This window comes from Theobroma umbraticum, unplaced genomic scaffold, assembly GCF_002168275.2.
Source record: "Theobroma umbraticum cultivar Fairchild unplaced genomic scaffold, ASM216827v3 scaffold_67.0, whole genome shotgun sequence".
Lineage (NCBI taxonomy): Eukaryota > Viridiplantae > Streptophyta > Magnoliopsida > Malvales > Malvaceae > Theobroma > Theobroma umbraticum.
Window position 1 is genome coordinate 6,622,750 of NW_018397262.1, and position 113,268 is coordinate 6,736,017.

Below are 113,268 nucleotides of genomic sequence, written 5' to 3' on the forward strand. Positions count from 1 at the left end.
TTCGTTTTTGAAGTTAGATCATTAGCTTTATGGAGATTTATAAAACTTCTTTTCATAATCTCCAAGTTACCTTAGCTAAAGACTTCAACAAGCTAAAATCAACTGAGAACTGTTAGGATATGTCCCCTAAATCACTTGGGATGATGATTCCTTTCTTGATAACTTATTTACCTTCACATGCTTCATATTATAACTAACCATATCTTGTTTTGGCATCCATGATCAAATATATAGCACTTCACATATAAGACAAATTAGTGTCTCAAGTTTACGAAGTATTTACACGACTAATACATGAAAAATATTTGCACAGACACTAGAGTAGTATACAAAATGCATTTCTCATGTCAGGTCACGTTCAGTGAACCTGCTCTCCTAATGCAAGGACCCACATGCTAATTCCAAGTATTTCAATACTTTAGCCTTTGAGATTGATTGCTCAATCTTTGAGTATTATTGATGCCACGTCTCAATGATACAATGATCATGAACTTTTATGAACAACGCTTTGATGCATAATGATCTCATAATTATATCTCAATATAATTTATTTGCATAGCATGTATAGTTTCATGAGCTTTATCTATATAATCTTAAATAGTAATTAAATTACAAACTCATGGATAAAGAACTGCCTCAATATTACTATAAATAACAAAATGTCATACATAGATATATTAAAGTGTCATTGCCATACAACCGCATATTGGCTTGTAGGCCTCATACTAACAGATCCAACTATTTATAATTTTTTTTTTTGAACAGGCCCAACTAGTTGTAAATAACTCAATAAGGAAATATAATTCATGACCTTTTGACTTTTTTAAATTGGATTATTCTTCATTTAAATATAAATTTTGATTTAGCAAATGTATATTGGATTTTCAATTCAGAGCATCATGAATTGAATTGAGACAAAGAAATAAAAATTAATAAACAAGTTGGATTTTCAATTCGGAGGACTGATTGCATTCACTTGCCTACTTTTACTAATCAATACTTTTCTCAAAAAGGATTTCGCAGGCAGAAACATCTAATTTTGCTCTTTTCTTTACAAAATTTTGGAAGGAGACATTAATCTTCCCTTCTTCCTCAAATTTAACCAACGCCCTCTCAAAGTAAGAGAAGTACTAACTCATTGCCTTACTTATCCAGGTCATCGACCTGTCTACTACTTTATATTATATTTTTAATCTTTTGGGTTCATGTTATTTAGAATCTTATAACATAACTTCATTATCTATGGGAAAAGTTCTACATAATTATTTTGGTTCTTTCATCGCCATGCTTCTATTATCATAATTGGGCTGAAAATAATCACAGTGTCAATAAGAAATAGGAATAATTCCAAAAACTTTAGCAAATAAGGTTTTCACCTCTATAACACTAGAGGTTTTCCTCTTTTTTGTTTCTAGTACTGATTTTCAATCTTTCATGTCAGCCTTTTTCCAGAAAAAAGTTGTACTTAACAAGGAGCAAGGTGGATTAATTTGCAGGTTCATCTACTTGATCTTTGTTCTTCATTTTTCCACATAATTCGAAGAAGAAACCAGGTATTTTTAATGTGGTTCGACTCTTTCAATTTATTCTTGTAATTATTCGACTCTTCAAGAATTTGTGATGGTTCTCTAGGGGAAAAATGAATGCTACATATAAATAGTATATATTTTCATCAATATATAAATAATGTTAGAAATCTAGACAATATTCTCGTAGAACTTCTTGTTTCTACTAACATTTTCAAAAACATTATTTTTGCTTTTGTTTTTTCTTTAGAAGAACTCGTAAAATTTTGAATTTTAGTAATTTCTTTTTAACATAATCTAGATATATATAATAGTATATGAAAATATAGAATTTTAGTCAAATGTACAAACGTCAGACGAAAATTATAGAAAAATTAAGTCACAACCGACTGGAAAGTTGACATATAATAAAAGGTTTTGGTGTGAATGAAGTACCGTCAACCTTTGAACTTAGCCTAAGTTGCTTCCACCCCTTTAAAGTATATAAAAGACTCGTTGAATTGAGACAAGGAAAGAAATATTAATAAACAAGTTGGGCATTTCATATTAATCTTCCATTCCACTAATTTAAACCAAGATCCTCTAAGGATAGGAGAAGTAACTATTCTTTACCTCACTTAATCAAGTAATTGAACTGTCTACTACTTTATATTCATGTTTTCTAGAATCTTATAATCTTTTAACATAATTTCATCATCTATGGATAACTTGCACAAAATTGTTTTGGTTCTTTCTTTGTCATGCTTCTATTCTCTTAATTGCATTGAAATTAATTATAGTGAATAAAAATAGGAATAATTCCAAAAATTGTAGCAAATAAGCCTTTTACCTATATAACACTACTGAACAAACACTTCCATTTTATCTTTGCAAACTAGAACGCGTGATCAACAATGGCAGGTGGGCATACTACAATTGCTTTCAATGTTGATGAGGATGATTACCAGACATTTATCCAAAGCCTAAGATCCATACTCTCATACTCCACATCACATGATCTCAATGTGCTCATGCCACAGACACAGCCTCTAAGCTGGTTAGATATTCGCCTAACTTCTGGTGATTCCACAATGATCTTGAGAATTGAAAAAAGAAATCTATACGTGCGTGGATATTCGAGAGATAACGGCACAACATTTTGGGAGTTTTCGGATTCATCTTTGATTTCTAGATCGACACCTCTTGCATATACTGGAAGCTATGCAGATGGGTACACTTTGATTAATGCTGCCGGTGTTACTCGTGAAACTGTTCAGCTGGGTTTTTCTAATTTGAGTAATGCCATTGTTAACCTAGCAACAACAGAGAACCCGAACTCGACCCAAAACAATGCATTGCAGAATTGTGCTAGAGCACTACTAGTTCTAACTCAAATGATTGCTGAATCTGCTAGGTTTCAATTAACAACCGACCACATTGTTACAAATTGGTACAATTCTGCACCACTAACTTGGCAGCTGGTCGAGTTGGAACAAGGCTTTGAAAGTTTTTCTAGTGCTGTCCAACGTGCTGACTTCCCCTACTGGACAAATAATACGCCCTTGCCTAATGTCCCGCACCCTAATAGATTCAACATTTGGACTGTAGGTCAAGCCATTGCCGCACTTGGGATCTTGTTGTATGTCCCACGAACAAGCAACCGCGTGAAACGCCAAACTGATGTTGGTGCTAGCACTGCTCGTAATGTGGATACTGCTGCTGATACAAATGTTTCATACGTGCGTACATTGGTGAGCATCGAGTATGTACGTGTGAATGATATTGATGGTGAGGATCCTGGTGACCTCTATGGAACGGTGAAGGTCAAGGACTTTTGGGGCCTTCATACGGTGTATGATCGAAGTTCAAGTGACTATGAAAGCAAAGGTCCTGGTGGATATGCCACATTGACAGGCCCTTCTACTGCTATTTCAGGTGGTGATGTGTTCATTATCAAAGTCAATTTGTGGGATCATGATAGCTTGTCCCCCGACGACGAGATTGCTCAAGGCGACATTGTGTGGGAACCAAGAAAAGAGAATATAACTTTCACCAACTACGACAAGCGTTTAGAGAAGGTTGTGTATGGTGAAAATGGCAATGTCACGGTGGGTTACTCTGTAATAAGACAAGCTCTCAATGCCACTATCGAGGTTTTGTTGATCAGTGGGGATAATGAATCGCCAGCGGATGTGTATGGAACAATTAAAGCTTCCCAAGATTTAGGGGGATCATCGACATCCCTCTCATTGTTTGAGAAATCATCCGATGAATATGTCGAAGTGCGTCCTTATCAGTCTATTCCCCTAACTCGTTCGGTTGTGGTAGCGCCAGTAAGTTCTGGGTTAACAATAACGACAGATTTGTGGGATTATGATACAGCGTCACCTGATGACCAAATTGCGAAGGGAAGTGCACACTTTGATGCAATGGTTGGAACCCAAACCAAGAGCATATACGGTGAATATGGTGAAGTGCAAGTATCCATCACTTGCGAGTAATCGAGGAAGCAACACTCCCCTTGCCCAACTTTTCTCACTGGTTGGTCGGTTGGGATACATAGTAAATAAATGGAGTGGGAAAGGGATGAATATTGTTATGTTGTAATATATTTTGAATTGTTTGCAAGAGTTGTGTAACTGTTAGTGTATGGTATCTTGTATCCATTTTATTTTGTTTAGAAATTGGATGTAATGCTAAATATAATAAAGTTTGCTTTTGTTTGATTTATGCTGGCAAATGTATTTGTTTGCTGAAGGATTGAAAAAGGAAATTTAACAAGAAGACAGTTTCCTTGATAATATGCAGCCTTAAGCCACCAGGGTGACACTACCTACATGAAATCTAGAAGTTAAAATCGATGTAAAATTACAGAATGAATTTGGAAGTGTTTAATGGGTGATGAGGTTGGAATGATTAGAGTTAGAGGGTCTTGGTTAAATTTGTGGAAGAAGGGAATTAGTGAAGGGGAAAATCTTAGAGGCAATGAATTGGTTAGATATCTCCTCCCAAAATTTGTCAAGAAAGCTAAATAAGATCTCTCTCCTTGCAAAATCATTCATGAGAAGAGAATAAATTATGAAGCAAATGAGTTGTTAATGTTTCTTTGTTTGTCTCAATTTTATATATTTTAAAATGATGCATACGTTGAGAAAATCTTTATTTTATTTTTCATGAGCTGCCATTTGAGTCTGCTCAGCATATTTTATCTTCTATGCTTAAAATCAGAAAAAGAAGCAGAAAAGCAAAGCCAAGATGATAGCAACAAGGAAAATCTCCTGTCCAAATCTTAATATATCTTTCGTGAGAAGAGATAATGGATTAATAGTGGGTAATAATGGAGCAAGTCATCGCTGAGGTTTCCAGGTAACTTGGTTAAAACCTGCTACAAATTGAAGCAAATGTGAAGGGAAGGAAATGTGGGAGCGAGTTATAAGGACTGAATTATTTCCTTCAGTGGAAGCTAGCTATTTATTATACATATTTCCTTCAATGGTTATAATTATAATGTTTTTCTTCCCCCTTTTTTTTTAAAAAAAACAAGTTGTTATAACTATATGAATTTGTTCGATCCTTGACTTTCTCTATCAATCGGCTAGAGTTGAGAAGCAGACAATGTTTTAAGAAGTTTATGTGAATTAAATATTGCGAAACAAAGAGAATGGGTAAACAAATATATTAGTCTACTCTATATAAAAAAGTAGGAACTTCAAATGTCAATCTATGATTTAATTATTGGATTAATATGTACTACTAACACAATCAAGGGTTCTGAATATCAAGAGTTGTTATTAACACTACTCTGAATTAGTATTTGTAATGTTTGTCCTTTATTTTTAATCAATTCTAACAATGTAAATCCAAGGAAAGTTTCATGCAATTGAAATATAGTGTGAAGTAATGAGAAGAGGGGAGGAGTCAATCAAGTTTATTCGTATTCTCAAAAAGGACAAATCTCTTAGAAATTTACCAATTGAAACATAAAGCAAATTAGCAAAGAAACAAGGCTTTAAATGAAGGTCATCAAGTAGAAGGGAGGCTTGGATTTAAGTTTAGAGAATGTTTAGGCTTAGGAAATTTTTGGGAAAGAATAATGCGAGAGTAAGTTTATTAGAATAATGAAGTGAAACACATACAGTATGGCGAGATTTAAGGAGCAGGCAAGGGTCTCCATGGATATCAAGTTCAAAAACAAATTGCTGAAATGAACAGGCCATAATGACGTTATTATAATCCAAGACTAACTAAATCCTTGTTCAAAACTCCTTGAAAGTTGATTCACAGCAATTTCCTGTGTACATCCACTTGACAGTAGTTCCAATGTTAGGTGGTGAGACTTCAGACCAAAAAGGCGAGCCAAGGCTTCTGTTAAGCATATACTCATAAACCAGCAGTCTTTCCTTTCCATGAATGCAGCACCCAAGAAACCTTACAAGATTTTGACGCTGAAGTTTGGCAATCAATTTTACTTCATTTTTAAACTCGTTCAAACCTTGTCTAGAACTCTTTGAAAGTCTCTTCACAGCAATTTCTTGTCCATTTGCTAGCGTCCCCTGGAAAGCTACATTTTTTAATAAGCTTCCATAATAAAGATAAATTCTCTGTACTTCAATATTATGATGCAACTTTACCTTATGAACAATTCCAAAACCACCTTCCCCTAGCTTGTTGTCCATAGAAAAGCTATGGTCGCAAGCTCGAATATTGGAGGCTCCACGTCTTCATCCTAGCTGTGATTTTCTTTAACATTTTCCTTATTGTCTTCTGTTTCTCTGAAACAGTAGTCAACATAGGCTTGGCATTCACTATAAAATATGCATTTTGATTGAGCTGATGTGGTTTTTAAGATCACATGAAACGAAGTATCCCCAGCCATTTGTTTTATTAAAAACTCTTTAAATGTATTAGCTGACAGTTGTTAAAACTGTAATGTATCTCAGCTGCAATGGAGGATGGTTTAATGATGCTTTGAATGGGTGGAGATGAGATCACGAGCAGCAGCATGTGACCAGTTTAAAATAGCAGTTTATGCATTAGTTATTTTCAGTTTTTTTTTCTTCAGCATTATGTCAATTAGCAACGTGGATTTACCATGTTGACCACTAATATCATGCTACAGCAGAAACAGTTATTGGTGGTTTTATTGTTTAGTTATGTACTGGTCTTTTGTTTTTTATTTTGCTCTCTCTGTTCTGTAACTACTGGATATATATGCTCAATGAAAAACAGAACATTGTGTCTTTGTCTTCATAGTTTTCTCTTGGCTTGATTAAGTTTCAATGTAATTTTCTTTTTATTCATCTTTTCTGAACAACAGTAAACAGCCCCAAAAACACAGTATAGTGGTGTTGCAACCACTGCAGCAAGCTTCAGCCTAGGCTTATCTTTCAATTCTGTAGGACGAAATTTGATAAAGAAAAGCATACATGAACAAAACAAAAAAGCCAGCAAAAGCAAATGAAAATGTATACTCATACTTGATTTTGAAGCAGACACTTAACATGCTGATCCTGCCCTTCTGATTGAAATTGTTTGAAGCAGACACTCTAAAAAAATGCCTTTTTTTTGTTTGCAATTTCCATCCAGGAAGACAGATTGAAGGAAAGAGCAATTATTTAGCAGATTAGAAAGAGATATATGAATCAAAATAAAAACAGAATCTTTGCAGTTTTAACAAGAAGCAAGAGGCAACTTTACCACTAAAAGCCGTCGACCCACAATTCATCGAATACTTCATCCCTATCTTCCTCTACCAATATTTAACAAAGGGAGAAAGGACTTCCTTAGCATCAGGCTGATCCCATTCCACTGATTCTCACCATTCTATCACCCTTATAATGATTTGTTTAAGAGAAGGAGGAGGAGATGGTTGCCCATGTTCAACAAGGGGAAGAGACAAAAGGATCCTCTTTTCTTCTCCACATGCAACCATATGAAGAATTTGGAGAGACAATCTGGAGGAATTATAGCTCCACCACTACAAATGCTTTTCAATTTTGGTAAGGAACTAACGGCAACGATTTTAATTTGGGAAGAATAAATGCTGTTCCTTCTCCCTTGTGATTTTCTTCTGAAGCTATTATTTCCTCCATTTCTTCACAACTTTGAACATAAATATCCTCTAAGAATATTAGTTTGTGGTGTTGAGGAAAATGGTATGACAGTGGAAGAGAATTCATGGTTAAGTCGGTTTAAAGGACTATCATGGGTAGAAAAGCGTTGTTGTGGATTTAAAGGTTCACTTGTGGTTGATAGGGTGTGATTAGATTGTATGAAGGTGGATAATGGGATTATATTTGGTGAGGACTCAAGATGAGACTAGTTTAAGTGTCTGCCTTGGATAAAGGAAGAAGGTTCCATGTTTTCTTCGAAACTAGTCTGCTGGTTTTGTTCATAAACAACTGATAGAACTTTGAAATGGGGTATTATTGATGAAGTTGTGATGGAGTCTATAGTACCTGCACTTGTAGACCATTCACTAAAAGCAGTAACTTCATTAATAGTCCAATTGTTAGAGAATAACTTGGTAGGTTTTTGAAAAGGATAAATTTCCTCATCAAAAACCACATGTCGTGATATATACATTTTTTTTTTGTTGAAGGATAATAACACTTACATCCTTTGTATACTTCACTGTATCCAACAAATACACATGGTAAGGAGTGAAGGTCAAGTTTGGTTTTGTTGTAAGGTCTTAAGTAAGGGAAACAACGACAACCAAAGACTATTAAGGATGGATAGTCGGGTTTTCTATTGTATAAAAGCTCATAAGGGCTCTTCACCGTAATATTCTAGAAGGTTGTCTATTAATCAACCAAACTACAATTCCAAAAGCCTCATTTCACAAGTATTTAGGAATTCTTCCGTGAAACATCATAGTTAAACCTAATTCAGATATGTTCCTATGTTTTCTTTCTACAATCCCATTTTGTGGTGATGTATGAGGATAAGACATTTGATGTTTAGTGCCAAACTTGGATAGGCATTAAACTTGGTGTCTGTGAATTCTGCCCCACCATGAGATTGAAACACTTTGATCTTTTTTTCAAATTGATTTTTAACATATTTATGGAACTCAATAAAACATTGGGAAAAATCATATTTATTCTTCAAGGGAAAATACCATGTAAACCTTGTGCCAAACTGTCACAATGAATGATAGAAGGAGGGTCCTTACTTAAATCCTTTCTACTTGCAATGGCAGTCTACATGCTTTGGCCATTTAACAGCTAAAGCAAACATGTCTTTTATTGCTAGAATTATTCTTACTGGAGATTAAATTTTGATGTTTGAGCATATCAATGATGTTCATTTGAGCATGTCCTAGCCTTGCATGCCGAACTTCTGTTGAAGCAGTTTGAAATCTGTTGGAGAACAATGTTGTTGTTGTTGAACTGTTATTTGATTGCAGGGCATAAAGGCCTCCATTTTTATTTCCTGTTGCTTTGACCTGCTTTGTCTCCTTGGCTTTTATCACAAATCCATTAGATGAGAATTTACAAGTATAAGGATAATCAAAAGTTAATTGATTGATAAATAATAATTTTTTCTTAATTTGAGGGACAACAAGAACATTTTGTAAATGTAGATTTTTTTTTTTCAATTTTAAGTGATGTAGATCCTATGTGAGTAATGTCTAGCATGTGTCCATTACCTACCATAATTTTGTCAAATCCATGATATGACTTGAAAATATTTAGCTTACCAGTGCTAGAAGTTATATGAGACAGGGCTCCTATGTTTGGATGCCAGATTTCATCTTGAATATCTATGTAGTGATGGCCGCTAGAGCTTATGAAGGAATTTCTAGTTGATAAAGTTGATTGAAGCATTGCCAACAATTAAGAGCAGTATGCCTTGGTTTGTTGCAGATTTGAAAGTAGGTTTGAGTGTCTTGGTCTTACGTGGTAGAGACATTTGCTGCAGATGTGAAAGGTCTTGCACCTAGAATGCCATCCTTAACATGTGAATGAGTAGATTAGGGAAAACCTCTACCTTAAGATGAGAAACTACTATGTGATTGTTAAGGTCTGTTGTTGAAGATCCTTCTATTAGATTGATGTTAACAAAGTTGGCTAACAAAAGCCATATTTTGATTTAAAGAACAAAAACTTTTAGGAGAGTTGACAAACTTCATTGTCTCATGTCCTTGAAGCAAAGGAACAATTTCATGAAATGATGGTTTAGGAGGTTTCATCATAGTTGTTACAAATGACTCATATTCATGACTAAGACCCCTGAGTAATTGGAACACTTTGGTTCTATCACTTACTGGTTTTCCAATAGCAGCCAAGTCATTACAAATGGCTTTGAATTTGCTGATGTAGTCAGGAATGGAGAGATTATCTTTTCTATGAGTTTGTAGAGTTTGTAGAAGATAAAACTCCCTTTCTTGTGATTCTTGGGCAAAGGCATCCACTAAGGCATTCCACACATCTAACGATGTTTCTAATCCAACAAGAAGTCCAAGCACCATTTCAAATAATGTACCTGTTATCCAACCTTGCAGAAGGGAATTTAATTTTTTCCAAAGTATAAACTCTGGACTAGTTTGATTAGGCATGGTAAATTTACCATCAAGAAAACCAAGCATATCTTGGCTTTCAACTAATCCCATGACCTGAGTTTTCCATAAAAGAAAAATTGTTTGGTTGAGATGGATAGAAACAAAATTTCCTACATTCAGTGTTGAAGGGCATGGATATTTAATAGATGAGGCCATTAAGAGAGGAGAGATAGCTAGTAAGGTAATTTAAGAAAGGTCAAGAAAAAAAAAACAATAAAGATGTAATGATAGTAGAAATTTGGAAACAGTAAAAAGGGCTTGATAGTGAAAAAAAGTAAAAAAAATGTGATGATATTATTAGTTCAAAAAAAAATAGAAGAGATGTGATACTAACATAATAGTAAGAACAATAAGTATAAAGAAAGAAAAATTGTAATGATAGTGAAATTTCAGAAGAGAAAGAGATTGAGATTGGGTAAAAGTTTCTCAAAATAGTTAGAAGGTTTGATTTGATTTTGAATTTAGATATTTAAGAAGGAATTTAGAATGGAAGAACAATTAAATCATCAAATATTAAAATGACAGAATTATAAGATAAGAAGAGCAATTAGGATAAGATTAGGATGATAGAATAAGAATAAGTAAAAAAGAAAAAAAAAATCAGAAAAGGAAGTATAAGAAACAGAAGATTTTGACTCAACCTGCTCACGTAAGATAATAGACAGAAAAAAACAGCTCAAGTAAGGTAGTAGGCAGAAGAAACAACTTTGAAATAGAGGGGAAAAAAAATAGAATTCATGCAGAAATTCCTTTGATGCCATGAAGAAGTTTAGGAACTGAAAGCAGAGGGAGAGAAAGAGGTTGAGAGAGACAGTAGACAAGAGAGGAAGAGAAAAAACAAACGTATAAGTTTTTGTATTTTTTTTTCTGCTTGAGAACTTAGTTGGTTCTCCTCTCTTTAAATAGCTTACAAACCATGTTATATAAGAAAACTTTGTCCAACAATAAGGAGAGATTATAGGGTCAATAATGGTGTATCAATCTTCCAAAATTGGTGCAATGTCTCTTCACAGAAAATATTGCAATACTTGCTGCTGATGTATTGCTGATTTGCTACTGGTTTGTGAGTGATTTGGTGCCGTTTTGTGAGAGATTGCTTGCTTGGTTTGTGAGAGATGATAGTGTTCTACACATAACCCTGTTTCTTGTGCAAATAATGATCTGCGCAGCATGTTTAAATTTTAAGAAAACTGACCTGGCTAGGTTTTAAGTTTCCTTTATCTATTAATCCATCATTGATTTGGCTTTATCTTTAGAAATCAAAGCCTTGGAATGTGGTTTGTAGACTGATGTTATGTACCTTTCTCTGTTCAAAGAAGGATAGTAAGTGTGTTGCAGAATACTTGGAAGAGAAATCTGTCATACAGAATTGTATAATTTAGATCGATATCTTAAAGAATTTGATAGCTTCTTGTCCGGTTCGTGTGAAGGATAGGAAATGAGGTAAATGATGGAGAAATAGGAAAGTGATTCTATGAGACATGAAAGTCCAATTAGTGCCCCACAAGTCACTAATCATGACTCCCTATTTCTCTAACTTTTGTCATATTTTATGTCGCCACTAACACAATGGATGAATTTTTAATTGCTTCCCCTTTCCTTAACTTCTCTTTTACTAACTAATTTAGTCGTACAAGTTTACCTTAGATTCTTCTCGGCTGCCCAAACAATTAAAAAAAGCTTAGGTTATTGTTTCATTAAGAAAAATGAGCAAGTGTTCACTCTCACTTTATCATCTTTTATTTTATTTATATTTTCTTTAGTTTAAAGCAGCTTTAAGGGAAATGACCTCGAAACCAATGTCATGACTTGCATTGACTTATTGACTTGCATCGACTTTAATTATTTTTTGCTTCATAATTCATTAATTCTCTTCTCACAAATCATATTAGGATTTTCTTTTTTGCAGGGAGATCATCTGATTGTTGTTGCTATTTTTCTTGATTGTTTCTCAAATTTATTAAAGGCTTTCTGAGGATAAGAGTATCATCTCATTGTCTCACTGAACCAAGTAAGTTGTCTATACTTATAATTTATGTTTATCTTTGGTAACATTAATTAATCAGAATCTTAAATTCATCTTACCATAACTTCCACATTAAATATTAATACACAAGTTGGGCATTTATTTTAGTTTCCAGGTAAAACATTCATCTTGCCCACTTTTCAATAATTCATTATTCATTTTCTTCCTTACAGAGGATAATTTGGAAGACGTGCTTGTTGTTGTTTTCTTGATAAACTTTTGTAAGGAGATCTTAGTTACCAGCTATCACAAAATTAATCAAGACCTCTAAGGATAGGAGAAGTACCAACTCATCTGCTTCACGTCACCAGGTAATTATGCTTCTAGTCCCTCAATTAGGTGGACGATAATTATATTAAGTGAAATCTGAAAATGAATAATTCTTAATAGTTTAGCACATAAAATTTTCGCTTTTATTGACATTAGCAACTTTCTTTGTTAAATCTATGTCAGTTTGTTTCTTCTGCCTAAGAAGTCTGTGCTTAACAAAGAGTCAAGGAGGTTCGTGGATCATTTTCATTGACTTTGGGCTTCATCTTTCCAAATAAATTGAAGAGGAAATCAGGTATTTTGAATGTCATTCCATTCTCTATGAAAATCTTAAATAAGGAGATATTTGTCAAATTCCCCTCTTTGCTTTTGTTTTCTCTATGAAAGGAAAAAAAAAGGGCTGCTAAGTTTAAATGGACTATTTGTACTAGTCTTAATTTATTTTCTAATAAACCCTTAACATAAGGATATATTCTAATATAGACTCAATTATTTATAAATAATTCAGTAAAGTGTCTAATTGTCACATTTTGAGATTTTCACAGCTTCCACTTCATTTTAGTTTTTCTTTAGCGGCATTTGTAATTCTTTGCATAAATCCCATAATTAGTCTAAATTTTCTTCTCCCCATTAAAATATATAAATCTCACACGAAATTATGCAAAGGTTCTCATATGAATGAAGTATCATGTACCTTATAAATTTGTGATTCTTTGCTTAAATCCCATAATTAGCCTAAGCTGCCTCCACCCCTTTAAAATATACAAAACCCTCATTGCATTGAGACAAAGAAAGAAATATTAATAAACAAGTTGGGCATTTCATCTTACTTTATAGTTTCCTGCAGAGGACAAATTGCATTCACTTGCCTACTTTTAATAATTCATTCTCTTCTCATAAAAGGACTTTGCAAGGAGAACCATCTGATTTTGCCCTGTTCTTCAGAAATTTTATAAGGAGATGTTAATCTTCCCTTCTTCCGCAAATTTATCCAAGTGATTGAACTGTCTACTCCTTTATATTATGGATTTTAGACTTTTGGATTGATGCTTTGTAGATTTTTATAACCTTGGAACATAAATTCATCATTTTTCAACAAGTTCCACAAAATTATTTTGGTTCTTTCTTTATCATGCTTCTATTCTCTTAATTAGGCTGAAAATAATCACAGTGGGTAAAAAATTTAAATAATTCCAAGACTTTAACAAATAAGATTTTCACCTTTATAACACCACTTATTTTCCATCATTAATTGTTTTTTAAGTAGATCATTTTCCCTCTTTTATGTCAGCTATTTCCCACAAAAAGTTTCTACTTAACAAGGAGCCAGAGGGATTATTAACGTCATAATTCTCAAAATAAGAAACATATATAAATATGATATATTCAAGAATTCACGATGGTTCTTAAATGGGGAAAATGAATACTATATAAAAATAGTATATATATTCATCTATATATAAATAGTTTTAGAAATGTAAATATTATACTCAAGGATGAATGGATGGTGGAAACAAAAGCTTCTTGTTTCTAATAATGTTTTCAAAAACATTGTGTCTTTTCTTCAGAAGAATTGGTGAAATTTTTTTATTTACTAACATTTTGTTCTAACATATTCTAGATATATAAATTATATGAAAAATATAGAATTTTAGTAGAGGGAGGGACTAGCGTATGTCATATGGAGACGTAATTTATGTTGGCTTATTAAACTACAGGAATAGCTTATATGGAGCTTATAGGGCCAATTTTTGAAGTGATGAAGTGCTTTGGTGGTCCAACCTGTACATACATAGATCATCACCGGAAACTTGAAGAACATATGAATGATCTTCGCGGAAAAATGAATGATCTAAACACTCGAAAGCAAGACCTCGAACTAAGAAAGGAAGCAGAGCTTCGTTGCAGAAAAGTGGTGAAGAAAGAAGTGGAGAACTGGTTTGAAGATGTACAAAGGGTTAATACTAAAGTGGAAGAGATTGAAAAGAAGTTCCATGATGTTTCATACTTTTTACGTGGCCGTCTAGGAAAATTTATTTCTCAAAAGATTGAAGAAGTAAAGGACATTTACCAACAGGGTAGTTTCCCTGATGGTGTGGCAGTTGATGGGCTTCCAATCCCCGGGGTGACGTTACCAACACCAAATCTAGAAGGTGAAATCGATGTAAAAGAGCAAATTTGGGAGTATTTGATGAGTGATGCGGTTGGACTGATTGGAGTATGTGGAATGGGTGGTATAGGGAAAACTACCATCATGAAGCATATCAATAATCAATTATTGAAAGATAATGGGTTTGATAATGTGATATGGGTCACCGTATCAAAAGAATTCAATATTTTCAAATTGCAAGAAGATATTGCAGATTCTCTGAAACACTCTCTTCCAAAAGGTGAATTGCAACGAGTAGCAACACTAAAAAATATTTTGGAGGGAAAGAGATATGTGTTGATCTTAGACGATGTGTGGAAACGGTTTTCTCTGTTGGATGTGGGAATCCCTGAAGAAACATTAGGGGTGGGGAGGAAAGTTGTACTTACTAGCAGATCGATTGAGGTCTGTAAATCTATGAGTTGTAAGGTGGTCAAAGTTCAACCGCTTTCAAAAAGGAGTCCATGAACTTATTCTTAGATCATGTGGGACATAGTGTTGTACAAGATCAAAATTTAAAAGACATTGTCAACAAAATTCTTGAGCAATGTGGCGGTTTACCACTTAGCATTTTGACAATAGCCGGGAGCATGAAAGGGGTAGATGATATTTGTGAGTGGAGGAATGCACTAACAGAATTAGAGGAGCGTGTGAAAAGTGTGAAAGGATCAGATATTGAAATATTTGAGCATTTGAAGTTCAGTTATGATCATTTGATAGATCCAAAAGTTCAAAATTGTTTCTTATATTGCTCCTTGTATCCGGAAGATTTTGAAATACGAAAAGTGGACTTGATTGAAGATTGGATAGATGAGGGACTCCTTGACGTCGTAGAGACCAGACAAGCAATGCATGACAGAGGCCATAGCATTTTAAATAAGCTTGAAAATAATTGCTTGTTAGAGAGGACTGCAACTTTTTATGGGGATGCAGTTAAGATGCATGATGTTTTGAGAGACATGGCATTGTATATCAAAGGTCATCGGTTCATGGTAAAAGCTGGTATGCAATTGAAGGAGCCACCAAGTGAGCAAAAATGGAAAGTGAGTATTGAGAAGGTTTCCTTGATGCATAATCCAAAGTTAGAAGTTCCTCCTCACATATCATTTGAATGCCCTCATTTATCAACCTTGATATTGCGAAACTGCTGCTTAAGAACGATTCCGGAATCTTTGTTTAAGCACATGCCTGGGCTAAATGTTCTAGATCTTTCCGGTAATAAAATTGTGGATCTACCCAATTCCATCTCTATCTTGAAAAATCTCAAAGCATTGAAACTTGCTTATTGTAACATGTTGAAATATCTGCCTTCATTAGCAGAGCTCAGAACATTGAGAAAGTTGGACCTCTATGATACAAGAATTAAAGAGATTCCTCATGGTATGGAAATGTTAAAAAACCTCAGATATCTTTATCTATGGTCAGTGAATCTAAAGCAGCTACCGGTAGGAATATTACCGGTGATTTCCCATATCCAATGCCTAATACTAGAAGGGCTGCAAGTAATGGGAGAAGAAATAGGCAAATTGAGGAAGCTTGAGTATGTTTCATGTTCATTTTGTGACATGCAAGAGTTTAAGAAATATGCAGAGTCTATACAAGGTAAATGGCCTACAGATTTCTATTTTAAAGTGGGATCTTTTTCGGTGAAACCTGTTAGGTTTTGCCCCGATTTCAAACATATTCTGAGAAGGGTAATATGCGAGAATTGCGAGATGGAGAGGTGTGATGATATAGTGGACACATTTGACCTTGATAATATATGTATTCGTAAGTGTGATGATTTCAAATGTTTAAGCAGTATTCCTTTGTTTCGTACGGCAACTGTCTTGACGTGTTCTGTTAAGGAGTGTGAAGGGATAGAGTGTGTGGTTGACTTGTCATTATCAGCTTGCAACGCACTTCAGAACATTGAGTATCTATTCCTTGAGCAACTGTGCAACTTGCGTGAACTTGTGAGGGTAGGAGTGGCGGCTGAATTTGAATCTACCTCTCATGCTCCAGCACCACCTGCCACCTTCTCTTCTCTTAAACTATTACAACTGTGTTGTTGTTCGAGGATTAAAAAGTTGTTTCCAGTTGAGCTATTGCAGGGCCTCCAAAACTTAGAGACAATTGATATTGTCCTTTGTGAAGAAATGGAGGAAATAATTGCATCAGAAGAAAATCACAATGGAGAAGGAACAACATTTATTCTTCCCAAATTAAAATCATTGCGGTTGGACGAGTTACCAAAATTGAAAAGCATTTGCACTGGTGGAATTATGATTTCTTCAGTTTCTCTCCGACAACTTTTTATATACAAATGTCCAGAACTGAAGAGGATCCCTTTGTCTCTTCCCCTTCTTGAAAATGGGCAACCATCTCCTCCTCCTTTTCTGAAAGCTATCATTGTAGATACAAGAGAATGGTGGGAATCAGTGGAATGGGATCAGCCTGATGCTGAGGATGTCTTTTCTCCCTTTGTTACATATTATTGAGAATGAGATGGAGAAGAGCTGTTCCATTAAATGTGCCTCCAAGGCTCTCAGTGGTAAAGTCCTTCGCTTCTTCTTAAAACTGCAAACATTCTCAGTTTCTTCTCACCCACATTCTGTTTTTGTTTTAAGTCATTTATCTGTTTCTGATTTAATGTTGTTGTTTCTGTAGCTGGACACAGGAAATTGCTGGCGCGCAGCTTCCAAGGATTAAATGAGTCCAGTGTAAATATTCTCTACATCAACTAACACCATTCAATCTGTCTTCTTGGATAGGAGATTTTGCTGGTGGCTTTCTTCCTTGGCTTTGTTTCATCTCTGCTTTGTTTTCCTGATTTTAACCAATAAATTTTGAGGGACTGATGCAATATCAAGCCACTACACTCGGTATATAGTGTTTACTCCTTTCTTCTTCTTTTTTTTTTTTTGGTTCTTTCATATTTGGTCATTTTCTTAATTAGAATCTTGAATTGGGGCATTATTTGATCTTTGGACTAATTATTTTGTTTCATTCTCTTATCTTTATGTTTCACATTATTATTTTTATTCCTGCTTCTTAATTTTCTTTTCCTCAAAGCTATAAATTCACACTTAAAACCTTTATTAAGATGCAAAAGCAAACATTAATACTTTTAAAAACTGAAAGAAATTACTATAATTTAACTTTGGTGGATGAGAAAATGTATAATTTTAGGTGTATATATATATATATATATATATATATATTAAACAATAATAATATTAGACTTGGTATTGCAAAGTATAAGTTTCAATAGATATTATTGTTTCCTTTACTTCTGTTACTAATCTTGAGCTAAGAGATGATAAAAAGGTTTTTAATTTGCTGCAGGCATGGAGATTATGGGAGGAAGGCAGGCCTGTTGAACTTGCTGATAATTTCATTAGGAGTGTCCTGCAATCTATCAGAAGTGAGACGATGCATCCACATTGGTTGTGCAACAGTATACTGAGGACCGACCAACTATGTCATCTGTGTTTCAGCCCAAAGAACATGGGTTCTTTGTTTCTCAACTGTCCGCCTGAAGCAGATTCTTCATCTAGCAAGCCTGGATCATTCTTGATGAATGAAACTACCACATCAATTTTAGAGCTTCGTTAGGGAGTTGAATCCTCATATCTCTTATGCTACAAACTCTCTTTATATGCTGTTCATGAGAGTATGCTTTGTGTTATGTTTTAATAATCAGAGATTGCATTCCCAGTTGACCCTTTGGATTTGTGCTTTTAAAGGAAATGCCTACTGGTCAGAAGTGGTTGATGAATTGGAAATTATTTAATACAAGTAAGTCAGTGAAGTTATGTTTGTCCAATGAAGAGAATGATTACAGGAATAAGCTTGATACAACTAAGAAATAGCAATGGCAATAATTTGTTTGCTGCGGCACTTTGTGTACAGTTCGTTGATCAAGAGTCATTCAATCACATCATCTTAAAGAAAGGACGCATGATCAACTCACCTGGTATTTGTATTTTACACGTCAACCAAACCAAAAATCTCAAAAAGAAATCATTGATGATGTTAACCATAATTCTGATAAAACTCCTTTCAGGCCAACAACGTAAAATAAGAAAAGAACAGAGAAGAAACACTGGTAAAAATTCCACTTCTTGATCGATTGCGTACCCAAGCGATCAGACCAAAACAAAGGCTTAACTTAACCCAGTTCTTGATGGGCAGTGTCTTTGGGTTTGGTGCATATTGTTGCTGGAGATAATATGTGGGAAGAAGAATAGAGGGTTTTATCAACCATTCGAGAGTGTTAAACCTTGTTGGGCATGTAAGTGTTATGAAATGTATTATCATTTAACTAATCAAGTTTCAAATTGATAAATGACAAAATGGTTTTGATACGCTTCAGGAATGGAGATTGTGGAAAGAATTGAACACAATTTGAACTGGCAGCGGCATCCTGAGACAGGGCAAGCATGTCATCTATCATCTGTAGTTATGATGTTAGCCAAATCAACCTGCTTTTCTATTTGACAAGGACTACTTTGAAGATCTTCAACCAATGAAATGATTGTCACACTTTTGGAGACTCTAAGTGTTTATTTCACTATTTGGCTAAAAAATATAAATACATATATATATATCACACTGCATCAATATCTTTACCAAATGATTTTCATCGTCATCTTGTACGTTTTATTTTTTTGAATTTTGTGAATTAGTCATATTTAAGACCTCAGAAATCCTAATTCCAAATTTCTCAAGTTTAATCATCTGACGTGGCTCATTCATTGGAAAATCAATCAAGGAACTAACAATCTGATTAACTCAGCGGAGAACTGCTGACTGAAGCATGATGCTAAAGCTCCATCAAAAAACAGGGCATTTGAAGTATTTTTTTTTTAAATAGGAAACTATTTTTTATAAATTTCTTTTGAAGAATGATTCATAACCTATTTCATTATGTACATGGTCAAATCTTTCCATGGCAGAAACAAGAAAAGATTTCAAGACTAGGGCACATAATTTTCTCTTTTTAAATTATTAATTCACATTAATTTCAAAAGTTTATAACAGGATACTTAGAAGGGGAATCTGTCATATAGAATAATATAATCCAATTACTGCTTGTATGCCTTCCTATTTCTCTAACTATTTCATCCCTTATTCCTTCCCTCGATATGAACCTAACGTTTCTTTTGACAAAGAAATTTGGTTGTCGAAGTTTACCTTGGATTCTTATCGGGTGCTTTTCTTTCTTCCCAAACAACTTTGGATCATTATGCTTTTCTCTTCATCTTTTATTTGATGCATATTTTGGTTATTTTAAAGCAGCCTTTAAGAGAAGCGACCCCAACACAAATGTTCATGACTTGCCCCCTTTAAAAAATTCGTTTGCTTCATAATTCATTCTCACCTCATTATATATTGGGTTTGGCAAGGACGTCTGCTTATTGTTATTTTCTCTCCTCATATATCAACTGGATCATTACTTCAATTGACCAGGAAAAGTATCTACGCTTATGATTTTTCATCTTTGCTGACATCTTTCCACATGTTGCCACATTTCAATAGTTCATGTGCTTCATTATTCATTTTCTTCTCATCATAGAGGATAATTTGGAAGAAGATCTGCTTGTTGCTGATTTCTTGACGAATTTTTGCAAGGAATTCTTATTCTCCTGCTTTCACAAAACAGAGTCACTCTAAGGATAGGAGTACCACCTCATCTTCTTCACTTGACCAGGTAATTAAATTGTTTAATATAGATTTGGGTTCATATTTTTTGGAATCATAGATTCATAACTTAGATTCATCATCTTTCCTTCCACATAATTATTTTTGTTCTTTGTTTTGTGTCATACTTGTATTTTCTTAATTAGGCAAAAAATATATATAATTAATGAGTGAAAACTAAATACAAATAATTTTGAAGACTTTAACACATAAGATTTTCACCTTTATTAACACTACTAATTTTCATTATTAATTTCATGGCAGTTTGTTTCTTCTGCATAAGAAGTTCGTGCTTGACAAAGAGCCAGGGAGGTTTGTGGATCATTTTAATTGACCTTTGAGTTTCATCTTTCCTAATAATTTGAAGAAGAAACCATGTATTTTTTAATGCCATTCCACTCTCTAATTTATTCCCACAATTATATCTTAAATGTCTTTTTGGGATATTTTGTTGTCCTCACAAGCTTTCTTGTTTTAATTATCTTATCAAAAAAATATATCAAAGTTTTTGTTTTCGCAAGCTTACTTACTTTATGTTTAGATTATATTAATCCAAAATTTAAAATTATTAGGACGGTTCAAAAAAATTAATTAATATTTTCTGGGGTCATTGATGTTTATTTTTATTGAAAATTGGATTCTCTTTTTTTTTTTCTCTCTCTCTCTCCCTCTCCAAGTAATGCTGTAATTAATATTCAATAATTCATGATTGTTATCTACAAGGGAAGAGAATAAATAAATCATTTATTTTGTTATTTATGGTTTATATTTACTCCGCTTTGCTTGAAAGTGAAATATTAAGGAAACTTTGAAGGCAAGAACAAAAAAGCAGGTAAAAAAATAAAACATTTGGTAATGTCTTTTAATGAAGTAATTAAGATAAGCTTTCTTTTCAAGATACTATTTTCAATAAAACAAAAGAATGAAACTAATTATAATCTTTGATCTTTACTCTTCAAACTAGCTTTTGAAAAACTCCAAGTCTTCAAACTAATTATAATCAAATGATTGGGCTAAAGCCAAGTTCTGTTGCCTTTAATGTCATATATGTACCATTAAAATATTTACAGGCATAATAATATTTTGATTCATTGTTTTTATGGAGTAGGCATGTTCAGTTTCTCTCAATCAAATACATTTATTCTTATCTGCACGGAAGATCTTGGCTTTAGCCCAATCATTTGATTGATTTCCTGCCGAACTCTATCATCTGAGATATATGATCTGTACACACTGCAAGCAAGATTTAAAAATGGCTGTTCACAGTTTATGTGCTAGGAAAGTGAAGTTTTCTGACATTGATAGCTGATTCAATTAACCTTGGGTTATAATGACCTCATTAAATTTACATCTCATCATAAGCACGAGTTTCAGAATTGCAGCAACTTGTCATGTTGGACTTATTTGGTGTAAGAATGACAGATTCAAGCTAACTTCTTAACTAGCTTGTAATTTATTTGTTCAAGGGCCTAATCAAAATCAACCAATCATAGTATAGTTGATGGGGAAAAAAAAAAGAGAAAGGATTCTCAAATTTTCATCCTAAAAAAATTTTCTATGTTCCTTGGCCCTTCTCACGTCTAAGAGCTCTCCTACCCACATGACAGTGAGGTACTGCATTAACTATAAGGCAGCTTTTCTGCTATCCATAACTGCTTGCCATTAATGTTAAGGGCCAGGTAGAGCAGAAGACAGGTAATGGTATTTCCATGGAAGACTTGCATACTAGTCAATGGTTATCAGTTTAAACATGTTTTCCCTCTAAAATCTGCCAAACTGAAAAGTTTTTCTATGGATTTTCCAATCTCTGAAAGTTGAATGCAATGGACATTCTGTCTCTAGATATTTTGAAGCTTGACCTTAAGACATAAAATTAGAAAAGATTTTGCTGCCCTTGTGAAAGAAAGTTGTGACTTGTGAGGACAATAATGAAGGAGAGTAGGATAAGTGGCACCATAATTCAGTTCTACTTTGCCAGTTTTTCTTCCATTCACATTTGCATTATTGTGAAACAGCTCCTAGGAAAGTGACTTCACAACTTGTGCGAGGCCTTTCAATTGACTTGCCCACTTTTAATTCTTACTTGCTTCATAATTCAGTAATTTACCTATCACGGAAGATTAAGATTAGGATTTTCTTTTAATTTGGCAAGGAGATCATCTGCTTGTTGCTGTTTATATTTCTTCAACATGCTTGTTTCCAAAAATTAATAAAGACCTTTCGGGAATAGAAATATCAATTAATTCACTGCCTCCCTGAACCAGGTAAACTGTCTATGCTTATTATTTGTTTTCATCTTTGATAACGTTAATTAAACAGAATCTTACCTTATAACACAAACCCATCTTAACATAAGTTCCATACAAATATTCATCTTGCCCACTTTTCAATAGTTCATGTTCTTCATAATTCATTTTCTTCTCATAAAGGATAATTTTGAAGATCTTGATTTCTTGACAGATTTTGCAAGGATAATTTCTCATAAAGGATAATTTTGCATTGACTTAGTTGCTTCATATTTAATTCTCAATTTGCAAGGGGATCTGCTTAGTGATATCAACAAGCTGAAGTATCTACGCTTATATTTTTCATCTTTGGTAGCATCTCTGAATCTTACCTTCTGGAATAAATTCATCTTCCAACAAACTCCATAAAAATTTTTTTTTGGTTCTTTCTGTTTAATTTATGCTTCTATTCTTTTTCCCTTTTTGTCTAATTAGGTTGAAAATAATTCAACTTTGCATTGAGTTGCAGATTTTAATTTTTTTTTAATTGAGAAAAGAATGATTTGAATCTTACTTTTTGTAAAGAAAATCTATATATCAACTAATGAATCAATTGCTTGAGTGCTGCCGACTTTAATTCTTTTTTCTTCATAATTCATTGATCCTCTTTCTCATACGATTAGGATTTTCGTTTTTGCACGGAGATAATCTATTTATTGCCGCTATTTTTCTTGACTGCACTTGTTTGTCAAATTTATTAAGGGCCTTCTCAAGATAGAAGTATCACTTCACTGCCTCACTGAATTAAGTTGTCCACATTTATGATTTAGTTTTTTCTTTCATAACATTAATTAATCATAATCTTAAATTATAATATAAATTCATCTTCTCATAAGTTCCATATATATTAAGACACAAGTTGGGTATTTATTTTAGTTTCTTACATAAATATTAATCTTGCCCACTTTTCAATAACTCATGTGCTTCATTATTCATTTTCTTCTCATAGAGGATAATTTGGATGAAGATCTGCTTGTTGCTATTTTCTTGACAATTTTTTGCAAGGAGATCTACTTCTGCAAACTTAATCAAGAATCTCTAAGGATAGAAGAAGTACCAGCTTATCTGCCTCATTTGACCAGGTAAATTAATTAAATTGTTTAATATAGATTTGGGCTCATGTTTTAGATTCATAACATAGATTCATCATCTTTCCTTCCACATAATTATTTTTGTTCATTGATCTTTGTCATGCTTCTTTTCTCTTAATTAGGGGAAAATAATTATAGTAAGTGAAAACTGAAAGTGAATGATTTTGAAAATTTTAGCACATAAAATTTTCATTTTTATTTAAAATAATATTCCTTGTTAATTTTATGTCTATTTGTTTCTTCTGCCTTAGAAGTTTGTGCTGAACAAAGAGCCAGGGGGGTTTGTGGATCATTTTGATTGACCTTCGGCTTCATCTTTCCAAATAATTTGACGAAGAAACCAGGTATTTTGAATGTCATTCTCTGTTTATTCTTGCAAGTATTTTTCAAATGTCTTTTTTGAGATATATTGTTGTTTTCACAAGCTTTCTTGTTCTAATTATCAAAAAGATATACTATTCCTTACTTATGGTTAGATTACACTATTCAAAATTATTAATATTTGCTTGGTTCTTTGATGTTGTTTATTATTATTATTATTATTATTATTATTTTAGGTGATGTTATTGAAAACTAGATTTAGCCCCGTGTAATGCATGGGTAATGATTTTATTTACAATATATATTTTTTAATTTAGAATATTGATAACAACATAAAATATATGATTTTAATGAAAATTTTCCCGTGCAATGAATAACGTCTTAAAGATCTTGATAATTAGAAGAATAAATGATTTTAATGAAAATTTACAAACATGAATAAAGTAAAACAATTTACTAAAAAAATAAAGAAATTGAATAATTCATCAAGGAGCCTCAATTGAAAATCTTTAGGAATATTCAAAATGCATAATATTTACTTTGGTCATTGATGTTTAATAACTTATTATTATTTCTGGCCTAGATGATGCTTATTATTATTCAAAACTATATTTATTCAGCTCAATACAAGGGTGATGATTTTATTTACAATAATTCTTTTAATTTAGAATCTAAATAAGAACATAAAAAACTTGCCAAAAAAATTTTGGAAGTATGCATGTTAATGAATAATGTCTTAAAGATCTTGATAGTTGGAAGAGTAAATGATTTTGATGAAAATTTACAAATATGAACATAGTAAAACAATTTACTAAAAAAAATAAAGAAATTGAATTATTCTACAAGAACGGAAAAATACATAATTACCAAATAATAATAAATCAAAGAGGTCAAAATACATATAAGGATCGAATTGAAAAATTCAAAGAGGCATACAAAAGGAAGAAATCAAACTTTTGATGATGAAATTGAGACTAGGGAACCATAGAAACTAAATATAAGTAGACAAAATATATGGGGAAAAAAGGATTAAAATAACCTTAGCAACTATAGTCTCTAACAAAAACGTACCAACATCTCAAATTTGTAAGGTAAAGTAATAAGTAATTATATAGTAATAAGTAATTATATAAGGTAAATTTCGAATGTAAATTGTTGACTAACTGTTAAATTAATAATAAGTACTGAAAAATCAAATTAGGAGTAATTGTTAAGAAAAATTAATTGAAATAATAGACAATAAAAGGTTTGTGAAACAATTAGAGAAGAATGCAATGGAATCAATGCAAATTTTAATAGTATAAAGTTTTTCTTTTGTTTGAGTTATGCTACCAAATATATGCTTTTGCGTGAAAATATCCATTTTTAACATTAAGTGGTAATTTCTATATTCATTTAGGCTAACAATTAGAAATTCTTACCTAATCTAATTTAAATTTGTTTTAAATGTGTAAAATGAATAAATGAAAATAATCAAATTTACTAAATTTAGTCTTTGAATATCAAAATTAAAACTTTACATTGATACCTGACATTTATTTAATATGAATATCTTATACGAGATGTTTGTGAAATTCTCTTTGTTTTTATTTTTCCCATCAAAAGAAAAAATGGCTGTTAAGTTTAAATAGATTATTTGTACTAGCCTTGATTTATTTTATAATAAACCTCCAATATAAGGAAATATTTTAGTTCTAGTATAAAAACAACAGTTTATGGATAATTTGAAGAAGAAATTACGCACTTTTAATGTCATTCTACATTCTCAATTTATTTTTGTAATTATTTTTTTAAGATATTTTAAGGCTTAATGATGTGGTATAATGACATAATCATATCTCATTTTTTTACTTTGTAAAGTGTTACATCAACATCACGTGAGTATAAAATGACAAGAGATATTTTGATTAATAACAATTAATCAACTGTTAGTTATAAAAGCTTATTTGATCTAAATTAAATAAAAATATAAAGGCATGATTGAATATAATAAAAGAATAAAAATTTATTTCAATTTTCTTTTATAATTCAAGAGTTTTTTAGCATTATACCTATATTTTGTTTGCGCCAAAATATTCATTTCAACATTACATGGTAATTTCTATATTCATTAAGGTTAACATTTAGATATTCTTATGTATTCTAACTTAAATTTTTATTAAATGTGCAAAATGCATAATTAATTTAGTAATTTAGTCTTTCAATATCAAAATTAAAATTTTGCATTGATAAATAGATAAATAACATTTATTTAATATGTATATGTGCTAGAAAAGTGAGTTATCAACTTTAAATCATTTCCTTCTTTTATAAAAAATTTTTTCATTTATATATTTATAGTAGATTGATTTCTCCATTCTCACCATCCTTTTATTAATGTTGTGATAATCAAAACTGAAAACCATACAGATATGATAATATTCAAGAATTTGCGACGGTTCATTAAGGGGCAAAATGAAATATTATACTCAAAGATGATGAAAACAAAAACTTTTTGTTTCTTCTAATGTTTTCAAAAATATTATGTTTTTTCTTAAGAAGAATTGGTAAAACTCTTTTATTTAGTAACATTTTTTTCCAATATATTCTATATTGTATGAAAAATATAGAATTTTAGTATAGGGAGGGAGTAGCTTATGTCATATGGAGATCTAATATATCTTGGTTTATTAAACTACAGGGAATAGCTTATATGGAGGTTATAGGGCCAATTTTTGAAGTGATAAAGTGCTTTGGTGGTCCAACCTGTACATACATAGATCATCACCGGAAACTTGAAGAACGTATGAACAATCTTCGAAGAAAAGTGAATGATCTAAGTGATCGAAAGGAAGACCTCGTATTAAAAAAGGAAGCGGAGCTTCGTCATGGAAAAGTGGTGAAGAAAGAAGTGGAGTACTGGTTAGAAGCTGTAGAAAAGGTAAACACTGACATGGAAAAGATTGAAATGAAGTTCCATGCTGTTTCATACTTCTTACGCGGTCATCTTGGAAAATTTGTTTGCCGAATGATTGAAAAGGTAGAGGAAATTCACCAAAAAGGTAGTTTCCCTGACGGTGTGGCAATTGATGGGCCTCCAGCCACAGGGGTGATGTTACCAACACCAAATCTAGAAGGTGAAATCGATGTAAAAGAGCAAATTTGGGAGTGTTTGATGGGTGACGAGGTTGGAATGATTGGAGTATGTGGAATGGGTGGTATAGGGAAAACTACCATCATGAAGCACATCAACAATCGATTGTTAAAGGAAAGTGAGAAGTTTGATAAAGTGATATGGGTCACTGTATCAAAAGAATTGAATATTTTTAGATTGCAAAAAGATATTGCAGATTCTTTGAAACGCTCTCTTCCAGAAAATGATGAATTGCAACGAGCATCAGCATTAAAAGATATTTTAGAAGGAACAAGATATGTGTTGATCTTAGACGATGTTTGGAAACGGTTTTCTCTATTGGAGGTGGGAATCCCTGAACCAACATTAGGTATGGGGAGGAAAGTTGTACTCACTAGCAGATCAATTGAGGTATGTCAATCTATGGATTGTAAGGTGATCAAAGTGCAACCGCTTTCAAAGGCAGAGTCCATGAACTTATTCTTAGATCATGTGGGGCATAATGTTGTACAAGATCAAAATTTAAAAGACATTGTCAACAAAATTGCTGAGCAATGTGGCGGTTTACCACTTAGCATTGTCACAATAGCCGGCACTATGAAAGGGGTAAATGATTTTTGTGAGTGGAGAAATGCATTAACTGAGTTAGAAGAGCGTGTGAAAAGTGTGAGAGGATCGGATGTTGAAATATTTGAGCGTTTGAGGTTCAGTTATGACCATTTGAAAAATCCAAAAATCCAAAGTTGTTTCTTATATTGCTCCTTGTATCCTGAAGATTTTGTGATTGAAAAAATTGCATTAATTGAAAATTGGATAGATGAAGGACTCCTTGATGGCTTAAGGACTAGACAAGAAATGCATGACAGAGGCCACAGCATTTTAAATAGGTTTGAAAATAATTGCTTGCTAGAGAGGGCTACAACTTGGAATGACAAAGAAGGAGTCAAGATGCATGATGTTTTGAGAGACATGGCATTGTATATTAAAGGTCATCAGTTCATGGTAAAAGCCAATGTGCGGTTGGAGGAACTACCAAGTGAGCAAGAATGGACAGCGAGTGTTGAGAAGGTTTCTTTGATGCAAAATTCAAAAGTAATAGAAATCCCTCCTCACATATCACCTGAATGTCATTATTTGTCAACTTTGATATTGCAAAAATGTGGCTTAGAAAGAATTCCAGAATCTTTCTTTAAGCACATGCCTGGGCTAAAAGTTCTAAATCTTTCTAGTAATTCTGCGATTGTGGATCTACCTAATTCCATCTCTAACTTGAAAAATCTCAATGCATTGATACTTGCTAGTTGTTGTAGGTTAACATATGTGCCTTCATTAGCAAAGCTCAGAGCACTGAGAAAGTTGGACCTTTATTGTACAAAAGTTGCGGAGTTTCCTCATGGTATAGAAATGTTACAAAACCTTAGATATTTTCGTCTAGAGTCAGAGCATCTAAAGAAGCTACCAATAGGAATATTAGTGAAGATTTCTCATCTGCAATGCTTACTAGTAGCGTTACATTTAAGGGGGGAAGAAGTAGGCAAATTGAGGAAGCTTGAGTATGTGACATGTTCATTTTGTGACATGCAAGAGTTTAAGAAATATGCAGAGTCTGCACAAGGTAAATGGCCTACATCTTTCAATTTTCAAGTCGGACCATACGTGAATTTTTATGCGGGGTTTTCCCTAGATTTAAAGGAAATTAAGAAACGGGTAGTGCTCTCAAATTTGACGATAGAGAAGTGTGATGATGGAGTGCTCCCAAATGGCCTTCATACTTTATGTATTAAATGGTGTGATGATTTCAAATGTTTTAGCAATATTTCTTTGTTTGGTAAGGCGACTGACTTGAAGATATGTCAAATTAGTGGGTGTAAAGGGATGGAGTGTGTGGTTGACTTGTCATTATCGTCTTGCAACGCACTTCACAACATTGAGGAGCTAGGCCTATTTTTCTTGCAGAACTTGTGTGAAGTTGTGAGAGTAGGAGTAGCGGTTGAAAATGAATGTACCTCTCATGCTCCAACACCACCTGCCATCTTCTCTTCTCTTAAACAATTCCATATGAGTTTTTGTTCGAGGGTGAAGAAGTTGTTTCCAGTTGAGCTGTTGCAAGGCCTCCAAAACTTAGAGACAATTACTGTTTACATATGTGAAGAAATGGAGGAAATAATAGCATCAGAAGAAAATCACAAAGGAGAAGGAACAACATTTATTCTTCCCAAATTAAAAGAATTGCAATTGTATTCCCTACCAAAATTGAAAAGCATTTGCAGTAGTGGACTTGTGATTCCTGCAGATTCTCTCCAATATCTTTATATAGTCAGATGTCCAGAAGTAAGGAGGATCCCTTTGTCTCTTCCCCTTGTTGAAAATGGGCAACCATCTCCTCCCCCTTCTCTAAAAGAAATCACAGTAGGCAGGAGAGAATGGTGGGAATTGGTGGAATGGGATCAGCCTGATGCTAAGGATGTCCTTTCTCCCTTTATTCGATATTACTGGTAGAATGAGATGGAGAAGAGGTGCTCGATTAAATGAGGGTGCAAGGCTCTTGCTTCTTATTAGAAACTGCAAACAAACATTGTGAGTTTATTTTCATCCACATCCTCTTTTTATCTCTTAATTTCTCATTTGTTAAATAATTACTCTTTTTTAATATCAAAATAAAAACCATGTCCCTGATTTTTTTTTAATATAAAAATAAAATCTCCAACTCAACATCCTTCAATCTCCGCCAATTGCTGTCTGACACGTTCTACATCCCCTCCTGTTACACCTTCCTACCCCTTTCCTTTACTGTCATTTTCACTCGCATGTTTCAAACTTGGTTTTAATTTTTTTCAAATTTTTAAAACGGAAAAAAAAACACACATACCACACCACAAAATTAGAATATTATTATGAATTAAATGTTAACAAAATGACTAAAAGGTTTTCAATTTGCTTCAGGCATGGAGATTGTGGGAGGAAGGAAGACACCCTTGTTGAACTTGGTGATCAATTCTTAGGACTATCCTACGCATCCACACTTGTCTCGAATGGTTGATGAATTGGAAATCATTTAATACAAGTAAGTCATTGAACTTATGTTTGTCCACTGAAGAGAATGATTAGAGGAATAAGCTTCATATTATTGAGAAATACAAATTGTCTGGAACCTCAATGTTTATAATTTGTTTTCTGCTGCACTTTGTGTATACTTCATTCATTAAAAGTCAGTCAACCACATCACCTTATAAAAACAACGCGTGATCTACCCACATGGCATTTCTATTTTATATGTCAACCATCCAAAGTGTCTCAAGTAAAAATCATTGATCACAGGACTACACATGAAATGCAGAAAGCAAGCTTGGATGCTTTTCTCATTTGCTCCAAGAGACTACTTTGACAGATATGGACTTTGTGGTTCAAAAGGGAATTGCGATGGTACTCAGCTTCCACCTTTTAAAGGATTCAAGCCTTAATTCCCTGAAAATTGATGTTTAAGCCCGAATTCCCCGAAAGATACAACTCATCAGACTGGTCCCAAGGGAGTAAGCACACTAAGCCATTGAACTGCCAAAGCAAAGATGGATTTATCAGATTTAAAAAATTTGAAAATGTCAGATGCTACACATTCTTGGCTGACTAGAAGTATGAATCTCAAGGCATGCAGGGCTATGTGTATACAGAACTATTCCTATGTGGCATACACTAGTTCAGATAACAGAGGAAGAGGTAGTGGTTGAGCCCTTTGGTTTAATCATCTGACTGATTACAGACAATTTCAATCGGACGGGCAGGATCTATATATTAGAGTGTCTGCTTCAGAATCAGGTATGAGTCTACATTTTCTCTTGTTTTCGCTGCTTTTTTCTTTTTTGTTCATGTATGCTTTTCTTTATCAAATTTCGTCGTACTGGATTGAAAGATAAGCCTAGAATAAAATTTCCTGCTTTAATTTCAACACCACCGTGTCCTGCTTTTGGGGCTGTTTACTGTCAGTCATTACCTTTACAGAGGTCGTGCAAAGTTGAACGGTAACTTTGATATATCCTTCACAAATATGCTTATTTTGTTCCTTTGCTAAATAAACAAAAAAAAATTACTTTGTTAATAGTGATGCTAGCAAATCCACACTCGGTTTCTTCAAAAGAGTTAATTATATTCTTTGTCATTTCATTTGAATTTTTATTTTTTTTTATTCATACAGATCTCAAAGCTAGTAAGGTTCTGCTTGATAGTGAGATGAATCCAAAAATTTCAGATTTTGGACTGGCTAGAACTTTTGGAGGAGACCAGACTGAAGGGAATACTAAAAGAGTGGTTGGAACTTAGTGTCACCTTATTTTCATAATGTCTACATATCCTCATATATTTATTGCTTTGATGATGTTCTGCAGTGGTTATATGGCACTGAATATGCTATTGATGGACTGCTTTCAGTAAAGTCAGATCTCTTTAGCTTTGGTATATTATTGCTGGCGATAATAAGTGGGAAGAAAAAATAGAGGGCTTTACCATACAACACCAAGCGGCAGCCTTGTTGAACATGTCAGTTTCAGCAGATATTTTTATAATCAATTTTTTGTTGCTTATCTTGGATTGATAAAACCTAAAAGGGTTTCAATTTGCTGCAGGCATGGAGATTGTGGAAATAAGGCAGTCCTTTAAAACTTGTTGAAGAATACATAGGAGAGTCTTTGCAATCTATCAGAAGTGATACAATTCTTCCATTATCAGTCTTTTAAGTTTACAACAGCGTCCTGAGGATAGGCCAAGTATGTCATTTGTGATTCTGATGTTGGGAAGTGAAACTGAATTACCACACCCCAAACAACCTGGTATTTTGTTTAAGAAAAGTCCACTTGAAGAAGATTCTTCATCAGACAAGCATGTATCTTCTTCCACAAATGAAATAACTCTGTCAGTACTAGATGCTCGATAATTGATAAACTGTATACTTGGCTCTTTCATCTGCAAGCCATTATTATAGGCTATCGATCAGTTTGTTTGCGTCCCTTATGCTTTGATACTAGTGGTTTAGTCCCAGTATGAGCTTAACGCCCTGCAAGTGCCTACTTGGGGGTAATATATATAAAGAGATATATATATGATTCACAGAGGCAATACAAGATGACTACACTGAAGCTCCATAAAAATCAGAAATAAGAATTCTCTGCAAACTGAAAAGTTTGGTCTTTTCAAGGAAGACTTGCATACTAGTCAACGATCATCAGTTTAAATATGTTTGCTCTCTAATATCTGCCAAACTGAAAAGTTTTTCTATGAGTCTTACAAGCTCTGAAAGTTGAAACAAATAGACATTCTGTCTTTCATGTTCATCAACACTGTTCTACTGATGGAATCGATATCTTCACCTCCTCCCAGTCTGTTAGTGATGGATGAAATCCTTGAGCTTGGTTTCTTTAGTCCTGGAAGCTCTAATAATCGTTGCTTGGGAATTTGGTACAAGAAAGCAGCAGTTAAAACTGTTACTTGGGAACTAGTAATTGCCCAACTGAACACCCTTCAAATTTTATACGCTTTTATTAAAAGCAATAAGAAGGCTGGATTTTCTCATCAGTGTCAGGTTTTGCAATTCATGTTTGAAGATGGAGCTATATTTGAGCTTGATCCATCAGCTTCTATTTACCAAGAGACAGAGCCTGGAAGCAAATATTATTGACAACACTCTGCAACAAAATCATCCGTGGGAACATGACCTTGTTGCCAACAAAGTTGGGCTTTGCTCCTTCCACTTGCACATAATTGATTTTGGGGACCTTTCCACTTCCCCTTTCTATTTAGTCTCTTTCATTTTTTTTTCTTTATTTGTATTGTAATTTATACAAATACCCAATATTTTGCCCTACTTCAGTCTCAAATTTGTTGCAAGTCACATAAGAAATATGGCTCTGGTATTAGCTTACTTTCTGTATGTACCAAAGCTGTGTCAATTGAACAAACTCATTTCTCTCCTAGGTGAAAGGGACTGGGAACCTCCAATGTCACTTCCATTGTTTAATCACTACCCATAAATCTCATCCAAATTAAAAATCCTATCCAATTGAATCTAGTCAACAAGTGTTAGAATATACCAAAATAAATGTCACATCAATGGTGCTTGTCCCAAGTTGGCAACTAATCTATTAAATTAGCATTTTCTTTTCTTTAAAATAATGGGTTTGAATGGGCATTTACCGTGTTTGAGGAGGGCTACCTTCTTTCATATACAAAAGCTAATTCAACAGATCCAAAGGAATTAATGTTGCCACTCATCTCTGGACTAAAAAACCTGAAAACTAAATGCTATTCAACCTCCAAAGTTTCACCTCTTGGACTGGCAATAATGATATCAAGCTGGCTACAATCTCCTAATTAAACAGTGTCTATATATGAAAAAAAAATGAAAGCATATATGGGAAGTGATGTGTCAATACCATGATATTGAAAATAAACATGATAAATATTTAAAGCACTTCAAATGATGAATACATATATAATTAAACAAGGTTAATAGTTTAATTTATCTATATAAGATTTGGTGATTTGATGTTGCATGCAAATTATGAGTAAGTTTAAGTTGATATGTTTAGTGTGATTACTCTAAATATAGAGTAAATTGTGAGAAATAACTTTCCTCATATGTCCAATTCAAAAATATCTTTTTTTATAATTTTAACTATTTTTAACTAATTTTTTACATGACTTGACAACAATACCCTTTAAATAATTTCAAACAATTAAAATGGTTTCAGTTTTCTCTATCTCGCCATTCAGATAAAAATTTCAAAATTAAATCTCGATTTCTTTCCCTGGTCAAATACTGTCTATCTCGCTATCCAAAAAGTAAAGATGACATCAAGCTCTTTCTTATTTTATTTTATTTTTATGGTGGATCTTGGAGCTTTCAAAGGTAATAAACAACGATTTTGCTCTTATATGATGATTGCAGGTAGTATGATGAATGTGGTAACTGGATGCTTTCTGGTGATGTTTTCAATGACTTAGGGAGAAGGGACAGCTAAAACATGCTTGATGGGTTTTATCGTGGTTCACGATTTTGTTATGTATAGGATTGGGATGATTGTTAAGTATATTTATTGGAGATTGAGTTAAAATTATTCAGAAAATATTTTGTAAAAGGAGTATATTTTGTTTTTGTATAAGAGAAGTGAGCAAAACCTTCCTGATAGAGATATATTTTGTCTTGATTTGAAAGATTATGGAGTTTGTAACCTATCTTTTATGAAATGCACAATTTCATGGCTTAACAAAAAAAAAGATGTGTTTTAGGTTCTTGAGTTTATTCGTTTATTCATAAAACCATAGAACCTCAAAGTTGAGGAGTTAAAATTGATTAAACTGAATTTTAACTAGTGCGAGATTGATTTTTAAGTATTACGTGATTAGTTATAAGTATTGCGTGATTGCTTTTTAGGCATTGCGTGATTGCTTTTTAAACATTGCGTGATTGCTTTTTAAACATTGCGTGATTGCTTTTTAAGTATTGCGTGATTAATTTTTAACTAATACCTAAATTACACAATGTCGTACTGACTAATCACGCAATAGCTTACTAACAAGTAACGCAATACCTAAAAATAAGTTACGCAATATTCAAAGTCAGTCACTCAATATACAAAGTAAATCACGCAATACTTAAAAATTAGTCACATAATGCTCAAAAACCATCAAAATTATTAAATTTCATTTAACAAGATCAACAACTTTAAATGATACACCATATTTCATTTTACAACATAATTAACGAATTTGCCTACTTGACAAAAAATGTTCAAAATGTTCAAAAGTTTTGTTCATATATCAAAAATCATTCCAAAATGCTTAAAAATGCTCAAAGGCTTTCTTCGTATATCAAAAGCTACTCTAAAATGCTTTAACGTTTTTCTTTCTTGTAAGAAATACTCCAAAGATAAATAGTATGATAAAGAAAGCTCAAAGAATATGGGATAATTTGAAGTGCAGATCTAAATATACTTGATCTGTTAATAAATTTCGAGTTGAAACGCGAAGTTAAATAAATGAGTCGGTTTCATTAAGAATAATTTTATCTAAATTTTAATTTTTTTGACTAAAAACAGTTAAAATTATAAAGATGTCTATTATCAAAAATCTCTTATGCATGGAACCTATTTAAAAAATAACTCCTAAATACATATGTTATGTTTAAATGGTGATAATAACATTTTTATCTTATTCATGAAAATCATGAATCTACGTGCCTATGACCCTAATAAAATATAATAATAATAAAGATAATGTAATAGAGCAATGTATTTGTAAATGATATTTAATGTGAAATTGGGATTTCATTTAGGGTTGTCCACATGACATATGCGGACACATTTTAGCTTTCCAACCCCTGCATGTTTAGCTCTTATCTCAACCTGAATCCAAGCCTCCAAGTCAACAGCTACCGGCCTTTCCACGTGTCAACCCAACCCAAATCAAAGCCTGGGTATCGTCCACGTGTCAAGCACACAACATTCACAGAACCATAGTCATATTTATGCCTTTAAAACAACTACCGCCCCAAGAACTTCGCTATATGTGAGAGCTTTTACGTTTTCAAAAAAGATACACCAGAGGACCCCTGTATGGCTACCTCGCCAGGATCAGATCCCAGTAGCCATGGCTCCTCGCTAGAGTCACCCTTACTCCCTCCATCCAAAGAACCCGGATGGGAACCTGAACCCGGATCCGAACCCGAGAAGCTCTGCATAGACGACATGTTACAAAAGTACTGCGGAGAATTTGGTCCTGGCAATTGAGACACTTTGTTTTAACGAGCCTAGCATGGGCCCTGGAAGCTTTCCACACCATGGTGATGATATTCGCAGACCAGGAACCGGCTTGGCGGTGTTTAAAAGGGGCAGCCGTTCGGGGTGTGATGAGAAGGAGAGCAGTGTTTGTGGGCTTGAACCGGGGTCTTGGGAATGGAAGGGTGGTTCGGGAAGCTCCACGGTGGCTCAGTGGGGATTGGTTTGTGGTGAGAAGTATAAGGTTGGGCTTGTTCAGGCCTTGTTTTTTGGCGGCTGCATGATTGGTGAGTTGTTTCAGCTGATCTTTCTCTTTGGTCCCATTTTTTTTTTAAAAAAAAAAAGTATGGATATGCTTTTATTAAGCAACAGGGAGTAAATGGTCCTTATCTTGTTATCTGTCGGATAATGGTTCGTATTTCTCTGTTCTTTAACTATATTTTCAAGCTATCAGGTTTGATGTTTTGTTTTTCTTAAAGGGAATATACCAGGTTTCTACCGTCATGTAAACCACATCTGGTGCAGTTAATGCCTTTGTGGACCTGAAATTTCAGGAAAACACATTAAGCTCAGAAGTAACAAAGCTGAAAACAAGTTGGGTACTTACTTAAATTTGTAGACATTGGTCACTTGAATTTAGCTCCATTTTTTATTTTGGGAGTGGGAGTCTAGATTAAGATTTGCTAGTGAATGATGACAAGAACGAGAGACTTGTTTTTTTTTCTCTCTCTGCAAGAATAGTAATTTGTGATCAGTTGGTGCATATTACGAGCCAAGAAATATGTCAGCAAGACGCCGCGATAACATTTATTTAAGTATAGGAGAATACACACTTAGCAGGCAAAGATAGTGATAGCTTTTTCTTATGATTGAGATTGCTATTTACCGTTTGAAGTTTCTCTTGTCATGGTCACGTGTCTTGGGCAGATGTGAGACATAGGAAATTGTAAAAAAATTGAAGTGTCATACTGAGTGGTCCAAGAAATGGTTTAATCTGCTGCAAAATGCAGACAGCAGCCGTATTGAACCAGCTCAGCTAATATTGGACAAGGATTTTAGTAGAAATTTGCTCAAATTAGCTCTGGGGTTTAGGCATCTAAGCTCTACCTAGCACCAAACACGTTGCTAGTTGTCTATATGGATTTGCTTTAATTTGGCCTTCCACCTAAAGTTGGACCATGAGAGTTACTGTGCTACATGTTTTTCCTTTGTGGTCCAAAATTATTATCAGTTCCTTGAAAGGTCACTTTGACTTTGTTAATTTGTTTTGTGTTTTATTGAATTTTTTTCCCTTCCTATACCGTCTGCGGTGCTTTTGATTTCTTTTCTAACATCATCTTAAAGTGGACTCTCAACACCTCAGACCGTTGAAATTCTGAACTTCATAATGATTGTGGTCCTGAAACAATTTCTTTCATAGCTAGGGACACGAGAGAAGTCTGCAGCCATTAAATTATTATAAAGAGAGAGGAAAATCATCCAATTCTCTCGTGGGGGCACTAGGAAAAGTGATAGAAGCATGATACAAAAGAGAGAAAAACCCGTATGCTTTTTCCAGAAAGATGCATGCAGAATGCTTAGCAGAATTTTTCAGTTTCTTCTCTTTGTGTTTTCCTGCAACGTTAATTAAACCCTTAATTGATCTTTTCCTTTCACTTCTTCTCAATGTGTGAAATCAAGCAATCTAAGCAACAGTCCTTTTCACACTTTGGGCATTTGATGATTGACTTTTTACATGATTTATTTGAAAGCTACAGTGGAGCATGAGAATCATGTTCTCGATTTTCTTTTTATGCTTTTTTTTTTTTGGGGCCCAGTGTTCTTGATGTTGATAATTTAATGTCATCTTCACTCTGTTCATACTCCATTACCGCATGCTCTACTTTCTCAAACTTGCTTGATCGTTTAAGAGTTCGTGTCTTATAACCTTTGTATCTTTCCCTTTGTTTAAAAAAAGAACAATTCCTTATCTCTTTATGCTGCTTTTCTGTTGTTCCTTTTCTCTTGGTCCCTACATCATCTGCTCTTTAATGAGTAACCCAGCACTTACTAAAGCCAGCTCTCCTTTTGGCATGTTTCTGTCATAATTGTTGTACCATGGAAACCACCAACTTCACCATCTTAATTCTCTTTTGGATCAGTTCTTTGTTCAAGTACATACAAATATAGAATTATGTAATAACTAACAAAGTACATTAAAGAAAAAGGAAAACAGTTAATTTTACTTTAGTGGATAGCATATATCAAATTGTGGGGAAAGAAGGTGGAATCCTACTATTACATTGCAACATACAGAATCAGTTATCATTGATACATTAAATATGCGAGAAGCTGTTCTGTTGTAAGAAACTTTCAGATGATTAAGTTCATGAGTAAATTTTCAATTTTTCAGTACATATTTTTCAGGTGCAGGAGTATTTGGCCATCTATCAGACTCAAAACTGGGAAGAAAAGGTTCCTTAACAGCAGTTTGCATCTTAAATGCCATCTTTGGTTGCCTTACGTCATTAGCCCCAGACTACTTCACATATCTCCTACTTCGGTTTCTGACAGGGTTCAGCACCGGAGGTGTTGGCCTCTGCTGCTTTGTCCTGGCCACTGAACCTGTTGGCCCAACAAAGCGCGGTGCTGCTGGAATGTCCACATTCTACTTTTTTTCAACTGGAATAGCATTACTCTCAGGCATAGCTTACATCTTCCCTTCATGGCGTGCTCTTTATATCGCCTCCTCTATCCCCTCTATTATTTTCCTTGTTCTGGTTGTTCCTTTTATCTCTGAGTCCCCACGTTGGTACCTTGTTCGTGGGAAAATGAACGAAGCGATGAAAATCATGCGCACAATAGCTAAGTCTAATGGACAATACCTTCCTGATGGGGTTATCCTTGCACTGGATGATGAATCTAATGATGCATCAAATGATAACCGGAGTTGCAAAGAAGCAATTAGTGGTTCTCTTATAGATGTAATCCGATTACCAATCACTCGTATTCGACTTTTTCTAACAGTGGGAATCAACTTCACATGCTCAGTTGTGTACTATGGCCTTAGCTTAAATGTTGTCAACCTCGAGACAAACCTTTACCTCAATGTGCTCCTCAATGCAGTAGCTGAAATGCCAGCATTCACCATAACTGCAATTATGTTGGACAAATTTGGGAGGAAGCCATTGGCAATTGGGACACAATGGTTCAGTGCAATCTTTTGCTTTACGGGGAGCCTGGTGGGAAACGTTGGAATATGGAAAGTAATAAGAATGTTTTGCGGGATTCTAGGGATATTTGGCATGGCCGGAACTTATAATCTGTTGTTCATCTACACAGCAGAGCTCTTTCCTACGGTGGTGAGGAATGCTGCCCTGGGATGTGCAACTCAGGCAGCCCAAATGGGAGCTATTTTGGCACCATTTGTTGTGGTTTGGGGCGGTGGCCTTCCGTTCCTAGTGTTTGGTGTGTGTGGATTGATTGGAGGGATGCTTGCATATTACTTACCAGAGACACTGAACAAGCCATTGTATGACACAATGACAGGAATGGAAGAGGGGGAGACTGCTTGAGGAGTTGCATGAAACGCAATTGGTGACTCTTTCAATTTTTGTCACACAGCTTCATTACAATATTGAGCACATAAACTTCACATAATGGGTTTTACTTTCATGGCATTTTGATTATTCTTTGACATCCAACAACGGCTAATCTATGCAACAGAATGAGAATGACTAAAATTGTTCAGTAAGAGAAAACAAATCATTGGTCAAAGCAGAAGCGGAACTTGAGGCCAAACCATGACTATATAGCTTAACACATTCCTTAAGACTGTTGTATGTTCCTTTTGCTTTCTGTGATTCTTATATCTGCTTGCTGGTTTGGTTTCTTCAATGGATGGTATGAAGTTCCATGAAAGCAGCTTTCTTTAGCTCCATGAATGATCTCACTAGAGAGGAATGAGAAATCAAAGACTCATTGCTTTGATGGAAAACTATTGAAAATTGATCTTTTCCTTAGTGCAGAACTGTTTGCAGTTTGAGTTTAGTTCAACAAATGTTGCCATTGTCATTTCCCTCCCTCTGCCAAAACCAAATACAAGCATGATTTTCTTCCGTTTTCTAGTAAACATTGGATATGGATAATTAAGGGTAACATATTTCAATTTTCCACTGAGAAAATTGCTCCATTTGATTACAATATTTATATTATTCTTACAAATAATTTGTACACTATGTATAAAACTAAATACATGATTAATTCATTAAATAAAAAAGATGATTAAAACATAAAAGGAGTAGGGGAGAACGTTGGAATGACCACCGGCATTGAAACAGGAGTAGGGGAGAACGTTGGAATGACCGCCAGCATCGGGTTTCGCCTGCAATATTGCACCAGAACAAGTGTTCAGTTTAACTTCAGATTTTGTAATACTCAAAACCATATATGAATTATAATTCATTCAACAGTTTCATCAAACATTTTGTAAACAAAAAACATAATATACTAAGAAGGAGAGCAGTAAGTTCTCACGCAAGTAACTGACTCCATGGCCCAATGGATAAGGCGCTGGTCTACGGAACCAGAGATTCTGGGTTCGATCCCCAGTGGAGTCGGTTTATTGGTATTTTTCGACCAAAGAGATTTATTTTATAATTTAACATGTTAATATAATTTAATATATGAACTAACCTATATAAATAAATATTAATTCGTCGCCCAAAATATCTTCCCCGACGTTGACATAGCAACTAATAACCACACCAAATCGAATTTCCTTCTATACTCATTGATTTTCTTTATATGCTATAATTCTTTACCAAAAAAATAAAAAGTAAAAAGGGCAATTCAGTTACCCTATGTCGTCGCTATTGCTTCGAACATGAACCTTGGAGCGAGACCCTGAACTGCTCTTCCTCTTCACCACACTATCCGCCGTCGTCTTCTCTTGCTGTGGCGGCGTTTTCTCTCTCTTCTCTGCCACAACGTTATCCTCCGAGATAACATTCAGCGAGGGCTTCCACTCTGCAGCCATAACCCCTGGTGTTCCTACCCTCACCCGCTTCTTCTTCGTTAGTGCCGCCACTTTTGGAGGCATCAAAGACCTCGTCTCCTCCCTCATCGAAGGACTCACCGCCGCCATCAACACCTCTTCCTTCTCGTTCCTAGACACTTCAGGGGTCGTAACGCAACACGAAACAAACTCCAAAATGGATCTCATGACGTTATATAACAAAAACAGCCACCCAAATATACACCTATATCTATATATGTATCCCTACAAGTAACAAACGGGAAAATAGCAGAGTTGAGAGGAATCAGAGAAGGAGCCATGGGTGTTTCATTGTTTCTCTATTAGCTTCCTTTCTCATACATGAAAAAGCTAAGTGCGTAGGGCTCTTATATAGTGCTGATGACTAGAAAAAAGGGTATAGCAGAAGATTGCCTTTGGTTTTGGGAAATGACAAAACAGTGGGGCTGCCTTTGTTTATGGCGTGACGGCCTGGATGCTGAGTTTGCACTCCATATACATTTATGACAAAACTACTACTCTTTATTCATTAATTTATTTTCTTAGTATTTTTAATTTGTTTTACTAATTATTATAAATAGTTTAATATGAGACAGATGAGAGATACCTATAATTATAGGTAATCAAGATGTTGATAAGGTTTTGCCAAATTAGTACAATGAGGATTAAATTGATGTACGGTTAGGAAGAAAATTTGATCCAAACTGCTTTTAGTATTATAGACGAATTAAAATTTTTCGAAAGAATATCTTAACGGTTTTAATTTGAATCTTGAAAATAAATGACGAAACTTACGAGATAAAAGAAAGATTCGTAGAATTAATTAGGGTTTATGAATTGACTATATTTTATGTATCTAAAAAATTATTATTAAAGATTTAAATGGTAACTTTAAAGTACTATCAATCGAATTTAGACATTTTAGTAAAAACTCAAACTATAGTAGTTTATATAGTTTTTTTTTTTAATTTTCATACAATCTTAGTATAGTATAGGCATATATATGATTAGTTCATACTCAAATGATTAACGACTTCCTTCCGTATTTAACCATTTGGTTCAAAGGTTGATACATATAATTCTTGGCTCAAATAATAGACAAAATTTGTTAAAAGTTTTTGCTAATGAAACCACACAAATTGTTTTACTATTAAGGCTTTCAAAGTCAATAAATTAAATAATTGTAGTGGGATCAAACTGTTTGGAATCTTCTCTATATTAAATTGCTTATATGTTTATACACAAAATCAGTCCATCTTATAAACTAATGCCATGGCTTATAAAATGAGTAATATTTATTAAAAAAAATTAACTCTTTAATGATAGTCACAGATGTGAACTCCACTACTGATCCTACACTCTCAACTTCAAGGCTGAAATATGGTCCAAAACTTCATGTTTTACAACATTATTTTGTTAGGTCATGTTTTATTATTTAAATATCTTAATATTGAACTAATTAATTACTTAATTCACCAGTAATTTAACTCATAAGACCATTGAGATTTTATTTTACTGAAAAATGCAACTGTATTTCTCTTTTTCCATCACAAATCCCATAGATATTTTGCAATTAATGTGATTATTACTGTTTTTCTTAGGAACCACTATAATTTCACTGTGAAATTAATATGAATCTAAATTGGCACAACACTTATCACAAAAAATAAATAAATAGAAAGGAATAAATAAATAAATTCTACAACAAATCTAATGTCAAAAGACTTTCATAGCCCCTCCATTTCTTTCAAGGAAATCATGTGGGACACTTTTTATTGTCAACATTATTTTATATGTGACTTCTTAATTTTTATGATTTTGTTCTTTCTTTGGGTTAAATGTGTGGGTTAGGGGTTTAGTAGTCAGTCCAATCACACATATATATAATTTCATTTAAAAAATTAAATTTCTCATATAATTTTTTTTTAAAATTGAAGGAAGGAGATTCGAACTTTACTCCTTAAATAAAAAAATCATGCACCAACTAATAAAGTAAATGCTCGAGTGATTTAGATAAGAATTAGTTATTTTAATTTACATCAATGTCGCTTTCTTCTATTGAAAAAAAATAAATTCTCAAAAATAGGTAAAAATATTTTAAAAAATTTATGTCCCTTCGTAAAAGTTAGTCCTATCGATATTAAAAATGTTAACAATTACATGCTACATATAATTATGAAAGTAAAAAGAAGAGAAAAAAAAAAGGAAAGTCAATTTTCATAAAAGAAAATTGAGAAATTTTTGCTTGTTTGAATTTTATTTGCATCTCCTTTTTGTAATTTTATGAGACACATCACTTCATATACACAAACCAACAAAATAACACTTTGACAGATACATTGCCAAATTCACTAAATTGGGACATTTTATGTGCTGCATCAACATATGTGGTTGTCACGTCTTATCACAGATTAAATTTAACAATCTTTTATAGTACCAAGTCACCTCAAGCAATTGGTTTTCCATAATTAAAATTGACATTTTCCAATCTACCTTATAGTAATTAAACAATGACTTAAGTCAAGGTATTATAACGATGGAGATCAAATTTTATAATTTAAATAGCGTACAAATGCTCGTAATCAAAAATTTTCATTGCTCATAATTTATGTGGAAATTATGATTAATTGTCGTAATTTTGATAAATTACGAAAGTAAAATAACTTTGAATTATCACGTAGAAAAATAAGGTGTTTATTGATTTTATTTTGTTGACAACAAAACAGATGTAACAATGTTTATGATCTATTCCTTTCATGGAGTAGAACAAATTCATGTGCACCACATTTTCTGACAGAATTAAATTCATCATATCTGTGTTTTTTTCTCTCTGGAGAATTCTTTCTTTCCTGCTGATTTAACACACAAAAGAAAACAACTGATCAGGAGCCACAACAACCCTTTGGATTTGACAACACCCAGAGGAGTCTTGATGAACAATGACAAGTATTAATCAAAGCCAGATGAAAAAAACGAAGTCGTGTTAAATTTTGTCTCCATGCAATACCCTCCACAACCCCAAAAATCCTTCCATTCAAAACCATAAAAACGATCGGCCTTGGCTGATGCAGATGACAAAAAGAAAAAGGAAAATATCAAGTGTTTAGTTACTTTCGAATGAGAAATCTAGAACTCTGTTCACTTGCATGGGAAAGAAGGCAAGTGCCGTATATTCACTGGGTAGCTGAGAAAACAATGTGCCCTGGGAAATATTGGCTAGCTTTCAGGCAGGCCACACAGTTTTTAGCTCTGCAATAAATGTTTGCAAATAAGCTATCTGCACAGGAATGTGTATGCAGTCGCTGTATTCAGCTTCATCTAGAATAATGTCGTGTACAACACTACAAGAAGCGAAAGTGTCGAGTCAGGGTGGTGTGTTTTGAAAGCAGAAAAAGACCCTTAAAAGAACCGGCAGAAATTGGGGTAGGAATTATGAAATGTTGCCTGTGATTAACAGCAGAATAACAAGTTTTTAGCATCATTTTTTACGTTTGAATACAGACTTGCTCTTTGAAAACATATGTATACGTTGTTACCTAGATGGGATCAGATTCCAAATTATCCAATTAATGTTTTAGCCAGTGATAATTGTGTCCATCTAGTAGCCTGGTTAGAAGGCAAGCCCCCTAAGTCACAATCATTCATTTATCTAATTAGATTTTGGGTATCCAGTTGAACGTTAAGACTGTTCAATTAGTTAAGTTTTGATGGTAGCAATACTATTAATTAGTTGCAGTGTTATTGTCTAGTTTTAAAGACGATATGTGATTTCTGTAGTATATTATCGGCAAGGTCTATTTGGGTTGGTTTGAGCAACGTTGCTGTCATTGACAATGATGGAATTAATGGACATTTCTGAAATCGTTTCCCACGTTTCTTCCTTAAACATCAACGGCCTTCAACCTGCTTCAATGCACTCAACTCTTCAATTCATGATAAGGCTAAGCACTTGACTCAGCTTGCTTTCATCTCTGTGATGATAAGTGCCAAATAAAATGCAATGAGTTCATAGTAGACATGAAGGTCCATGAAAAATAATTCAAAGGATTACACTTTCGGTCTTGTTTTTCCTTAATACTCTTAAGAGGAATTGACCTCAGTTCATCACATGCCAATTGCATTTAAATTCAAAAGTCTAAGAATAGAAGTTTATACTTAAGTTTCTTTTTCTGTCAAGACACCATAGGCCACCCCCGTCATAAATCTGTCTCCTGTCTCCAATCAAGATAAAAAATTGACGAAGCATGTTCCGGAACTATTCTTGTCATTGACGGCCATACGAATTATAGCCATTTGAATTTGTCATGTTGTTCTGTGGTGTGCGTTCTGGCCTAGGTCTTGCATACTCTGCAAAGATAACCCAACCATCGAGGAACTGCAAAAATACAATTGAAATTAGTTACCACAATCAGGGAAGGGAGGGAGGGAGATAATGTCGATAAATTACTTCCTGCAATCTAACCTCTTGCTTTAAAACTAAATAATATAACAGCAAAGCATGGTTCAATACAGTTTTACAAAAGTCCTAGACATATTAATTTCAAAAAGATTTGAAGGGTGTAGCTGGCAAAGCACCAACTGTGAGTGTTCATCTCCTAACTACCTTTGGACTATCTCAAACTGATTTCCTCCCTTCCCTCTAATTAAAAGAACCAAACATCAGTGATGGTTGCTCCGGCAAGAGATCAATGATCTATTAAGGCAAGAACTGCTAATTGAAAGAGGCTTTGCTTTAGGAAAAATATATAGATAATACAAAAGCATATGCTTGCCAGGAGAAATGAAAGTCTGATAAAAAGAGAATTAGATATGTGACCCAAGCCATTACAGCACAGTTGGGTGCATGGAATCAGCCATGCAAAGTTGAAAAGGTGTTCTTTTGTGGATGGTTTATTGGATCCAAAAGAGATTTTCTATAATTCATTTTTTGGAACAAATTAACACCTGCTGAAGTTTGGAAGAAAGACATGGATCTTTGTCCATTGTTTTATCACTTTCTTAGATCTCTTCAGGAGCAACCATTACCCTTTCTTAATTGTAACTATAACCTTAACACATGAAATCAAAACAAAGAGCATTCCAAACCCTGGAAACAAACCGATGAATGAACACATAAAATTTCCTCAAGGAAATGAATATTAAGAAACTAGAAGGAACTAACCTTGCCATCCATTCCCTCTCTACCTTTCTCAGCGTCCTCTAGGGTAGCATATCTTACAAAACCAAATCCCTTAGAATATCCTGATACTCGATCAGTCACCACTCTAGCTGTAAACACACAAAAAAGACAAATGTTTATTACTCTCAAAAGACAATTTTCAATTTTCAACAATCTTGTAGGTAAGGGAAACAAACCATCAACTACTTGTCCAAACTGAGAAAAGGCTTCCCGAAGTTTCTCTACGGAAGTGCGTTTGTTAAGCCCTGAAAACAGATTCAAATGGTAAATTACATCATAATATGAACCAGGAAAGGTAAACAAGTGACCCCTGTCAACATATATAATTGAACTAATGAGGATGTTCTTTGTGGAGATCTTACAAGTAATACATACATACATGTAGAATGAGAACAAGACATAGTAAGAGAATGACATGAACATGCAATAAGAGCATAAGTTCTCATAAAATAAGGAAAAGAAGAAAACCGCCCACAAATTAGAGTTTGAACAGAGGGAAATTTACAACCTGCCTGCCATCTATGCTCCTACCACTTTATTACCATATGAATCATCTGAAAACCTAACATCTTGGCCACTTGAGTAATGACTTCCACATGACTATCACCTATTTTGTCCTTTTCTACCCATGCAACTTCAGTCAACTCAGGCGAAAAAGATATCTTTAAACAAACCATCTTACATAACTATAATATCAAAACATAGAAGGAACTTATAATGCTTGGTCACTCAAATAATAGGATGATAAAACCAACAAAGGATACAGGGAATTCTAAATGTTACATGTTTAGTGGATGAACCAATAGGTATTCAGATAAAGGTTATCACAGCCCTCACAAATTGAGGTCAGATCCATGAATATGGGTCTCACATGAATGTGAGAGGATCATGACATACAAACTTTAGACTAAATAATAAGTTACTTCAATTGGAAAATAGTTAACACTTTTACACGCTTCGATTGCTTACAAGAATACAGCTCTCAGTTTCACTTAAACTTTGTCTAGTAATCAACCATTAGAATTAGCCATCAGAACATTTATCCCAAAAAAGATAGCTGAAACCATGTCAACTTTACAATCAATCACATGAGCTTTGAGCAAATGAACGCCCTGGTTATCAGACTCTCTAATTATTTTGACTCTTAAGCACACTGCATATTAAGCTCTGTGTCCTGTGACAACCAAATGAGATCAAATAATTCATTTTATACCTTACTAGTTACCAAAAAAGTTTCCAATCCTCTATTCCTTCACTTGTCTTTCCTTCTTCCAACCAAGGTGATACGTGCGCTTTCTCATTTGCTACTCACACTCCCCTTACTTGAATAACAATGCACTTCACTCAGCATAGGGAAATTCATACTTTTTAAAATAAATTTCATCATTTTTTGTTTTGCATCAAGAGAAAGGCAACATATAACAAATTAGAAAGCACAAATATCATATCTTTTTCTTTCTCTCACTTCTTTAAATGAATTAAATAGATAGAAAATACCAATTCTACCATGCGTTTCATTTCTTGACCAGTTAATCAAACCATTGGAAGAAAAAAAATTTCTTCCAATTTCCCACATTTCCAGCAACCAAATAAGCATAATAAGTTAATAACCCAATAAATCAGCATATAAGCAAAAACTATTAACCACCTAGAAAAGAACAGGACCAATTAAACGAAACCCTCGATAAAAAGCAAAACACAACTTTTCTTCCATTTTCACACGTTTTCCCACATTTACCCAGCAATCGAATAAGCAAAACAACCCATAAATCAACATATAAAATATACCTATAACCCAGAAAAGAACAGGACCAATTAAATCAAACCCACTAAAAAAGAACATAACTTTTCCTTTCGTTTCCCCACCATTACCCAGGAAATAAACAAGTGAACCAACACATAAAACAAAAATTACCAAAAAATTAAAAAAAAAAACAGAAAAGAACATGAGCAAACATAAAAGATATAGGTATAGGTGGAAAAGAAAAAGATACTTACCGGAGACAAAGAGGTTAGTACTCGGAGGAGCTTGCTCTCGACCAGGGGTTCCCTCACCGTTCCCCATAGCCGTAATTGGCGGCGGCATAAAGGAATTTGGTGAAGTTGTCGAGAACAACCGCCTCATACCCAGCGGAGCCATCCGAGCCGCCATCCCCGTCGTCGCCGCCGCTCTCAAAGCCATTAGATTTTAATGAAAATCAGGGTTTAAGACTTTCGGGCTTCAAGCTAAAACCCTTTGAAGAGAAAAGGGCGAAACTTTCGATTGGGTTATAAAGTGGTAAGATTTTGTGAAGTTACTAATTTGGGCTTACAAAGGGTGCTATAATCATATGTATATATGTAAATTCACTAATTTTGGAAAATATGTGCTAGAATGACAGAAATGCCCCTTTGAAGGAGGAGAGTATAATGTCATGGTGTGTAAATGAGTTGAAGAATGAGGATAGTTTTGGGATGCAATTTGGGTTCAAAAATAAGATTATAAGAAGGAAAAGTGTGTTAATTTGATTATTTAATTTTGTCGATATTGATATTGTTACTTATCGTATCTCATCATTTTTGTTACTTTTTTTATACAAATTTTATCAAAATTTAATTTATTAAACACATTATCACAAAAAAAAAATGTACAACTTCAATTAGATTAATATAACTTTATTATAACTTTCATTATATAACTTTATTAGATTAATACAACTTGAACATAAGTTTCGTTATATAACTTTAGTTAGCTTAATATAGGAGATCCACAATCATCATTGCATCCTTGGTAAGCCTAAACAAAGCTGTGTTAACTTGGGTTAAAACTCCCAATCCTTGCTTATTGCAATCAATGACAGCTTTGTTGACAGCATCAACACTTTGGTAGGTTTTATCATACTTGAGCTGATCAAAAGCTTGGAGACCTCCTTGGATTTGGTTGACACTGGCATTGTATGAATCTCAACAGAAGACAAGGAACCCCCAGGCTAGATAATCAGTTTCATTCTTGACCAAAGAATCAACATAGGATAAGGTGTGATTCAGTTTAGAAGCAGATTGCTCTACTGCAATCCTGCCTAGTCCTGCTAAGTTGGCACTGAGGCTACCACTATCCGACTCCAAAGCTGAGATGCATTCTTCAGGATACTCGGTTTGGTTGCAAGTCTTTGCGATTAGAGCCTTACCTGTTTCCTCACCAGCTACTAGGGAAGATTGATGGAAAACAAGAAAAGGGATTACAGCCATGAGCACCATAGCAGGGAAAAGATTACCAATTTGACTACCCATTTTTGGTTGCTAGGAAAGGATAATGATATGAGATTTAACCTCAATCAGATGAAGTTACTATGCCTGCCACCACCTTTGCATAAAGGAAGAGGCAAAAGGTTTTGCAAAGACAATATTTGTCCAAAAGGATTTGGTGCATTTTTTGATAAATGTTACGCAGATGAGAGGTACCTATGATTATAGGCAGTCAAGATTTTGACAAGGTTTGTTTAGGATTTTTGTAGCTCAACAAATTATGGGTCAACTTCATGCATAAAGCCATCTAGAATTAGTATAGGAAAGGCGTCAAGGATACCAATTTAGTCCAAATGAAGACTCAATTAACGAAGTTATCAAGAAAATTTGAGCCACATATTATAGGTCTAGAAGAGAAAGATATCAAAAAGAAAAAGGGTGTCACTTTGCTGTTGGGAGAAATGGTTTTGGAATTTGGATTAGTCAGAAATTTCTTTAAATGACTTTTCATAATCCCATTACTACTAATATTACAAACAAATTAAAATGATTCAAAAGAATATCTTATCGGTTTTAATTCGAATCTTAAGCTTTGTTTGGTAACCATGAAAATGGTTTCCAAAAGCCAATTTCCTTGCCCTATCTCTATTACCAACCACCATGAAACTCACTTATCTCCCTTGCTCCTCCCCTTTTTTGCTTCAATTTCAAATCACTTTTGTGGTTCTCTTTTCTACAAATCTTCTCTTTAGCTTCAACTTCAGCTTCAAATCTCTCTCTTTTTTAAATTATCGATCTTCAATCTTTACATTTATTTTTAATTATTTTTAATTGATTAATCCAATAATTGATGTCCATTTTACTTGTTCACACCATTTTGAACTGCTTTTCCTTCTTTTCTTCATTCTTGTGTATGTTCCTGTTGGTTTTGAAGTGTATTTTCAGGTTTCAACAGTTGTGATTTTTTTTATATTTTTTGAAAATGATTTTTGGCTTTTCGGGTAATGGATTTTTTTGGATTGACTTTCTAGTATTTTCATAAGTTTTAATGGTTGGGAATAGATGAATGTTTATATTTTTATGTGTTAAGGTGAACTTTGTTTTTAAATGGATTATGATAGAAAATATTTCTTATAAGTGATCAAAAATATAAAAAACTATTTTTCTCAATTTATTTAAATAAGAAAACATATTATATTTTCTGTAAAATGTTATTCATAGAAAAACTTTTCTTCAAACAAGTTAATTTTCGATTATCAAATGATCTTTTAATTTTAATTTATGATTTATTGATTTAACAAATTAATCAGTATAACAATATTATGAAAACTAAATGAATTTTATTTATTTATAATAGTTTAATATTAAAAAATATTTTGAATATATTGTATAATTGATGAATGTTAATATTTTTTGGTGTTATAAAAGAAAATTATTGAAGATAGGTGATGATGGAAAACTTTTTTTACAAGATAATTCAAACAACAAAAAATATTTTCTTCAATTTATTCAAACAACAAAAAATTTTAGATTTTTCTATAAAATATTTTACACGAATTATTTTTGTTCAACTAAATTTGATCAATATTAATATTTAACTTTAATAAATGAAAAAATTAATATCTAACTTAAAAACTTTTTAATTTAAAATATTAATATTCAAATTATTCAACGCTATTAAAATTAAAAAATATTTTTTAATGAAATTATTCAATGCAATCAAAATTTTTATTTATAAATTGAATAAATTTAACTAATAATTACAATAAAAAATATTTCAATATTGTCATTTGATAAATACACATTTATAAGTATAGGTTTTAAATTTTATTAATAGTTATAATAAAAAATATTTCAATAATCATTATTTAATGAAGAACCATATATAAATATAGATTTTGGAAGTCTTATATAATTGATGAATATTTATATTTTTATGGTGTTATGATAAAAAAGCAATGAGATGGACAAGTTTTTGAAAATTTAAGTTTATTTTCATTATAGATATGTGGTTAAATGTTTTGAAAAAGATCATTATTGATTTTATCTATTTTCATTCTTAATTTTGATTCCAAATTAATGAAAACCAAATATCAGTATTGTTTTATAATTAACTACTATTTACAAGATGAAAGGGGAGTTTGTAGAACTAAGAACTAATAACTGACTAGATTTTATGTATCCAAAAAATTATTATGAAAGATTGAAATTCATACTTTTAAATAACATCGGCCAAATTTATAATAACATAGTTTTTTAATATGATTTTATTATAGTTTAGGTAAATTTATAATTAGTTCATGATAGAATGATCCACGGCTTTCTTTGATATTTAATTATTTTATTCAATAGTCGGTGTATATGATTTTTTATTCAAAAAGTATAATTCGAACCTTTATTTTACCAAAAAAAAAGAAAAAGAGTTTTTTCAAGGAAACCATCTGGGACAGTTTTTATTATCAACATTAATTTATACATGACTTTTTTTAAAAAATTTGTTCTCTTTTTGGGATTAAATTAATGTGCATTTAGCAATCAGTCCAATCAATAAATAATTAATACACATAGATACATGCATATATAATTTTAATTTTTTTATAGTTAGAGGAAGTGAGATTCGAGTAGAGAGATTATATATTAACCAATAAGTCAAATACTTAAATTTAATCGTTAAATAAACACAAATTTCTTAAATCAAAATTAACTATTTCATTCAATATTAATATCGTTTTTTTTAAATTGAAAAAGAAAAAAGTTATTTTTCAAAAGTAGATAATACTTCCATCAAAGTTAAAAACATTAACGTGTTTAAATCTAATTGTTATTCATCAAAGTCATTTTCTTCAGTCAAAAGGAAAAATGCATTTTTATTCTCAAAATAGTAACAAGTATGGGGTAGAATTACAGAAATGCCCCTTTGAAGGAGGAAGAATAGAATATCATAGAGTGTAAATGAGTTGAAGGAATGAGGATAGTTTTGGCTTGTGATTTGGGTTCGAAAATAAGATTATACAAAGAAAAAGAGTGCTAATTTGATTATTCAATTTTGTTGATATTGAAAACGATACTCAACGAATCTCATAAAATCTATTACTTTTTTATACGAATTTCTTCGAAACTTAATTTATTAAATACATTATTAAAAAGAAAATATATAACTTTAGTTAGCTTAATACAGGAGATCAACAATCATCATTGCATCCTTGGTAAGCCTAAACAAAGCAGTGTTAACTTGGGTTAAAATTCCCAATCCTTGGTTATTGCACTCAATGGCAGCTTGGTTGACAGCAGCAACACTTTGGTAGGTTTTATCATACTTGAGCCGATCAAAAGCCTGGAGACCTTGTTGAATTTGGTTGGCACTGGCATTGTAAGAATATTGACAGATCACAAGGGAGGCCCAAGTTGCATAATCGGTTGCATTATTGACCAAGGAATCAACGTAGGATAAGGTTTGATTAAGCTTAGAGGCAGATTGCTCTACTGCAATCCTGCCTAGTCCTGTTAAGTTGGCACTGAGGCTACTAGCATCTGACTCCAAAGCTGAGATGCATTCTTCAGGATACTCAGTTTGGTTGCAAGTCTTTGCGATTAGAGCCTTCCCTGTTTCCTCACCAGCTACTAGGAAAGATTGATGGAAAACAAGAAAAGGGATTAGAGCTATGGGCACCATGGCAGGGAAAAGATTACCCATTCTTGGTTTCTAGGAAAGCAGGATGCAAAGAAATTCAACTCCAATGAGATAAAGTTAGGAAGAGGCATAAAGTTTTATAAAGAAAATATTTGTCAAAAAGGATTTGGTGGATTTTATAATTAATATTATATTACATAGCATGAATCTACTTAGGAAAGTTATTTATGTAACGGATTCCATAACTCCAGGAAAATCACCTCAAATAAGAAGTAGAAAAGGAAAAAGATCCCTTAAATATTAATTAATTGAACTATTCCTTCTTGAATTTAGTAAATTTAATAACGCATTAAATGCAAAAAAAAAAAAAATATATAATATTTTAAGTACCCTTAATCAGTGTTTATGCATAGACACCCATTAACCGGATTAATAGATACAATCTTACAGCCTCTTTTGCATTGCATGTTTGATAGGATTTTCCATCACTGGTCAGCTTGTCCTGCAGTTCCTTGTTGACATCGAAGAGCAGTGGTAACGTGTTTGTATATGTTCAGGTAAAGAATCTGCAGCTGCAACTTCTCATCTGAAGCTAAATAACCATTATTAACTGGGTGATATTAAGACAGAAAGATCAATAATGAAGCAACATTGTTTGGATTGAAAACCGTTCATATAAGCAAACACCTTTCAATGGCATCAGTAAACAGGTTCAGCTCTTCCAAGGTGAGATAAACATCAGGCTATTGCTATTGTTCCTGTCATGTGTTTTCTATGGAAGGAGAGTATTTGGGCTTATAGCAAAGTCCCAGAATCAGAAAGAGAAGCATTCCACCACACTATCCCTTGCAAAAGGCATTGCTTTTGAGGCAAAATCAAACTTCCTTCCACCGCCTGCAATAATTCTCGAGATATTAATAAAACTAAAAACATAGACAATATGATTCTCAAATAATTTAATTTAGGGGTTAATTGAATTATTAATACGTTTCTTCATGGTTAATTTGGATAGAACATTCTTTCACAAAATCAACCCAATTATGATATAAAGACAATCTATCTCCAAAGAGTTTCAAAGTGTTGAAATTTCCTTCTATTTTGCATGCATTATGCATTATGCATAATGCATATGCTTCTTTCCAACTACTTGCAAAGCTGGACAAGGATGGATGCGTGCAAGTATAGTCAAGCTTATGGATAATCATCTAAAATCTTTGTTTTCCACATCAAAAAAACATGAAAGAAAGAAAAAAAAAGTATGTCTTATATCATGCAGTGTCAATGAATATTAATTTAGACAAAATGTATAGTATTTTATAAAAAAGACTTGTCTATATATGTTAGGTAATATCGTTTTTTTTTTCGACTTTTGACACATCAATTTGATTTCGAAAACTTATTTTATTGTATTCTTTTCTTATAATTCGAAATTCAGAACATAATAAGAGTTTCAAAAGCTGAAAATTAATTCGATTAAGGAAAAATTGAGGGAGAAGAATTATCCATCCAAAAAGCGTATATAGTGAACAAAAAATGAAGAAAAAAAAAAGAGAAAAAGCAATGGAAAAAATGGGATATTCCAAGAAAATTTCTTGACTAGCATGTGTCAGCAGGGCATGGAACAAAAATTGATAACTTTTCCACCCAATTCATGCACATCCCAAGCTTCAACTTGAAGGTTATATAGTCAATGGATCCAATCCTCCACTCAATTGGTACATGGCAATGTCCAATCTAGGTGAGATTCCTATATTATATGTATTTAATCATTATTTAATCATATAAAGCATGCAATATTTCTTTTCTTACCAAATTTAATGGGAACCCAAGCTTTGACCCTAACGTTTTGTATTTTTCTTTATCCAAAAATTATACAACTACCAAATTAATCAAAATGTTTGAATAACTTGTAATTTTATATTAAATTTTAAATTTAAAAGTAATTTTATAGATAAAAATAAAATTAAGAATCAATCGATTAATTATGTGTCTTCTCAATAATTCTTAAGTCTAGAGTTCAAATCCTTGATCTTGCAAGTTAGGTATTATTTTTCTTTTCTATATAATATTTTTTTATAATTATAATTAGTTAATTGTAGTGTACTGATCGAAAGAGGTATGTTCTGGAAAAAAATTTATTATAAGAAACTAATTAGTTATTATATTAGAAAAAGAACTATACGCTTTAGCTTTATCATTCATACATGTCATCTTCGTGGGTCCTAAATCTGTGTTATTAATAAGCTTTCTCTACAATAACGTGTTCATGGAAGGCAAAGATAGCTTACACAAACAACTTCACACCAGGCCACCTTATAGCCCATCCCTTCAAGCATCTTCACCTGCTGGAGAGAATTTGCCCCAATATATTTCTTCTTCAGACTGTATTCTTAGACTTTACAACTAAGATAACTAACATTGTTTTTCCTTATATAGTAGTATCCTGCAGGCAACAACCTACCCCTCTCATTAAAAACCTTTTCGAAGCCCAGCTATAGCTACACCTATGTCAATCATTACCCTGCTGGTCTTGTTTTTGATAACCAGGCTCTTTTTTGTCAGCTCAGAATCTGTTAGGAGAGCTGATTTCCCTCAAGGTTTCACCTTTGGAACAGCTTCTTCTGCTTACCAGGTGATGTTAATTAGCTAGTTGGATAGACAGATAACCCTGTCTTTGGTTTTGGTTTTTGGAAAAGCATTGCTTAATTTGTATGTTATAATCTGGTATATAGTTTGAAGGAGCTGTCAATGAAGGAAACAAGGGAGACAGCATATGGGATACCTTCACTAGAAAACCAGGTAAGGTATTTATACCATAAATCCCAGAAAGGAAATCATAGTTCCAATATATTCAGCTTTTTCTTTTTATGTGTTCTACCAGGGAAGATTATGGACTTCAGCAATGCAGACACAGCTGTTGATCAGTATCATCGGTTTGAGGTGACTTACATGTATAGATATAGGCAAAGAATATATATGATTATGATGATCAATTCAAACTCTTTTCTTTCTTCTTCTGTTTCCCTCTGAAGTTGATGATAGGATAGCCTTTTCTGTCATTCTTTGTAAAGAAAGCTGGTGGAAGGAAACTTTCTACCCCACCAACCCGAAGGAAAAAGAAAACCCAAAAAATAGTCAAAAGTGTAAAGAAAATTGATATGAAAGCTTAGTGCACCGCCCAATAGCTAAGGAGAATCCATTTGGATAAGAATCAATTATATAAATTACATAATCATTCTTGGTAATTATGGAACTGATATGTAAGGACAAGAAGACTGGATGATGAAGATGTGTCACCAATTTATTAAATAATAGAATAAAAACACATGAGAAAATTCAAAGAAGACAATATGCATAGAGTCAAAAAAATATTTATATATTAATGTAAGTCAATCCAAAGCTTTAGTTTGTCTTTTACTGACCAAATTTTTGACAGAGCGATACAGACTTGATGAAGGATTTGGGAATGGATGCTTACAGATTTTCAATATCTTGGTCAAGAATATTTCCAAGTAAGCTTTAATAAGGTCTGAAGTTTCAGTTTTCTTTTGTTCTTTTATCATCTGATAATATCAGTAATTGCTTTAGAATATTATTGTCAATAGATGGAGCAGGGGAACCTAATGTGGAAGGAATAAACTACTACAACAGACTCATTGATGCTTTGATAGAGAAAGGTTGACTGTAAGAACATTGCTGAGAGTTAAAACTTTCATGGAGTAGATAAACTTATTGAAGCTTTAGCTCTTGTTTTCAATCAGGAATCCAGCCTTATGTAACTCTATATCATTGGGATCTTCCACAGATGCTTGAGGATAAATATGAAGGATGGTTGAGTGGACAGATAGTGTAAGTATTACAGAATTGTGCATATGAAAATCTTTGCAGATAGAAAAAAGAACAGATTTCACAAAGAGAATGCAATTAATTACAGAGATGACTTTGAGCATTTCGCCTTTACTTGCTTCCAAGCTTTTGGAGACAGAGTAAAACACTGGATCACCTTCAACGAACCTCACGGTTTCTCAATCCAGGGTTATGATTCAGGCATTCAAGCTCCAGGAAGGTGCTCAATTCTTGGGGGTCTACTTTGTAAGACAGGAAACTCATCCACTGAACCATACATTGTAGCTCACAACATCCTACTGTCTCATGCTGCGGCTTATCACAGTTACAGGAAAAATTTCAAGGTATCCCGAATCAAATGTTTCATAACACATCACTATAATTGTTCAATGAAAATTAGTAAAAAAGTATTGGAGATGGTACATCAGGTTTTTGATTCCTATATCTTGGCCTTTCAGGAAAGACAGGGAGGGCAAATTGGAATAGCACTGGATGCCAAATGGTATGAACCAATCTCTGATAGCGATGAGGATAAAGATGCAGCAAGTAGAGCCATGGATTTTGGGATTGGATGGTAATATCTGATGCTAATTTCTACACTTTACGTCATAACAGAATAAATCAAATTCTTGAATCAGATTCCTTAATCTGCTTTTCATTGTATCAGGTTCCTTGATCCACTTTTCTTTGGTGACTATCCTCTTTCAATGAAAATGCTTGTTGGAGAGAGATTACCTAAAGTCTTACCAGAGATGTCCAAAATTCTACTGGGGTCTCTGGACTTCATTGGCATAAACCATTATACCACATTATATGCCAGGAATGACAGAACTCGCATCAGGAAACTAATCTTGCAGGATGCTTCATCTGATGCTGCTGTCATTACTACCTGTAAGTTGCCAGAACATAATCTTTTATAAATCTTTGCAATGAAAATATGAATTCATAGAAAACTAATAATTTCATATACATCTTTTTAATGGTAGCTTTTCGAGGTGGAGCTGCAATCGGAGAAAGAGTATGTCTTGACAACTTACTGTGAAACCTAAATTTTTGTTATAGAAATCATATATAAAAGTCAGCTGGTGCTGATGAGTACTCCTCCTCCAGGCAGCTTCACGCTGGCTACGCATTGTCCCATGGGGCATCAGGAAGTTGGCTAGATATGTGAAAGATAAGTACGGGAATCCACCTGTTATAATAACAGAAAATGGTGAGTACATTCAACCTCAGAGCTTCACCTTCAAGCTTCTAGGAAATGTTACACAGTTTACACCCCTGCAGGCATGGATGATCTAAATAGCCCATTCATAAACGTAAAAAAGGCCTTGCAAGATGACAAGAGGATAAAATTCCACAGGGATTATCTGTCAAACCTATCAGCTGCTATAAGGTAATCAACAATCCTGCTACAGTTTGTAATTCCTGCAGTTCTGAACTGGGGTGCTTCAAAATCAGCTGTTTCAATTTGAAGTCAGCTGTTTTGATTTGAAGCACTATTACATAGTTAGCTGACAGAAGATGTTGAAAATGAACACAGGGAAGACAACTGTGATGTGCGTGGTTATTTTGTGTGGTCTTTGCTGGATAACTGGGAATGGAACTCTGGCTATACCGTCCGGTTTGGACTCTACTTTGTGGACTACAAAAACAACCTTACAAGGATTCCAAAGGCTTCAGTTGAATGGTTTAAAGGTCTACTCAGACCAAGTCATTTGAGCAATTTGAGGAACCAGATTTAGTACTTCTTGTTGAATCTGCAACAATATGTAAATGTCACACCATTGAAATTCGAAAAGGAAAATAGTAAGAAATATAAGGAATGAAAGATATACCATGACGGCATGGATCAATCCTGTTTTTCCTCTTTCCCCAATTCATCTCCTCTATTTTCTGGTGCCAGTTCACCTAATCTTATTGCATCAAATATGTGACCTCAATTAGGAGGAAATCATTTGCAACATGCCAAAACCAATATTTTCTGCACAAGTTGCTGAAAATGGGTGACAGATGACTAAAGCTAATCATATTCATTTTAATCATAAACCAAAGCCAGAAGTTTCAGCAACTCATAAGACCCAAAAGTTGAATAGGCTGACATTCCAACATAAAAGTTGCAAATTTAAAAGCTAGACCTCCCTGAACAAACAACCAAGCAATGCAAACCAACACGTCATTTGCAATGCATTTGCTAGTTATTGCCAAGGGAGTCTAGCTTTGTCAAAGGACGCTGCCTTTCATATCAAATTTGGATAAAAAAACCCGAACCTGTAACTAATGCATATCAGCAGGAACATCTATGACGAACTTGTTTGTTAACTTCCAAGGAAATCTTTACATTTGCTACTGGAAAATTTCTCAACAAAGGATACCCAAAAGACAGAAGGATACATCAGACTCATTTATCTTGGCAATGCCCTTCAAATGAAATTTCTTAGTCAAAGATTTATGACGAGTTGATGACCTTAACAGCATTGATACGCCTGCTTCAACCTGCCATATTGGTAAAAATGAAAAATATTGCATAAGATGTTGGTATAAATACGATTTAGATGAAATTTAAAAAATCAGTAAAATTAACTTCAAAATGTATTTTTAAGATTTAATTTGCTCATATCACTCGACATGTTAAGAAGAATAACACGAATAACTTCAAGTATATAATTAAGTCAACATCTAACTTCATTTTGTACTTTACAAGAGTAAATCATTAAATACATTCAAAGATTTACAAAAATATTTGATCATAGAAATTATATTTTATAGCAAGTAGATTATAAGGATATAAACTTTTCATCAAAGTATCTTTTTGTATTAAATTAAAGACAAGTTTGCACTTTACAAGATAAAATGTATTATTTTAATAATTACTTTATGAAATGACAAACATTTATTTCATAAGATATAATCTTTTAGTTACAATATGAAAAAATTACTTTTGATTTTTCTATTTTTATCTTATTTATTTTTAATGTGTCAAAAGATTTTGTAGTAAATTCTTTATATAGACTTGTGAGTGTTGCTTCTCAAAAACACAAACCTTTCATTGAAGTACTTTTTTGTTTTAAATTAACGACAAGTTTACATTTCACAAGACATAATATATTGTTTCAATAATTACTTTATAAAAAAAGTATTTATTCTATAAGATATAATCTTTTAATTATAATATCAAAAATTAACTTTTCATATTCAAATTTTTAAGTTCAATATTTTTTAATTGTATCATAATTTTTAGATTTAAAAGTATTTTTTAAACATATCTCTTTACAAAGAGATAACTATTTACATAAAAAATCATTTACAATTTAATAATCATTTCATGTAACGTAACTTTTCATTATATATGATAACTGTTTAAGATAGTTTTCTATTACTATGAGATAATCTTTTATTTTGAACATACACAATATAAGATAACTCTTAACTATGTCGGCACACATAGTCAATAGGTCCAAATCTCTCATCTGCAATGTTAAACAGGAATCAAAGGGTACATAAACGGTTTCCATTTCCAATCAGAACTCTTCTGAAATCTTGGGGCAATGTTTATCTTTGCCCAAGCCTAGCTAAGAAAAGATGTCAGGTTATAATCTATCCACGACACGAAACCAAGCTGAACGGCGCCGTTCTGTGGATGCCAAGAAAAAACAAATCTACGAATAAAATCCAACAGCCGACAAAAGCCCACAGGTTCTTCTTTCCTAACAGCGAGCACCCTGATACCGCCTCATCAAGTAAAACCCAAGAAACCAAACTTCTCTTTGACTAAAAGGGATCATGCACAAAAACACTTAGCCCAATATCCCCTCTCTCTCTCTCTCCCCTTTCATTCCAGCCCACGAACAAAACCAACCCCTCCAAAAACGAAACACCCACTTCTGGTTTTCCCTGTTTCTTCTGTTCCCTAAAACGCCCAATCCCCGAAAAGGGAAACCATAAAAAAGAACTGGTCTTTCAAATCACATTTGATCCTTTTCTTACAGGAACCTCAAGAAAAGAACAATTTTCTTTTTTTTTTTCCGTTTCATAATTTTTGCTATGAAACGTGGATACCCAGAATCTCCATCTTCTTCTTTTGGTCCACCTCAAACCAGATTCAAACATAACCCTGAAGGTGGGGTTGTTTCTTTTGAGTGTCTTGATAGTCTTTATGTGTAATTAGTTAAATTTTAGAACTTTGGGTTTCTTATATTTTATCGAATTATAGTTTCGGTTTGGTTAAAAGTTAATAAAATAGTTTCCTTTAGTTTAGTTTAGTTTAGTTTAGTTTATGGTTGTTTGGTTAAAGTGTTGATTTTTGCAATTGGGTTTAAAAGTTCGTATGGTTAAATGTAAGAAAGCAAGAAAAATGACCCAATTTTTTAATTGCTAAGTGAAATATTAAGTAATGAAGAATATAGTATGAAAAGGTTTGCATTAAAGCGGCTAAACTTGTGTTGTAGCTGAATGAAAGTAAATAGAAAGTTTTCAATCTTTTACTATAGGTTAGTTGCTTCAGATGCAATTTAGTTTTATATTCTTTTTATCAGGTTTTTGGTTAATGAGTTGATTTTTTTGAACTTGGCTTTTAAAGTTCATAAGGTTTAGTTTGAGAGGATAGGAAAAGAATCCAAATGTTGATTGTTAGCTTTGTAGCTAAAACTAAAGAATTAAGTGCAAGACTTTTGCTAAAGATGCTGAAATTGTGTTGTGGTATTAGGTGATGCACAATTTTTGGAGGATGAAAGCACAAAGATTTTTGCTCGGAAAGTGGCTGACCATTATAGTGCAAGAACAAATCAAACTTTGGAAGAACGAGAAGCAAGTCCTATCATTCACTTAAAGAAGCTAAATAATTGGGTATGTCATTGAATCTCATGAACTGCTTCGTGAATTGATGATATGTTTTGAAGTTTTTGTCATTCATTTTCTTCTTTCATTGGACAGATTAAAAGTGTGTTGATTCAGCTTTATGCTCGTCGCGGTGATGCTGTTCTTGATCTTGCATGTGGCAAGGTATTTTAGGACACTTATTTGTCTTTAAATTACCTCTTTTTGCGCGAATTCAATGTATTTTAAACCTTCTGTTATCATTTATTTTGTGTTTTAGGGTGGTGATCTCATCAAATGGGATAAGGCAAAAATTGGATATTATGTTGGCATTGATATAGCTGACGGCTCGGTGAAGTGCTGAAATACTCTTTTTTTTATTTCTATTTTTGTTCACTCTATTTTCCGTATTAGTAGGTCAGTTAAGTTGTGGTCAATCTATCTGGTATCTGGGCCTCCTTGAGTATTTACAATCATACTTACTCTGAGGATTAATTTCTTTAAGCAGTACCATTGGTAAATATGATGCCACGATTGAATTCGTTTCCAAATAGACACATGTGAATTAATCCTTGGGTTTGTTGCACAGTTAGTTCTACGTATGACCTCATGAAATAAATTCAAAATGCAGCTTTCTGAAACGTGTGTCCTGTTCAATATTCAATGCCAGTTTAGATAGTTTCTAGCTTAAAATCACAAATAAATCATGTGTTTCTAAGGCCAATAACAGCTTGCAGTAGAGTTGTTTTGCTATATGCTTTGATCCCACCCTCGTCCCCACCCAAAAAGGAAATTAGAGAGGAAAGAACGGAAGTGGAAAAAAATCTTCTTTTGATAACTATTATGTCACAAGTTGCCATATTGATTTTGCGTTCTCCATTTATGCACAGATAGAAGATTGCCGTACGCGATATAATGGTGATGCAGACCATCATCAACGTCGCAAAAAGTTCACTTTTCCTGCCCGTCTCATATGTGGAGATTGTTATGAGGTAATGGCAATATTGTACTCACTTTTGAAATACATCTTCATTACTGGCCAGCTAAGTTGGTCTCTGCTTCTCTGGAATAATTATCACATAAAATGGCATGCTTAGTCATGGACAATAGTGTTTAGTGCCATACAGAACAGATATCCATACCAGTGAAACAAAATTTGCCTTTTGGAGAACTGGGCCTTGGGACCAACTTATTAATGGTGTACAAGGTTTAGCAGGTGTTAGAGGATATGTTTCAAATTTTTTATATTTTGATTATTTTCAGGTACGCCTGGATAGAGTTTTGGCGGATGATGCTCCTTTTGATATCTGCAGTTGCCAGGTGATTGAGTGCTATTGATGTTTTCTTGAATAGTTGGAAAATCTGCTATTATATGTCTATTCTGCTGCCCTATGATAAAATTACCCCAAAGGTTTAGCACAACTTTGGAAATTTTATCTGTTGAAGCTAGTTACCAATTTGTTACTGAGTCAATGAGTTGATTATCATTCACAACTTTTAGCTGGAGTTTTTTAGTATTTTTAGACAATATTCTTAAGAAAAGGCTACATATGTATTAGAGCTACCCATGCTACAAACTAAGCTGCTTTTTCATGCTAGTTCTATATATAACTGAAACCATAATTGTGGTTGTAAAAGTGCTATCTTGATTTACGCAGTTTGCCATGCATTATTCCTGGTCTACAGAGGCGCGTGCACGTCGGGCACTGGCCAATGTATCAGCTTTACTTCGTCCGGGAGGCACCTTCATTGGGACAATGCCAGATGCCAATGTCATAATCAAAAAACTTAGAGAAGGTTGAAAATTGCAACTTGCTTTTATATTTCTTGTCTTTCAAAAAATGTTATAGAGAACGTATAGTTAGGTGAAGCAATAACTGAAATTTAGAGTCAAGAAGCATCCGATGTATAAACAGTTAATATAATTAAATGGGAAATTTGATTTCCACAAAAAGCTATAACAGGTGCTATATCACCTTGCATATCTGTGTCCAAATTTTAATGATAGATTTTGTTAAGTGACTAAAAGCTAGTATTTCAAGTAAATAACATCATGTAATTTTATTGTTTCATTTTACCAATTAGAAAAGCAATGGCATAGTCTTCTTGGTAAAGTTTTAACATATCTCAGCTGTTGTTTGTTTAAATCGGTTTTAGGTTATCTAGTCATGATTAACTATTTCTATTCTAGACTATATATTATTGCAAAGTAAGATTTCTTCTGTTTCTTGTCATTTCTTCCCTGCCATTTTTGAGCATTAGGATTGTTGGGCATGGCTGACTACTTTTGTCATTCTTGATTGGAGATGCTATTTTCATTGTGAATATGCAGCTGAAGGATTGGCCTTTGGCAACAGTGTCTACTGGATACGGTTTGACGAAGAATTTTCTGACAAGGTGAATGGCATCCTCCTTTATCTTGCAGCTACATTTTTGGAAAGATATCAATGCTGGCTACAAATTTAATCTAACCCTGACACACTTTTATGACATGGTTCAGAAATTTAAATCTTCAAGCCCCTTTGGTATCAAATACAAGTTTCACTTAGAGGTACTGGTTTTGACAATTCCTATTTTAGATATCAGCCTTTCATTTTAAATCATGAGCAATCTATTGCTTTTAGTACAGTAATTTGAGGGGGAAAAATAGTGTTATGCATTTGGTCCATACCTTTTTGCTGTCCTCCTTAACTGTGTTCTTGAACTTCATAGAATCTTGCTTATTATGTTCCATTGGGATGTTTTGTTGCAGGATGCTGTCGACTGTCCTGAATGGATTGTTCCCTTCCAGGTCTTCAAGTCATTAGCAGAAGAGGTATGATTCTGATTATTGCCAACTCCTTTTCAAGAAAATGGAGGTTTCTAACCTTCTTTTAAATGTTATTCTAATTATAATTCTTTTTCCTTGCAACAATTTCCTGTCATTTTTGAGACTTCTTATGTACTATAAATGTGTTATGTTGATGCTTTCTGGTATCTGTCTTTGCAGTATGATCTAGAACTAGTTTTTGTTAAAAACTCGCATGAATTTGTGCATGAGTACTTGAAAAAACCCGAACATATAGAGCTTATGCGGAGGCTTGGTGCATTAGGTGATGGTAACCAAGATCAGAGTAAGTTCATTAACCCCCATAAAGTTCATCACTTCCATTGTCTCATTTGAATCATTTATCTTTGCCATTCAGTTTTACTTGACACTGATTAAATTATTGTTTTGTGCTTGTCATTGTGACACCTAGGCACATTATCTCCAGATGAGTGGGAGGTGGCTTATTTATACCTTGCATTTGTTTTAAAGAAGGTTGGTCTCGGATCCTGTATCATATTAGATTCTGATACCTCCTCCTATTTTCCATTTGCATTATGCATTGTAAACTTAAGGCGTCCTTTGAATTCCTTTACAATTGGATGATACTAACTCATCGGAAAATCTTCTTTCCAGCGTGGCCAACCAGACCGGACACAAGCAAAGAGTAGAAGAGATAAAGGACAGATGCAAATAGCAAAAGAGGATATCCTGTATATTAATAGTGGGGTATAACAGGACAAACCCAATAAAAATCCCAAAGATTTATATTTATAGTTGGAAAGGGACAATAACAGGGGCGGCTAGGGCATGGAGCAATACCTTGGTGAAGTTGGTCTTGCTCTTTTCACAAAGCCTGTCAAAATTTTTCAATGGCTGTTCAGTTTTGTAGGTTTACAAGATTCTTGTTGTGACCTTGCTTTCGCATGAAGCTTCTAAGAAATTGCCATTCTATAATACTTAAGACTGTAATTTTGGGACAAAGGAAAATACTAGTAAAGATAAAAGTAGACTGATAGAGAATCTCTCTGCTTTGCTTTAAGTTATATGAAAATGACAATAATACAAGAAAACGTCATTGTCCAGTTGGCAGAAATGTAGCGTTTACTGTCAGATGTCCGTGCGGTGTCATCCATGTAAAGCAAGTTCTAAGATGTCATCGTCAAGTTGGTAGAATTTATACGAAAAGGGACTCTGAGTCTCGAGCTGTTGTATACTTTGGATATTTAACCTTTCACATCATCTTGATTTGAGATTGTTTATGCTTCCCAGTTCTCATAGTCTCAAAAAGCCATACACTCTCTATCAGAATTCAGCTGCCCAAATACCAAAACTGCTCAGCCAAAAATGGGATGCTTTCACCTAAACAAAAATGTAAAAATGCATGGAAACCACCAAAGGGGATGTGTGACATTATGCCAGAGATGATGAGATAGCAAATATAACAGTAGAAATGAGAACTCATTCCACGGCTTAATACCAAGTAAAGCTGTACAAGACATCCAACCCTTAACCACCTATTGATAAATGTACTTAACTAGATAAGCTAGTATTTTTCATCACCATTATCATCCATAAAGCATCCAAATGAAAATGGAGAATTTTGGGATTGTAAGATCGGCAAATTCACATAAGACTGCTATGAAGTTTCACTCTTGGCTCGTTTCACAAGCACAACCATAATAACCATCACTGCCAATCCCATCAAGCTAGCTCCAATTGTCTTATCAAAACTACTGAAGGTTGATCCAGCATTTCCTTTGGCATTTTCAGCAGAGGGCAAAGTAAAGAGGCTCTGAAGGAAATCAGTCACTTTATTCACCAACTCAACCACGGTAGTCTTGACGTTCAGTAGAAAATTTGAAAATTGATTTCCACTGTCTTTGGGATGACCTGCATCAACATATTCTTCTAACTTCACTGAAGATTCAGAGCTTTGAGGGGATCCACGATCTTCAAGTTCATCATCTGCAACACATTCATTTTTAAATTCAAAAAAGGAGTACAAGATGCATCAAATATTGAAAGTAACAGAAAAACAATGTGCAACAATTCTCACTGGTCTTCTGGGACTGGACAAATTCCATGTAAGCCGAATTGTTCAAGACAGCATTCCATATATTCGGATCAGCAGCAAGTGAAGCAACAACAGACTGAGTGCAAAACCAAAACCATCAACTAAGTAAGCTTATATGTTATAACCTATAGGTAAAGGGAGAAAATATAAAATTGAAGGACTAGGAAATCAACAACCAAATAAGCATCCTAGTACTTTTGCAAAGAATGGAAGCTACATCGGAGAGGAAGTGACCCTAACAAGAACCATTAACATAATTCTGTATGGAAGATCACTACAAATGCAAAAGTCACCACCATATGTAGAAAGCCAACTGGAGGGTAAGAAATGATTGCAAAGAGACATCTACCATTTCCCAGGGCACAAGAATCAAGGAGGGAAACTCGTCTACTGGTCTCCACACCATAAAACAATTATAAGTACTTGAAAACATGAACAGAAAAAAAAAAAAACCAAAGGTTAACCACAACCTGAACTTGAGGACTCTCATTGAGCAATTTGAATGCCTGAATAGCAGGTTTTGGCACTGAAGTGGCTTTGACATTACAAGCAGTGTCAGCAGAATTTGGAGATGACAGAAAAACCCTTAAAAAAATCAATAACCAAGAAATTAGCTAACACATCCAGAAAAAATAACAATATGGTTTCCACATATTCCAATAACATCAGTGATCCATCCCACCCTCAAAAGTAGATATATCATGAAGCAACTTACACCTTCAATATCAAGAACAGTCCCCAACTTCAAAAATTCTAACTTTTTAGTTTATGGTTCTTGAAATCAGTCTTCATGAGTAACATTACACTCATATAAGTAACATAATAGAACACCTAAACAAACATACTAAAAAAATCAATAAATTCAACATCTTTATCCAAGAAGAGCAATAATAACCAAAATTTTAGCTTAATTCATATCTTTCTTAAAAATTCCAATGCATTAAACTAACATTCAAGAAAAAAATGAATTTTTTTTTTTTAGAAAAAAGAAACCAACTTTTTTATAATACACCATAAAAACTACTAACAATCATCAAAGGGGCTTTCAAGAACTTTAGCAAAGAATCAAATTTGCACTAAATAGAATCGAAGTTGCGTTTAAAAAAAAAATAAAAGAATCGAAGGATCTTAAAATGATAATTAAAATTTCTCAAAAAGCAATATTCTTACTTATCCAACGCATCTTTCAAATCAGCAGTGGCTTCCTTAGCCTCCTCATGGCTCGGAACGCCACCAAACAACACCCGAGCCATCGGCTCTCCACTGCCGGAGGCGGTGGACCCTACCATAGCCACCTCCTCTTCAACATCACCAGCAAATTCCCAGTCATCAAACGTCTCCCAACACACCTTCCGATTGACCGACGCAGCCGCGTCAGCAACGGAGGAAACCCCGCCCCTAGAAACAGCCATCGCAGAAGAAACCGGACGAGAGGCGACGCGCATGACGGAGTGCTCGGTTGACGACGGTGACACCTGAAAACCGGCACGCAAACCGGTGTTGACAACTCCCAGCCCGGCGACCTTCGCCGCCGCCCTCATGACTCCTCCACCCATATTGCCAAAAACAGAGTTCGGAGAAATAAGGTTTGTTCTCCTTTTCTGTGGAACTAGCGAACTCTGAGGAAGTGAAGAAATGGATATGTCTCTTTATAGAGCAAAATTAAATTAAATAAATAAAATCTATGGCTTTTATTTTTTTATTATTTTTTTATTCTTTTTAGTTGACAAGGAAATGATTTTCCCGAGGTGATGACGTCGACGTCACAACAATGCCTCGTTTGGAGAGGAACCAAGCTCCCATACGGCGTCGTTTCAATTCCTAATAGTAGTAGTATTTGGCTATTTTCCTATGAAATAATCTTACGTTGACTCTAAAAAACACGAAATTTAAATTTTTAAATAATATAAAAAATAATAAATCACTTAATGGAATATATTATTTAATTATTTTTAAAAAAAATTTTTTTTTTTTTGGATTATGCTTATCCAAAAAATCTAGTTTGAAGTAATTATTGTTTATCCAAAAAGTATCTAGATCGGACGGTCCTAAATTATGCTCTTTTTGCCCTTTTCATGTTAAGGCCCGCAGCCTAGCCTAGGTTTGGGGTTAATGGAGAAAGCCCTTTTAACTTAAACCCAACCTACAATGAAACTTTGGGCTTTAAATATTAACCCAATGCTACAATTAAGCTTCGGTCCAAATTTATATTTCCCCAACAATAAAGGTGAACCCTTTTTTCTCACCAATTTAAATCCATTTTTTTATTCTTTTCCTTTTTTTACCATTAATTCAATATTGTTTCAATGAAAGAAATTTCAATGATAAATTCATTTTAATATAAGGTGAAATATGATAAAATTCAAATATATGATTTCTACTTAAACCCCCGTTCGACGTTAACTTAATCCGAACGTGATACTATAACACTTCATACTTTGTCCATTTCATTCTGTTTGTTCCTTATCGAACTTTTTCATTAAAACGAATTCAATTTTTTTTATATTAATTAAAAAGGTCAAATATAGACAAATTAAATGAGATGAAGGAAGTATTAAATTTTGGAACTAACCCGAAAAGGTTCTGGTTTTAAACCTAAAACTGCTAAGCTTAGTGGTTTTTTCCTGCTATAATGTACACATCAACAGGGATGCATACATATAGTTCACAAAATTGAGATCAAAAGGAAGATTATAAGGTTATATATCAGCATCCAATGTCCTAAGAAACTATCACATGGGGGGTCATAATTATATTTTTCATTATATAAAATAAAATTATCAACCCATTTTCAGTAACATAATTAATCTCATAGATTGTACTATCACAATGCCTTGGATGGTTTCGATCTCATCACAAATCAAAATCCCCCAAGACAATGATCCTTAAAGAATCCTTTGATCTTTCTTCTCTTTAATGAATAACTAGCTAGACCTTTGAGCTTGACCTCATTTATTATAATAAATAAAAAAAGCATAATCTGACATTAGAACCATGACCTTTCACAAGGTGATGGATATGAAAGGACAAGGGAACCCACCAAAGGGAGGGCCAAGGGCAGATTCCCCATATTGAAAAGAAAAGAGATAAATGGGAATTTCAAATGGGAAGGTCTTATAATAATTAATGGTTTTCCTAACTTTAGTAACATTGGCACCTTTGATTTAATTAAGTGGATTTATACAAAATGTCAGTGAAACTGATGCTCTAAAGCTTAGTTGGATGTGGATTTAGCTTTGGTTTTAATGGATTATTCCTTCTTAAATTTTTATTTTGGTAGCTAGTAGTGTACCATTTTTATGACAAGATATCTTAAGTTTTATCTGTTAGGGAAGATTGATCATTTTTGTATAGTGGAAAATAAAATTTTACAATCTAATCATTCAAGGAAAATAAATTCCCATCATATCGTTCATCGACAACCCAAGCTCCAATCGATGAATTATCAAAACAGTTGCTAGTCATAAAATCAACCAAAACTTTTTTTTTTTTTGAAAACATGCGGACTTCTCATTTATGATAAAAAGAATTCGAATAACTTAAATTAAGTTAGAATTGGAACACGAATGAATAAGTGAGGAATATAGAATGACTTTAGATGGTAGAATGAATAAGAATATTAATTTAAATCATGAATGTTACAAACTCAAAATGAATAGATTCAGATACAATAATGACAAAAAGGATTTCACAAACAATATATGCAGCTTATAAGGATCAAATTACATCAAATAGCTTAATAATTGGATTAAATTTGATAAATTTTTTGATAAAGATTAAATCGAACAAAACCATATAATACAAAGATTTTTTTGAATATTTTTACCAATGGAATACCCTATTATCTAATTTGCTACCTTATCTCTTGAATTCAATGCTATATCCCAAAAGAGGGTAGAAGGGAATATACCAAGAGGAGTGCAAAGCCTTTGTGATGATGCCAAACCAAAATAAAAGCCCAAGGCAATGAAAACAAAAGGGACAAGAAAAAATGCTTCATGTACCCGCCAACTAGGTGCTTGTGGGTCCATATAACAATACAAATATATATTAACACACTGACCCCACTTTTCCCGCGTAAAATAAAGTTAAGACCATGGTGTAAAAAAAATAAAAAGGAAAAAAACCTTCATGATCATATATAATTATTATATTGGCATCCACTATAGTATTAATTAAGAAAGGAGAGATTGAAATAAAGTTATGATAATAATTTAAAGAAACTTTATAGTAAAATCCATGAAAGAAAAAAAGAAAGTGTTTTGGTTTTGATATATCAACATAAATTTTACAGTACAACGAGACGGTGTATAAAATAATAGTTTGAAGAGAAAAATCTCTCATTGTTCGAAGAAATTATTATAAAAGATTTATAATATTTTAGTGGATTAAATGTTTTTTATTTAACAAAAAGGTTTAGTAACTGACATTTTGATAAATATATAGCCTTAGATTTAAATGTTCAAAAAATTGCTAAAGATTATCTATTTTACCTTTTATTTTTTAAATTTTTGTATAGATAAGAAAATTGAAAAAAAAAATCAAAATCCATGTGTGAAATTTATTAGCAAAAACAATTTAAAACATTAAAATAAAGAAAATCGAAAGTAGATAATAATTATTGGTGTGGGGAGATAAATAAGAATTTATCCATTGCTTAGGTGCTAATCTAATCTCCCTTTTTTTTTCTTTTTAAATCTTTAAAATTGATTAAAACAAAAGGGGAAAAAGGGGTTTAAAAAGATTAGACCTTCTAAATTGATTAGGACATTAGATTCCCATAAATCCACATTTTAACAACTCCTAAACAAGACCTAAATTACTTATATTTAACTATATTAGAAGACAAAAACCCTAATTAATTATTACATATTAAACAAAAAAAAGAAGAAAATAAAGTTGAAACAGCTTGGGGCATCTTTTCTCTATCTCACAGCCTCAAACCCTTTCTCCTTCCTCACATGATTCTTCAACATTCCTGCAAAAACAAAAACAAAAAACAAAAAACCCCAAAATTACTAATAATAATATGAAATAATACAAATTAAATTAGGGTATTTTATTTTTTCAGTCACCAAGGACCTGCTAAGGAGTAAACTGGGTTCTGTGCTGATCGTACTTGTACCTTGGTACTGTACGGAAATGCTATTTTCTCATGTAATTGGAGGAATAGACAAAGAAACAAAAGTTATAATACAAACAACAAAGGAAAAGAGGAAAAGGAAACTGACTACATAATCAATTACTAGGGGGAAACAACACCACTGAAATGTAACTGGATTGATCAGACACACAGTTCAGGCATTAAAATCCAAAGTTGTTTTTGTTCTCAAAGTAATAACAGAAACCCCACCCTTCACTAACCACAGATATGAAATCTACATCAATCTTAAACACCCAACAAAATATCTTCCAAGTATCATGATTAAGTGACAGATAATCTGATCTGTGCAAGGAATGTTTCAGTTTTCAAATCATCTTTACGAAATGATAAAAAGGGTTCTCTCCCAATGTGTTGCTTGACTGATAAATGACCAAAAAATAAGGAAAATGGTTAAGATATAGATACCTTGAGGCTTACAGTCAGGAGGTTCTTCAAAGAGGGATAAGGAGAGCTGCTTGTGAGCAACTCCAATGTCAAACAAGATAAGACCAGATTTGGGGTCATCCACAATGATGTCTTTAACAGGTAACCAGAGGAAGAGTTCTTCCTGTGTCAACCCAACGACTCCAATGAGGCTGCCATAGGTGAGGTTAGCCCTCACCACACTGTCAAAGAACACCCTGTTCTCATACTTGGTCAAGCATGGTCCATCCAAGAACACTTCCAGGGTTCCATTCTCCGAAAGAGTGTAGGATTTCACTTCCTTTGGGAGGAGCCCTGCTGGTAACCCTCTTGAAACAAGGAGGTCATGGATTGAAGAAGAAGAGAGGGTCAGAGAGCACAAAAATATGAAAAACCACAGCTGCCGTGTTAAATAGACTCTACTCTGATTGCTGCTAAAGAATGCCATGGATGATAATTGATATGCATAGAAAGATGGAAAAGAGAAAGGGGGAGAAAATATAGAAAATAGAAAGGAAAGGTTTAAGAGGGGAATGGTGTAAGGGAGCTGGAAGGGGAGAGAGAGAGTGAGGAATGGGAAAAAAGTGGAAAGAGTGTTTAAAAAAGGGGTTAGAAGAAAAATATGAGATGACTCCTTTGTCCTTGGTTGGTGACTGGGGCCAACTCAAGGAGGAAGGGGTGGTTTGATTAGGGTTTAATTAATTGTCTTTGTAATTTATCACCTAATGAACATTAATTGGCTCTTAGGTTTGATTGAAATAATTATATATATTTTTTAATTATTGTGACAGATTTTTAATATAATTTGTTGCCTACTACTTGCCATTGCTTTTGCTTCTTCTTGTGTTAATATCTGTTGTAAGCTTTGAAACATAGTGGTCCATTGGATAGGGAGGGTGTAAAGTATGATGCACTCTTGCATTATTTCTCTTTGTTCTTATGTGCATAATTATTGAGTGTTGCTGCTTAGAAATTGGTATGTTGTCATGTGGAAGTTGGAATTCAATTGCAGTATCTTAAATCATTCATGAAAATTGAAAGAATTGGGTCAGATTTGATAAGTTTATACCATTTTTTTATTATTTTTCATAAAATTGTATATTATACAAAAAAATTGCCTTCAAGAAAGATATTAATAATTAAACTAAACACTAGAAATTCATGAAATTTTGATCTTATTTTTACTTTTCTTTTACTTTAAATCATATCCGGTTTTCTGATATTGAGCTTAAAAAATGTATTTAGCATTTACCATTAATGCAAACTTGTTATATGATCAATTAAGATGTTATCAAATCATATGATTATTTTTATCTTTTGTGTTTGATATACTAGATAAAATATGCAGGTATATATAATTTTTTATTTATTGAAATGAGATATTCTTAATCTATTTGATAATGAATTATAAGATAATTTTGCACTCAAAATTTTCTGTAATTATTACATCTTAGAATAATTTTATAAATGAAATGCAATTTTTGTACAATCTTGGGAATTGCTTTTCTTTTCTCACAAGCAAAACTTAAATAATTCACACACAAAAATGGGTCCCCTTTGCCAAATTGTTGCATGGACTCAAGCTCAATCAATCTCAATCTTTCTCATTTCAGATCTCATCGTACAAGGATGCTGCTCCAAAAGGCAAGCAAAAATATCCAAAAACCCTAACCCTAATTACTAGTGATCAGACACAACCCTAGGGTTAATTAGCCATGGAAGGGCAATTTGGTAAAATCATGACTCAATCGTTAAGCTTGGATTACAGAAGTATATGAAGCATGTAACGGTTGCATATTCGCAGTCAAAAAGACAAAAACTCTCAAAGCCACCCACATTGTCAGATTAGTCACTGAAGGGCAAAATAGTCATTTTCAACTGCAACAGTTCAGATCCCGGCCTTAGATTGGAATCACTGTCAGGAGAAAATATAAGGGAAAAAATTTTTCTGACAAAAAGGCCCAAAACAGATTCTTTATTTACCTTTTTGCCACTTCGGGAAAGGAAAAGGGTGAGAGAGTCATTAAAGGGACAGTAACCTCAAACTCTCAACAGGACAAAGTCCCTTGTTTTTTCCTTGTTTTGTTTTCTTGAGGGGTAATGATTGCGTTACGGACAGGGGAACCCTAGGGTAGGTGACCCAGCCAAATGATTTGACACACGTGGACCAAGGGTGACCGGCAACTTGGCACTCCCGTTGGTCAGATGGTCACGAGCGTTTGGATTGTGTTGGGGGCCGGATGGGTTAAGGTAAAAAGCAGGTTGCCGGGGGGGAAACTGGCCCACGTGTGGGACATGCACGTCCCCACGCGTGACATTTCCGTGACCTCTTTCTATTATGGAATCTAATGTCCCAACAGCATCACCATTATTATTAAATTATAAAATAAATAATTTAAATTCTTTCTTTACCTCTTAAATTATTATTTTGGTAATTTTTTAAAGAAAATAATGTTTTTTTAAGACACAAATTTTTCCAAAAACAAATTCATTTACTTCTGGTGTCATTATTTCTATCTATATTAATTTAAAATGAACTTTTTCGGGTTATTTAATGAAGTATTTGCTATATTTACTATACATTTTTGGGTTTTTTTTTTAAAAAAAAGTGGGTTTTTTTTTTGTTTTTTATATTCTCTTTGGTATAATAGTATATACACTAGACAAAAATTTTCACAATGCTTGATTTTGATTCTCTTTGCGTTTCCTTTTGTTTTGGGGAAGAAGACAGAATTTACCCTTTAATTTTACAAAAAGAAAATAGATTCTTGTTCTCTTGTATTGGTTCCTCAACAAGTAATAAGGATTCTTAAAGTCATAGACATCCTTTAAAACCAATTTTTCAATGATACAAGACATAGAGTAAATGAGGTTAACTTTACTTAATACTTATCTTTACCCTTTCTTCCTTTTTTTTAATGATTTTAAAAAATATTAATTTAGTTTTATACTATAGTAAATAAATATATATTTAATATACTATCAACATATAATATTTATATTTAAAAATAAAATTCAAGTTACAAAGGGAGAGTGGGATCTTGGGCCATTAAAGAATTAAATTGAGATAAATAAAATAATAAGAAATGGTGAGAGGCTCGAAAGAAGAAACAGAGAGCTTAAAACAAGGGAATTCCTCGAGAAAAGAGAAGGTTAAAAATCACTGCTAATCATTATTATGTCTACTAATGATTAAGATTTGATGTTGTGTTCTTTTCTTCATTAAAAACATGCAAATCTCCATGCCCAGCATGCTTTGTTATAATAATAATAATAAGTATATTAACCCTTTTTTGTTCATCTTTACTATATATTATAATTAAAATGTCACTATCTTATAATCTTTCTTCACATTTCTTTGTTTTCCATACTTATAGAATTAATATCATGATTAAATCATTTTTATAATATTACTTATTACATAGGTGAATGATATATATATAGTTAATTCTATTCATAATTTAATTATATTTACGTAATACGTACAATTATTTTAACCTATGGAATAAACTTTAATACTGTGAATTAGCTTATTAAAGTTTATTCTACAAGTAAAGTGTAAGCTAGTTATGCAAGATGCATGAATAATTGAATATATATACGTAGCTAACTAGCTCACATGTTGAAGAAAAGGGGAAAGTGCTTTTTTCTAATATATTCTCTTGGTTTTCGAGAATGATTTGTTATATCTTGTTCTTGGTATAAGGTCCATCAACTTTCACAAAAAGTCAAAAGAAATTACGAAAGATAATCTCTTAAATACACCAAAGAAAGCTTATTTTCATTTTTCTTTATATATATATATTGTTTATTTATTTATTTTTCTTTTTATCTTTTTCTTAGTGAGATCTTTTTGTTTGTTTATAAGCTAATAAACCCAATTTCATTTATATTTTCTAGTTGATCAAAGGTTGCTTTGTTATCGCTTTTAAGCATGTCCCATATATAATGGAATGATGGTTATATTGATATGAAATTTTGAGACTTAAGGCGATGGAAATGGTGATTCACTTGCTTCAAAAGGCAAAGTACATAACCCAGTTTCATTTGAAGCTATTGCTTTTTATTTAATTTTCATGTTCTCATTTTGGTTGACTTTTGTCTGCACTAACTACGTGAAATGATCAGTTGGCTGAATCATGGGCAAGGGGGAATAATGGGGATTCACCCCATTCTCCAAGCACAAAAATGGTGTAAAAAAAAGCACATGCTTTCATCTTATGGCAGTCAAATTCAATCATGGTTGAATTGCATTCACCTTTTTCTTCTTTGATATGAATTCATGATCAAGCTTTGACAAAGTTTGCAGCTGTGAATTAGCTAGAAAGGTGAAAGAAAAGCATGCTACATGGGAAGCAATCAGAACTCGTGAATAATGGTCTCAATTGTGGTGGTCAATTCTTCTTGAAAGCAAAAAAAAAATTCATGTTCATCAATCCTTTTCAATAGATACCCATATCAAATTTAAATTAAAAAAAGAAGCATAAAATTAGATTTTCAGTTCATGTTCCAATAACAAAAGAAAAAAAAAAAGTGGTGTTTTCACTTAAAATACAATCAATGGCAGACAGAACAATGTTGTAAAGGCACTGGGGAACTCTTGTCATTGTTGCATTCTCTTTCTTGTATCATCTATCAATGTCTCTTATTCTCTCTCTCTCTCCTTCTCTCTCTCACTTTATTTTTTTGCCTTTCCTTTCCAAATCAAAGGAAAACGAGCAGAACAACCCCCCACTTTGAATTAAGCCTGTAGGCTAATGGAGACATGGTGCGACAGGGCTCTCAGTGGTCAGGGGTCCAAGGAGTGGGCGGAAATGAAAAAGGGGAAAAAATGGTATTAGAAAGGGATGCCATGAGGGATGAAAGTGAATTAAGTTTACTTAGATTTAACTTAACTTTAAGTTGTAGTAGATCAAACTCAAAGAATAATCAAACTTACTTCTTCAAGTGTAAGTTATGGTAAATTAAGTCTATCTTTACCTTGCTAGATGTAGAAAGGTTTAGCTTTCCATTCCCACCAGAAAAAGAAACAAATAAAAAAAAAAAAAAAAAGAAAAAAATAAGGTTCTGGTCATTGGCAGATTCACAGGCTCACACCAATACCAACCTTTTTCAGCTTGGTACGTCTCACACTCCCCCCTTTGTCTTATGTATTTTGTAGTCCTTCTGCAAGTCTTTATTCTATTGATTCTGGAGCTGATAATCTGACAAGTTTGCAGTCAGTCAACTTTCAGTGTTATTCCAATGATAAATTCTGCTATAAAGATGATCACATGAAAACATTTGTGGTTGTAATTTTGTTACTGATATATAATTTCCTTTTGAAATGAGGATGAAAAAGGTTTGAAGGAACGAAGATACAGTATGATGTTCTGAATTGCCAAGAAATGAGTTTCCAGGTTCTGTCAACAAGTAGGATGTAGTGGCTAAACTAGTGGTAGGACCCTAATCCCATTTACCCTGTTAATTGCATCAAAATTCAAAAGAAACGAGTAAGGATGATGGAGGATGACAGTCCACTATCCTCTTCTGTAATCGGCTGTCATCAACTTTTCTCCTGTTTACACTAGAGAAAACCTGGGATTTCCATTGGACTATGATCATTATTTACAGCATTTAATGTTAGTCTTAATTGACAATCATTTGTACTCGGATGGTGGATAGGAAAATAAAACATGAGCAATTTCAAGGAAGAACAAGTTTTTTCAATGGTTTGTTTACCATATAAGACCTTAGATTGCAAGGTCCTACCCTTCCAACATGAACTACCTCTCTCATCTGAGTTAAGCAACTCCCCTAAACTTCAGGTTTGATCCATGTTTTCAATGTCTCTTAAGATTTATCTTCATGGATATGTTAACTTTTCACAAAGGTGATTGTTGATGTGTTTCCGTTCCCAAAACTTGATGTTTCTCAGGATTTGAAGTTCGTACACCTCGGATACTATAATATCTCAAAGAAACATCTGAGTAAGTCCTTGAATTTATCATCATGTTCGTGCTGTTTTCAATATTTCCTGTTTAATTGGTTATCAATTTGCTTCAATCCACAAAAACTCAGATTTTCAGGATTTACTGTTCATACGGACTAGAGATAATCATAGCACCACTAAGAAACATCTGAGTAAGTACCTGAATTCTTCTGTTCATGTTGATGTTCAGCTCCGTTTTTTTTCTGTGGGGTCTTAATTGCACTTGGAATTCCCTTCTTCCTCTCTTCTTCCTCCCCTTTCCACTTGTATCCGTTTGGCCTTTAGGAAAGGAGTTGGGAAAAGGAAAGCAGGTTAACGGGAGAAAGGATGAAAGAGGTTTAGATAATGTTTGTAACATGCTAACTAGAATCATGATCAAAAGTTATCATTGGCAATTGAATCAAATCGGGTATAGAATGTTAATGTTTATGTGCATTAAAAGATGCTACTCCATGAAGAAAATGTTTATGCGCATTAAAAGATGCTACTCCACGAAGAAAATGATCAAAGTTATTGTTATCAATCTGAAACAAAGAAGGGATGGTGATAAAGAGAAGGATGCAGACAGGGGGGAGGGGACAGAATACTAACAGTAATGTGCCATAGATATTTCCAACTACTGAATAATTACATATATAGAACTTACATCTTCAGCATGCCGATTAATGAAACACGATTTATCAGATTTGATGATATAAAATCTATAATGCTGGATTTTGCAGGTTAGCAACAGAAAAAGATGGCAGATGCTATCATAGAAGTTGTAGCAGGGAAGTTGATCGATGCACTGAAAGAACATAGTGGTCGTGTGCTTGAATTTCGAAGCCAGTTCATGGAGCTGAAGACGCAGCTTGACCTGATGAAATCCTTTCTTGCTGATGCTAACAAGCTGAAAAGGAAGGAGGAAACCGTGAAGACAACTCTAAGCATGATCAGAGAATTGACTTATGATGCGGAGGATATACTCACAGATTGCTTACTTAGAGCTGAATACCAGGAAGAAGTTTTCCATTGCAACAATTTCCTCCATCGTAAGATGATCTTTCAGCATCGAACTGGGAAAAAGCTGAAAGATATTAATGGACGGATAGAGAAGATGCAGAAGATCTTGAAAACCTACTTCAAGACAATTGGACAGCAGAGTGTCCATGATGATGGTGGCAGTATCACTAGGAGGTGGACGTCACCAGCTTTTGATGAATCCAGCATAGTTGGTTTGGCAGAAGATACACAGAAGATTATAGGGTGGATTCTTCCTACGAAAAAACTGTTACACCAGGTTGGGATTGTGGGAATGGGGGGTTTGGGGAAAACAACCATAACCCAGAAGATCTACAACAATGATATGATCCTCGAGCGATTTGAGGAGAGGATTTGGGTGTCAATATCTCAGACTGTCAATGAGGAAGAGATCATGAAAACCATTCTGAAACAACTGGGAGAGGATACTTATGGACTGGATATGGGTCAAATGCTGCCAAAGATTAAAAATGCACTTGAAGGTAAGGACTATCTGATCGTGATGGATGATGTCTGGAGTGCTCATGGCTGGTGGGAAAGATTACTTGCTGGACTACCCAAGAGGCAGGGGCAGAGCAGTGCTATAATAATCACTACACGGAAAGAAAGTGTTGCCACAGAGATGGGGGTGGAGAAAGCTCGAATTCACCAACCCCGAATTCTCAATGATGAAGAAAGCTGGGCCTTATTCTGTAGAATTGCATTTTCTTCAGAAAAGGAAGCAAAACAGCACTATGAGTTGGAAGAACTAGGGAAAGATATAGTGAAGAAATGCAGTGGACTTCCGCTAGCTATTAAGACAGTAGGAGGCTTGCTGAAATCAAAAACTGTGTCAACTGATGTTTGGAGACGGATTTACAACAATTTCCATGAGGAATTGGCCACTAGAGAAGGTGAAAGCTCAGTAATGGCTTCCTTACAATTGAGCTACGATGAGCTGCCTACTCGCCTGAAGCAATGTCTATTATGTTTCTCCATCTATCCAGAGGACTCGGTGATAAGTGCTGAGCAGTTGGTTCATTGGTGGGTTGGAGAGGGTTTCGTCCAGGGAAAAGACACCAGAACAGCAATAGAATTAGCATTTGATTACCTGTCGGAGCTTATTGGTAGGTGCCTTGTTGAAGTTGTCAAGCAGAGAGGTTTTGATGGAAGAGTCTACAGTTGCAAGATGCATGATCTTGTCAGAGACTTGACCATTAAAATTGCCAGAGAAGAGGCCTTCTGCAGCTTTGATGAACATGGCAAGCAAATACCTACTATACGATCCAGGCGTTTAGGTGTTACAGGTGAAGAAGATATGAAATCACTGAATAGAAAATCGAAGCTCCGGACTTTCCTGATGATGAGCAGCTCTCCGGTTGACTTTGATAGGACCATCCCACTGTTCAGAGTAAAGTCCCTCAGGGTGTTGGATTTCTCACAGAATAAGCTAGATAACATTCCCATTCAGAAACTACTGCACTGGATCACCTCCCTTGAACGCCTAGTATATCTGAACCTAAGAGGAGTTGCTGCCCTGAAGGAACTGCCACAGTTAATCGGAGAGCTCCGAAACCTGCAGCTTTTGGTTTTGACTGGATGCAACAATCTACAGAAACTGCCCTCGTCGATCACAAATCTGCAGAAGTTAAATGTATTGGACATAGGGTACTGTCCTATCCAATATCTCCCTCAGGGGCTAGGGAGGCTCTCAAATCTTCAAGAGCTGTCAGGATTCACAGTACCAAGTGCAGCAGACAGGAATGGCTGTCGTTTAGGTGAGCTCCAAGGCCTGTCACAGCTTAAAGTACTGCGAGTAAACATAAGCGAAGAAAGCGGCATTGCAGAACAGGAACTGACTGTCCTGTCCCGTCTCAAACAACTAAAGGTTTTATCAATCAACACCGAAGGATGTGAGAAAGAGGAGATTTTCCGGAAACTAGATGCCTTGTCTCCTCCACCACATCTTGAGGAGCTGTACCTCAGGTATTACCGTGGTGTAACCACACCAATGTGGATAAATCCTGAGTCACTCCGTCAATTGCAGTATCTTTGTATCGAAAATGGAGACCTGCAATTCATGCACCCTAGCTTCGAGGGTGGCAAGACGGTCACTTGGAAGGTTGAAGGTCTTTGTCTCAAGTTCCTGGCAAGGCTACAGGTGGAGTGGGATTTGGTGCAGAGTGTGATGCCGCGAGTAAGATATGTGGAAGTTAGTCATTGTTACATGTTGAAATCGTTTCCTTGCAACATTGAAAAGCTAGGAGTTTGGAGGAAATGACAGAAGAGAACTAAAGTGTTGCATTAAGTGGTATTACACACCCAAGCTTGCAGAGTCTTTCAGTCTTGAAGACGTGGACGTGATTGTCGTGCCCAAGGCATACAAGTTCTTCTCAGTCTGAGGTTTTTTCTTTTTTAACAGAAAGCAGCTGTTATATCATTAAATAATCTGCAGAAACTAGTATCCTATTAAAGCTTACTTACAGATTTGAATGTACCAATAATTTTCAAAATCTATGAAACGAGTTGCAATGTTCTTTTTCCCCCTTGATTTGGATAGAACTATTGGGTATAGTTTACTTTTATTGACTATTTGTCTTTCCTTTGAAACTATCTGAAAATGTGTGGAAGAAGTAGGCCTTTAAACTGTAATCACTAAAGCAAATTACACAAAACATCAACCTTCAGCTTGTCATTGTCATTTTTGTCAATGCCAAAAGGCTCAAAACTATCAAGCAGCAAGCAATGATCCCAAAACAACTCCTTAAATTTGTTAGTTAACATGATGAACTGATGATATAACTCGTTTTAAGTCCATAGAATGATAAAATAATCATATTGTTATTCAACAATGCAGGAAATTTGGTTTTAGCAAAGATTCTACTCGTAAAATGAAAGCTCAAACACCTAGCTTTCGGTTCACAAGTACTTGATTTCAAGATTGGTTACATGAATATATCCCACATTCATCAATTAATACACAAATAAAGGCTTTCTGCATAGAACTTCATAGCGTTTTGTCAAACTGCGTTTATATCTAAGTGCTCTGCATGCGCTCATATACACAAAGTTGGCCAAGACAAAGGCAACGGGAAACCAAAGCAAGCACATATAACCAAAACCCATCTGATTACCAAAAGGTCAACTGCATCCATATAGCTCAAAGTTACATGGAAAAAGATAACATGTTTGCTAATATACTTCTCAATCAACAATGTTTTAAATAATAAAATCATATAGGTCTAATTCTGTTCGCATAAAACTACTACAAAGGCTTTACAAGGGAAAATTTATAGAACAGATATATGCTACCCCAGAACAAGTGTTCCAATAACATGCAGAGTAGTGATATCAGCTTGCCAAGTGTCAATCGTCCTTGCGGTGAAACATTTATTAACTGTCAACAAACGAAAAGAAGTTGTAAGATGAAAATTAAACTTTAGACCACATAACAAACAGGAGTATAAAAAGGCGTTTCTGGTACCTTGTCAAGGTGATGATTCTGACTGATTTGCTGCTTGCTTTGGTCTGAACTTTCCAGCAGGTGGACCATCTTTTCGTCTTTCATATCTTCTGTTCACATATTTTGATTCTTTTCTTGGCTTGGGTTGATAAGTAGGGTATTTGCAGGGAATTATTTCACCATTGATATATTTATCGCCTAAAACACGCAAAAGCACATTATATGACCACAATATAGGGTCTGGTAAAAACAAAAGATTTCTTTGCATGACTAAAGTTAATAAGCCCAACCAACCTCCATAATCTTTATTTTTGACATCTATGTAGGAATCAGGCAGCACCCACAGAACTCCAGGCAATCCTACATCCAAAAGAATAGAAATTCATTCTTAAGTCACAAATAACAACATAGTTTAAACAAACAAATTCCGGATAAATCTACTTACCCTTAAACTTTTCAGAGGTTTCTTCTGATACAGTACATTGGAACCCTGTATATGTAGTGGTGCTAAAAGCATACATGTTCTTCTTTGCTTCTTCCATGCTGTAATAAAGAAAAAAAAATCATCTCTAAGAGTCCTTTATTACAATTACTAGATACACATGTACTGATGGAAATGGTGCTTATCGTATGTTAAATTATTACACATAACAGGCTCTTAATGATTAAACACATGGACAAAGAAATGCAGATCTCATGTTCATAACTAAGAAAGGCTTGTTCATGATATCTGGCATTAAACAAGACAGCAGACGGTCAGAAAAAGAGACATATGAGTTGTGAGCTTCACTAATATATATAAATGCAGCTCAAACTAACCAGTTATACTCGTGAGTTCTTGACAATAACTAATTCTATCACAAAGCTGAGTCAGCAGATTCAGGTAAACAGATATATTTCTGGCCACTCCGGACCTTAAACTCACTACAACTATTAAACAAAGGAATTCACTTTCTATATATCATAAAGAACCTAAAACACTCACATCATAAAAGAAAGCAAAACCCACAACCAATCTCATCAAAATTTGACATTCCCAAAGGCAACAAAAGCAAATCCAGAAAACACGAAAAGAGGAATTTTCAAACACTTCATAATAGACCAAGCAGAACCCACAAAAAGTTACATCAAAATTCCATACTTTTCAGTGTTTTTTGAACAAAACAAAAGAATCCCAGAAAGTCTCACCTGCCAAGGACAGTAGCAAGAGTGTTAAGATATGTCTCAATCATTTGCTCTCTTGTAGGAGCAGGGTCTTTAGGGAACTCCATAACAATAAGCCAATGGTTATAATCACATCCAGGCAACATTATCGTTTCCCTCGGCTCATTGCTGCTGCTCCTCTTGGGTGAATAGTCACTGTCGAGTGCTGCAGCTTTGACGAAACGAGGAAGACGAGCTGATGTTGAAGGAAGGTGATGAGTCAGCGAGTTGACTCGGAGAGAAAGAGGTGGGGTGGGTTGGAGACGAGTTGAAAGGAAGGGTTTGGGCGGCAGAAGCAGAGAAGAAGGGTTCAAGAGAGTTGCCATTGGAAGCGTAAGAGAGAGAGTGAGGAGAAGAGATTAGACTGATATTTTCTGAATTGATGAATACAAATTAGGAGTAAAATGTTATAAGGTTTGAAGGCCTTTAAGGAAGTTGATGTTAGTATGTGAGTTTGGGCTAAAACAAAGAGCCTGGGCTAAGAAATTTGAGATTGGGTCAATTTGTTTTTGTGGGCTAAAAATCCAATATTCATGATTTGGAGTATAAATTTGAGTCGTAATAGTTCTTGTTCATTGATTCTAAATTTGTTAACCCGAACGCATAATATTTATATTTTATATAATTGAATTGGATAATAGTGAGTACTTGTTCATGGTGTACCCATTGCCATCCCTCACTCGCCAGGAGCCTTGATTTAGCTACTGCAGCTTCTGCTCAAATTCTGTAATCTTTGAAACCTTTGCATTAAGGCACATTACATTCTTGCTTGGTACTTACTCGACAATGATATTAACAAAAAGATGCTATCTCTGGTTCCAGAAACTGTACTAACATATTCATTAATGATGTAGATAGTAAATCAGCTCTGTAATTGATCTCCTTGGGCCTAAAAGAGAATTGGGTCTTACAACCTGATTGTCCAGTGTTACTATCTTTTCTCATTTTCACATGTTCTTGGGTCCTCTCTGAAAATTTTGAGTTGCTAAAATCTACACTAAAATGATGTTCTGTTGATCAACTTGCGGAATTCAAGCTACTTTTACTGGGTGACAGAAGACGCTTAGAAATAAGTAACAGATGCACATGTCACATAGAATTATGCATGAGTTTTTGCTACATGCAAGTGCATTACAGCCTCAACTTTCTTTAGACTTGGTATGACTTAGGAGTTCGTTTCAATTCCTGGCTAGAGCCCTTTTGCTCTTGCTGATACTCTGATTTGAAATATAAGTCAAATGCTGTGAAAACTGGAGCAGCAAATTGTTATCCTAAAATTTCGGGTCAGAGTAAAACTTCATTTTAATGAATGTGCTAGAATGCTTCAGATACAAAGACATGCATTTGAAGCTATATTCTGGTTCCTTACTGGTTTCTTCACCTAGCAGCATAATAACGTCATTGTAACCTTTTTCATGTTGAATTCTAATCCCAATAATGTCCTTTTTCATGTCAATGGTTAAAAAATAGAGTTTCCTTGTAACCTTTTAAGGCTAGGTTCTCTGCTTTTCCCATTATTTACTACATAACTGGATTGAACTGGTCAGAAGAAGAAAGAAATGTAGCCAAGAAAGAGATGAAACTTAAGTCATTTGAAGTATGGTCAAGAATGGAGCAACTTAGCCAAGGTAAGGCCAAGGCATGAAAGTGGGCTTCACTGATGCTTCCTGTGGCTATGGCCCAACTTGAGGAACTCTTCCAAGAAGAGTTTGTTGGAATGATTTTCCAAAATATTTGACATCTAAGCAGACACACATCACTATTGAAAATAACACATTTGAAAAATCAGCAACTCCTCAACCACTTTTGGCCCATTCCTCCTCTTCTTCAAATGCGAATTTATTTTTTTAACTAGCAGTCGGTGATGGAAGCTTGAAAACAGTGTCAAAATCAACTTGTTTAAGTAACCAGAGTTGTTAGTGGGAGATAGCAGATAAGAAGACAATATTATAAAGCTAGCTCAAAGAGTGGTTTAGTTGACTATTTATTATTATTATTATTATTATCATCATCATTGATCTCAAAGAGGTAGACATTCAAACATGTTTGGTCTAACTCTACCATATTGTATATCATTTGATGTAGTCTTTTCCGTGTATTTGGAGATGAAACCTGCTGGTTCTGTTAGAGAAGAAGGCTGTTTAATCAGTTGAAATTTTAGCAGTGTTAGATGGTAGGAAGACATGGACGCAGAAAAAAGAAAGGCTGCTTACTCAGTTGGGTTTAGCAGTGTTAGATGGTAGGAAGACATGGACATATACTTCTTAACAGACCCCAACATCAGAATATAGTTGAATAATCATTGCTGAGACAAAAAAAAACCCTAGAATTTTAGCAGTTGGGGAAAAGCCTTTAAAACCAAGAAAAAGGGAAAGGGTCTTTGAAAATTGAGAGGTGGTTTAAGGGTCATATTACAACTTGCCATAGATTCAAACTTGAAAATAGTGTCAAGTGTTGTTATCTTTGTTCCAAGTTGCACATGATACCTTGTAAAGAACTTCAAGAAAAAAGAAAATTATCTTTTCCCAGTCTTGAACTTGATTGAATGCTGACTCCACCAACTGAGATTACAGCAATTCCTTTATAAATTCTGAAAGAAAGGATATATATCCTCTCTCTGCTTATTAAACAATGTTTCCAAGCAGCTATCAATGATGCAAGTTCCAGTTTTTCAAAGCTTCTGCATGCATAATGTGGCTCCAATATATACATATAGTCAATTCAGATTGCAGACCGGGAAGAGTATTTTAAGGCTTTTTGCATGAATAATGTGCCTCTGGTGGCCATAGTTAATTCATGCAGGCTGTCCAAGTGTCTATTTCACAACAAAAAAGTCCGAAAATTCTCCCATAAATTAACATAAATCTGTCTTTATCAGCTTCTTCTTTTCTTTCTCTCGTTTAACCTCAGCAATCAACATCACAAACCCTTGTAATTATCCTGGTGTTTTGTTAAATTCAACAATGCTAGATGTTAGGAGAACATTAGACAAGAACATCTGACCAGACTGAACCAGATAACACTGAGTAAAACTGCACCCTTGTCCCTCTAGGATTGGTATTCAATAAACAAATTTCAGCAAGGAGTATATGTAGAATCAGGGGAATCTTTCAAAGTTGTATACTAACTCAACAACCCAAACCTTGTCTTGATCTTAAATCCGGTAGTTGCTCGACCAAAAGAAAGTTTCCCAAATTAGGGAGCTGCTTGTGTCATCCTTTCATCACCTTCAATTATACGGGCCAAATGTTTTTTGTTTACTTTGTTGGTATGAGTTTGACACCATTACAAGACCTTCAATCCTCCTACTACTATCCAAGCTTGTTGACAATTATTTGCACATGAACTTGCATGAGTGGAAGAAGGACAATTATCAGACAGGGATCGGATCAGAATCAAGAATGCTGTTCAACTCACGTCATCTAATATACAAACAACACGTTACGCAATTTTCATGCCAAACATAAAAAGATTACGACACTTTTAATTCATTACTAATGTGCCAAGATAGTTACAAATTTGCCGAGGGTGACCAATAATTAATGATATTTGCTATCTATTTACGTGGCAACGAAATAAACCTAAAAGGAAAACAAAAAAAGAACGAATCATTCAGATCGAACAAGACCAGACAGTAGCCATAGTTTCAAGGTGGAATGGAATCAATCAGTCAGCTTACCACAGACTGTGTATGACAATGTTTTTGGGCCAGCATGTTGGGCCTGTAGCAAAGGGGCCCGAGGGGGAACTAAGGCAGATATCCCTCACGTGTGGGTGGGGCTTCTTGCGGGCAGTCAAAGTCTACCAGCTATGGGGCCACACGTGTTATTGTCTGATGACGTGTCATGTCGTTGATGGCCACGTGTGAGGTGACGTCAAATAGATACCTCCGCAAACCATCCAACATGGCCATAGTTAACATTTCACGTGAATTTTGGGCCAACTTAGGTCTTTTTCATAATTTTTTTTTGTATTTTTTTTTTGTCTTAGTGGAATGGCTCTTAATTAGGGTTTACCTAATGAGTAATACTCCAAAATTTTAGTCACAACATGATGCCCATTTTTGAGGGGTCCTCTTTGGAAAATCTATTGTCATTACTATTGACCAAATTGTTTTATTTTTTAAATTAAAAAAATCCAAACATCTTAAATTTAACGTATCAAATCAAACACATATGTGAATACAGTTGACGAGAACAATTTCAAATCTTTAATTTAAAAATTTTTTAATGAAATTGTCTACTTTGAGAATAAATTTTTAGACAAGGAATTGATTCTATTATTGTACTTTGTAATTTAACTCTCCTACTTGCATTATTCAAAGCTATCATCTCACCATTTTTCCATGCATTCCATTGAAATGTTCCTAAGTATGCATGTATCTTATTTCCGACAACAATTTGAACCAAAAATCGACTATCCAATTTGGCAGGATTATGAATAGGAATCAAAGAACTCTATAAATAAATTTTACCCTTTTTTCAATTTTATATTTAGAACATAATCAATCATATTTAATCACAAATTTTGCATTGCCATAAGAGAAAAAGTTTGGGATTTTGATACCATCCATAGTTTTGAGAGTGTGCCCCTTCTCTCTCTCTCTCTCTCTGATATTATTATTAAGTTTGATGTACAATCCGACATCCTTTGCTTTATTATTTGTTATAAAATTTCATTGTCCACATATCAAATCATCTTTTGATTCATAATCAGCATCAATTTAAACTGCAATCGGTTGATATATTTCAATATGTGGTGGTCATTGTTGGATTAATTTGTCCCTCAAAAGCAAAACCTCTACTTTTTTCCCTATAAAGCTTCTTTCCCCTTGTAAACGTTTCTCCAACCTTTCAATCACTCTCAACTCTACAATTTAGTTTCCTACCATTGTCTTTTAATTCATAATTTTGGGTATTTGAGATGTTAATTTTAAAGGAATGAAAGATCAGTGATGAGTCTAGGATTTTGCTTTAGAGGTGTTTAAAAAGTAATTTTATTATATATCTCAAATTTTATTTATATGATAAAAAAAATTTAAAACTTAAAAATGACGGTGACCATCCAATAACAAATTAAAAATTTTACATAAAAAGTAATTAAAAAATAATCATAAAATAATTATATTATATACATTATGTTTTATAGTTAAAATAATAAAAAAATAAAAATTAAAAAGTGACGACTATAGCCACTCGCAGCTCTTTATCCTCGCCCTTACTGTCGCCTCCCACCACTAACTTGGCTTTGTCATTGTGGAGGATTATTATACTATTTTAGGTCATTGGGCATCTAAAGAAAAGCAAGTGGGAATCAAATGAAGATTATTATACCCGAGCTAAAGAGCAATAGAGTTGTCCATGTTCATATCATTAAGCATGAGTTCATCATGCTCTTTGCTTGTAATCTTAAAAGGTTTACAATTAAGAAGCTTCCACTACCGTATGAATATATGGAGGTAGAATATGCTACAATTATTTTTAAAATGGATTAGCTCATGTTCAAATTGATTTTTTCTAACTTCAATTCAAAAGAATCATCCAACTTAATCTTAATCTGGATAAAAAGAATATTAATATTTTAAATTAAAAACACTTTTAAGCAACAAAAATTAAATATTCAACAGCATCAAAATCATTTAGAGAATGCTTTTTGTGGAATTGCATCTTCTGTTAGGAATCGAACAAAAAATCTATAAATAAAAAAATCAAAATAATAAAAGAATCAATATGGTCCTTTGATACCTTTATATCAAGCATTTCTTTTTTTCTCAATTTATTTGAATTTTATTTCATTAAGTTATTCAATTCACTCTTGTTAAAAATAAAAAAAAAAACCTAATTAAAATTTAAATGTACTTATTTTCAAGGTTCAAGCAAAGATATTCTCAATTATTACTTTAAAAATAATTGCCCTAAGCCCACCAAAATCCAACAGTTTTAATTTCACCTAGTCACTGCAACCATATCAAGGTCTTCAAATCGAACGGCTAGCATTGCGTCTGATGTTTTTATATATATCCTCGTGCGGCCAACCAAAAGCAGAACATCCCCACGTGGATTTCGGTGCTCTGATTGGTGTCAACAACAAGAGGGCGGCCCCACGCATAAGGACCCCTTGCTCAATACGTCTGGTCAACGGTGATGGCTTGCCACGTGGCTTCATTCTGAGAAGGGGTCCCCACCTCAAATATTGTTGTTTTAACTCAAAATTTATTTATTTTCCTTTAATTCTGAAACTTTCCCCGGATTCTACGCTCCTTAAGAACCGTGTCTGCATGGACTTTGGGTCCCACCTTGCCACGTGGAGCCTACGGACAAGGGTACGCGTGGCTTTGTCTCCTCTTTGATCTTTTCAGGTCCTCCTCGCCGATTTATCAAACTGCTGATCATTCTATAGATTTTGGGTTTTGATTGCCTGTTACCTGTGGTACCTATCTTTAACTATTTCTAATTAAAGTTATATTAAAGAAAAATACTGCATTTCACCCAATTTTTTTATGAAAATATTCATCAATATAAATTTAAAATTAAATATTTCATCAAAAAATTAAGAAATTTATATGAATATTTTCCTTTATAAAAATTCATTTCGTCGATTAAAATTAAACAAATTTAAATCGAATCTTTTTTTAAAAACAAATTTAAATCGAATATGAAGGTTTTTAGTGTTGGGTTTTTTCTTATTCGAAGTTAGTATATGGTTTTTGTCATAAAAGGGTTGAATTCCATTTATATATAATAAATATTCAAAGCAAGCATGAGAGATTCAAATTGCTTAATAATAAACATATCCTAAAATGGGAACATTGGCATTTGAGTAAGATGATTATGGAAATCGTGTTGCATGCTAGAGTTTTCTCCATTTAATAATATTTAAACATGGGGTTAATTCACCCATAATTAAAAATTAGTCACTAGCAAAAGAAAAAAGGTAGGGTCGTCTTTCATAATCATAAAAGAAAGGCAGAAAAACAAAGAGATAATGTTCAAGCATGTGACTGTGGCAAAAAGATATTTGTCCTTCATCTTTAACTTTTACTCTTTAAAGGGTTGGTTTTGGGCTTTCCTAATGGAGTAAGTACCCCCCCTCCACCCATCCCCCGATCCTGCTCGCAATCACCCACCCATCCCATGCTTAACTCTTTTCATTAATGAATGATCACTTCAATAATTTATGTCAAAGTACCATTTCATTTCTTTCCCCTCCCCACTACATGAGAATCATAGGTGAAAGTTGCTTTCAAATGTCTTGTTTAAGGAAAGGATTGTTAGCCCCCTTCCCTAGATATCTACCTTATCACTGATATGTGATACCAAAAGGAAAATTTGATGTACAAACATTATGTTGGTGAAGTGACCCCTATTTGACAAGAAGCTTTTGTTTTAAGATGGGATAAAGCAGTGGGATAAGGGGAGGATAGCATGTGCAAATTGGCAAATGAAGGCATTTAATAGTGGGTAAAGCTTAGCCCTCAACCTTGCATTATAGAGGGAACAAGATGCTATGATTCATGGGACACTTTCTGCTTACCTCATTTGTTACCTCCTTGAAAGAAATTTCACCCACAACTTTAGGGACTTGTCCTAAAGAAGGTCAAGTCTTCAATTATTCCCATTTTGTATGATTCAAATTTTTAGGTAGAAATCTTTGAACTAAAAATGTTTTAGTTATAAGGGAAACCAACACCTTTGGCATTTTATATATGTTGACACTTGGTTTTGTGCCCAAGGGTCACAATCTTTGCCCAATTCAGCTAATCAAGGCACTTGCATACACAAGATAAACCAAAGTTTCATCACCATTGTGGCTTGTTCACTAACTTGGATAATGTGCTGAAAGTGGTACATGAGAAAGCAAGTCAACTTGGCTATCTCAAAGGTGAAAATGATTGAATAGGGAGCAGAGGTTTCTTGGCGTACACAATCCTAAACCCATTAAAGTCAAACAGTTGGAGTAAAATAAGTTTTAAGTTGTGATCAAGGGTAGGCTTGTTTCTCTTCACTAGTCTGACTTTAAATTCGGCTTAACTGTTTATCATGCTTAGGTAGAGCTACCATGCATTAAATTAAGAGTCATCGTGTTCCTTTTAATTAAGAGTCATCTTGTTCCTTTTAATTTATACAAGAACACCTAATCTCACATTAGCAAAGGTCCAATCAAGACCTGAAAATGCCTTCACTTTCTGATAGAAAACTTCAACGTCAATATACATCACCATCTATTGTACATTGAAGAAAGAAACCACAAAATTTTGTTGAGTTGATAAAGTGATTGCAACCTTAATGTGTCCTGTTGAAAACCCCTAAAAGTGAAAAAAATTTCCCATATTTATTTATTATTATTATTGTTATCCACAATTCAAAGCCTAGAACAACTAAAGCAATCATTCACATGTGACATAAACATAAGCAAAAACACATTTGTTGAGAATATATTGGTGGGATTTTGGAGTGGAGAAATCTTTGAGGCAATGGTGCTCAAAGAAAATCAGTAAAGAAATCATGAGATATTCCAACACATTCTGAACATTTCAACAGTGCCTTGCACCACAACAATGAACCAACAGACACACAGAAAAAGAAAAGGCAGAGAAAGAAAAGACCTTATCTTCTCTTCATTCACTTTCAATGCTTTTCCTTTCTTTTAGAAAAATGGCTTTTATCTGAAAGATGAAAAAATTGTCCCTGGGAACTATTTCTTTTTCTTTTTTTTTCTGGGGTTTATGTCTGGTGACTCTGCTACAATTGTCTGCCTGGATCCTCAAATTGTTCTCTGAAAAAACAAAACTGCTTTTGTTTGTTTACTCAGACAATGGCACAAGTAAAGGGAACAGCCTCTGATTCTACCTTATCTCTCCCTGCCACTTTAAAACAAAAGTTGGTGCCCGATCAGCAGTTGTTGTCTTCGAGTTCTTTCTTGACCCCTTCGCATGAATTCCTGGCCAATTTTATGGCCGGAAACAGAAATTGTAGGGGCCAAGTGACACACTTCATACAGGTGGCTTACATTGACATTGTTTTTAATACAAACATTGAATTTTGTCACATTCCTTTGAAATATATCTTTAAAACTTTGGCTTCATGGGAAAATATCATGAATGGTATTCAAAAAAATATTGTGCTTGGCCAATTGGAAAATGGGGTTGGGAAGTTGGATATCCTTGAAGATGAGTTCTTGTACACTAATTTCAGTCTCAGCAATGGATGGGGTTAAAAGAACCATTAATGAGTGGTGATGTGATGTGATGAAAATTAAGCAAGGTGCTAATTGAGTTTAAGAGAATAATTCTAAATCAAAGCCTAATCTTCTAGGAGCATGCATGTAATTGATGCTAATAGGGTCTGTCATTACAAGCTGGAATCATCTTTTGACAGATTTTGATTCTCTTTTTGGTCCACTGAAAAAAGGGTGTGATTGTTTCTTTATTTATAACTAGGTTACTATACTTGGGTTGCAGAGTCATTAGATTCCAGGAGATGGGCCTTGAACTTTTCAGATTGTGGTTTTGTTGGTCATTTGAGCAATCAAAGACAATAGTTTAGTTTATAATTACTAAGAGTTAATGGATAAACACAATGGAAAAAGTTGGTGTGCTTTTTCTTTCCTTGAAAATAATGGAAAAGAATAGATGTTTATGGTAGTTGTCTTTCTTGTTTGCCGTTTTAGTAAATGGCCCATGAGACTTCAGTGGGCAGGATTCCTGGCTGGAATTAAGAGCCAAATTCCCATAAAATGTGATGATTATCTATAGATAGAACAGCTAAACAAAAGAAAAGAGAATTCCATTTTTTTTTGCTTGGAAGAGCTTTCCTTGAAACATGAACTGTTTTTGTACATGGCTAAATCAAAAGTCCCTATGCATATTGAACAACAGTTAAAAAAAAAAAAAAGAGTTGAAAGAAAACGAAATGTAAAAACATTGAGGAGAGGGAGGGAAGGGGGCGGGGGGGTTTATCCTAGAATGGGTCCATTAACTTTTCCCTAAGATGATCACAAAAACAGTTCTTGTGAACTTCCAATTAAAGCTACCAATTAAGAGTTCCCTCCATTTCCCCTTCAGTTCATGTTCCATTGCTTGCGTCCAGGCAACCATTTGGGGCATTTAGGACTGAAGTAACTGGACACAGCCCTGGAGTTCAAAAGCTCAACAATGGGAGCAAATTTCACGCATCTTGGAGTCTTGTACTGGTTTATTGATGCACCTAAGCTAATGGCATAGTCCATCAGCTTGTCAAATGTCCCTGGCTCAACAATCTTGATCTCTAGAGGTCCAATTGATTTGTCACATACACGCCCCTGGCGGTATACACTGTTGAGAGACTCTTCAATGGTCAAGCAACAGTCCTCAAAAACTGATGGAGGAATTGGGGTGGTGCCATTGAGGCTAAGTTCCCAGTACAGCACATAGTGGCCTGGAATTGTAGTGGTATCTGCATAACTAGTGTACTCAGCCACTGTTGCATCAAATGGCAGCAAATGGTTCACTGCATTCTTGACAGCATGTTGAAGTTCAACCTCATCGGTCTTATCTGAGTCAATGCTCAAAACCACATTTTTCCTGCATATGAAATTGAATTGTGGTGCCTTGTTCTTGAACCCTGCTACCCTTAGCACATCACCAACTCTATAACGGTAAAGTCCTGCAAAAATATTGGTTTTAACAACGAGTCTCAATAGATATGGACAAGTAGAACTATACTATATTTCTTAAAATGTTAACTGGATCCATGTAGCTGAGTACCTGCATAAGTGGTGACAACAAGCTCGTATTCTTGGCCAAGCTTAACATCAACAAGATCAACCAATTGTTGTTGTTCTTTCTCATTGAGAGATTTGGGCACAGAAATAGAATTAGTGACCCCGTTGTTCCTGTGAACTGGCAAGAACTCAAAATAGGCCATGGTGGGAATGAGAGTGTAGGAAACTTCACTTGGCTTGCAAAGAGGCTTCAGGTTGACACCAAAGTAGCATTCACTAGATGCATACATAGTGCAGACAAGAGGGAGGCCGTTGCTATAGTAATCAAGAGTGGGAATATACTGTGACATGGTCCCAGTCACAATCACATCCACATACTTTGTATTAGGCCATAACCTTGTTATGATCCCTTGCCACGAATCTTTGCTACACTCAGCCTCAATGAAATCAGCAAGTTTAGGGTCAGGTTTCAGGATTTTCATGACAGCCTCTCTGACAGGTTGGTCTGTAATTTGGGCATCAACGGTTCCGATTCTTATATCCTTGCAAAGGAGAGGCCAATGTTTTTCAAGAAACCTAATGGCCCTGATGAAGCCAGAGGCAAAAACAGCTCCCACCCTGAGAACTTCTTTGTGTTGGCAAAGTCCACAAAGCATTTGAGAGTACATGCTTTGGTAAGAATCGGGACAAAGAATAGTTTCATTTGGGCTAGTGTAGTTTGTGTAAGGGTCATAAGGCCTATCTTTGAAATGGCTGCTTTTGTAATAGCTAGTGAGAACTGGGCGTGCCACAAGGCCACCAGGGGTTTTAGCCTCGGATTTTATAAACAAAAAGTACATTCCTTTGCCTTTGTCTAGACCAGGGACAAATTGGCTCATAACAGGCATCAATAGGCTATAGAGCAGTGACCTCCTCTCTAACTCCTCTTCAATCGTTGGCATCAACTTTCTCTCGCCACCTGATGTCCCAGAGCTGCAGAACAAACCAAAACCACCCATTTAGCCAAAATCCAGCTGAAAAAGAGCCAAAGAACCAGAAATTTATATTGACTGTTAAAGTGTAATGAAGACAAGAAACAATAATGACAGTTAAAGTAGTATAACCGAGTTTAACAATTTGTAACTGTTGGAGGTGTCCATAGGACTCCATACCACTAACAGTCATTATTTTTTTTTTTGGGCTTCTTTAAACCAAAAAACAACTCAAAAAGTCCAAAAAAAGAAATTCTTTGTTGTACATGAAAAACAGGAACTCTGAGATCAGGGGAAGTAAGCTGCCATTAGAAAACCTGAAATTCAACGTGCATAAAGCAAAGGGTTGTTTCATTTCCGTTATCCTGACCTCGTCAAGAACTCTGAAATGGGCTTAGAACAAAGGATTGGGGAGGTATCACCATTGGCAATACGGTCAATATGAGGCTGGATATCCTCATAGGTGATGACAGGCATGACTTTCTTGAAAGTCTCTCGATCAGTGTGACCATTGAGGCCATGTCTTTGCAAGTACTCGACATGAGCATTGCGTGCAAGGATCTCTTCCAGGACTTTCTTCTGAACTCCATCAGCGTTTGAAGTTACATCCTCTATGAACTGAAGGGTCTTCTTGTTCTTCAGTTCCAGGCTGTAATCTGTTGCCTTCTGTGTGTTCTTTGGCGCCTCTGGCATGTTGCTGGTGTTATGGGGAAATGAGAAAGCCTTTGAAAGAAACAAGAAGAGAAAAAAAAAAACCAAGAGAGAGGTGCTCAACACAAACAGAGCTGGAAAGTCTTTTCTTTGCTTTTGGTTTTGGTGTGAAGGAAAAAGAAGAAAGAACTTGGGTATATATAGAGGGAGAAGTGAAGTTGGCTAAGCTTTCCATCGTGTAGATTAGGGAGTAGTAACAATGGATACTAGTAGAATCAAAGGTAACCCCGCAGTAAAATCACCGATTACAGGCGCGCTTGTACCGCGGGTGTCTCACAAAATACCGGCAGCCATCCCCCTTTATTTAGTTTAATCACTAGGAATTCCCGGTTATTGGATAACGGCGTTTACCTTCAATTTCTCGCGAGACCTTATGTCCATATCTCTTGAAAAGATAAAAACGAAACTTTGAGAGAAATAATTCTGTGTGTTTGACGTGTACGGTAAATAATTGGATTTTTTTTCTTTTTTCAAATTAAATTTTCTCGTTGAAGTATCCAAATGGGACCAGCCAGCTGGCTGCCAAACTTGATAGGATGACAAGTGTACGAATGGGAGTTCAGTGCCTTCACGTAGTTTATTTTCATTAGGATTCTAGTCGCCCTCCTTCCTCGGCAAATACTCGGCTACTTTATATATATACGTATATAGTTTAATTTGGTATTTTTGAATTAACTCAAATAATAAGATTTGAGTACAAATTTAAATTTAAACCATAATAATCTTTTTATATAAAAAAACCGAATATATTAATTATTTATTATATATCTCGCTCATAAATTTAAATAAAAGGAAATATAACGCTTGTATTAACTATGTATAGTTATGGTTTTCGATTTACATTTATTATGAACTAAAAATATATTTTTAATACATATATAAGTCAATGATTCATATTTCATATTATTTTATAATTTTATTAAGTACAATGTTTTAACATTTATATGAAATTTTTTTTATTAATAAAAACATAATTCATATGACATTAAGTGTATGGCCCCCTCCATTGGATTGTAGAAAATCTTATAAGAGTTTGACTTGGTATTTAACTAGCCATCCTTTATATTGGGAGATAATAACAAGTGTAAAATTAATTATATACACAGTCCATAAAGTTATTATACATGTATATGTAGATGTAAAATATAAGAGAGACATCGATAATTTATATACTATGTTGAGAACCAAAATAGCATAAAATAGGCTTATTTTTTCCCTTTTATAAAAGTGATTAGGTTTCATTCCTTGGTTGCATTCAATTTTTTAACTTAATAGTAAGTACATATATCTTATGTTAAAAATTTTTAAGTTTTAATCTCACTTTTCAAATACAAAAAAAAAAAAAACGTAAAGGTACTTTGATTTTGTAAGTGAACTAGGAGTGATCATAGGTTGGTTTGAGACTTATCAAGTCTTCCTTTCTAAAAGTCAAACTCGAGCTTGACTCGTATATTTAAAAGTATTAAAATATTAATATAATATATTTGAAAATTAAAATTTAAAACATATTGTTTATTAAATCTAACTTAATCGGATCACATAAGGTTGAACTTGAGCCTGGAAATACATGTCAAACTCGACTTCAATTCAGATTGAGTTGCGGACATGGATAGATAACTCGACCCTTGGGCACTTCTAATGTGAACAGAAGATAGTTATAAGGAAGGAAAAAGATAGTGACTGTTGAGCTAGAAAATTGTGGAAAAACTTGTTAACCTAACCAAAGAATGCATGCGGGGGTGTGAGAATAGACCCATAACTAAATTTTGCACGAATACTGCTGTGAAGAAGGTATGTCTTGGAAGGAAGCATCAAGTCTTGCCGGGATGACATCAAAAGGGTCTATCAGCTTCCATATATTAATTTCAGAGTAATTAGTTAAAGAAACTCCAAGATATTATGAGAAGGCAGTTTCAACTTGTTAAGATTAATCAAGCATAATTAAAGTTGACTTATGGTTTTGAATAAAATGATTAAGAATTTGAAAGTTTCCTTTGCTCTATATATGTGAAACAAAGAGTGGATACTTCTAAAAAAGTGGGTATATAATTGTGGATAATGTGAATCACGCTTGTCCATCGCTTTCCATTTCTTACATCACTTTTGTTTCAATAATTCTATCTTTAGAGATTGGTCAATAAAAAGGGTTAATGTCAATTTTTCGATTTTTATAATATTTTTATACGTATAAGTCTGTAACTCTAATTTAAATTTTTTATTGAAATTTTTAAATTCTCATATTGTATTTTTTTAAATTCGATAACTATAAAACTTTTTTTACAGATATGCTATGAGTACTGCAACAAGTCGAGGAAAACGTTGGTGGCATCGTTTGGCAGAACTCATGCTTTTTCCATATTTCAGCACCATTCAATGTATATCGACAGGGCAATCCATAAAAAACGTTTGATGGGTGGTCCATTAGTTTCTCATCATATCCTACTTATGTTTAAATCCAACAACCCTGGCTCAGTACATTGAAGGAGGCAAACATTTGTAGTTGACATGAAATGGGGCAAAGATCAAAGGGCGACAGCTCATATTTCCTCAAACCGAAATCTCACTAACAACCTTTGACAAAGAAGAAATCTTTGCAAGACTTTTTCTTTATAAGCATGTTTGTTTCACTTGCTTTCTCATAGGATCACTTTGACAAGGATGGTCTAGCTTGTTTTGATGATGAAGGGTGCATGCTCAAGAACACCCAAGGAAGAAAAATATCTATATTAAAACTACAATTGCATTTGGTACCTAACATATCCAAGACTATCTTTGTTGTTTTTAGGTCAAATACACAACTTATATAGTACACGTAATACCCTAATTGTCAAATATCATAGGCTAAGACATACCACTTAAACTAAATATCATTTATCAATATCGTTAGCAGGATATAAAAATCATGTAATATTTTTCGAAGTAGACTCGTTTAATCTTCTAATCTAGTCGTAGTTGTTTATAATTCTAAATTCGTATGTAAAAACAAATGTGTAATAAATGAGTTTGATCTTTCATGGAAATATAGAACAGATTCATGGAATACAAACTAAGGGGATTTGATTATCTATTCTATTTATGTTGAAACATAGGCTTTAATGCCTGTCTCACCAGTTCCTAAAGATATTCTCATCACATACCCTCCTCCATGCATGAATATAGAACAAAGGAAATTACACTAATTTAGATGGTATAAGAAGAATGAAGGAAACGAAAGTAGTAAGTTGATGATGACCATGGAGATGATCGGCGATGTAAAGAGGATAAACTAATAATCGCCACCTCAGCGTATCACCACCGAAAGTTCACAAGAACGTTTCCTACCCCCTCCGAATTCAAGAGGACTTGGTTGGGTCAAGGCCTTCAATTTGATATCACTGCCACATCATCACATTGCCCTCCACCAAGGATACCTCCACTTCCGACACATGTACGTGCCCTACCTGCATCACCCACATGTCCACGCCCTTTTCGCCACCGTAGCAAATCCCACGTTGGGGGGGGGGGGGGGGGGGGGGGGGGGGGGGGGGAGGTGAGAAAAAACTCGACTCCGTTGACCGGTCGAAACAAATCGACCCGAAAAAACATTATCCGAAAATCCGTTAAAATACCATAAATAAGTGTTGGAAAATTTTATATATATAAAATTTATAAATAGAGTGAAAAATATTTGTTTATAAAATAAAAAAAAAGAGTGGGACCTCCATGCTTGGTGGGAGGAGAAATTGGGCGCACCAAGGCAGGTAGGACCGGAGCCAAGTGGGCTGCATAGAGCTTGGTGAGTGGGGGGTGGTTTAGGCGAGATGGAATGTTAAATTGTTGTTTTTGGGGTGAGAGAATGTGTGTGAGCTTAGGAGGGGAGTGTGGTGAGTGTGGGAGACAGAGACAGTAATGCAAATCTTTGACCGTTGACATTTACATCAAACCAGATATTTTATTTTAATTTTTTAATTTTAATTGGGTTTTTAACATCTCGAGAAAATTTGGTGGATATTGGGAAAAATTATATAATATATACCTTCATGTATTTGTATATATTGTAAGTGAAAAAGGCATAGAAAGTACAAAAAACCATGCCCAAATCCTTGCTCTGCTCACCTGTCTCCCATTATCCCATCTTTCTACCCTTTCTCCTTGTATAAAGTCATTAAGGCGTATAATTGGTGTATGAAAGACTAATTGATCGTGTCAATTGCTTTTAATTCATTATTAAGAATAATTTGATAACCTTTTAATTTTCAAATAGGTAGTGATGTTGCATACGAGTAAGAATCACTAATTCATATGCATTTCTAAAACTAAAATATTTATCATTGAGTTAAATGATTAGGAGAGGAGAGATTTAAAACTTACTCTTTAAATAGGAGATCATGCATTAACCAATGAGTCAAATGTTCGGGTCTATATAATAATCACTTGGTAATTTGGTTAATTACTTAGCAATGTAACCCTAATTATCAAAGATAACACTAATTCTAACAATAGATGTAAATTGAAGGCCTAACATTAATAATTATCATTGGAATTATAACAATTAAGATCGGTTAATTAATTATCGTTATAGTCAAATTTAGATGCTATATAAAAAGCTTGTTAAACATACTGTTTCATGCATGCGTGTAGTTAATTAACTAATAATTATCAAACGATAATTAAACAAAAAAATCAAGAAGATGATAACGTGAAATTAAGTTGTTTATATATATATATATATATTCATTCCACATTGGTTGAGATTTGATCAATCATAGTTGCAAAAACATGTGAGGTAGTGACTGTTCAGAGAAAAGATCTCATGGCACGAGGGGGAACTTGATATATATATGTGTGTATATATATATATATATATATAGTTTTTATTAGCAAATTCTAGGCAACAGCCCATAAAATATCTGAAATTTTATTTAACTTAGGGAATATATATATTTAATACTTTAATTGGGCTTAGGAAACCAATAATGTGGTCCTTAATATCATGTCGCCATGCATTAAGGTATTGGGAAAAGGGGAAGAGAATTGCTGCCATTTTACAGTTCAAACATATGGGAGAGAGGACATTTTTATGAGATCAATAAAGGTAAGAATCATCACTGCATCGTTAAGGCAGGATCTTGTGCCTTAGCGTGGACATACATACATACATTTTTATTTCTTTTTTAATTTGGGGTGTTTTTGAGTTAATTAAGTTAAATTACCATGATTAAGCAAAGTACGATCTAGGCATTACTACATGCTAATTGGCTGTGGGGAAAGATCCACAATCAAGGGTTCATATTAAACTATTCCATCATCACATGCAAAACTTTTTCATATATTTTTCTTTTTGGGGGTTAAGGATTGTATCATGGTCCTCCTTCCTTTGACACTTCAAAAGGGCTTTGGAGCTTGTGTAATTTCACTTCTTTTAATATCAAATGTATACTTCTTAATCATGGCTTTAATAAAAACCCGTTTAGGGTTCGGAGCTGGCAAAAAAGAAAGAGACGACCGACATGAACGTGTCAACATATAATCAAAATTTTACATGTTAATTTTTTTAAATTTAATTATTTATATATTTGTATCTTATGAGATGATGATAATATAAATTTTTATTTTAAAATATGATTTCCCATCAGTGGAAATCATAGTTTTTACATGGTATTTTTCCTTCTTTTTTTTTTTACCCACAGGAAGGCAAAGCTCAGCTCCCGATTCATGCAATGATGGAGTTCAAGATCATCCCAACTTTTGATCAAATTTTTGGCTGCCTGCCTGTCCTACCTTGCAGAATTATTTCTGCAGCATTCCTTTTCTATCTTGTTCAAGATGGCCAGTCAAGTAGCAAAGTAATGAGGGTTTTTGAAACATGTGGAAAGCAAGCAAATATATGGCTTCTCTCTTAAAAGGTTATTTCTAGGGCAATGGCTTCTCAGTACTTGCTTTTTTGTGTAATCTCAAAAAAATTTCAATGTCCCTACATGGGTTAAATTCATGCATTGAATCTAATTCTCCTTGTGTCTCTATATAGAAAATTCAGATTTATATACCAAATTTAATTAAGTAATTGGCAAATTTTTTAGCAGTGTACCCTCTCCTTTTTTTCTCTTTTCTTTTTATCTATCTACATCTTTTTGTCAGAAAAGTGGCATTGCACCGTACATCCTGAAATTATTGGAGCAATTGGAGAGTTAAAGTTGTAATGCAAAGTTAAATGGATGGTACAGTGAAAAATTCTCCTATCATTTCTTGTTTATACTTTATAGCTATCATTAATTCTTGACCTTTTCTTTTCGACCAAAATTTATATGTATTGAGAAGTAATTAATGTTTGTTTTTTTTTTCTGGGTATATTTGGATAAAGTCGGGGAAAAAAAGTTTTAACTTTAAACTCTATCGTTCGAGAGAAATGACAATAATTAGATGAAATTTAAGTTGTTGAAATATCACTAATCTTCTCTTATTTTGTCACACGGTATAATCTAAAGCATTCGACGCAATCTTAAACTTTTTGTTGCTTTATCACTTTGCAAAGGGAAAAAGGTACAATTAGGTTACGAGAGATCATTGGGGGATTAATGACATGTGGAGTCTGAAATTCAATGAATTAACATAAATATTCCCATTAGGGTTTCAACATGGGGAACCATAAGTACACATCTTTTGAACGTTTGTGCCCTAAAAGATTGATGATATGGATCATTATAATCCGGAAACAAACTTAAATGCATGATAAGGTTAAATGACATGACTTGATGCTTTATCCTTTTGCTTGTAAAAATCTTAAGCCTCTCTTACCGACACACGTAGCTTGCCGACAAGTGAAAGCCCATCATCATATGTAGGAAGAGTGGAAGAAAATATGAATTGACATTGTATAGCTACGATGTAAATTTGGTACTTGCATTAGTACCAAGATCATCCGGACATGTCCTTACGATCCCAAAAGGAAAAAAAAAAAAAGACCAAAACTATTTAGCTTTATGGATATAGTGTGATGAAGCCATGTTCTCCACTACATGCAACAAGATCCATCGATGACTCACAACACCATTATACTACAAAAGTGATAATCACCCATCGAGTTTTCACTCTCCAAAAGAAGCTATCAAACCCCCACTATATACCACAATGCTACATGTGTCAAAAGTTATTAGATTTTACTCGTTAACACAGTCATACAAATTGATTTCGATCATGAAAACTTTATGTTTAATACATTGCAAAAAAAATTTTATGACATGGACTGCTAACAACATTATACATCGGAAAGTCGGAACTGCCTAGGTATCATGCAATGGCACGAGGAAGTCAAGTCCTTATCTAAGTAACAACATAAAAATGTTTCCCCTTTACCTTTTGGCAAAAGTGTCACTTGGGGGGTGCTAACTTTTGCCCATTAGAGCGATGAGGTGTTTCACCTCCATGGGTTACAAACACTTTCATTTTGTTTTTTGATTAGCATATGGGAATTGATAATGGGGCTTGGCTGGTACAAGTCTTTATCCACTTACTGTTCATGCACTCTTGTCGGTCCAGTGCCCCAAAAATTAGGGCACACTGTTCATGGCTCTGTAATAAGTCAAGTCTTCATAGGGTTGGAAGAATGTAGAGGAATTATTGTTGTATATGAGGCAGTGCCTAGCAAAAGAGAGCTCCCCAATTATTGTGTCACTGCCTAAAAACTCACATTTTGAGGAAAGAGTTTAGGATTACATTATGGTTAGTTTGAAACATTATAATACTTATCATACTCACAATCACACACTTTTTAACTTTTTCCAAGAGAAAGATAACCTAAAGAAATTGCCTTAGTGCCTCTACCTTGCATTAGGTTTAGAAAGCTGAGATGTACAAACTTTAATTAGATTATTGGCCACAACATTTCGATGGAAGTAATTTTGTTAAGTACGAAATTCTCGTATTTTTTGACTTTATTTTATAAAATTTATCTCTTGATAATAAGAAACGTCACGATATTTATATCACATCGATTTCGAATCTTTCTAAACCAACTTGAGGGGAAAAAGCAAGTTTATTAACGTAATATTATATACATACCAATTGTCTACATAGGTTAAATAATGATAGTAGTAAGATTCTTTCCTCATTGTACATTACTGTAAGTAATGATTCTGTCTACTGGAAAACAGTTCTAATGTTTACCTAATAATATTTTCAACTTTGGAAAACTATTTTATTATGTTAGAAAAGCAAACCCAACAGTAACAGGGTGAAATCTAGTTGACTAGAAGTTCATGCAATAATATATATATATATATATTAATATTACTGTTGAAATAATAATATTGTTATATTCAAGAAAAGGAGAAAAAGGTTTTTCCAAAAAGCTGAAATGAAATCTTTCTTTTGAATGGAGAAAAGCATGAACATATGCACAATGCAATACAGAATCTAAAGCAACTTGGATTCTAGCTGGACTCAGTTTCTAGACATTTGTGGTGTCAACTGGTGACATTGATTAAACATCTTGTTCAAAAGCTTTTCAGTAATATGATTACCATAAAGAATTCTTGTTTAATTGAGGGGCTTATAGGATTATAATCATGTTTGTGGTGCGTACTACAAAATGAAAATAAAGGAGAATATATTTTATTAATCTATCTAGGAATAAAATATAAATAAAGTGCCAGCACTTTGTTGAATGTCTTGATGACCTACAAAAGGAAGACCTTAATAAGGAATACTTCCTAAATAGGAAAAAAAAATTAAAAAAAGAATGGCATTTAACTAAAACCATGATTGGTGCTTTGACAAAATTATTAAATTAATTCCTTTTTTTTTAATGGAAGCAAATCTTTTTAATTTATTTATGTTTTTCTCTCCCCCTCCCTAAGCCAAAAAAGAAGGAAGAACCAACCCAATGGGTGACTTGGTTGTGGCCACAAATCACATGGTAGTTCCAATAAAATGAGTTTGTCGGCTCACTTTTTAGGGCTTGGATTGGAGAAGACTTAAGGGACAAACATTTTGATTATGGTCTAGCATGTAGGAGAGGATAAACATAAACATTAATCTAAAGTTGACAAGATGGATCAAAAAGGGGAGGCAAAGGCCAAAAAACAACAAAAGAAATGTAACCCAAAGCTTAGCAAAAGATAATGCATAAGACTAAATGGCCCTATGCGTTTTAATGTTCTATATATGATTCCAAAGCAACAATTCTCCATCGTTAAGTGTTGGCTTTAGATTCCTTGTCGATTTACTTTGTTTAAATTAAGTTGACGGGAAATGTTAAAACGTGTTTTAGATATTAATTAAAGTGATATTTATGCAAAGCACCCGTTAATTGGATCCTTAAATGATCATAGGAGAGAGCTAAGTGGGGGGGGGGGGGAGTTAATGTCCAATCCTAGAGAGATCAATTTGCTTAGGTAAAACCTTTCAACCCATCGTTTCTTGTCTCCGGTTAGACTAGCCAATGGGGTCCTCATTGAGCGAACACCCGCTTGACCACAAGTAGCAAAGAGGAGGGGAAAGAAAGAAAGAAAGGATGGAAAAAAAAGGCATATATCTCTTTTAGATGATGATTGCAGTCATATGCAATAGGGGCATACTCAAGCTTCATCACCCTTTTTATATTACCTTTTTTTTGGGGGGGATTCTTTAATTTGCTTGGTCCATTCGTTTTTCCATTCAACTTTTAATTGTTATGTTGTTGGGACAAAGAGATAGGGATATTAGATTTTGAGAGAGAGAGATGATAACCAAGGGCTTTGAAGACCAGTTAAGGTGGGAACATATTCATATGAAAGTTGAAAAAAAAAAATTAATAAGCACATAGGCAGATAGGCTGCATGACTGTGTCCTCAATTCAAAATGGGGATATATCAAAGATTTGAGGGCATGGATTATAATTTGGTTTTAATTTGCCAATAGACACAGTTTTAAGAGGAGGTTTGTGGACCATGCATGTTTAGGAAGAGATGCTGGTTTGTCTAGATAGTGCTAAGGGAAATGGAGGTATTAGCTGTTGGGATTTTTTTTTTCATTTTAATTTGTTTATATATATATATATATTATTTTTTGACTTCTGGTTTATGCTTTGTGTAAGGTGGTGTTGAAAGATAGGAGAGCTCGGAGGGCTTTCATTGGACCCATTTTGCAAATGCATCTAAAAAGGGAGGTGGTGTGTTTTGTCCCCACCTCATTTGCAATTGACCCCCATGAGGAATTGGAGAAAAGAGAGTTGAATAATTATGTCTTTAGTTTAAGTATCCTTTTTGGCTTTTGGCCCCCCTCCCTCCCCTTCCCTCTCTCTCTCCCTTGATCTCCCCTTTCTTTCTCATGCAAGGGAGGTGGATGGAACACAAAGCACAGCTTTGAGTATGCCCCCACACATCAACTCTTAAATGAATTATACCTGTTATGTGATGGTAGGTATGGGTTAGAGGTACCTAGACACTGAATAACAGCTACACCACTGCCAGACAGCCACATTAGGCAGCAAAATTCTACATATTTCAAGGATTGTTGCTGCCTTCTCTTCCCATCTTTCTCTCTTTTTTTTTCCCTTTTTTTTAACAGAAAAATTCTGTAAAGACTGAAGATTGAGAACTAAACCGAACATTCCATGTTTAAAGTGTCTTGAGTTTACCAATCTACTTTTAACCCATGACAGGTGAAAGTTTAATGTCATGTCACAACTGTCGAGTTCATTACAGAAAACTTAAACCATCATGTGGTGTATTAAGTGAGTTTACAGATAGTCAAAGGGGCACGTGAACTGGTCTCTGAAAACAGACTGCCTTCATGCATGCTCAGGGAGTAAGATGAAAACTTCGCATTATGATACCGGAGGGTGATAGAGATAGTTCAGAGCCAGGTATACTAGCTCTATTTCTGCATAGCCTGCTAATCTGACCAATGGAGAGTGAGATCCCTCTGCTTTAGGGAGTATTATGGCTAGATCAAGCCCTGTTTTCATTGTTAAGGTTTATAAGAAAAAATGTACAGATTATGTTAGAGAGAACCACCATAAGAGTCACCAGAAGATTGAGATACTGTCATTGTCAACGATTTTGATTCTGTCTCACTAGTGCGTTTACACACACAGACGAAGAAAAAAAGTTGGAAGATACTGTTTTATACATCTTTGCATTTTCACATTCTTTTGCTTGTCCTGCGATTAACGATAAATAAGCTGTCTCACTCAAACACTGAAACATCTCCATTCCAACTGCATGCAGCAATTACATTAGACAAGATGGGATGGAAAGTGACGTCTATACAAGCCTGCTCATATGCCTTGATTTTCTTGACAAGCACTGATGATTGGGAGTTATAGAAATAGATAGAACCATCTGAGGAACCAGAGACAAGTTTCTCCCCATCCAAGCTGAAATTGCACTTAACTGGAAATCCTGACACTCCATGGCTTTCATACCTTTTATACTTGTCTAGCTTGAACGGAGGACTTGAAGAAAAAATGGCAATATAATTTCCATTTGATTGGGCCACAAAATAGGGATCAAATGGATGGTGCCTAACACAAGGACAGGTGTAGGCTTCTGCATAAACCTGACATAGAGAAAACATGAGCATTACCAAATAAGTAAGTAACTAGAACAATATGTAAAGTTGTCACCTTATATGTATTCATTAATATTCATACACAACAACTCTTCTTACCTATATTCTAAAAGTTCACCACCCTTACCATTGTCACTAAGACAAGACAACAGCATCTAGGTGTATCATGTGAGCCATTTTATATGTTAAAACTTTGTCCATATATCTTATCATGCTTGTCTTGAATTAGAATATCCATGTGCTGAGGGCAAAATGAAAAGATATGATTGGGACATATCTATATCAAATGGCTAAAGATAGTTATTTCATACATCTCCTTTTAGATTTGCAAGGGCAATTGGAGTGACGAGAAATTGAACACAACAAGGGTATAGTGTTTTTACATGGTTGAGTGATTATGCATCTCCTCTTTCATTCAAAAAGCAAAACTTTTGCGCATGCATGTCCATTTAATGACAGGACTCACGTCAAGTTTCAAAGTCATACAACTAATTAAACCTAACTTAAGTTGATATAACTCAAGAGGCAATTTTCATAAAACTCTCTTAAGAAATGTCAACTTGATTACTCGAACAGCTAAGCTAAGTGCCAAGTCAATAATCAAATCAATGGTTCATTTGTCAAGGTTTCTAGAGGCATTAATTTAAAGTGTGTGCAAAGGTTTTCTATAAAAGCAGCTCTGGATCTCTGTTCAATAGTTTAATGATAACTCTTGCTAAAGCCTAAAGTAGTATTCTTTCTTTCTATTTGATTTACCTGGTGTATTCAACCCCAAAATTATGGTCATGAGGCTTTTGTGATTTGTGCTGAGAAATTATTAACACAAATGTTCAAATCTAAGCAGTTATGACCTATAAAGCTAAAGTATGTTTGCTAAATAGGTTAAGGCAAAGCATAGCAGACATAATGGCAAAGCATAGCAGACATAAGGGTCTTTTAATCACACAGGCTATTAGCCCCCCTTGTCTGCGTCTGCAGATGCTTTCACTGTGCTCCTTAAAGCATTGGTCAGATATTAGAACAAGGCAGTTTCAGACATGAAGAAAAGGGAATGGAATAAAGGTATGATATAGTACAGATATATGCTGATATGACATTACCTAAAATAGTGGGATCCAATAACCTGACCATACAGTAATAGATAAGCATGCATCCTCACTTGTTGTGCTACTTCTTTTTAAAATATTTGTTGAAAATTTAATACTCACAGCTTATTACAGTTCAATGACATAAGTGTTGCTAATTACATAGTAGTAGAGACTTATGTCATGACTCTACCTACAGAGTACATACAGTTTTAATTAGAAGCAAATTTGTGAGATGAAACAAAAGTTAAGATAGAAGAATTGTGTCCCATTTCTGTGCAAATAAAACTGATTTAAAATCTATTTTAAAGTATCTACTGAATTTTGTTTGTGATATGCTAACAACCATAATAGGAGCCTATGCTAAAAAATGCAATGTAGCAAAAGGCAATATATCTAGGTTGGAGGTAGCCTTATGCTAACTTTCTGCAACAAATATGAGGTGGAGAACGCTCTACCATAAAAATCTCAGTGATGGAGAGTAAATGATATTGAAAGGCATCTCTAACCTGATTAGACAGCGGAACCTGTCTGGAGATGTCCCAAACAATAATAGAATTTTCACTGACATTACCCCCAGAAACATCACTGGAAGATACAAATTGCTTCCCGTCAATGGTGAATTCAACATCAAGAATTTGACCCAGACCTCGAATGTATTCATGCACCGCCTGGCCAGTTCTAACATCCCACAATCTGAGTCCACCCTTTGATCCCCCAGAAAGGAATAGGTTTGAGTTATCTGGATGGAACTTTATAACTCCAACAACTTGATTATCTTTAAAAGTCTGTGTTTCAATTCCCCTTTCAACGTCAATCAACCTTGATGAACAGTCATAACCACAAGAAAGCACAAATAATCCCTGCTGTGACCACTTAACATCTTTCACAGCTGCATTGTGAAAGCTAAACACATGAGCTTTCTTCTGATCTCTGCTCCATACATTCCATATGCAGATTGTTTGATCCATCCCAGCAGAAGCAAGAAGATGAGCTGTAAACTAACTACAATGAACAGATCAATAAGGCCAGTGGCTGATAATTCTATGAAATAAAGTGGCACATGCAAAAAGAATGATGTATGAACTGACACTTGAGTTTAAGCAGTTAAAGCGGCACTAAGAAGTTTGAACCAATAGAAAAAATGCACTAAAACAACATCCTTCCAACTAAAGAGATTAAAGTACAACAACAGTTTTCAAAAATAAGAGCATACCATGAGTTGGTGACCAATGAACAGCATTAACAGCTTTTGCATGGCCACACAGAGCTACGGACAGCTTTTCAGGAATTTGACTTAGCTGTTTATGGGCCTTTGGTTTATGCCGCAGTGATAAGAGAATATGATGCGGAAGATCCAAATCTGAAATGCTTCCCAGACCTGAGAACAAGAATTTACTGTATCAGCTAGAGACAAGTTTCTATGACTATAGTAAAAGTTAATCTGGACAGAAGTGAACACTTGATCAATAAGACAACTATGCATAAGCCTTACTGTTATTGACACTTCTCCATAAAAATTAAACAGTCTTACACATTGCGACTTTCCTCCTTTTCACATCTCTCTCTCTCATTTGACTTGCCCCTCCATCCGAGAGGTGCCAATTAGCATAACAAACCATTTTAGAATTTTGTTTCTATCATTCGAGGATTTAAATCAATTTGTATTTTGCTTCCCTGACTTTGTTCAGAAGTCCCAATCTTTTATTGTACACGAAAGAAACACAAGCAATTCTAATCAAGCCATAAAACAGATAAGTAAAATACTACCATATTAATGCCAAAAAAAAAGAGAGGAAAACTTAATATAAGATCCATCAAAACTTAATATAAAAAATGCAACAGCCAATATGGAACTGGTCTTTGAATGAGACTATCCATTATACAAGGCATAGAAAATAGAATGTAAGGCAAGTGAGCCTCACCTCCTCCTTTCCTAAAGCTATGAACTAGCAACTTGACATGAAAAAGTCTAGTTTCTTGCCACATAGAGTTCCTTTTTGAGCTTTTGCTCAAATGGGTCATCACCAATTCTATCCAAAATTTCTCCACTCAGTTGGAAAAGAAAGGAATTAAAATGAGCTTCTAATTATAAACACTAATTATTTCATCAGTTATATCACTACCCATTTCCCCTTTTGATCAGTTTTCAACTAAAAATCATCAAATCTGTAACTTTAAACCCAAAAAACAGAAAAAAAAAAACCGTCAGTAATAAAAGAATAAGGAAAAAGCAAGAAGTACCTGGCTGAGGGATGAAATGAGGATCCTTTTGACTAAGGTTCGGTTCAGCAGCCCGGGGAACCGAACCGGAAAGTGCTCGCTCCCTCTTAGATATGTATCTTCCGGGAACCGGAGTTTCTTCTCTCTTTTGAAGATCCACCGTGGGAAATGGGTCTTCGGGTTTCCGCCGTTTCGATGGGCCGCGGGGAAGGTAGTTATAGTTTACGGGTTTGGGTCTGGGTCTGGGTCTGGGACTGGGTTCCGGTTCCGATTCCGGTTCGTCGTCTGAGATGTTGGAGTAAGCTTTGCAGAGAAGATCCATGGCTGAACTGAATAGAGTTCTTTTTCCGTTTCATTGCCTCTTCCTTCGAATCAAATAAAGAGCTCCAAATTGGGCCAATTTGGAAAGAATTGGACACAAATTGGGCCAATTTGGTGAGATTTTGTTTTGGTCTTTGATCTTTTAAAAAAATGGACCTAAAATGATTTATAGTGTCAAATGGGCCAATAAATCTAACGATTTTGGACCAATTTCCATTAAAAAATGGACCCAAAGGTGATTTACAAGCCCATAGTTTTGCTAAATGAACCCCTAATATCAACCGTTATGGGCCCATGTTCATCTTATTGATTTCTATATTTTGAAGTTGGATAAATGATTTTGAGTGATCCATGTCCTTGGTGTGCGTCATAGATTTATATAATTGATATGATTAAAAGAAACTTTCCTTGTTTTGTGTTAAAATGAATAATGTATAAGCCCATTTGCAAGGTTTTTTAAATTTTCTTATTGATGTATAATGCATTGATAGTACATCAAAAATAAATTCATAATGTAACAACGTTTTTAAAAATCTATTGCAGGAATGAATGATCGATGATGCATAGACTTTTTGAGGGTATGTTTTTCTCAATTGCAAAATGAAATTTGCAGCATTTCCTTTGTCTCCAAATCTCAATCCCATTATATGAGCCATTGTTTTTGAGCCCTAAACACTTTGTATCTCATCTTTCTCTCAAGCCTTGATGAAGCTGGTTGAACCATAACATGAACCACCCTTCCAAATTCCATCATCAATCAATCTTTTCATGGCCTAAGTAGAAGCCCACATTGCCATGGAAGTCAAGCTTGTAAAGGTTCCGAAAGAGAGAAAAGGTGAAAGAATGAGTTGTGAAGAAACTTCAAACTAAAACAAAAGTCCGTGAAATTCTTGAATTGAACCCTTCCTCCAAGTTAGAAAAAGTTAGGATTCTTTTGCAGAAATAAAAAATTTAAGGGCTAATGAAGCTGAGGTAACCCAACATCAGCCTCTTTTGAGGGTTTTTTTCCCTTAATAAATATGGGTCTGAACAGAAAAAAACATGGGGATGGCCCTAAACATCAATCATGACAAGAGAAGAAAGGGTATATCTGAAGGAGGACCATCCAATCACTCCTATTCGTATTTCCATCATGAACCCTTCAATAAAAATAAAAAAATGAGCCCTCACTTTTTCCAGGCTCCCCATGGTCCTACTCTTTAATCAGAGGTTTATAAATAGATAGCATCCTTTGCTTTTGTATAAGAATATAGGTTTCTTTTTATTGATGCAAATATGAGGTCATGCTGTCAAGCTGTTGGCCTGGAAACTGACCCATGTGCCCTAACCCCCACAATATTCTTCAAGTACTGTAGATTCTTCCAAGCAATTTTGCAGGAATGACAGATCCCAACCCAAGTTCCCAACTGCCAAATGATGGTACTTCATGGGAGTTTTGATAGGATAGCTCTGCCTCATTCATTGTCTTCCCAAAGAGACAAAGAGTGTTTAAGAAGAGACAATGAGGGAAAAATGTTGAACTCAATAATTGAACAATACTTGAACATTTCAATTATATGTAAGAAGATAAACTAAAATTGCTTTGACCCCATAAGTAATAGGATTAAGATCAAATTTTTCATTGAGTTTTGTCATTATACTTTCAAAAGAGTATCTCTTTCTTTTTTTATTTAAAGATCAATGAAATTTGAAGATATAGTGATAAAATTCAATATTGAATCACGATATAGTCACGAATTTGACTAACTAATAATATAATTTTCATTTAAATCGAATAGCGTAACATGGGATGAACGACTAAAACATGTCAAATTGTCATAAAGCAAATAATATCGACAATGAATGTTATATGAGAGAAAGAAATATCTCCTCTGATTTCAAAAAGTTTGTGAATGTTTAGGCTTTCTCATCTTACTACAACTATTCTCCAATATATTTATAACCCCAAAGAAAGCAAGGACAAAGAGGAATTGTAGGACAAACCGACCAAACCAAAGAGAAAAGAATGGTTTTTCAAATAAGGAAAAAAAGTATAAGAGGACAAGCAATGAAACAGCATTCAACCCAAGTCTTCAAATAATGTAGGATTATATAACAAGGTTGTGATGGGTGTGGGGGCCAATAACAAAGGGAAATTCAATTCACTAAAAAGAAAAGAAAATT

General features: G+C 34.1%; 13 protein-coding genes, 1 non-coding gene and 3 pseudogenes across 38 annotated transcripts in view; 8 read left to right on the top strand and 9 right to left on the bottom strand.

The window, feature by feature from the left end:
• Nucleotides 1-4,231, top strand: part of LOC110418945 (nigrin b-like) — a 5,794-nt gene extending 1,563 nt beyond the window's left edge. For 4 of the 5 annotated variants that reach the window (XM_021431770.1, XM_021431771.1, XM_021431768.1 and 1 more), the window contains 2 exons: nt 1,442-1,553; nt 2,405-4,231. In XM_021431770.1, coding sequence (XP_021287445.1) covers nt 2,420-4,006 — 1,587 coding nt within the window. In that variant the 5' untranslated portion in view covers nt 1,442-1,553; nt 2,405-2,419 and the 3' untranslated portion in view covers nt 4,007-4,231. Of the gene's footprint in view, nt 1-1,087; nt 1,119-1,441; nt 1,554-2,404 lie in introns of those variants that run through there. The other variant, XM_021431772.1, reaches the window with a different exon arrangement.
• Nucleotides 4,232-11,959: 7,728 nt separating this feature from the next.
• Nucleotides 11,960-18,204, top strand: LOC110418930 (putative disease resistance protein At4g10780; annotated as a pseudogene). Its single transcript, XR_016351375.1, has 6 exons — nt 11,960-12,082; nt 12,271-12,408; nt 12,551-12,662; nt 14,086-17,049; nt 17,166-17,380; nt 17,844-18,204. The product of XR_016351375.1 is annotated as a putative disease resistance protein At4g10780 (transcript).
• A 3,745-nt stretch (nt 18,205-21,949) lies between these two features.
• Nucleotides 21,950-32,692, top strand: LOC110419808 (disease resistance protein RPS5-like). Of its 6 annotated transcripts, none has more exons than XM_021432923.1 (9): nt 21,950-22,465; nt 23,436-23,568; nt 23,829-23,921; nt 26,579-29,587; nt 29,954-30,074; nt 30,329-30,823; nt 31,200-31,312; nt 31,390-31,540; nt 31,627-32,692. In XM_021432923.1, the coding sequence occupies exon 4, from the start codon at nt 26,591-26,593 to the stop codon at nt 29,507-29,509; it is 2,919 nt and encodes a 972-aa protein (XP_021288598.1). In that variant the 5' UTR covers nt 21,950-22,465; nt 23,436-23,568; nt 23,829-23,921; nt 26,579-26,590; the 3' UTR covers nt 29,510-29,587; nt 29,954-30,074; nt 30,329-30,823; nt 31,200-31,312; nt 31,390-31,540; nt 31,627-32,692. The 6 variants fall into 6 exon arrangements, with proteins under 6 accessions (XP_021288598.1, XP_021288597.1, XP_021288593.1 ...); XM_021432922.1 differs by having other exon boundaries at nt 30,329-30,540; nt 30,655-30,823; nt 31,200-31,540; XM_021432918.1 differs by having other exon boundaries at nt 31,200-31,540.
• Nucleotides 32,693-35,569: 2,877 nt separating this feature from the next.
• On the top strand, nt 35,570-39,705 carry OCT4 (organic cation/carnitine transporter4). The gene is given in 4 exon segments (XM_021433081.2): nt 35,570-35,770; nt 35,773-35,879; nt 35,882-36,059; nt 38,179-39,705. Coding segments are annotated over 4 exon segments (1,593 nt in total). The 5' UTR covers nt 35,570-35,610; the 3' UTR covers nt 39,327-39,705.
• A 200-nt stretch (nt 39,706-39,905) lies between these two features.
• Nucleotides 39,906-41,181, bottom strand: LOC110419945 (uncharacterized). Its single transcript, XM_021433082.2, has 2 exons — nt 40,611-41,181; nt 39,906-40,135 (listed from the first exon to the last, which is right to left on the bottom strand). The coding sequence occupies exons 1-2, from the start codon at nt 40,973-40,975 to the stop codon at nt 40,036-40,038; spliced, it is 465 nt and encodes a 154-aa protein (XP_021288757.1). The 5' UTR covers nt 40,976-41,181; the 3' UTR covers nt 39,906-40,035.
• TRNAR-ACG (transfer RNA arginine (anticodon ACG)) lies at nt 40,298-40,370 on the top strand. The gene has a single exon. It is a non-coding gene; the product is annotated as a tRNA-Arg (tRNA).
• Nucleotides 41,182-44,763: 3,582 nt separating the features above from the next.
• LOC110419409 (RNA-binding (RRM/RBD/RNP motifs) family protein) lies at nt 44,764-48,225 on the bottom strand. The gene is made up of 4 exons (XM_021432438.2): nt 47,964-48,225; nt 46,142-46,210; nt 45,948-46,054; nt 44,764-45,161 (listed from the first exon to the last, which is right to left on the bottom strand). Exons 1-4 carry the CDS (start codon nt 48,145-48,147, stop codon nt 45,051-45,053), a joined length of 471 nt encoding a protein of 156 aa, XP_021288113.1. The 5' UTR covers nt 48,148-48,225; the 3' UTR covers nt 44,764-45,050.
• A 473-nt stretch (nt 48,226-48,698) lies between these two features.
• On the bottom strand, nt 48,699-49,235 carry LOC110420009 (cell wall / vacuolar inhibitor of fructosidase 2-like; annotated as a pseudogene).
• A 2,956-nt stretch (nt 49,236-52,191) lies between these two features.
• LOC110419841 (pectinesterase inhibitor-like) lies at nt 52,192-53,202 on the bottom strand. Its single transcript, XM_021432964.2, has one exon. It carries the CDS (start codon nt 52,882-52,884, stop codon nt 52,360-52,362), a length of 525 nt encoding a protein of 174 aa, XP_021288639.1. The 5' UTR covers nt 52,885-53,202; the 3' UTR covers nt 52,192-52,359.
• A 1,839-nt stretch (nt 53,203-55,041) lies between these two features.
• On the top strand, nt 55,042-58,547 carry BGLU41 (beta glucosidase 41). Of its 8 annotated transcripts, none has more exons than XM_021432199.2 (13): nt 55,050-55,453; nt 55,554-55,620; nt 55,703-55,761; nt 56,258-56,333; nt 56,427-56,498; nt 56,583-56,670; nt 56,756-57,011; nt 57,126-57,241; nt 57,335-57,558; nt 57,654-57,685; nt 57,778-57,880; nt 57,952-58,060; nt 58,208-58,547. In XM_021432199.2, exons 1-13 carry the CDS (start codon nt 55,328-55,330, stop codon nt 58,407-58,409), a joined length of 1,530 nt encoding a protein of 509 aa, XP_021287874.1. In that variant the 5' UTR covers nt 55,050-55,327; the 3' UTR covers nt 58,410-58,547. The 8 variants fall into 8 exon arrangements, with proteins under 8 accessions (XP_089640037.1, XP_021287874.1, XP_021287875.1 ...); XM_021432200.2 differs by having other exon boundaries at nt 55,314-55,453; nt 56,268-56,333; nt 56,410-56,498; XM_089783911.1 differs by lacking the exon at nt 58,208-58,547 and having other exon boundaries at nt 55,042-55,453; nt 57,952-58,064.
• A 1,875-nt stretch (nt 58,548-60,422) lies between these two features.
• On the top strand, nt 60,423-65,574 carry LOC110419398 (mRNA capping enzyme family protein). The gene is made up of 13 exons (XM_021432422.2): nt 60,423-60,784; nt 61,370-61,509; nt 61,597-61,665; nt 61,760-61,831; nt 62,370-62,471; nt 62,743-62,799; nt 63,138-63,276; nt 63,812-63,876; nt 63,980-64,030; nt 64,232-64,294; nt 64,469-64,592; nt 64,719-64,780; nt 64,922-65,574. The coding sequence occupies exons 1-13, from the start codon at nt 60,709-60,711 to the stop codon at nt 65,018-65,020; spliced, it is 1,119 nt and encodes a 372-aa protein (XP_021288097.1). The 5' UTR covers nt 60,423-60,708; the 3' UTR covers nt 65,021-65,574.
• A 153-nt stretch (nt 65,575-65,727) lies between these two features.
• Nucleotides 65,728-68,009, bottom strand: LOC110419399 (Uncharacterized conserved protein (UCP012943)). The gene is made up of 4 exons (XM_021432423.2): nt 67,533-68,009; nt 66,833-66,947; nt 66,345-66,438; nt 65,728-66,253 (listed from the first exon to the last, which is right to left on the bottom strand). The coding sequence occupies exons 1-4, from the start codon at nt 67,916-67,918 to the stop codon at nt 65,925-65,927; spliced, it is 924 nt and encodes a 307-aa protein (XP_021288098.1). The 5' UTR covers nt 67,919-68,009; the 3' UTR covers nt 65,728-65,924.
• A 3,087-nt stretch (nt 68,010-71,096) lies between these two features.
• LOC110419456 (serine protease, putative (Protein of unknown function, DUF538)) lies at nt 71,097-72,508 on the bottom strand. The gene is made up of 2 exons (XM_021432519.2): nt 71,932-72,508; nt 71,097-71,340 (listed from the first exon to the last, which is right to left on the bottom strand). Exons 1-2 carry the CDS (start codon nt 72,374-72,376, stop codon nt 71,288-71,290), a joined length of 498 nt encoding a protein of 165 aa, XP_021288194.1. The 5' UTR covers nt 72,377-72,508; the 3' UTR covers nt 71,097-71,287.
• Nucleotides 72,509-76,620: 4,112 nt separating this feature from the next.
• Nucleotides 76,621-81,440, top strand: LOC110419499 (disease resistance RPP13-like protein 4 pseudogene; annotated as a pseudogene). 7 transcript variants are annotated; one of them, XR_016351377.1, is made up of 5 exons: nt 76,622-77,048; nt 77,593-77,735; nt 77,846-77,897; nt 77,989-78,051; nt 78,622-81,440. The product of XR_016351377.1 is annotated as a disease resistance RPP13-like protein 4 pseudogene, transcript variant X2 (transcript). The 7 variants fall into 7 exon arrangements; XR_016351376.1 differs by having other exon boundaries at nt 76,622-77,735; XR_016351381.1 differs by having other exon boundaries at nt 76,622-77,735; nt 77,997-78,051.
• Nucleotides 81,441-82,010: 570 nt separating this feature from the next.
• MORF9 (plastid developmental protein DAG) lies at nt 82,011-83,964 on the bottom strand. The gene is made up of 5 exons (XM_021432090.2): nt 83,550-83,964; nt 82,807-82,904; nt 82,656-82,721; nt 82,383-82,559; nt 82,011-82,295 (listed from the first exon to the last, which is right to left on the bottom strand). Exons 1-4 carry the CDS (start codon nt 83,888-83,890, stop codon nt 82,387-82,389), a joined length of 678 nt encoding a protein of 225 aa, XP_021287765.1. The 5' UTR covers nt 83,891-83,964; the 3' UTR covers nt 82,011-82,295; nt 82,383-82,386.
• A 9,364-nt stretch (nt 83,965-93,328) lies between these two features.
• On the bottom strand, nt 93,329-96,066 carry DFL1 (Auxin-responsive GH3 family protein). Its single transcript, XM_021432091.2, has 3 exons — nt 95,607-96,066; nt 94,309-95,237; nt 93,329-94,207 (listed from the first exon to the last, which is right to left on the bottom strand). Exons 1-3 carry the CDS (start codon nt 95,927-95,929, stop codon nt 93,624-93,626), a joined length of 1,836 nt encoding a protein of 611 aa, XP_021287766.1. The 5' UTR covers nt 95,930-96,066; the 3' UTR covers nt 93,329-93,623.
• A 10,512-nt stretch (nt 96,067-106,578) lies between these two features.
• LOC110419257 (Transducin/WD40 repeat-like superfamily protein) lies at nt 106,579-111,136 on the bottom strand. The gene is made up of 4 exons (XM_021432239.1): nt 110,806-111,136; nt 109,778-109,942; nt 109,071-109,555; nt 106,579-107,464 (listed from the first exon to the last, which is right to left on the bottom strand). The coding sequence occupies exons 1-4, from the start codon at nt 111,104-111,106 to the stop codon at nt 107,093-107,095; spliced, it is 1,323 nt and encodes a 440-aa protein (XP_021287914.1). The 5' UTR covers nt 111,107-111,136; the 3' UTR covers nt 106,579-107,092.
• Between the last annotated feature and the right edge of the window lie 2,132 nt (nt 111,137-113,268).

Excerpts from the sequence above, each read along its gene's own strand:
- LOC110419808 (XM_021432918.1), top strand. The coding sequence starts at position 26,591 with ATGGAGGTTATAGGGCCAATTTTTGAAGTGATAAAGTGCTTTGGTGGT.
- LOC110419409 (XM_021432438.2), bottom strand. The coding sequence starts at position 48,147 with ATGGCTTTGAGAGCGGCGGCGACGACGGGGATGGCGGCTCGGATGGCT. Across the intron at positions 46,055-46,141 it reads GTTTGGACAAGTAGTTGATG|CTAGAGTGGTGACTGATCGA; the intron begins GTTTGTTTCCCT and ends GTGTGTTTACAG. Across the intron at positions 45,162-45,947 it reads GAGAGGGAATGGATGGCAAG|TTCCTCGATGGTTGGGTTAT; the intron begins GTTAGTTCCTTC and ends GTATTTTTGCAG.
- BGLU41 (XM_021432199.2), top strand. The coding sequence starts at position 55,328 with ATGTCAATCATTACCCTGCTGGTCTTGTTTTTGATAACCAGGCTCTTT. Across the intron at positions 55,621-55,702 it reads TACCTTCACTAGAAAACCAG|GGAAGATTATGGACTTCAGC; the intron begins GTAAGGTATTTA and ends GTGTTCTACCAG. Across the intron at positions 56,334-56,426 it reads TTGGTCAAGAATATTTCCAA|ATGGAGCAGGGGAACCTAAT; the intron begins GTAAGCTTTAAT and ends TATTGTCAATAG.
- DFL1 (XM_021432091.2), bottom strand. The coding sequence starts at position 95,929 with ATGCCAGAGGCGCCAAAGAACACACAGAAGGCAACAGATTACAGCCTG. Across the intron at positions 95,238-95,606 it reads ATTTCAGAGTTCTTGACGAG|CTCTGGGACATCAGGTGGCG; the intron begins GTCAGGATAACG and ends TTTGTTCTGCAG. Across the intron at positions 94,208-94,308 it reads TGTTGTCACCACTTATGCAG|GACTTTACCGTTATAGAGTT; the intron begins GTACTCAGCTAC and ends ATATTTTTGCAG.
- LOC110419945 (XM_021433082.2), bottom strand. The coding sequence starts at position 40,975 with ATGAGATCCATTTTGGAGTTTGTTTCGTGTTGCGTTACGACCCCTGAA. Across the intron at positions 40,136-40,610 it reads AGCAATAGCGACGACATAGG|GCGAAACCCGATGCTGGCGG; the intron begins GTAACTGAATTG and ends GCAATATTGCAG.
- LOC110419257 (XM_021432239.1), bottom strand. The coding sequence starts at position 111,106 with ATGGATCTTCTCTGCAAAGCTTACTCCAACATCTCAGACGACGAACCG. Across the intron at positions 109,943-110,805 it reads TCATTTCATCCCTCAGCCAG|GTCTGGGAAGCATTTCAGAT; the intron begins GTACTTCTTGCT and ends TCTTGTTCTCAG. Across the intron at positions 109,556-109,777 it reads TCATTGGTCACCAACTCATG|CTCATCTTCTTGCTTCTGCT; the intron begins GTATGCTCTTAT and ends GTTAGTTTACAG.
- LOC110419398 (XM_021432422.2), top strand. The coding sequence starts at position 60,709 with ATGAAACGTGGATACCCAGAATCTCCATCTTCTTCTTTTGGTCCACCT. Across the intron at positions 62,800-63,137 it reads TTGATATCTGCAGTTGCCAG|TTTGCCATGCATTATTCCTG; the intron begins GTGATTGAGTGC and ends TGATTTACGCAG. Across the intron at positions 64,781-64,921 it reads TTGCATTTGTTTTAAAGAAG|CGTGGCCAACCAGACCGGAC; the intron begins GTTGGTCTCGGA and ends TCTTCTTTCCAG.
- MORF9 (XM_021432090.2), bottom strand. The coding sequence starts at position 83,890 with ATGGCAACTCTCTTGAACCCTTCTTCTCTGCTTCTGCCGCCCAAACCC. Across the intron at positions 82,905-83,549 it reads CTTGCTACTGTCCTTGGCAG|CATGGAAGAAGCAAAGAAGA; the intron begins GTGAGACTTTCT and ends TCTTTATTACAG. Across the intron at positions 82,722-82,806 it reads AACCTCTGAAAAGTTTAAGG|GATTGCCTGGAGTTCTGTGG; the intron begins GTAAGTAGATTT and ends TTTTGGATGTAG.
- LOC110419841 (XM_021432964.2), bottom strand. The coding sequence starts at position 52,884 with ATGGGTAATCTTTTCCCTGCCATGGTGCCCATAGCTCTAATCCCTTTT.
- LOC110419456 (XM_021432519.2), bottom strand. The coding sequence starts at position 72,376 with ATGGCATTCTTTAGCAGCAATCAGAGTAGAGTCTATTTAACACGGCAG. Across the intron at positions 71,341-71,931 it reads TCCTGACTGTAAGCCTCAAG|GAATGTTGAAGAATCATGTG; the intron begins GTATCTATATCT and ends TTGTTTTTGCAG.
- LOC110419399 (XM_021432423.2), bottom strand. The coding sequence starts at position 67,918 with ATGGGTGGAGGAGTCATGAGGGCGGCGGCGAAGGTCGCCGGGCTGGGA. Across the intron at positions 66,948-67,532 it reads TTGAAAGATGCGTTGGATAA|GGTTTTTCTGTCATCTCCAA; the intron begins GTAAGAATATTG and ends GATTTTTTTAAG. Across the intron at positions 66,439-66,832 it reads ATGAGAGTCCTCAAGTTCAG|TCTGTTGTTGCTTCACTTGC; the intron begins GTTGTGGTTAAC and ends TTTTGCACTCAG.